At 46.4% G+C, this 144179-nt stretch overlaps 1 long non-coding RNA gene across 1 annotated transcript; it reads right to left on the bottom strand.

The window, feature by feature from the left end:
* Window positions 1-43307: 43307 nt before the first annotated feature.
* LOC147737511 (uncharacterized) lies at window positions 43308-90427 on the bottom strand. The gene is made up of 3 exons (XR_015299451.1): window positions 90376-90427; window positions 88436-88550; window positions 43308-43374 (listed from the first exon to the last, which is right to left on the bottom strand). It is a non-coding gene; the product is annotated as an uncharacterized LOC147737511 (long non-coding RNA).
* Between the last annotated feature and the right edge of the window lie 53752 nt (window positions 90428-144179).

Genomic DNA, 144179 nt, shown 5'->3' with positions numbered 1-144179 from the left:
ATGCATGCGGGTGCTACAACATGCTGCAAAGGGTTACTTGAACCCTCGATTCCAATTCACACAGTTTAACTACACACATCACAGTTATCTCTCCCCCCCACCGTGTCCAGCGCATGTTTCCTGATTGGACACCAGAGTGCCCGCGCTGTAAACTGGCAGACATATGGTGTGGGAGTGCCCATCACTACAGGTGTCATGGCTCGAGGTTACAGCCACCATAGCGGAACTCGCAGACCATACACGGTCACCTACTCCTGAATCCTGCCTGCTAGGCCTTCACCCTAAAGCAAAGGGGGCAAACACCTACACCAGTTCATAGACCTTGCATAAGTACTTTTGAAGCGCCAAATAGAAATGTCTTGGAAAGCAGCCTCTGAGCTGGACACTGTGCATGAGCAGAGGCCAATAAACTACACAAGCTACTCACTGGAGGAGTGGGGAGAGTGGATGAGGGGGACTGTGATAGGTATATCTTTGGAATTGAAGCCAAGAACGATATTCGACCACCGTGAAGGAACTATGTCTGGGACCACAAGAATGCATAATTTCTGTACAATTGTACCGAAGTATGATGCATATACTCCTGTTCATGTGATCGCTGTTCCCCTCTGGACAATGGGGCTGGGAGCCGCGCCAGCAGAAGTCATGGATCAGACATCATGTTGATCTACCCATATGTGATCCCTGCAGCCTCCCTTTACACCTACTTCCTTATAATTTATTGATTTATTGATGCACTGTCTGCAATTAGGATTGGCATGTTTTATGGTCCTCACCGTCCTCCTCGCCTTGTGATCACCCTTTACCTTAGTAGAGCTTGCTCCGACACTGATGTAAATGGCAATGCTGCCGAACCATGATGTGTTTACATATGTCACATATATTATGTCATTGATGCTGCCTGCAACCTGTATCCCTCAATGAGTTTCCTCTTGTTGATGTTTTAAAAGAATAAACAATGAAAAAAACTTTCACCAGCTGCAATCAAATCTTTATGAGATAATGAGATGCAAACATACCTCCATCCTGCACATCCTGGGACTAGACTGCTGGAAAGAGATCGATGGGAAATGAGACAGGTTTGGAGGTGAGCAAAACACTGAAACATTATCTCACAGAGCAAAGTCAAAAAAGAGACTCAGGAGAAGATAGATGGATATTAGAAATGGCAATAGGGATAAGCAAGAGAAGGATATAAACTCAACATTCTTTGGATAAACACTAGCCCTGTGAATTTTTACAGAGCAAAAATATTTTAAAAGTTTGTAAAACACTGAAAAGAACACCACAATTTAGAACCCATAGAAAGAGGAAACAGAAAAGCCTATGCATCTTGTTTTCAATGTTCATTATCAGAGAAAAGGACTTGCTGCATGCACGGGAGGATTAACAACGAGGACTAGTGTGCCATGACGGTGCACCAGGTGCAGTTATCTGTAGTCATGCATCCCAATGGGTTCTGGGAAGTGCAGCCATTTTGTAACTGCATTTAACGTAGATGCTGATAAAGCTACAGATGAAATGCATAATAGTCTAGACTTTCTGAATATTTACACTTAGGAAAATCTATATTCTGAGCATGCATACAACACATAATGTGAATTGCGCACTTGGATGAGAACAAACAGATGACATACAAGAAAAGAAGTGGAGAAGAGCAGAAGGGAAAGAAAGAGAAAGAACTCCATTGGACCTAGCATGAGGCAGGGATGTCCCCTTTCACCCATACTCTTCCTGATAGCCCCAGAGCCCCTCACATTCACCCTATACTGCTCAGAAGACATTTGGGGAACTGAAACCAAAGCCGGAAACCTGGAAATTATGCTGTAAGCAGACAACATACTCCTCACTTTAGCCTCTCCAGAACGTTCGCTGCCAGCACTCATGTCCACCATATCAGACTTTACAGCATTTTCCAGGTACAAAATGAACTGGACCAAAAGTTGGGAAACAGAGACAAGTTACATTAATTCTGCACCAGGGCATAACATACAATTCTCCAGCGGCTTCCCTGGAAGCCTCCTAGGCATATATCCTAAACCTAAAGCCGATATGATTTCCTCGGTATGTGCAGATATAGCCCTGGTTCATGCACGAAGCTAGACAACCCTCTTTTGGAACCCCTCAGCGGACCAACACTCCAAGAGTGGGGAAATGAACTAATCAAATGGGCCACATGCAAAGGAAACAAGACTAAAAGCCGAAGCTCAGAAGGGGATGAGGAATATAGGACACACACAGGCATGGGTAATGATTCTTCAAGATTGTACCCATATAGATGATACAGCTGATTACTCCCACTGTTGGACGATGGCTCCACTGGAGAAGAACAGATCGTCTCACCCCTGGTCTCCAAATGTAGCAGCTAGATCCTTCCTGAGGGGGCCTCAAAACATTTGAAACTCTTCGGGAGGAATTCAACCTCTCCAAATTACCAGCAGTTGAACTGAGTCCTCAAGACCTCCAGAGTGAATCAAATATCATCTCAGACTCAACTACTAACTCCTACTAAGACAAAATGGGCAAATATAGGAAACTTATCAGTGGTCTCTACACTACACTAATTGAAGATCTTTTTCCTGGTGGCTGCAATCTAAACGGGCTCTGTGCCAGCCCCGAATATCCTCCAGTATCCTGCCCCTCTGGAGAGGGATCGGCCCTTGCTGGTGGCTGACTACCTGCCCCCAATCACTGCTTCCTGCTGCTGGACCCACCATGAGTGGAGTAGGGGCTGAAAACATGGTCAGCGGACATTGATGAGGAGTGGTCGCACCACGGGGACTTCTGCTGCGGCAGCTGGGGACTGGGGATCGAACTCGGCTATCTCCCTCACTGCTGCTGGCTACCCTGAGAGAGGAGACAGGGCTGAGAATACCTGTCAAGAACTCAGAGTCGACCGTGAGAGTGGCAGTCACCCAATGACACTTCCGTTGGGGCTTCGAGAGGTGGATAGGCACCTCTCTCATCTTTTGCCTCCTCTATACGCGAGGCGGCCTTCCCCTCACACCAATTCTGACCCACTGTGGGAGCCTCTAAGGAAAGAGGACCAACCAGGCGATGACGCTGGATATAGACGGCCTACTCTTTACTGACAGACACAGAGGTGAGAAGTTGGGGGAGTGGCATTGATCTGACTGTGTGCTGTAACACTGGCACCAATTGCCCTGGGGAAGATACTGAGGATGTGTGAGTACCCAAGGCAGCAAATACTCATGCAGGATATTGGATTGCCACCATAGTGAAGGAGAAGGCTGCAGGGGCCTAGGGACAGATAGATAAATACACCAAACCGGTGGCACCTGGCTGGTCAGTAGCGGGAGGAGCACAGGGCCTCCCCTACTACTACAGGAAGAGACCGTTTCCACAGCAGGAGGTCACCAAGTGATCAAAGACAACCACTAAGACTTGACAGACAAGGCTCCTCCTTCAAGGCTTACATGACTTATACTTGTGACCTATGGAGGCAGAGGGGCGCATTTCCTCCCTGGAAGATGTGGCAGGCACCACTAGATGAGCATAGAAGACTGAATAAGCCAACAGCACTCCTCGAACACTCCATGGAAGATCCAGAAGGCCGATCATGCAGAAATAATCTGTCGCTGGTGGGACTGCCAAAGGGCACAGAAGGACAACACACCGGGGAGACTGGTTTAAAACATGTATTCCAGACAGAGAACTATCCCCGTGCTTTATTATAGAGAGAGCTCATAGGACGCAGGCCACAAGACTGTCTCCATCATCATCTGGAGAAAAGTACCCTTTTTGGATGATCACCCCCACACTTTTTGCTCCAGATACTGTTGGCTAGGACTCTGAAAGTACACTGGAGCAGGCTGAAATTACTATATGTGAATTGGCATCCCCAATTGGCAAGGACTTTAACCCCCTATAAGTCACTAGTACATGGTACCAATGGTACCCAGGGCATGGGTGTTAAAGGGGTCACCAGGGCCTGAAGCACTATTTATGCCACCCTGAGTAGCCCAAGTAAATTACTAACAGGAGGTCTGCCAATGCAGACTGCAGAAGAGTGTAAACTGTTTGATCTCGACTCTGCCTTCACCATGTGTGGCAAAGTCAAACACGATTTTCAATATATGCCAGTCACCCCTAAAGAAGGCCTCCTGAGGCAGACAAATAGCTTGGCTTGCTTTGGCCCGAGGATCCGAGTAAACTCCGAGCTGAGCTAAAGCCAGGCATCCTTCACTGGCTCGCCCACCTCTATAAAATAATGGAAATTACGGGCACAAAGACATAGTAAGGATGGCATTTGAATATCTACAGAAAAGTTTGATGAAGAAGGAGTACCAACACCATGGAGGAGAACTCCTTGTTTCAAGATTCATAACTTTCTCACTACATCATATTTTAGTGAGTGTATTATGAGACTGGGTGTTCTCCCCCCAGGGTCAAATGAAATGATAATTTGATTTGATTTGATTTGATTGGGGGTTTTATATAGCGCTCTATCGCTCCGAGGAGCATCTTGGCGCTGGATGTGATTTGTGTGGATCAAAGGAGGGGAAAAGGTATAGTAACCCCAAAAGATGTTTCAGAATTAGACCAGGGCTTTGCAAATAGTGGCTGTTTGATTGTATATCCAGGTTTTGATGGCTTTCCTGAATTTACTTTCGCATGAGATTTCCCGGATTTGAGGAGGGAGTTTGTTCCATGCTCTTGATCCTTTGACCGTCAGAATGTAAATGTAAATGTAAATGTATTTGAGCTTATATAGCGCACAGCTACCCACAAAGGGTTTCCCGGCGCTTGCTTAGGGAACCCGTCCTGGTATTCCCCTGTGAGATAACCCCGGCAGGGTATCCACAAGGTGAAAGCCAGGCATCCCGCCGCGAGGGGCCGTTGTGGAGATTAAGCAAGCTATTGCCCAGAGTCACAGAGTGTGAACCCATGAGTCGAGAAGGCACCGGAGCGAGAATTATCGAGTCCGTGGAATTTTTGAGCCCAAGACCCGCCGAGGCGGGGAATTGAACCCTGGTCCAGGGCCGATCTCAGCTTCCGGGTCTGCCGCCTCTAACCCCTGAGCCACACTTCTCCACAATCAGAGACTTTCCCCCTCTAGTGGACAGTCGAAATTTTGGGATAATCATTAGGTTGGCCGTGGCAGATCTTAGGTGACGTCCGGGGTGGTAGCGGTTGAATTTGTTGTAAAGGTAAGTTGGACCTGTTTTGTGGAATGCCCTGAAGGAAATTATCAGTAGTTTGAATAATATTCTCTTTTGAATGGGAAGCCAGTGGAGAGTATCTAGTGCTGCCGATGCCGAGGACTTTCTCGATGTTTTTAGCACTAATCTAGCTGCAGCGTTTTGTACCATTTGCAGCTTATGTAGTAGGGCTTTGTTGGCTCCTACGTATAGACTATTACAATAGTCTAATCTAGATGTGATTAATGCCACCGCTCCTGTTTTCTTGGCTGATAAGGGAAGGAAATCAAAGAATTTCCGAAGGCTCTTGATGACATTAAAACATGAGCCAGCCACTTCAATGGTCTGCTGTTTAAATGATAATGCCTCATCAAATTTGATGCCTAGGTTGCGGGCACTTTTTATAGTGCTTGGCGGGGCTTCGGCATTGGGCGGCCGGCAAGTTTGGGGGGAGAACAAGTTATTTTTCCCGAAGGGTAGAATTTCGGTCTTTGCGGTGTTACATCTCAGGTGGTTTAGGTTCATCCACTTAAAGGTGGCTTCCAGACAGTCCTTAAGGGAGCGTTCGGCGATTGCCGCGTCCTCATCTAGAATTAACACTAGTTGAGTGTCATCGGCGTATGCTATCGAACTGATAGCAAAGGAGGAAATGATTTTCATTAGTGGGACCATATACAGGTTGAACAATATAGGGCTTAAACTAGAGCCCTGAGGTACCCCAGATTTAACTTCCCTGGCCTCAGAGTGATATGGCCCTAGGATGATGGTTTGTTTTCTTTGTCTAAGAAAGTTGGTGAACCATTTCAACACGGTGCCCCCTATGCCTGCGCTACTCAGGCGATGAAGTAGAATATCGTGGGACACCGCGTCGAACGCCGCGGACAGATCAAGTAGGATCAGGACAGCTCTTTTGCCCTGATCCAATGCGGTCCTAATTGTTTCTGTTGAGAAGATGAGGGCAGATTCAGTAGAATGGTGAGAACGGAAACCCGCTTGGTTGGGGTGAAGAAGGTTATTGTTTTCCAAATATGCGGTGAGCTGTTTGTTTACACATGTCTCTGTGAGTTTACATAGGGCTGGGAGGAGTGATATGGGACGAAGATTTGACAGTGTCGTGGGATCTTGGATAGATTTTTTTTGAAGAGGCTTAACTACTGCGACTTTCCAACAGGTGGGGATGTCTCCTGTTCGCAGGGAAGAGTTCAGGATAGAGTTGATCATTGGATTAACCTCATCTTTTATGGTCTTGAGTAGTAGAGGTGGACAGGGATCAAGAGGGGAGCCTGAGTTCAGTTTTGAAATGGCTTGAGATGACTCGGTTAAATCAATCATGGTAAAACTGTCCCATGTTGTAGTACCAGGTGTATCTTTTGGGAAGATAGGGTCCATTGTGTTTGATGCTAGCTGGCTAATCTGTGGAAATTCTTTGGTGAAGTTAGTAATTTTCTGTTCGAAATATTCCGCGATTTTATCGCAGAGAGCTTGAGACGGTGGAATTTCCTGTGATAGTATTTTGGGTTTTCTAAAGCTGTTGACTATTTGGAATATTTCTTTTTGGTTGTTGTTGGACGATTCTATCAGGTTGGTATAGTAATTTGTTTTCGCTAGCTTGATAGAGGTGTGGTAATTCCTCCTAGCGTTCTTATAGATTTCCCTATCTTCCTTCCTGTAATGGCGTCGCCATTGTCTTTCTAGAAGTTTAACTTCTCTCAGCGTGACTTTTAAGGATTTGGTATACCAAGGAGCGGATTTTTTCCTTTGTGTCTTATTAGATTTGGTTCCTCCTGTAGTTAATCTATCTCCAATGGATTTCATCCAGCTCTTATAATGTTCATAATCAGTGCTCACATTTCCTACTGGTAGTAGTTTTTCTGTCTGTACCCAGTTCATTAGATCAGGGTGCTCGATGATTTTTTTCCAGCAGGGGGTTGAACTTTTATTGCAGGGGATAGGGTTAATGTTTTTGATGTCTTTATTATTGTCTGTTTTTATATTAAAACTTTACAGTGCAGTTTTATCATCACATACTTACTACCAGTGTTTAGTTTGAATAAGTTTCCATCTGGGTCACTACCCAACGGGGTAGTGAGTTGTTCTGATGGTTGGACTCAGGAACTCCTCTCACCAAGAGATATGCCACTGTACTGTGGAAACTGTCCAGGCTAAGTATAGATTTCACAACCAGCATATTTTGGTAAAACGAAGATTAAATGCCAAGCCTCATCATGAGATGGCTAAAACTTTTGCACGGCCCATGTCTTGTGGTGCAGGTTGGGTGTGAGAGTCTGCCCACCTCAGACTAGAACAGGATTAGAGTGTGAAATCAAAGGAGCATAAAGCTTCAAAACCAAATTCGAGCAACAGAACTGCCCATAAAGAGTAGTTCATAAGACTGAGCCGACCCCTGACCTTTTGTCCTTGAACTGGCTGCCGTATGAAGCTCGGATACAATGAAAAATTGCATGCATGGCACACAAAGCCTTCACTTCAACACCCCTCTGTACCTCACTCAGCAACTGGAGCTCACATGCGGTGCGAGAGCCTCCAGAAGCTCCAGCACACTATTGCTCAAACAAACAAAATTCAAGAAGAAAAAACCTACAATCGAGCCTTCTCGGGTATAGCACTGAAAATGTGGAACTCCCTTCCCCTGAAGTCAGGGTGAATCCTTCCATTGTCCTCTTCAAAAAGGAAATCAAAGGGCTCTTGATGAAGACATCTCTGCTTTTGACTGGCTATTCCAGACGACACTGAGGTCACAGTTGCTGATCTGTGGCACAGCTTCTATGTGGTGAGAATCCCTTGGCTCTTCATTATTGTGTATTTTTTGCTTTGTTGGTTGTGTTTCTGATTGCTTGTTCCCCTCTTGTTATATAAACTGTAAAGCGCTCTGATACCCGAATTGGTCATGTTTGCACTACAGAATACTTTCAAAATAAATAAATGTAACAGGCTTCTTCCTTCACAGGCCAATAGTGTTATGCTTAGACATGCTTGTTTGGATTCCATACAGAATCCCATATGTTGTCATGGAGCTTCTCTGTGTCTAAGATCCATGAAGAGTCAGTTGGTGCCTCTCTTCTGTCGTGAGAGCAGTGGTGGCTTGTTGTTCCCACGATTAAACTATTCAGACTAATTAACTGTGTCCTGTTGTGTTACTGCGCCTTGGAGGACACAACATAATTTTTGGCGACAAGGATGAGAAACGTCTCAGACTACACTATTGGTGCCCTCTATGGACAAAGACATAGAAAGGAGGGTCAAGGAGTGTGTTGTCTGTAGAGTAGCAGAAAAGGGTTTGAAATGTGTTACACCTCCTATTCAACCCATCTCTTTTCCTACGAAGCCATGGCTTAAGGTGGGCACTGATTTGGTTGGGCCATTCAATATTCTTCCCCACAACTACGTTTTGCGTTTGTACTAATGGACTTTCACAGCAAATGGCCTGAAGTCAAGTTGTGTGAATCTCCCACTGCTAGCAATGCCATACTCATCCTTAAAGAGATTTTTATGAGGGAAGGGTTTCGGAGGCAATAGTTTCAGATAATGGTGTGCAATTTGTTAATCAGGAAATGAGTGAGTTTTTAAGTGAATCCGGTGTGAAGCATTTAAGAAGTTCTGTTGGACACCCACAAAACAACAGTTTAGTTTAGAGAATGAACAGAGTAGTAGTGGAATGTATCAAGTGAGCTAAACACAACAGTTTTGATGTGGAGGGTGCAGTCAGATCCATGTTGTGGTTTTATCGCACAACGCCACATTTGCTTACAAAAATTACACCTTTTGTTTCACTTAAAGGTAAAGTACCTACTTCTACTCTTTATCCTGCTTGGTTGTTAAGAACCGTTCCTAACAAAGTTTCATGTTGTGTGGATAATGTTGCTTTGGAGTCTCGTGTTAAAGTAGCGCAGAAGAAGATGTCTGCCAGGTATAATCTGAAGAAATCTGCGAAGACAGTTGGATTGTCTCCTGAGGACATGGTTCGTATTAAAAACACGAATTTTGTAAGAAAAGATGGCATGTCCTTTGGTGAACCCATTTGTGTAGAGAAAGTCTGTGGTGGTGCCGTTATGGTAAGGGGTGGACATTGGTGGAATCTGGAAAAAAGTTGTCAAAGTTTAGTCTGCAGTGAATAAACCTTCTGGTTTGACTAATGTGTCTGCAGGCAATACCAATTCTCCAACGGGACCAGCAAATGTATCTTCTTCTCCGACAGGACCTGCAATTGCTTCTGTATCTTCTTCTCCGACAGGACCTGCAACTGTTTCTGTATTTTCTTCTCCGACAGGACCTGCAAATGTTTCGGTATCTTCTTATCTGACAGGACCTGCAAATGTTTCTCCAAGTAATGTCTCTGAAACCAATGCGACAAGTCAGGTGCCAAGGAAGTCTATGCGTGTTAGACGGCTTCCCTGGAAGCTGCGTTGAACTTTTCAGCAATCACTTGCAATTTTCTTTATGTTTATGATCAACTTTGTTGCATTTTTCATGCTTCTCATGTTTATGTTTTGCGCATAATCTGCATTAACTATATTCTACCATACATTTTTCTTGTACTCTTGTATTTTTCAAATGTTTTTTTTTATGCTTACCGCTTTCTCTCATTATTTGCTATGCATTTTATTGTTTGTTTTCTTTACAAAAAGAGGTAATATGTTTTGCTTAGATATGCTTGTTTTGGATTCCATACAGAATCCCATGTGTTGTCATGGAGCTTTTCTGTGTCTAAGTTTCATGAAGAGTTGGTGCCTCTCTTCTGTCGTGAGAGGAGCGGTGGCTCTTTGTTCCCACGATTAAACTTTTCAGACTAATTAACTGTGTCCAGTTGTGTTACTGAACTTTGGAGGAGACACAAATAGGATGGCAGAATTCTTCAGTAGCAGACTCAGTTCCCCCGTTCCAAAGTAAATACAGGCAGCTGATACTTTTTAAGTCTCGGCCTGATCCAGCACATGTGCTAGTCTGGCCGAGACATTTAGTAGCTGCTTTGAAAAGTGCTACTTTCCCGGCGACCAGCTTACTCTCTCGCGCACAAGCACGCGCGTGACGTGCACAGCTACCATCTGGCTTGCTGTGCACGTCGCGCGCGCTTGTGCGCCTAATAGCAAGTTGGTGACCGGCAACTCACATATGTAATCCTATATACGTGCATGCCTTTTTAAAATTATGCACGGCACCCGTGTGCCACACAGCAGCGTGCTACTTGCATTTTTATTTTCAAATCGGCACTGTGTGGGAGGCCACCGACACTGCCACAGCTAACCCCTCTGTATTTCATGATCCGAGCCCCGTCTCCAGGACCACGAGCTCTGTGTGTACGGCTCACAAATGGCTGGATGAGCGGCTCCCATCTCAGGTACTGGGTGTTACCCACTGTGCTGAAATTCTCTAGTACCACAGAAGCACGTATTTGCTAGTTGCCCGCCCCACCACCCCTCCCAGGTTGTCCCCCTGCATTGCTGCTCACCTCCTGCTCCCCCTCTCTCTCATGCGTGTACCCCTTGCGGGCTTTGTTGTATTTTCAGCCAGCGCCACTCTGTTTTCCTTAACCCTCCCTGCCTTCTCTCTCTTCTCCCCCGTCTCTGAGTCCCTCCTTCCTCCGCACAGCCTCTCTTCGCACCCCCCTCCTTTTCACCCACTCTCTTTTGCCTCTTTTACTTTCCTTCGACAATTTGTGCTCCCCCCCTGTTTTTCCGCTCTTGTTTTCTACCCATTGCCTCTCCCCCTCTCTAGCTACTGCCTCCTTATGTCTGGTAGTTTCACATGTTCTCTTCTTACTCCCTATTTTTCTGATTCACTTAAAGGGAATAACACTGCGTTTGACGCACTGGATGGATACATTTAATATTTGTATTCTCGCATTTTGCTCCCACCCCCAATCCCTTGTCCCCTTCTATATTCTCTCCATAGCACTGCCCCATCTCTCCCCCCAAACCCTGCCCCTATCCCATCCACACATTCTTTTGTTTCTCCTCTTTTCTCTATCCCCAGTCATACTCCGTCACTTCATTCATTCGCTCATTCTCCCTCCTACGCCTCACCACCCTTACTTCGTCCCCTGTCTCTCTCCTCATCTTTCCAATATGTCCCTCCATCTCTCCTCGTCCGTGGCTCCTCGCCCTTTTTCTGCCCTTGCTCCTTTCTCCTATCATGTTTCCCTTCTGTTCTCTTGCCTTTCACTGGTATTCGTATGAGAACACACCCCACAAAAAGGTATTTGTGTGTAGTAGATCCCACTGAGGTAGGAGGGGGAAAAGCCGCTCTCCAAAGGTTACAGTAAATATCGCCCCTCTGAGGTGAACGCATTATGTATTGGAAAAAGCTTGGCGCCCCTCTGAGGCACGTGAACCCTGACTGCAGTCTCCTGGCTGCTTTCGCCTGGCTGGAGATATTGTGCTTGTCACTGCTGCCCGCTCTTAGTTCTTTATTTTCGTTTTATTGGCTCTGTCAGTCCCACATGCTGTATTGCCTCTTTCTTCCTTCGACAGTCACAAACACCTCTCCTGCCCTTCCCTACCCCTCCTGCCCCCACCTGTCTCTGGCTGGTAATCCCGGGGTTAAATTCTCCTGACTCAGTAATCACATTTGATATAATCTTCCTTCAAAGAGGTGCTGTACTTCACCATGTTGCATCAGTTGGCCCCTCCCGGGCCCAACCCTAAGCAGTTTGGAAAAGCAAACTGTCTTATCAATCTGGTGGTTCGTGGGCAGGGTGCGTGTGTGAGTGGTGGGGGTCACCTACTACACAACAGGTTACAAAGAGCAATGTAAGACGGCTTGCATGTGTGTGTGTGTCAGGCACGTACACACATTGGACTCAAAGGGCTTCAGCCCCCCTCGTCGTGTGTGGCAGCCCGGGGTGAGACAGCTTCCCGGACACACACACAGACACACCCGAAACTTCACTGGTCTTTAAAAGACTATTTGCATGTTAATGAGGCTTTGTTGTTGTTTCACCCCTTCTAATAGCCCCTGCAGCTCCTCTCTGCCTATTGCTTAAAGTTTAGTTTCAGCCCCCACCACAAAAAAATTTCTTACCCGCCCCCCGGAATTTGGCACTAGTTGCGCCTCTGGTGTGTGTTGTGTAACTGTGTATTTACATCTCTGTACAGCTGTTGGCAACGTGATTAGCCTATCTAAATCTGTAGCCTGTCTAAATGTGTGGTGGCACATGTGCGTGCGTTTTTAAGGTCGGAATTAAAGCACTTATAATAGGATGGCTGTGTGCCCAACTGTCTCTTTTGTGGCACCCATGTGGGTGCCTCTCCCTGTGCATACATATGTCTGTGTCCAACTATGTGCCCATACGTATGTCTTCCTATCTAACTTTTTGTGTGTGCGTTTATGTATAATTGTCTATCTTTGGGAGCATTTGTGTTTTGGTTGGTTTACCTCCATAGATGTGTGTGTGTTGTTTGTGTTTTTGTTTAGGCTGTGATATGTGACTGTATGTTTGTTTGAGGTCTTGTGCTTATCAACCTTTCTTCATACCTAGCCTATTTGAGTTGTGGTGGGTGATGACATTTAGCCTTCTTTTGCCACATAATTTACTTAGCTCTGCCGTATAATTCCAGTGGCTCTGGTCTTAGCCTTTGTACGCAGCACAATATCCTTGGTGCAACAACATCAAGTGTTGCATGCCTAAACAATTATAAGGTCCCAAAGGCGAGACCTAATGGCTATGCCAATGCTTGTTAACATTTGGTTAGCTACAGACAGTCTTACGTAGTTATATAAATCCAGTATTTGTAAAGCGCACAGCTACACGAAGGCATCCTGGAGCTGGGGTCCACCGGGAAGATTAAGTAAACTATTGCCCCGAGTCGCATGGTGCTGGGCTGGGCTGACCTGTCTCCAGAGCCAGAGCCCCAGCGTCCAGCATCAGTCACCCCGGCCGCGGCACCACTCCTCAGAAACATCAGGCACGGTTCCCATTGGTCTCAAACACCTATCGACCTCGACCTTTTACGAAAGCAAAACCACAGAGCCAAAGTAACGTAAATAGCACAAACCAACAAAAACGTCAGAAAAAAAGTAAATGACGTGCAGTTCCGTATTCATGCTGCGGTCTGGTGCTGTGTGTTTTTTTTACCTGCCTGTAGACATTCCAGTTGGGCTTTTCTTGGTGCGTGACCACCAACATGTTGTTCAGTTGAGAGAGAGTTTTCTTCCCAAACTCAGTCCACGGACTGAAGGCGAGCAACTCCTTCCTCGATTCAGAAGGGTTCGACTCCTGCTCCAGGGGGAGTGGGGGTCTCACTTGTGATGTGGGTGCAAGTCAGGGCGCGCGTGTCAGGGAGGGTGGGTTGAGTGAAACCACTCCTCCTGAGAGGGGGGTCTGTGCAGGCTGGTGGTACCAGATAGAGGCTGACGGCAGTGTGTGGACGCAGGTGAGGGGTCGCCGGCCGGCAGACCGCGTTCCCAGGGTCACGAGGTGGTACTAGCCTCTGGTAGCCTGTCCTGGAGGAAGATGATGAGTCAGCCGCAGGGCTCCGTCCGTGCCTGTCACTCCGTGGCCTTGGCGGCAGCTGATTAGGTGCTGATCTGAGGGGGCGGGGACGGGCAGCGAGATGAGTGGTGAGGATGGTGTGTTGCTAAAGGAAGGGACAGCCTGGGGTGGAGGGAGAATGAAGGCAATGGTAATGGGATAGACAGAACGAGAAAAATGTTGCAAATATGGAGAGGGAAAATCAACGAAAGAAAGGATGGCAACGAGATAGGAAAACAGGAAATGAGACAAGCAAAATGGTGGCAGGAGCTGCGGATAAGCGCTGTCCTTTTCAGACAGAGGGGGCCAGCTCCGCCATGACATCACCACGTTTCTCCAAGGCGAAGCAGGAATGCCTCGGAGAAACGCACGGTCATTTTGGGATTCGAGGGCATGTTTTTCGTTCTCTCCTCTTCCCATTGGCTGGAAGGTAAAATTCCAGCCAATGGGAAGAGGAGAGAACGATATGAGAAAGAATGTAAAAACACACCCCCGAATCCCAAAAAGACAGGGCTTAAACGGAGTGACGCCCCTCTCCTCCAATGGCTGGCCTCCATTTAGGAAGCCAGCCAATGGAGAAGAGGGGTGGGTTCAATCCCCCATATTAAAAAACATAAAATCTCGACAGCGAGACTGCGCAAGCGCAGCCTTCGCTAGGCCAAGACGTAAAAAGCGGGTTTTAGGCGGTGGAGATGTGGTAAATAAAATTACCGTATCATTTTTCCATACAATTAAAAGTAAAAGGATAGCTCAAGTAATGAGAGGCAGAGTCCGTGGAATCTGAGTCATACGGGCTTTAATGAAAATAATACCTCGAGGTATGGACATCGAGTTCCATCACCACGAAGGTTCAGGAAGGGATATTCAACTTTTTATTAACATCACACATTATATATAGTAAAACAGTATACTTGATTCAAATGCAGTAGGCGTAACAGGTGAAAAGAGAGAGATAAGAACACATGTGCGTAACAGGAGGCGTGTAAGAAGGCGTATACATGGGCGTATACTTGACGTGTCAGAGAAACGTCACATGAAACGTCACAAGTGGGTGGATGCTTAGTGAAGTCGCAGAGTCGGCAGAAACTTCTGACCTAGATGCGCGCGCAACTGAGCATGACGTGTAACTGGGGAGAACTGGGGGCTTTGACCTTTGCACGAGTAGAGGAGACTGATGTCTGGGGTGTCAGAACGACCTGCACCTATAGCATATCTGGTATCTCATGTTTGGAGGATGTAGTGTCTGAAGTAAAAGGTCTCTCGGGCAGAGGCCGTTCATCACTGAATGTTAGTGCGTGCATACGAATCTTCATGTAGAGTGCGGGGGCCATGGGCCTACCATGGTAACGGGAGCAGTAAATTACTTGCACGGAGACAGGAAGGCAGGGCCCTTTGCTCTGCAGCCGGGAATATGTTTACCTATTTCACTAGACTGGAATGTGTTTTCGCGGAGGCTGAACAGATAACTGTAGGCAAAATAACGTTTTGGCAGGCAAGCAGGCCGAGCCGGGCACCACTCGTCTGTGCAGGATGTAAGGTAGAGGTCAGGGATGCATACCTAAACTGCAGCTTTCAGAGGCAGAAAATGAACTTGGAGACTCGTTAAGGGCCTGGCTTGACTGGGCCAGGAAACATGGAGAAAACGAAAAAGTGTACCATATAAAGACGTTGGCACCATAGGCAAGGAAGCCTAATGAACAGGATTTTTATGCATGACTGGATAGCTGACATATTAAGGATGGACGCAAATCCATATGCGTCTTTCTAGCATGAACAGAACAGAAGTTACACGACATACATGGAACATGGGTGCATGGATAGGGTGCGAGTGGGGGACACATTGACTACCTGAAAATTTCTATTACCTCATTCCCTCCTTGGCCCCTACCACACCCTTTAGGATATATCTATATTCATGAGACCATCTATCTGTTCATATAACATCATTTGCTCGTCTCTCTTCATTCGGGAACGGGGACGTGAACTTGGACGGGGAATACAAGCTGTGGCGCACAAGCCGCAAATCGCTGGCCCACATTGTAGACAGAGACAACAACTGAATAGAATAAGCAGTATTATTCCTAGGAATGATAGCAACTTCCATCCCCAGGCGGATATTATACTCCAGAGCCAACCTGACCAAGTCCAGGTGCCTGGATTTTGGTGAATCAGGTGAGCAATTTCGTGAAGCCTTGTTATGGCCTTATACACGGATGGCGCGTTATTAGGAATGAAAACACAACAACTGGATCCGATGACTCTACAAGCCCCGCCCCTATCGGCCAGTATGACGTCAAGGACAAGACGATTTTGAAGAACTACAAGTCTCATAGCAGATTGTTCTTCAGTCAGGTTACCTAAAGCAGAAGTAGTTTCGTTCGCTACCGCTTCGAGAGTTCTGGTTAATCGGCGGATCAATTTACTGTTTTGAATGGGGCCTATGAAGAAAAAGAATCCTTTATTAAAATCGGTATATTGTTCCAAAGTTGTCTCGGTCTGATCGACAATCGGGGTCTTGATCTCCCTTCTGTGTCTTACATGTACAAGATGGGAATTTCGATGATAATCAGAAGGAGCTAGAAAAACAGGTGGTAATAGGAACGCAATATAACACGTCCCATCCCAATCAGGGGGCAGATGTACATAAGCTTTATGTCCACAGATAAAATAAGAATGGCGTGAGGCTTTGAAAGTAGACTTTCCTTTATCACTGAATTCGACCACAGTATTACAATCACTGTGTCCTAGATGTACTGAACCATTCTTTCTAACACATAATTCACCTTTTACTGGTAAAACTGTTATAAACGGCAAGTCCGAATTAGTCTCGGACTGAACGTTCAGGATCATGAGATTGAGGGAAAAGTTACCTAATGCATACACTTCATTTTCTAGATCGGTCCCTATCCTTTGAGGAAGACCGTCTGCATCTGGGAAACATGCTTTATTCATAACTGTATTCAGGTTCCCCCATATCCAATTGCCTTGGGAAACATGGGACTTACTATCTAAGGAAGACATTAAAGCAAACCATGCACCACATGAACCATTTTGTGTGAACGGGTAAGGAAAGAGGGGCAGAGCTCCCTTGTATTTCTGATAAGGTGGGAGTCGGCCGCATACCCAACAATTGGTAGCATTGCTGGTCTGGTGAGTATGGTGTAACATACAAATGAATGTATTGTTGCGCATTGCTAATCGATAGGATAATTCATGTGGGGGCAGGTCGCTGAAAGTGTGCTCTGCAGAATCATTAGGAAAAGTATGTACATGTGAATTGAAAGGAGGAAAGAAATCATGTAACAAGAAGCTTACACATATTATTGAAATACTCAGAATAAACATGAAAATTAATGTTATAACACAACGACTATGCAAGTTCTTACAGTATTGTTCTCTCTTTTTGATACGCCTATCTCTCTGACTACTGGGGTCTATCTTATTCATGTCAGAAACCTGTCTAACCGCTTCACCCGAGGGGGACTTAAACAATTAAACGCTGTCTGACTTACTAGACCTTAACTTTGAACGATACTCCTGTTGGGGAGTTTTTTTCTATCAGGGGAAGTTTAGAATCAGTGTCCGAAAGGGGGCAGTCTTTGAACGGAGTCTCTGGACGCAGTCCGTGAAATTTTTTGATATGGCTGGAGTGTAACCACCCCTTGCGACCTTCTAGCTTGACTGCGGTCCTCGTAGTCATTAACACCAACTTGGGCTGCTTCCATCTGGGTTCCAGTGGACTTCTTCTGTCGAAATTACGGACAAAAACCAGCTCGCCAGGGACGACTTCATGCGGTTTCACTTGGGTGTTGTCCGGGAAGGCAGCCGCAACCTGTGAACGACAAGATTGTAGTGCAGACATCAAGGAAGCTAGGTAATCTGTCAACATAGTACTATCGACATCAGTAATCTTTTTCGGCATAGGCGTACCCCACATATTGGGAGGCCGCCCGAAAACAACTTCATAGGGAGATAGTCCGGTTCTAGAGTGGGCTACCATGCACATATAGAAGAGTGCAACTGGCAGTGCTACGATCCAATCTACACCTTTTTCTGCACATACTTTCGCTAAGCGTGTTTTCAGGGTCTGGTTGTGTCTTTCGACCAAACCAGCTGCTTCGGGATGTCGTACACAGTGAAATTTTCACTGGTAACCTAACAGGAGTGATACCTGTTTCATAAGCTTGGACGAGAATGGCTGTCCATTATCTGAATACACGACACGGGGCAAGCCGTATCGCGGGAAAAATTCACAAACCAGCTGCTTGGCAGTGGTCGCAGCAGTGTAGTCTGGGACTGGATATGCTTCTGTCCATCTGGAAAGGGCACATACAACTACAAGGACATATTTGAATCCTCTACATCGGTCCATCTGGATATAATCCATCTGAAGGACTTCAAAAGGATGATCAGGAGGGTGGAAACCACCTTATTCCACGGGAACACCTTTGCCTGGATTGAACTGACAACAGATCATGCAGGTACGCACTTTCTGTTTTGCTGCTGCTCATAAATGCTTATTGAACCATAAGTTCTGAATGCTGTCTAACATGGCTTTTTCTCCTAAGTGTGCTGGACTATGTGCTGTGTTAATGATAACTTGAACCATAGAGTCGGGGAGGAACCATGTGGCTCTTCCCTTCGTCATCCATCCCTGATCTGTTTGGATCCCTCCTTGTTCAGTCCATTTCTTGATTTCGTCTGAAGTGGCATGTGTCTGTATGTCGAGTACTTCTAGTGTGGTATCCTTCACTGCAATAGATGCAGGTAAGTGTATGGCTTCTAACAGAGCTTGAATGAGGGAACCGTGTTGGATCTTGGCACCGTGAGAAGTTAGAAAACCTCTTTCTTCCCAAAGAACACCGGAGTCATGAACGACTCCGAATGCATACTGTGAATCTGTGTATATGTTTACTTTCTTGTTCTTGGCTAGTATACAGGTTTGGGTCAGAGCGATGAGCTCTGCTGCTTGGGCAGACAGTGTGTCAATACGATGTGTTTCTAAGACTTCAGTTTCAGTGGTCACTGCATAGGCGGCCACTAACTCTCCTGTGCTTGTTCTCATACATGAACCATCCACGTAAAGTGTCAGGTCTGGATCGGGCAATGCGATGTCTGTCAAGTCTTGTCTGGGCTTCGTTACAGTATTGATGACTTCTACGCAGTCATGTGGTGTCGGGTCAATTATGCTCGAGGGTAACAATGTAGCAGGATTTAATATATTGCAACGTCTGATTTCTATGTGTGGCTGAAACAATGTCAATTCGTATCCTGTCAGTCTTGCTATGGTCAAGTGTTGAGTCTGGGTTCGGTTCAAAAGAACTTCCACTGAGTGTGAAACCTGTACTGTCAAGGGATGTCCTAACACTATTGAATCGCTTTGTCTGATTGCTAGAGCTGTTGCTGCAACTGATTTGAGGCACGCAGGCAAAGCCTGGGCCACGGGATCTAATGTACTAGAAAAGTAAGCACAAGGCTTATGTTTTCCTGCTTGATCTTGTGTGAGCACAGATAATGCTGTGCCGTCGCGTTCAGTAACAACAAGTGTAAAAGGCTTGTTATAACATGGTGTCGCTAAAACAGGTGCTTGACATAAGGCTTTCTTTAACTCGTCAAAAGCTTGTGTGTGTTCCTGAGTCCAAGGGAGGACAGTCGAGATCGCTGCCTCCTGTGTTGTCAACTGTATGAGTGGTTTGGCTAGATATGCATACTGAGGGATCCATTGTCTGCAGTACGAGGTGAGGCCAATAAAGGCCCGTACCTCCTTTTGTGTCTTGGGTTGTGGCAGATGTGCAATTAACTGAATGCGTTCTGGTGTCAGTTGTCTACCCCATTTGGACAGCAAGTGCCCAAGGTATACCACTTGCTGGGCACAGAATTGTAGCTTCGAAGGGGACACTTTATGCCCCTTTTCGGCCAAGAAACATAGGACAGTCAGTGATGTGTGCTCGCAGTCACGTTCGGTCCGTGCAGTAATTAACAAGTCATCAACATATTGGAGCAGAGCAGTGTCAGCAGGCATGTGAATACTGTCTAGTTGTCTTTTCAGGGCTTGACTGTAAATACTGGGACTTTCCGTGAACCCTTGAGGTGCACGTGCAAATTTGAAACTTCGGCCATTTAAAGAGAATCCGAATAAATACTGGCTTTCCGGATGAATGGGGACACTAAAGAAAGCGTTCTTAAGATCGATTACAGTAAAGAACGCAGCTTCGGAATCAATGGCCGTCAATAAAGAAGATATGTCTGGCACTACTGGGTACTGGGGAACAATGCATTTATTCAGTTCTCGAAGGTCAATCACCAATCTGTAGACTGGTGGTGCATTTGGGTCAGTTCGTTTAAGAATCGGAATGATTGGAGAATTACATACATTGGAGTCAGTTTCTATACCTACTCCTTGGGCAATCAATTCGTCAATAATTTTCAATAAGGGTACTACAGCCTCGGGGGGCAATTTGTACTGTCGGATTCGGGGTAGTACAACTCCTTGCTTGAGAGTGACACGATAAGGTGTAATGTGCATACATCCTACATCAGTTGGACCTTGTGCCCATAAATGCGCTGGTACATTTTGCAATCTTGGATCAAAGTCACGTAAGAATAATCTCACTCCTTCCGGAGAACAACATATCACAGCTCCTAAAGCTTTCAACATTTTAATACCAAGCAGATTTTCAGGACATGCTTTCGTAAGTAACAGGTCTGTAGTGCGGGACAATGGACCAACTTCAAGAGTAACTGGCTTTGACACTTCATTAACAATAGGCTTTCCTGAAAAACCCAGGGAAACATTCTGTGAGCCTGAGAGGGGTGCCCCTGGAACCTCGTCATGACTAATGGTAGTTCTACTTGCCCCTGTGTCAATCAAAAATTTTCTGTCTTTCCCTAATACCTGACTATGTACATAGGGACCCTCTTGATCTACAGGAACCTCAATAAGAGGCAAGCCAACCTCCCTCTCTAGGCTGTTTCATGAGTACGGCTGGTAATCGGGGTAATCTGACTGTGCATACTGGTACATTTGTTGGGTAACATGTTGCGTGGCAGCAATAGGCTGGGGTTGAGGTTGGGGTACAGCTACTGTCTGTTGTGTTTGCTGTGGTGGTTGCGTATTCTGTGCGATATGCTGTGGAACATGTTCTTGTCTAGGAGGACGTGTCTTTCTTTCGTCCTACCGGTAGCAATATTGTGTTTCAAAACCAAACACTCATTTATATAGTGACCTGGCTGTTTGCAGTAATTGCAATTCCCTTTAACGGGAGCTGCAGACTGACCTGGAGGTGCTGTACCCTTTCTTTGACCGTCTGCTGGAACAGACTGAGCTACTAGTACTTTCATTTTCGTATCTTTCATACGTCTCTGTTCATGATCATGTTCCTCTCTAATTCGGTTCTGGTGGTACTGTAACATTTGTAACATTTGGGAAGGTGTATTTGCTTGCCATGTGCTCTCGACTTTCAGGACTCTATTCTTAACTTGGGGTAAGGAATTCTCAACTAATTTGGTCACAAAAAGATGTGGATATGATTCACTACTTGTTTTCAGGCCGCTATTAATAATAAAACATTTCTCAAATCTGGAATAAAAATCACTAGTATCCTCGTCTTGTTTCTGTTTGCAGGCTGAGATTGCATCCCAGTCTTCCTTTTTAGTTGTCAATAACCTCGGCAAAACCTGTACTAATAATCCTGGTAATGCTTTAGTTTTGTCCCCAAGACCTAAACCTGGGGTACGTGTTGTTTCTTCGTCCTCTAATTCAGTCCAGATAATCTTTTTATCTCCCACCTCCCATTCTTTTTCTTTGAGTTTCTTGTAAATACCGGCCGTTAACAGCACTTTTAACATTTTCATGATATCGGGATATGTGTAGTCTCCCATGAGTAACATGTCTTTTAATTCACGGTGAAACCCTGCTGGATCTTTATCATGACATGGCACTATTTTCTTCATTTCCAATAATTCCATTTTACTTAAGGGTGTGTATACGAATACGCGTTGAAGCGCACCCCCTGGAGTCGTCTGGACGGGATGTACTTCTCGTAAGGGATTCTGTCTGTCTATGTAAAAGGCTTTCCCTACTGGAGGTGGAACGGGAACAAAATGTGGAGTCAAAAATGTTCTGTATTTATGACGTTGTTCAAGAATCACATTAATTAAATCGGTACCTAGGCCTCTCCATCTTTTCAGGAGTAAGTCATCTAATATATTGTATAGAGGACCTGGATCAGAATGCTGACTCTCATATAGCATAATGAGATGCTGGATCATGTACATACCAGCTAAACGCTGTTCAGTTGGAGTAAGACTCAAAAATGTTTGCGCTACTGAATCATCTTTATATACACTGTTATTATCAGCCCATTGTACTGCGGACCGTGCTAGTTCCTGTTCACGCATTGTACTAAGTTCGTTGTAACCTATTCTTTCTTTTAGGATTTTATCAGTGGCTTGGAATAAATGTTCAAGAGAACATTGTTCTGGTATGGGGGAAAGGAAACGTCTTTTATTTTCTGGGCGTATAGGTCTGTCAAAAGGTCTTGCTCTACCTACGTACGCTATCATCTCTTGGCGTTCATCTGACTCTTCTAACCCATCCTCTTCCTCCTCCGTTTCACTCTCTTTCTCGGCTCCCCTAGCTTCTTTCTCTTCTTCGTGTATTTTCACTATTTCTTTGCGGATCTTTCTGTACATAGAATCTATGCAATTTTGTTTGTCATGTTTACCATCAGCTATATTATTACTCCAATGTATCAACATGTCCTTCTCTTCTTGGCTTGTACCTGGTCGATCTCGTTCCCTTATCAAACAATTAATCAGAAATCGTAAGATCATACTTTGTGTCTCAACCTTCTGATGTGCCATGGCCTCGCGAATGCATTCAGGTCTCTCTCCTGTTCTAATAAAATGATATATATTGTCTAGATGGTTAGTCATTTCTGGCAAAAGCATCAAATAATCCGTAACGCGTCGCAGACGTAGCGAAGATAACATCATGTCCCCCATACCAGGTACTGGGTCATATCTACAATCTGTAATGTATTGTCTAAGGGTTTCGAATGTAGCTGCTCTAGGTGTACGCTGTAATGCTAATTCTCTGAGCGTCGTTCGTTTTACTTGTGGCGGGGTGCGAAGATGACCTCCTGCTGCGCCTCCTGAAGCAGAAGCATGGGCGTGAACTGACTGGACTGAAGCTGCGGGAAGAGGTGGCATATGTACTGGAGACGGACTCTGGGTCACATCTGTCGCGAAAGGATTAAGAGGACCAATAGTAGGTGGGACAGTAACAGTAGCAGTAGCAGTAGGGGAAGTGACAACAGGCGCGGGAAGCGTGACTTGGTGACGTGGAGGGGTCGTGGCTTGGACAGTGGCTTGAACAGATGGAGCAGGCTGCTGTTATTATTATTTATTATTATTATTATTATAGGAGCTTATAGAGCGCCTGGTGACGTCTCTCGACGTGTCCCCGCGCTATGGAGAAGAGTGTTGCTTGTGTGGAGCAGAGCATCAGACAGTTTAAGTGGTGAAAAGATATGTTTTTAGATGTTTCCTGAAGAATGTTTCACTTTTTTCCTGTCTGATGTTCATAGGAAGGGTATTCCATTACTTGGCTGCGAGAATGCGAAAGGATCTACCTCCAAGTCTGGCTTTTTTTGGGCGCATGAACTTAAGCAAACCTGTTCCCTTCGAGCGAAGGGATCTGGAAGGTTCATAGGGTGAGGCTAAGTCAAGCAGATAGGAGGGGGCTCTGTGGTGAACAATTCTGTGGCACCAGAGAAGGGCTTTGAATATTATTCTCTTTTTTATGGGCAACCAATGTAGAGCATCCAAGGAAGGTTTGGAAGGAGCTCTTCGCGGAAGTCGTAGCACAAGGCGTGCTGCTGAATTTTGTAGGACCTGTAACTTCCTGATGTTTTTTTCTGAGGTTCCCAAAAGAAGCACATTCCCATAGTCAATTCGGGATGTGATGAGGGCCTGCGTCATGGTACGCCTGGAACTCAGGGGAAGAAGATCCAGGGTGCGACGGAGTGTCTTCATCACTCCGAAGCATTTTCCAACTGTTTTTTTGACATGACTGTCAAATGAAAGTTTGGTGTCAATCCAGACGCCCAAGTTCTTGGCCTCCTGACTGGGGGTGGGTAATGATCCCAGACATGAGGGCCACCAATCCTTGGTCCAGTTGGTGTTGTTCCCACCTATGACAAGTACCTCTGTTTTTGTTCCGTTTAATTTGAGGCAATGCTCGTTCATCCATGTAGCCACCTTGCACATACATGAGTTGAAGTTATCTGCCTCAGAGGAGGGGGATTGAGACAGGGAGATCAAGAGTTGAGTGTCGTCGGCGTAAGAGACAAGCTCTACGCCGAACGATTGGATCACCTCTGCCAAAGGGGACATATATAAATTGAACAGGGTGGGACTCAGGGCCGAGCCCTGAGGTACCCCCTGTTCTAAGATCAAACTTTCAGAGAGATAAATCCCTCTTTGGACCTGAAAGCTTCTGTTTGTTAAAAAAGCCTTCAGCCAGCATAGAGCCTTTGTAGTGACTCCCGCTCTGTTTAGACACTGTAGCAGTATGGAGTGAGCTACAGTGTCAAACGCGGCACTGAGGTCCAGCATGATCAAGGCCATAGTTTTGCCTTTATCAGCTCCCTCCCGCAGAGTTTCAATAGCTCTTAAGAGAGCCGTCTCTGTGGAGTAACCTGTTCTGAAACCCGATTGTGATGGGTGGAAGATATTTTGGGTTTCGAGATGGGTCATTAGTTGGGCGTTGACCACTTTCTCGGCCAACTTGGCAAGGTAGGGGAGTAGGGAAATTGGGCGAAGATTCTCCAGTATGTCCTGACTTAAATTTGGTTTTTTCTTAATGGGAAACACTATGGCTTGTTTCCAGTCAGCAGGGAGGGTGGCTGTGGAGAAAGATGTTTCCAACATAAGTCTAAAGTGTGGCTCCAGGACCGGGAGGCTAGCATTTAATATTTTCGGGGGTGCGGGGTCACGGGGAGATCCAGATTTAATCCCCTTACAAATTTTTTCCAAGATTTCAGTTGGAGGTACAGAGAAGGCACATAGGTGGATAGACGTGTTGATGTGATCTACATTCTCTGAAAAATCAATGCCAGATTTTATATTGCCAGAAAAATTAGCGTATATGTTGGTGATTTTGTCAGAAAAGTATTTCGCAATTTTATTACAGGTATCCACTGAGTCTTTCTGAGAGGTAGGGTTGGACTCGACTGTGGAGATCTCTTTATAGATTTGAAATAGCTCTTTAGAGGAGTTCTCCGCTTCCACAATGCGTGTGTTATAATAGGAGGCTTTGGACGCTCGCACCAGTTTATAGTAGTTTTTTTGAGCTGTTTTATATCTGATTTTTGTTTCTGGACAGAAATTTACACGCCAATCTCTTTCGAGTTTTTTGCATGCTGTTTTAGCAGTCTGGAGCTCTTGATTATACCAAGGGGCAGTTTTTTTTGTTCTAGTAGCATTGGTAATAGTGCGGTTGGGGGCGGTCGTGTCCAGTGCTTTAGCGATATTGTTTTGCAGCTGAGCATATACAGTCTCACTGTCATTTCCTTTTGGGAGGCCGGTGGCCTGGATTATGTGAGAGAAAGCATCTATGGAGAAATTTTTCCAACTTCTACGCTTGAAGCGCTGAGAACTTTGGTTATATAGCTCCGCCTTTTCTAGTTGAATAACTATCGGCACTATGTGATGATCAGACCAGGGGATTGGCTGAGGATCTAAGGTCTCAATACCCTTCCAATTTCCAAAAACAGGATCTAATAAATGTCCGTGTTGGTGTGTGGGGGCAGTGTTTTTTAACTCTAGTTCTAAGGTGTGTAACTCAGATCTGATTTCTGCCGCCTCTTTATTAAGTGAATCGTCAAAATGGACGTTTAGGTCACCAAGTACTAGGAGACGTGATTTTTTTATCGCCAGATGAGTAATGGCTTCAACCAAAGTAGGGGTGAAGTCATACAGTTGTCCAGGGGGCCGATACACCAGGATGCCTGAAAAGGAATGATTCGGACCAGTGGTGATTGTAAAAGTGGCCGCCTCACTGTGATCAATCAAGATATGGGAGAGGGTGCATTCTAATGGAGTCTTAGTGGCTATCGCTATGCCTCCCCCTCTACCATCTTTCCTATCCAACCTGGTAAGGGTAAAACCAGGCGGAAGAGCCTGAACGATATCGGGCTCTGAATGTTCATCCAGCCATGTTTCAGTCAGAAACAGGATTTGAATATAGTCTTCCTCGAGCAGATGAAATATTTCTAAGCTGTGTTTGCGAAGAGATCTGCAATTAAGCAGCGCAGCCTTAAGTATATTGATGTTACTGGGCAGTATCTGATTGGTGACAGGGGCAAAAGTGCAGGTGGGGCAGTTTACTAGTGACAGGGCGTGCATCGAGTGTTTGTTGCATGTCAGAGAGGTTGGACAGATATTCAGCAGGTCTTGTCTGCCATACCTTATAATTGTCGATAAGGATAAGCCAGGGGTTGTGGCCCCGCGCCCCGTCCGGCCGCGGACGGGCGCAGACGGGCTGGACTTTGGCTGGACTTCGGCGCGCTTCCGGCGCGCCCGCTGCACGCGTCCGCTGCGCGGACGCTGTCCTAAGCACATTTATCCTAAAAGGGGGAGGGGTCGCTAGAGCGCTGAGTTCAGCTCCCAGAGCCCGGATGTTAAAGGCTCCTCCTCGCCCTCCGCATCAATCGTCCATGATTGGACGCGGCGGACCGGGGCAGGAGAGGGAGAGTTAGTGTGCAGGAAGTACAAACAAAGAATTCACCACACTGAGCGTTTTAAAATTATAGCCTGGTTGCTATTTAAAAACATTCGCCGTAATAACAGCGCGCACAGTGTCCCTCAAATGCTGCAATTAATAGCGCCGAGTGAAGGGGGCTGCCTCTGCCACCGGCAACACACTGCTCCACAGCGAGCGCGAAATCCCTGCAATTTAAATACCCTCGTCAGTTTCAGCGTCGCTAGAGCGCTGAGTTCAGCTCCCAGAGCCGGATGTTAAAGGCTCCTCCTCGCCCTCCGCATCAATCGTCCATGATTGGACGCGGCGGACCGGGGCGGGAGAGGGAGAGTTAGTGTGCAGGAAGTACAAACAAAGAATTCACCACACTGAGCGTTTTAAAATTATAGCCTGGTTGCTATTTAAAAACATTCGCCGTAATAACAGCGCGCACAGTGTCCCTCAAATGCTGCAATTAATAGCGCCGAGTGAAGGGGGCTGCCTCTGCCACCGGCAACACACTGCTCCACAGCGAGCGCGAAATCCCTGCAATTTAAATACCCTCGTCAGTTTCAGCGTCGCTAGAGCGCTGAGTTCAGCTCCCAGAGCCCGGATGTTAAAGGCTCCTCCTCGCCCTCCGCATCAATCGTCCATGATTGGACGCGGCGGACCGGGGCGGGAGAGGGAGAGTTAGTGTGCAGGAAGTACAAACAAAGAATTCACCACACTGAGCGTTTTAAAATTATAGCCTGGTTGCTATTTAAAAACATTCGCCGTAATAACAGCGCGCACAGTGTCCCTCAAATGCTGCAATTAATAGCGCCGAGTGAAGGGGGCTGCCTCTGCCACCGGCAACACACTGCTCCACAGCGAGCGCGAAATCCCTGCAACTGTGCATTATTAACGGGTGGTACGGGTACGTTAGTATATGCTGGAGCAACATCATCTAAATAGGAAGAAAGGAAAATATCTGCTGCGGTTTGGTTATGACGGAGTTTAGTCGGGACCAATGGTGGTGGCAAGTTACGTGTTACTTCCGGGGTCGCCTTGGGCAAGCCCTCGGCAAGAACTGGATACAGTCCTGTAATAAGGGCGTTTCTTTGTCTGTCTTGTTGTTCTATTCTGACTCGTTCCCCTTCTTCTAGTAACTCTTTTTCTCTAGCTTTTTCGGATTCTTCTCTACTTCTCTCTGCTTTCCTGATTTCTTTCTCATTTCTTCTATGAGCTTCTTTGCGCCATAATTCTATGGCATTTTTCTGGGATTGTCTGGCTTTCTTCTTCCATAATGCTTCTTCTACTCTCATGATGCATTCAGCATCCCATGTCCCTGAGACAGGCCATCTAAACTTCTCTTCCAGACCCTTGGTGTAGTCCACCCACAAATCTAGATACAGTATGGCATCTAAGCCATGCTTATTATACATAAAATGTCCAGGAGTGTCCCTAGGCGGGACGGGAACTGCTTCTTCGAGTATCCCTTTCCTAGTTCCTATCTGACGTAATTTCGAGAACAGTGGCATATCGAGACTGAATTGAACGTGAACACAATAAACACAGTAATGAATAGAAAACAATCATTCATACCACAACATGAAACACATTAAAACATTTTCGAACAGTTACTACCTAGTACATGAAAACACAATACTGAAAAATTCTCGAGATTCTAGAATACTGGATGGATTACTAGATGCACTGAATTACTAGATGCACTGCTAGAACAGTACAGACCGGTCCCGTAAAGAGACACGTGTTGTCGTATCTACCTAAGTAAACACGTCCGGACCAGGTCTGTGTACCCAGACCTGTCTTGACCGGGCACAAATTAATGAACCCGTCTAGATGCGTTCCCAATAACGGTACTCACCGGGAAGCAGAAACTGAAGGCCTCGGAAACTGGACTGGACTGGACTGCGTCAGGTGACGATTCTCCTACACATGCGCTTCGGAACAGGTGGGCCTCTGGATACCTCGGACTTTGCTCTCTCGACTAGGGGCTCTGGTCGGGATCCTCCGCATTCCTCACCGCCTCTTCTGGATGCTGGGTCGCAGTCACCGTCTCCTCCGTAGGCCCGAGGGAGAATAGCAGGAAAACCCGCAGAAGTGCACTGGTTCCGTCGCTGCTGCAGAAGGGGTCAAGGCCTACGGGACATCGCCGGCGAGTGGGGAAGGGGGGGGTCCCTATTCGGGCTCCAATTTATGTGGTAAATAAAATTACCGTATCATTTTTCCATACAATTAAAAGTAAAAGGATAGCTCAAGTAATGAGAGGCAGAGTCCATGGAATCTGAGTCATACGGGCTTTAATGAAAATAATACCTCGAGGTATGGACATCGAGTTCCATCACCACGAAGGTTCAGGAAGGGATATTCAACTTTTTATTAACATCACACATTATATATAGTAAAACAGTATACTTGATTCAAATGCAGTAGCCGTAACAGGTGAAAAGAGAGAGATAAGAACACATGTGCGTAACAGGAGGCGTGTAAGAAGGCGTACACATGGGCGCATACTTGACGTGTCAGAGAAACGTCACATGAAACGTCACAAGTGGGTGGATGCTTAGTGAAGTCGCAGAGTCGGCAGAAACTTCTGACCTAGATGCGCGTGCAACTGAGCATGACGTGTACCTGGGGAGAACTGGGGGCTTTGACCTTTGCACGAGTAGAGGAGACTGATGTCTGGGGTGTCAGAACGACCTGCACCTATAGCATATCTGGTATCTCATGTTTGGAGGATGTAGTGTCTGAAGTAAAAGGTCTCTCGGGCAGAGGCCGTTCATCACTGAATGTTAGTGCGTGCATATGAATCTTCATGTAGAGTGCGGGGGCCATGGGCCTACCATGGTAACGGGAGCAGTAAATTACTTGCATGGAGACAGGAAGGCAGGGCCCTTTGCTCTGCAGCCGGGAATATGTTTACCTATTTCACTAGACTGGAATGTGTTTTCGCGGAGGCTGAACAGATAACTGTAGGCAAAATAACGTTTTGGCAGGCAAGCAGGCCGAGCCGGGCACCACTCGTCTGTGCAGGATGTAAGGTAGAGGTCAGGGATGCATACCTAAACTGCAGCTTTCAGAGGCAGAAAATGAACTTGGAGACTCGTTAAGGGCCTGGCTTGACTGGGCCAGGAAACATGGAGAAAACGAAAAAGTGTACCATATAAAGACGATGGCACCATAGGCAAAGAAGCCTAATGAACAGGATTTTTATGCATGACTGGATAGCTGACATATTAAGGATGGACGCAAATCCATATGCGTCTTTCTAGCATGAACAGAACAGAAGTTACACGACATACATGGAACATGGGTGCATGGATAGGGTGCGAGTGGGGGACATATTGACTACCTGAAAATTTCTATTACCTCCGAGACCAGATCTTATCTTTTTATAACTACTCTCTAATGACACTGTTTTGCATACGTTTAACTGTTTACTGGTCGCTGTTAGCCTCAGGTCAAGCTGGGATGAACTTCTGTACTGTAATTCACGAATTTTTATCTTGCGTTTTGATTAACCTAGACATATTATATTTGTCAATCTGTAACTTGGAAGATGGTTTATCATTTTGTAAATGACTTTTATTGTTTTCTTTTATAAAACCGAATAAGGTTTGTTGATAATAATCACTAGGGGATTAATTTACAGGGTAGCATGGTATCCATCACAATAACTCCAGGAGTCAGAGTCCACACAATGTACATGCTTTGTTTCCCCTACTTCCAACCTTACATATACCTCCAATCACCTGCCTAAACCTCTTCCTGCTGATGCCAATGTCGTCCTCCGTCATCCCGCAGACTATATTTTTGGCCCCTTTCTAAGCGCTCATACAATAAAAATGCTGCAGTTGTAAATACATATCAACTACCATTTGTTGTGTTTGAAACATTTTATTGAATAATAAAACCTAATAAGCATAAGCCGATTATTAAAGCAAAACAAAATATCAGTTGCTATACACATAAGAGACAAAAGTTATACATAAAAATTAAAATACTGTAACACAGCAAAGTTATGTAGAGCTCAATTATTAATTTCGGGCAATCTTTAAAGTTCAACAATAGAAACGTTCATGAAGAACAAGAAATACTAATTATTTTTTAAGCAATAAAGTCTGCACACTAAAATACTACGAGAAATGTATTGAACAATGAACATTTCATGTGTAATTTGAATTCAATTTGAATATTTTTACCTCCTCAGCATTATTTGACTCATGATTACAACCTGAATGCTTTCTGGAAAGGAACCGCCTAATGGGGTTCAAAATCACATCTTTTCTAACAATAGGATTCAAATGATAAACTGGAATTTCAATTCAATTTATTGATTTAGGCCTTTTTGGAAATCAACAATTTTAAATATATACAAAATCCATACATTTTTGTGAAATTGTCACCTAAACTTTAATTCAATCCACCTTCTAATCAAACACTTCCCATTCCAGCAAGCATCACAGGACCACTTGTTGTTATCTTCTTAATTAGTGATAATTTTTCGGATGGCAACAACAATAAATATGTTTAGAATTTTACCTCCGAAAGAAAAAACATACCGTTTCTGAATCATGGTGCACAATAAAATGTAGGAACAGAAGGGCATCTTTTGGTGTAGCATTCATTAAGGTTTGGCCAGGCTTGAAACTAGAATTCCTGATTTTTTTGACATTTAAATGTAATATTTTAAAAGAGTTCAAACAGACCCAGCACGTGGTCCGCGAAAATAGAAGATGAGTGAAAATGTGCTGATAACTAATCTATTAATGTAAAATACAGTGGTCAGGCAATGCTTGTGGATATAATCTATTCAGATTTTAACTCCATAGTTTGTTCAATAAATTGACTGAGCATAATACTTGAAGGTCCATCTCTCATATCAGTTATATTACAGTTTTAGTTGCGATAACACTAATAGAGATCATTGATAAATAGAGTTTAAAAGCCATGGTTAGATTTGATCCTTCGTCTAAATCTAGATTATTGTCTGCAACAGACACCAGTACAAACAGATCAAATCTAAAAGGATTGGATATGTTTATTATAGCGCTTAAGAGTAAACCTAGAAAACGCGTAGACCGACGCGTAGGCCAACGGACAGAGAGAAGGCGAAGAGCGATGATGCATCTTTGCCTTCTTTTTGTGCATCAACTTACTTGAGGAGTGCAAAGGCTTCGAAGAGGAATGGTGATGACTCAGTGACCTTCCTCTCGATGGGGACTTAGAGCTGCGCGGAGTGGACTGCCGGGCCTCCAAATGTTTTCGGGACCATTCCTGCAAAGACTTCAGGTTCATGGCTGGGCAGTCGGAGCACAACTTCGCATCGTGATTGCGCTCCAGGAACCAAAGGCACACGAGATGCGGAGCGGTGGCAGACATCAACTTGTGTCCAGAGTCACAGGGCTTGAAGCCGGTCCGACGATGGGACATCCCTCGTGCTACCAGAAGTCAAGACTGAAAAAAAGAGGTCGACTAAAGTCGAAAAAGGGTTTGGTCAAAAACTGACTAAAAGGCATGCCCTCTCCAGATCTGGGTTGGCTGGGGCGGAAAAAGACGGACATCAGAGCGCAAGTGTGGCGTCTAAGTAGACACTGCGACGTCATCCCAGCGACTACGACGCCGGAAACGGAGTCGACGGACCCCACCTACTGAAGCGCAGGTGTACTGCTAAGAAAACATTTCTCTGGATCCAGTCTGAAGCTTGGGGGTAATTCTAAGGTAAGGAATCTATAACTAATAGTCTCTTTCAGATAGAAGCATCCTGGGACCAGTTTCAGGGTAAAACCCCTCATCGGCTAGGCTAGCTTGAATCCAGTGGCAAAGTAAGCAAGGGACCCATGTCTGGGCGTACCCTGCCAACTTAGGGCAAACAAAGCAAACACAAGGAGATGATGAAGGAACAGATGAAACTTTTCAGACACTCATCCCCAGTCACAGATCTGGGTTGAATCTATCATCGTTCTTAAGCTCACTTCTCCACCCTAGTTCAAGCCCAGCCATATAAAAATCAGTCTTAACCCTGTGTCTCATGGGAACAGTCCAGACCGAACTGCCAAGTCAGGTCTCAACTGGACTGGAAATAAGCATCCTGCGATTCAAGCTAGCCTGGCTGATAACGGGTGTTAATCTGAAAACGGTCCCAGGATGCTGGTTTCCGGTCAATGGAAGACCTGGCTTGGCAGTACAGTCTGGACTGTTCCCATGAGGCACAGGGTCAAGCCTGATTTGCATATGGCCTGGTCTGAACTGGGGGTGGAGAAGTGAGATAAAGAACGACAACAGATTCAACCCAGATCTGTGACTGGGGGTGAGTGTCTGAAAAGTTTCAGCACTCCGTCCATCATCTCCTTGTGTTTGCTGGTAAAACTTATTTCAAAAAGCAAACAAGTCTGCTCTAAAGTACGTGCAACTAAAAAAAAGAATAAAATCACAATGGAAACCTTTACATACTTTCAAATGAGGTTGCATAAACACAGAGAAATAAAAAAGGGCAAGATCAACCACCTGCAAAGAAAGGGAAACCAAAAATATTTGAAGCAAATTTGTACAAACCGAGTATAACTATAGGTGCAGAGAAGTTCATTGCAGTCAAAGAGAATAAGATCAGGTGACAAGGGGAAGATGAATTTCAAATACAACTTCTGCCTTATGGTAACCCAACTGGATTAGGAAAACGTCAGAGTAAAAGGGCGTAAGGAAAGTCCGAATTCATACCAAAATCACCCTCAGCAAAATAGGGAAATAAACACTGAAACCTATGCACTATGCAACACTGGTGGTGCCAAAGAATGGAAAAAATTGAACAATTTGCAAAAAATTCACAAAGGAGGGTGCAAATAAATCAACTGGGAGAAAAAAATGAAACCTTGTCAATTCACGTTCTTAGAAAAGGTTTTTAAAAACACCAAAAAAAAGAACAGTGCAAACAGGAATACAGTGGACACATAAGAACTCATGATGTAAAAAGGATGAAACATGAATGTATGGGCTCAAAATCACAACAGACTCCTCACCCCAAAAATAACAAACACCTACATTTTTTAAATGGCTTTTGGTTTAATTTTATAAAATGTGCAGCAGGTGTCTTCAACCAGTCAATCGCGAGCTACCAGTAGCTCCCAGACACCACTGCATTAACTCACAGGTTTGAGTTAATTTTTAAATAAGAACAAGGTCATATTTTCCTTTTAAAGTTAAGGGAAGGCTGTGTTTATTATATATTATTATCATCAGGCTGCAGCTAGCAGAGTCTGATAATGTAAATGTAATTTTTTTCTTTACCAAGCACACGATTACCAAAAAGGCATCTTGGCACTCATGTCATTTTAAACCTGACAGTACAGGATGTAAAATACCTAAACATTTGCCTAGCTGTTAGATGAGAACATTAAACTATGGGCTGAAAAGAAAAGTCTTAAGTTCCTTCCTGAACTTCAATAGTTTAGGCTGACCTCAAATGATTGGATAGAGCTCCACCATCTGGAGGTGGAGTAGGAGAAACGTTTTCCTCCCCAATGGACACTTTTTATTCTGGGTACACATACATAGTATTGCTGGGCCATAGAGTACGAGAAGGAGAATATCATTTGAGCATCTTGTAGGAAGCGAGGGCCAACCTGATGCAGTGTCTTATGGGCACAGCATGAGGCTTTGAATTTAATTCTTGTCCTAATAGGCAGCCGATGGAGGTCTTAAATGGCTTCAAAGGCTGAGCAGAACTTAAGGAGGTTCTTCGGCACTCTTGCTGCCACATTTTGGACTGTTTGCAACTTATTGAGAAGACAACTGGGAGCCCTTATAAAGAACTATATAATAATCCATTTTAGATACGACAAGAGCCAGGATAACACTTTTCCTAAGCTTCATGGGAAGGAAGGTCAAGATTTTCTTAGAATGTTTTAACATAAGGAAACAGGAAGAGGTTACCTGATTGGAGTGGTCAATAAAAGTGAGTTTTGAGTCAAAGACGACTACCCACATTTCTAGCCTTCTGGACTGGGGCTGGAAGGGGCTCGAGACTGTGTGTCCACCAAAAGGTGTTCCAGAAGGAGGAATCCTTACCAAATAGCACTAACTCTGTTTTTTCTGCATCCAATTTTAAGAAATTCTACTGCATCCAATTAGCGATGCTAGTCATAGTCGTTCTAAAATCGTTTGCCTCGTTTTCGGGTTCTGCAGTAACCGATACCACTATTTGGGTATCACTGGCATAAAAGAATGAGGAGAACCACTAGGATCGAATTAGTTCAATTAATGGAGTGCTGTAGGCATTAGGCAAAGTCAGACTTATTGAAGAGCCCCGAAACCCCACAAGGAAGTGAAAATGGGGCAGAGGTAAAATCTTCCAAAGGTACCAATTGCCCTCTGTTTGACAAAAAGAATCTGGTAAGTTTGAGAGCAGTACTGTTGATGCTTACACTTTCTAAACGGCTTACCAAAGAGAAATGGTTAACCGTATCAAATATGGCCGAAAGATCCAATGAGATCAAGGCTGCATTAATCTTCTCTATCCACAATGGATCTGATCTCTTCAGTTGCTGCCAATAAGGTTGACTCTGTACAGTAGTAAGGTTTAAACCAATGTTGAACAGGATCCAGACAGTCGGTATTTTCAAAGAAGTTGGTGATCTCCTGATTCATGGCCTTTTCTAAAATTTAATCAGGAAGAAGAAAGACCAATTTGGATCAGTAGTTCTTTACATCTGAGGGATCATGGGAAGGAGTCTTTAGAAGTGGCAAAATCGATGCCTTTTTCCAAGAATCTGGAAAAAAGACGTACTTGAGCACCACTGTAATAACAAAATGAGATGAGCAGAAATGGTAGCTGAAACCGAATGAAGGGCGAGAATCTGCAGGTCTCTTCAGAAAGTGGGGTGAATGTACTCATTACCAGGAAACCGTAAGTTAGTTTATTCACCGTACGTTCCTCCACTGTATCTGTCCCTAAAGATGATCTGGTGTTATCTTAAAATCCAGGAATATTTTATTTACTTTGGAAAAACATTTTTTGTCTAGTTCATCACAGCTTTTTGGCTGGGAGTTGCTAAATTTTTATAACCAAAGGATGAAAGTGATTTAACTGTGTCGAACAATAGGCTGTAACTCTTCCTCCAAAATTGTTATTGGTGCCTACATTTTCTTTTACATTTCTTGAGATCATAGGAGTACCATGGCGCGGAAGGCGCAGACAGATCATTAGACTTCAATCTAAGAGGCCCTACTTGACAAACTGTCTGGTAACAATGCGCGAGATGATTAGCCTTGAGTAGCTCAAGACTTTCACTGATCAGAAGTGGCTCTCACTTCAGAAAAGGTTGAATACTACTGTTGTAAACACTTAATATCCCCCAAATCAAATAATTTGAAAAATGCAACCAAAAAAAGAAATGTGCTACAAAACAAAGCGTTTCCGTTGGGCCAGTCCTGTGAAAGGGGGCCCGGTTTCACACTTGCAACGATTGTCTAGGATAAATAAGATAGGCATGATGCAAATTGTGAAAGGGAGATGGGCAAGCATGTTAATTCCACCCTTTGCAAGTGGGAGTTCAAAAATATGTATCCAGCCCACAAGGTTCTGAGTTTCCCAGAAGTGTACTGAACCCCAGACTGACTGGAGTCTTGAAGCTGCAAGAGTATATTGTAGTGACCAGACAGCCCAAGAGCTCTAGAACCAGCAGAATCTACTCTCCAAGACTCTACACAAAAAGGAGTTAGAATAGCCTTGCCCTTTTCCATGCCACCCTACCCCATAGCACTGCCACCAACTCAACCCACCACCATAGCCCATTTCCCCAAAACACTGCCATCATCCGTTCCTGCAAAACACTGGCCCTTTCTGCTTGCCCTAAAGCTACTCCCCCACACTGCAATCTACCCTCAAAACACTACATGGCTACACTGTCTGCTTCTACCATAACACTGCCCTCTATCCTGCCACCCCCACCCAAACTGACCCCTACCCAACCATTGCCCCTATTGCCAAACACTAGCCTCTACACTCACAATTGTATCCTGAAAACACTGGACCTCCAGCACCAAAACACTATTGAGATAAAGCTGGATGAGAAGGGGTGAGTGGGAGCCACCAAAGAAAGGCCAGAGGGCTCAACCAGTTTTTTTTTTCAAGCAGCGGACGGGGCACTGGCGTGTTTGGTGGGCCCCTTTAGAAAAATATTGGCCCACTGGGCCCGGTGTTCCACTACATTTAAATCTTGCCTTGTCCCCGGTCCCACCACATCCCCCATGGGAGCTGGACCCCTGCATTAATATACTGCCCCGTCTCAGGGGCCATCATGCTGGTTTGCCCATGCCCCCTTCGATATCCTTGCCTAGGACACCCACAGCCCTTGGCGAAGATAAGGAAGCTGTAGGAGTGGAGGAGACAGGTGCACACTGCTTCAGCATGCCAGTATAACACACCTGATCTTTTTTTCGGTGCCCCGTTCTCCAACGTACAGTCTGTTCTCTCCTCTGGCGGAGAAGAGTCCAAGCTGCCGCCAGGAAGGTCCTCTGGTCCTACTGTCTGGTGGTGGAGTCCGAAGCCCTCCAGATGAATGCAAAACAGCAGGCAGGACGGTGAGGAGTAAATAAACAAAGAACACATCACTTGCCTGCTGCTGAGACTCCTCCTTTTATTGGCCCATTGGCGAGCGCTGGATCAATTCAAGGACGAGGTAGCATTCACTGGCATTTTTTTGAAAAATGCAGACTTGTTACAAAACTGGCGATTTTTTTTGCACATCGCTAAATCCTGGAGGGTCTCAATGACAATGCTCCCAAACATAATCATGCCCTGTGGGAAACAGTGGCCCAAACTCTGCCGGCGAACACAGGCTATTCAGGATAGATGTGTGGCAGCAAAGTTTGCACTATGTTGTGACTTGGACATAGCCTATTGCCTGAGTCAAGCGATTGGCATGAGTGTGGAACTTCGGTGCATTGCCTGGATTAGGTCTATACGCTTCTATAAAGATACCCAAGCATCGTTAATGGACAAGCTATTCGATGGCTCTCACCTTTTAAGCAAGAAAGCGGACTAGGCCCCAGACAGATTCCTTGGGTCTGTCTGCCTCCGCCACGCAATTTCATCACAAATCTCGTCCCCTTTTGGTTCCTGTAGGGTTTTTCAATACTGCCAGCGCCAGACCCTGCTGCAAAAGCAGCAGGTCTCCCAGTTCTTTCATGGCCATGGCACATAAAGGCAATGTCCAGGACATCATGCCACTGAGTGACCTGCCTCTACAACTGGTGCTGCTGCAAAACCTCTTTATGTCATTCCAGACACTGACTCACCCTATTGTAGGCAGCATCCAACATTTTCTCCAATTAATTAGATTATGCTAGTGGCAGACCCCTCTCCCTATTCCACCTAGACTTAACAGTGGCGACGGAAGTATCACATCTGGGATGGGAAGGCCATATGGAAAACAGAGATTAGGGAACCCTCATCACCAGCAGAGACCCAACTCCACATCAAGCTATTGGAGTTGCGAGCATTTCACTTGGCGGTGGAGGTCTTCCTGCCCACCATCACAGGAGGGCGGGTGCAGTTTCTCACAGACAAGACAGTCAATGACGATGGTTTCATCAGGAAGAGTCACACTTGAACTTGTTTGACAGCGAGCCGAGGATTCACTGGCTGCAGTTGTTTGGTCCGGCGAACGGGCGCTGGAACTGCTTAGTTGAACGTGAGTTCCTCCCAGGTACGCTGCCCCGAGATACAGAAGAATCCTTACTAGGTTGTATTGAATATAGTTGAGAAGCATATTGGAGAGGCGGCGATGTACCGTCCTGATGAGACCACGGTAATTAACTGGAACGGTCGAAACATCAACTATACAGGGACTATTTCATAAAATTATGTCTTCTAAGAATATCTTTGCTTAACTTGTATTGTACAAAAATATTTACACCCCTGTTTCTGTGTACAAAATGTGGATCAGACTGTTTTATCATCATATCACTTTCATCTTGAGCACTGCGCAGTCATCACTCATCGATTTATATATACACTATATATACACTTGCTGCTGAGAATGCAATTAGAATTTTTGGAAATGAAAAGGCCTCATCTGAATTCTAATCATGATAAAAATGGTGTATTAATATCTGCCCAGGGCCTGCATATGTGATACAGACCTGTGAGATAATGAACTCATAAACCCCTGTAGTTGTTCACAGTGCGCACGGGAAGTGCTTCTATGTGTCTACGCTTGTCACATCTGGAACAGAATGATGTCGACACTGAGCTGCATGATGTCTCCTACTGCACGCAGCAGGACTGCTTTAAAGTTTGAGGATCCAGCCTGGCATGTTGGGAATATTCACAAGGTGAGGAATCTGCAGGTAAAGGAGTATCCACCAAGAAAAAGCGTTACCAAAGGCAAGTAACTGGTTTGTTATGTTTTCCTGCTGTTGTATATTATCTAATTCTGGGTGGTGAACTCCGCTGGCGGAGTTTTCCGAACTCTGCTCCGTGAAGCGTAGCAAGGTTTTTTCAATGCTCATGCTCTTTAACGTCATGTGCTGGAGCGAGGAAAATCCACCTTCTGATGAGGTCAAGTTGGCGAGCAAAATAGACCTCCTGGCAAGATTTCTCAAAGAGGGTCGTCGGATTTCTCAATGCGAGTGGTTGTGGCAGGTCACAACCACTCGCGTTGAGAAACCTTCCTTCGCATTGACAAAGCTGCCGCTCGAGTAGAAGCAGCTGCACCCTCTTGTGCTGCACATGGTGCCATTCGTGTTTATTTTTACAGGGCGGGACAAACACCAGGAGATCAAAATCACCACCAACGGCATGACCCTTACGAACTCCGCTGCTCGCGGAGCTCCGCGTAGACCACCAGAGTTTTTTTGTCACTTCGCGGAGTTCTTCATTGAGGAACTCCGCCTAGGCTTAATCTTATCATGAAAATATAGATTTCAGTCAGTTACGAAACAAGGGTGAGTAGAAACCTTCTTGGGTAGAGTAAAATATTTATAAGACATTAATATTGCGATTTTTTGGGAAATTATTTGATTTTTGCGAGTACTAACACTTCTCTGTGCCACGTAAAGACCTTGAGAGTTTTGTAACTTATAGATACTCAAATTGTGGATTCTGTTGCAATTAAAAATATTTCAAGGCCTGAAATTTCTTTGGAAGTTGCATGCGGGCAGCCTAAGTTATCCTGCAAGAGTTTCTTGATGAATCCTATTGCAACTACAATATGTACTCTCTCATGTAAAGTCAGCTTAGAAGCTTTTCTGCAACTCAAGATATGCCTTACTTTCCACCTGGTGTGGATGCATTTCTCATGTTTGGCGAGATCTCCTTTCTGAGTATAACGTTTCTGGCTTTCCCCTCCTGTATAAGGCTTTAGTTCAGTGTGAAGTCTCTCCTGTGAAGTGAGATTGTATTCGTGATTAAACCTTATCTGACATTCAGAACACACATAAGGCTTTTTTCCCCGGTGTGAGTTCGCTCATGACAAGTGAGAAGTAATTTGTAACCAAATCTTTGCTTGCATTTCAAGCACTCATAAGGTTTTTCCCCAGAGTGAGATCTCTCATGAAGCATAACACTGTCTTTCAGATTCAAGCTTTTATGGCATAAGGATTTTCTCCAGTGTGGAGTTTCTCAAGGTGAGATAGTTTTTTTCTCTGCAGCTTTTCTGGCATTCAGAGCACTCATAGGGTTTTCATCAGTATGGAGTCGCTTATGGTTAGTGAGGCTGTGCTTATCAAATAGGAATTTCTGGCATTCACAGCGTTGGTAATGTTTTTCCCCTGTGTGCGTCTGCTCATGTAGAGTGAGATTGAGTTTAAAATTGATGCTTTTCTGGCATTCGGAATTATTTTGATGGTGTGTTTTCTTATGGCGCTTGTAACCATCTCTACCTCTGAATTTTAGTTCACTGATCAATTTATTTCTCCAGTGTGGATTTTCACATGTTCAGTGAGATGAGATTTTTGTCTGAAACATTTTTGGCATTCAGAGCACTGATAAGGTTTTTCACCAGTGTGGATTCTTATATGGTAAGTGAGACTCCTTTTTTTACTGAAACATTTATGGCATTCAGAGCACTGATAAGGTTTTTCCCCTGTGTGGGTTCTTATATGATGAGTGAGACTGTTTTTTCCAATGAAACATTTGTGGCATTCAGAGCACTGATAAGGTTTTTCCCCAGTGTGGGTTCTTATATGCTGAGTGAGACTTCTTTTTTGAATGAAACATATCTGGCATTCAGAGCACTGATAAGGTTTTTCCCCAGTGTGGGTTCTTACATGATGAATGAGACTGTTTTTTGTACTGAAACATTTTTGGCATTCAGAGCACTGATAAGGTTTTTCCCCAGTATGGGTTCTTATATGCTGAGTGAGACTGCTTTTTTCACTGAAACATTTGTCGCATTCAGTGCACTGATAACGTTTTACCCAAGTGTGGGTCCTTGTATGTTTAGTGAGTCTCATTTTGTCAATGAAACATCTCTGGCATTCAGAGCACTGATAAGGTTTTTCGCCAGTGTGGACTCTCACATGTGCAGTTAGAAGTGATTTAAGTTTGAAATCTTTTGGGCATTCAGAGCACTGATAAGGTTTTTCCACAGTGTGGGTTATTGTATGTCGAGAAAGACTTCCTTTGTCACTGAAACATTTCTGGCATTCAGAGCACTGATAAGGTTTTTCCCCAGTGTGGGTTTTTATATGCTGCGTGAGATGGATTCTTTCACTGAAACATTTCTGGCATTCAGAGCACTGATAAGGTTTTTCCCCAGTGTGGGTTTTTATATGCAGCGTGAGATAGCCTTTTTCACTGAAACATTTCTGGCATTCAGAGCACTGATAAGGTTTTTCCCCAGTGTGGGTTCTTGTATGCCGAGTGAGACAGATTTTTTCACTGAAACATTTGTGGCATTCAGTGCACTGATAAGGTTTTTCCCCAGTGTGGGTTATTGCATGTCGAGAAAGACTTTGTTTGTATCTGAAACATTTCTGGCATTCAGAGCACTGATAAGGTTGTTCCACAGAATGGGTTATTGCATGTTTAGAAAGACTTTGTTTGTTACAAAACCTTTTCTGGCATTCAGAGCACTGATAAGGTTTTTCCCCAGTGTGGATTCTTGTATGTTCAGTGAGTCTGCTTTTGCAACTGAAACATTTCTGGCATTCAGAGCACTGAAAAGGTTTATCCCCAGTGTGGGCTCTTCTATGCTGAATGAGACTGTTTTTGTAAATGAAACATTTCTGGCATTCAGAGCACTGGTAAGGTTTATCCCCAGTGTGGGTTCTTCTATGCCGAGTGAGATTGGTTTTGTAAATGAAACATTTCTGGCATTCAGAGCACTGGTAAGGTTTTTCGCCAGAGTGGGTTATTACATGTCGAGAAATACTTTGTTTGTTACAAAACCTTTCCTGGCATTCAGAGCACTGATAAGGGTTTTCCCCAGAGTGGATTCTCATATGTTCAGTGAAATAAGATTTACGGTTGAAACTTTTTTGGCATACTTTGCACGGAGAGTGGTTTCCCCCAGTGTGGATTCTCATATGCTCAGTGAGATAAGATTTACGCCTGAATCTTTTTTGGCATACATTGCACTGAGAGTGGATTCCTCCAGTGTGCATTCTGTCAAATTCTTAGAGATAAGATTTATGGCTGTATTTTTTTTGGCACAAGTAACTTTTTCCCCCAACTTTGGTTATTTTGCCTCGATTAAGGCGTGTTTGAACACTGAATTTGTTCTCAAAGTCCGTGTTTTATAAGGTGTATTCCTAGAGTTAATATCTCTGCATTTAGTTTTCTCTTGCTTATATGCCACAATAAGAGTGAACCTGATTTTAGAGTCAGGATTGTTTAGATAATGTTCAGCATTTATCTCTAAAAGAAATTGAGTGTAATCTTTTTAACACTTGAATTGAGCAAAATATGTCTGGAAGCAGCCCTGTAACACCTGTTGAAATTGTTCTAGCAGATAATAGTCTTTAGGTAATAGCCCCTCCGGTAGCAAATTATTTTGTGACTGAAGTTTTTCTCCAATCTATTTCTATAGGTTCTTGGCAATGCAGTAATAAGGTGTTGGTCTGATATTTAATGATTAAACTGAGAAGTACCTTTTTACACTGACGTAAAGGCAGTAACTGAGGGCGTTAGAACGTGCAGAGTACTATTGTGGATCATTAGTCGCAGAACATCAGTTCCTTTTACCCTTTCTATGTTTGGTGTAAGGTTAAGGTTTGTAGTTCTGAAGACGAGGATTTATTTACATTACCTATAGTGCAACGTTGCTCATCTAATCGAGTTTTATATTTAACAGTTTTACATATCACTCATGCACAGCAGATAATGTTGAGGCGATTTACATAGAATTACAGAACAGTACACAATAAAAAGGAAACAATCTGAGATGGTCATGAACACTATAAAATGGTGAATTTTTAAAGTTTTCCCAAGAGTGAGCAGAGGGGGTTGCGGTGTTCTATCCAGAGGCAGATTGTCTCAAACCTGCGTAACTGGTTTAAAATGGTTGTTGAACAAAGGTGATTTTCCAATCTTTTGCTTCTTAACGTGTCAGCTTCGGAGTCTTTTTTCAGAGTATTTTCTTTGATGGTATGCAGAAGATACCTTTTGTTACAACTTTCTTTTATGCAGTGTGTGCTTCCTCTCTGGAATTACATGATGCTTTAGATGAACTTTCTTCTGTCATGCTGAGGCAATTTGTCTTTCTGATAATATTTCAGATGAGGATGCTGAAGTGGTCTTTCTACATTATTTCAGATTCTGTTTCCACAGATAATGCTTTGCTTTGGGTTAATGAAATGCAAAATTAGAGACGTCACTTACAGGTATAGTACTTTCCTCGCCACACCTAGATTTTTGGAAATTGTTTAAACGGAGAATGCTGGATGTCCTTAAGTTTTTCAAAATAATCCTTATGGCACTGACATTCAGTTGCTTAGTGCTAAATCTTGCTTTCTTCGTCCGTAATTTCAATCACCTATAGTATTAAAATTAAATAGTTAATACATGTACATTTCCAAAAATATAATTTACAAGCCAAATCAATGCAGAATTTTGAAAATGTTGAGCTGTTTTTCAGACAGAGCAGAGTGTAGAATGGTAGCCTGAGAGTACTTGGATGTAGGAGTGAGGATTTGTAGAATTTTCAAAATTTTATTAAGCTCACAAAGGATACATGTACCCTATGGAGTTGCAACATAGAATCCCAAAGGCAGATATTAAAGTCATATGGACCGGCACCAAACAGATATTTAAAAAATATATACTATTTATTAATTTGTAATGCAGATTTCTGGGATGGGCAGGACTCCTCCACGTACACCAGGTGTTTCCCCCTGCCCTGAGTTACCACCTACTTGTATCCGGTATCCTGACTTGAGTTTTGGCCTCTGCCTCAAGCAAATCTATTGTGTGCTGCGAGGACTATGCCTAGACCAATCCCTCAACTATGGTCTAGAGTATGAATCAAGGGCAATGAAATTAAGGCGTACTTTGATGTGTTCATACTGGAAACAAACATGACCAAATATCATATTGTGAAGGTGAGGGTAAACAAATGTCTCCAACAAAACCCTTTTACCCTCTATTTTAGGAGGTACAAGCAGTTATGAAAAATATATGCCTAAACAAGCAAGCTGATGGTATAAAAATGATAGAGAATGGGAAAATTCAGTCCTTAGAAATGCTGTAAGTGGATGAATGTAATAAACAGGTGGAGAATAAGCCATCACAATTGGAAACAAATAGAGCAAAGAATGAGAGTATCACAGGGGATGAAACGAATAGAGATTTGTTAAAAACCTGGAAGGATATTAAATTACCACAAGATCTGGGAACCAAAACGAAGCAGTTACATAAACATCGACAATCATGGTCTCAAACTGTTAATAATCATAATGGAAGGTTAATTGAGCATGCTCAAGGTGAAAATAGCCTGCAACAAATTAAATTAAATAACCCAGATCAAAAAAGAAGGAGTGGTGCAGGTAATTTCTACGCCGGAATAAAAATCTAGGGGTAATAATGTTATCTTGACTCGTGGGAACATATTACAACTGTGTAATGCAGTACCCTCATTAAAGAAAATTAAATGTACCGACATAGAATCAATTGAATTCCACACATCAAGAAGAATAATCGCGAATCGACATTAGTAATTTGGACATATTCTACTGCCGCCAGCCTTATTATGCAAGAACATAATCTCTTTCAGGACTGGGGAATAAAAATAACAACTCCCCTGCAATAGTTGTGGGCAAAAGCTCTATATGCTTGCAAAAGGAGTAATTCAAGAGGCTTCTGGATTCTAGAAAACAAACTGAGTAGATCTAGTAGGAAATCTACTTCATCAACAGTAACTGATTCTGAATGGGTATCGTTTATAGATATGCATTTGAATCCTACTCCTAAAATGGCTGTGAATTCTACTGATTGGGCTATAAATGGAATAGGAGGAGAAAAGAACAATAACTCAATAGAGATAACAGAAAACCAAGCATGTACATTAATAAAGAATCAGAGATCCAATGGTGCCCCCGGCCCACATGGGATTCCCGCTGTGTTGTATAAGGAGAAAGCATCATATTGGTTGAGCTATCGAACACCAGTATTTAATCATGCTCTCCAATCAAGAACAGTCCCCGAGGCATGGAAGCGATCTATAATTTCTCCTATATATAAAACTGGGGACTGGTCCCTCCCATCCAATTACAGATTAATTATGCTCCAAGATATCGAAGCTAAATTAGTAGTATCGGTTCTACTTAAGGAGTTAATTGATCGGGCTAATGAAAACCATTTAATTCCACCAAACCAATCGGGTTTTGTACACGGTCAAGGTACAACAACAAATGTGTTAACACTGGGAATTTTAATGGAAAAATATAAAACAAAAAAAACAGCCATTATATTTATGTTTCATTGATTTTAAAGCTGCCTTTGACTGCGTAAATAGGCAGATTTTATGGAGGAAACTGGATTGTTATGGCATTAGCTACAGCCTTTTAAATGCAATACAATTGTTATATACTGATACCTGGACAAGAGTCCGGCTAGGGAATGGCTCAAACTTTCGAGGAAAATTAAAAAAACTCCAGGCCTAAAGCAAGGGTGTGTTTTAGCTCCATATTATCAGACTTTACCCTTGCAATGAACAATGAGTTAGCAGACTCACCAAAGCTGGCTGAGAAACAAATATCGAACTTATTATACACTGATGACGTCGTCCTGCTAAGCCAAACAAGGATAGGACTGCAGCGATTAATAAACAAAACATCAATGTATTCAATTGAGAACAAAATGACAATAAACGAAACAAAAACAAAAGTAATGGAAGTCAGTACCAAGAAATGGAAGGGCAGTCAATACAAAGGGTACCACCAAAAGCGAGAGTCAGAAAAAGTTCAATGTTATAAATATTTTGGGATACTGTTTGACGAGAAAGGATCTTTTTCGTACCATAAAATGGAGATGAAGAACAGAGCCAAAAGTCTACAAGGGGCTTTTCGCCTACTTTATAGCTCCTTGGGAGGCCCAACGTATACTCCATTAATAAAAGTAATAAAAGCAAAATTTCTCCCGAGCCGTATATGGAAGTGAAATAATCGTGGCTTGATGCCGCCCAGGCGGCGTGCCCCAGCCTTGAGACGCTGGCGCTGCTTTGCCAAAAGCATATTGAATTCTCGGATGAATCTAGCCGTGAACTTTCCTTCCTTGGTAGAGAGGATCAAGCACGCCGCTTTGGGGAGGGAGGCCGCCCGGGGTGTACCCTTGCTAACCTCCTACATCCACCACTCGCTGCCTCCTATATAACTGCTCTCAGTGATGGAGCCTGGACTGGACCACCTCACCGGAAGATATTAAATCTCGTTTTCTCGACTTTTATTCTCACTTCTATTGTGCCGGCACTCCCTTGCCACAGGAGGAGTTCGACCAATATTTTGAGTCCTTCGTCCTCGTCTGGCTCGAAGACTACCACCGAACATTTCTTGATGAGCCATTCTCCAGGGTAGAAATATTGGCAGCCATCAACAGCTTACCTAGTGACAAGTCCCCTGGCGTGGATGGCCTGCCTGCCTCGTTCTACAAATCGTTCGCTGACATCCTGGAACAGCATCTGGAGGCCATGCATAATGAGTCTTTCGACACCGGGCGATTCCCGTAGTCCCTGCACGAAGCATTGATAAATTTGCTCCTTAAACCTGACAAGCCTGCCGACCGTCATGACTCCTACCGCTCTCTTTCCCTAATAAACATTTTGTTTTGATCGGGGTAATGTATCTGTTCCTAGCTGCTACAACAATCTCGCTTGGACATACAAACAGAACATGTTCTAGATCTTGCACCCCACCTTTACATAAGTCACAGAGATTTGTCTCTCCTTGATTTGATGACAACTTAAAAGTGTATGATTTCAGCGGTAATATTCTTAGCCGTACTTGAAGAATAGCTCGCCTTACTCCATGATTTAGATTAAAAAAGATATATGGTTGCGTTTTTTAAAAAACTTTTGTGTCCGCGTACTGTTTGTACATTGAGAGCCTGGAGCAGTGTTGAATATCCAGTTCCATGCTTAGCCTTGGTGTTAAAGCAGACTTTCAGCTGGGCTGGTGTCCAAGATGTTAACATTTCTAGAGAAACTGATGTTTAAAAGCATTACTTAGGTTTTTTCCATATATATACTTTGGATAGTCTTGCTCCAGTGACTCTATTTTTAACAGTGCTCTAAGTGTTCCTGGATCTGCGTGAGCCAGGTTATATGCCCATCTAATTATGTTTATGATCCCTCTGGCATAGGAACTAACTAACGATAGTTCTAGCCTGAGAGCTTGAACCGGAACTGCTTGCGGCATCCTGATTAACTTCCGCAGGATTTTCCCATCTTTGATATCTATTTGAGACCATTCTTTTGTTGGGATATGTTCTATTGCAAATGATAAAACTGCTGGAATTTCCGCATTATAAACCTGGAGCAAGGAGGAGAATTTTCTTTGACCAGTGGATGAGTAAAGTCTTTGGAGAGCCCCTGTATGGGCATCTGCTTTATGTCCCATTTTTTGCAAATGAGGCTGGTTGCGCAAAGTCTGAGTAAATGTTCTCCCAAGATATATATATTCTTTAACAATTTCCAATGGATTACCTCCTAGTAGCCAGTTATATTTGCAATAAGTCTTCTTTCCTGTAAATGGTAACATTTTTGTTTTAGTGGTATTTGGGATTAAATAGTTTTCATCTGTATATGTGGTGAGTGCCATGAGGTTTCGTTGGAGACAGAAGGGAGTCAGATCCAAGATTACTACATCATCGGCGTACATCAGGCAGTGAATTAATTTTGGTGGAAGCAATCTTCGGCGGAAAGTTATTGACCTGAATAAGAGTTTCTGGTAGATCGCTCAAATATAAGGAGAATAATAGGGGGGCTAAGAGACACCCCTGTCGCAGGCCATTTGGAGTTGGAAATGGGGAGGTTAGACCCTTCTCCCTCCCCATTTGAACTTGGCACCAAGTCCCAGAGTACAATGATGTTATTAAATGGAGAAGATGTTGTGGTATTCCCATTTTCTGTAGTTTGATCCAAAATTTGACTCGATCGACCTTGTCGAAGGCAGTGATAAAGTCTACAAATACTGCATATACTACCTGCGATTTTTTTACCACGTATTTTTCTAATACTGTTTGAAGTACTGCAATATTATCTATGACTGAGTGTTTGGGTCTGAATCCTGCTTGGTAGAGTGGAATGGAGCCGGTTGAGTGTGCCCATTCTTTTAGATGATCTAGAAGTACGGCAGCAAAAATCTTACCGGTTGCATCTAGGAGAGCTATTTGTCGGTAGTTCCCGGGGAGCAGTCTCGAACCTTTCTTATGAATTGAGATCACTATGCTTCCCTTCCAGGACTTTGGAGTTTCCCCTGTACTAATTATGTGGTTATACGTGCATGTTAAAAAGTTACTCCACTCTTTTGAGTTGTTCTTTAAGACAATAATCGGGATTTGGTCTGGGCCCATTGCAGCCGAGCTTCTTGCCTTTTTTATGTAATGTTCTACTAAGGAAGGTGCTAGTGGCTCAATGTTTATGACTTTATCCTGTCCTATATCGATTTGCATTACTGCTCGCAGTTGGAGACTTGGTTTACTTTGTATAAATTAGTTAAATATGTTTCCCAGTCTGAAGGTGGGACAGGATTTGATTTTAACATTTTTTTTGTTCCTGTTTCTTGTGCTATTATTGTCCAATATGTACGTTTGTCTTGTCTTTTTGCTGCTATCTGTAGGTCTATCCATTTTTTATCCTGTAAGATTTGATTTTCTTTTAATTTTTGTCTTCTGCGATAGTTTTTTAGTTTATTGATTTCCTGTTTTCTGGTGTCAGAGAAATACAGGAATTGCGCCCTAATTATTTGTTTAATTCCCTTGCCTTGGGATCTGACGTCAATCTTTTGTTGCCTTGTGTTTTTATCATTCTTCGTTTTCCACTTTTCTGTAGTAGTTGAACAAGATTCTTGGCAACTGCCTCAAAATTTAATATTGGGTTTATGTTGTGATTAATTGAAAGTAAATTTGAATTCTCAATTGTTTGGGTGATTTTTTCGAAGGTTTTAGGGTCCCACGCTAGCCGACCTTGGACTGAATTTATGAGAGCTGTTCTGTGCAGTTCCGTTATATGTACTGGAGTTGTTTGTTTCAATGTTATACCTGTTGTTAATTGAAGAATAGCGTGGTCACTTCCTTTCTCGAACTTTATATTAAGTTGATGGGCTAGAGCAAAAAGGCCTGGACTGCAGATCATATAGTCAAGGATTGATGCACCGAATCCTCCCTTTCTTGTAAAGGAAGCTGGGATGTCACCTTCTATATTGCCATTTAGAAGTACTCCGTTGAGAGTAGCGAGTGACGCTAAAATGATTTTCCCTCTCTTATTTGGTTTACATCCTGAGGGAAATTGAGGAATGGGTATTGCCTGGGCCTCATTTTTTTCTCCTTAACCCCATGTTTCTAATAAATCATTAGAGATTTGCCCATTTAGGTCTCCTATAAGGAGTATCAGTGGGAAATTCTGATCTTCTACCACCTTTTCACTATCCTCGAAAATATTTATCGATAATGCATCCATTTTTGCTCCCGGGAGAATATAAACGTTACAGATAAGCATTTTGGTCGAGCTTCTGGTGTTATCAGTCCCTATTTTGATTTTTAAACATTGAAAGTTTTTAGAATGTGTTGGAATAATTTCCTGATCCCAATGATAGTCTTCAGATAGGAGGATAGTGATCCCTCCTTTTGCGTGCCCATGGTTAACCGGTTCTGCTGATATATCATACACAAAGTAGTCGGAGAAATCGAAGTTTGAGGTTGCCCAAGTTTCTTGTAGTGCCACGATCCCTGGACGGTCTTGAGAAATTATTGCTAGTTTTTCTTGAGATTTTCCTGCGATGTTCCAGGTACAGATGGTTAGACCGTGGCTAAAAAGGACGCTTGATTTCGGGACCCGTTTTTTTATTATTAAGGATTTCTGCGATCCAAGCTCATGAGTTGTCCATTGGGACTATTTGCTGAGATTGGTTATTCTTGACCCAGCTTCGTCTTTGTCCGTTGTTAATTGAAACAAAAATGTCATCTTTGTAAGGATTTAACCAGCTATTATTTGTATGCCGGGATGCTACTGAATAATGATGTTTGACTAGATGGCGTTCTGGTGTCGAGCCGGTTTCCACCTTTACAGGGGCCACGTCGAATCCTAGTTTATGAAGGGTCTCTTTTTCTTTAAATATTATTGCTGGGATGACTGGTGACCTGAATTCTGCAACAGCTAATGTAATGTTGTTATCATCTGGGAAGGAGACTAATTTTATGTCATTTCTTGCGAGCGCCTGTAGGGGTTGTATCTGTTGAAGCAAATTTATTATTCTTTCCCTATTTAGAGGGTCCTTGCCCGAGGGAAAGAGGTCTGTAATTTCCACTCTACAGTTATAATTTACCTGTGATTTGGAAGGCACATCCCTCATCAATGGGGTTTGTTGTTGGCTTTCCTTTTGCGTCTTTAATTCTTTATCTGTATTCCTAGGGATAAATATTGGGGTAATAGGATTTAGAGGTTGGGAAAGCACTGCTTGCGCCTTTGAGGTCGTATACTGTTGCCTTTGTTCGGTCGAGTTATTACATATCTGATGTTCGCTTGTTTTTGCATTGATAATTGGTGTTGTTTCTGGAAATCTTGTTTTTCGCTCCTTTTGCCTTTCAATCCTATTTTTTCTTTTCTTTATCCGCTTACGCTAGTTGACATTTGTTCTCCTAATTTTTGTAGTTGCTGGATGCGGAGATGCGCCTATTGATGTCTTTTTTGGAGTTTCTACTCTTTCTTGATTTGTCGCATTTAGCTCTTTTTGTTTTTGTTTTATTAAATAATGGATAGTATATTATAGTCTGTACCATCGATTTGGACTCTTTTTGCTCCCTAAAGAGTTTTCTCAATGAATATGTTTGATTATACTTGTTCTTTTCTTTTTTCTCTTTTTGTTTACTTTGACCAGTTTGTGAAGCCATGTCGACCTTTGTTGAGAAGGGTGCTGTTGTCAGTTTTGGCACTTGTTTGGTAGGCCCTTTGTCCCCTGTTACTCGTTTGTCGTCTTCACCATCTATTGGCAGTTTTGATTGTTGTTTATTCCTTTTTATTTTCCTATTTGGGTATCTAACGTCTGGTCTGTATTTTCCAGGATGTTCCCTAAATGAGAAAGGACTGATTATAGGTTTCTTTCTAGAATAAGCAGTGCTTTGGATACTGTAGTTTGCTCAGTGGAGTGATCTATAGATTTTTGCATGAGAAAATTCGGAGTTCGCGAGAGAGAAATTTCAGAATCTGGCTGTTTTCGTGGAGTTTTGTTCTGGATTTCCTTTTGATGTGCCCTACAGAAGACTAGATCTTTTAGGCTTATGTCGTGGCAAGTTATGTCGAATTCCAGATGTTCTTGGTATTCTTGGTCATTGGATTTTTCTGATTTTATAATTATGCTGTTAGTATTTGAATGGGGCCAAGTTTGATTGTTTGATGATTCCTCTTGCCCTGTTTTGTTAATTGTTTCCAAGATTTCTTTTTTTTCTTCCTCTTTTATTTGGATGGTTTGAGTTTGTTCAATTACTTCTTGTCCTATGATACTAATGGTCTCCAGGTGTTCCTTTTTTCCTTCTTTTGTTTTTATTTGGATGTTTTGATTTTGCTCCAGATCCTTAGTGGTCTGGTTTGAAAAGTATTTGAGAATTCCCGAGGCAGTTCGGTAGAGAGAGGACAGACAATTTTTCCGGCACTCCTTCTTATTGCTTGGTCTGTTCCAACTCTTTTCATAAATATTGTTCGTGATCTCAACTTTTTTTTTAAAAGACAAAGATCAGTTTATTAAGAGATCCCACGCATGGATGTTGGTCCAGGAATATACAAGTCTTAAGGTCCAACCATATTTAGAAATACCATGGTCTCTACAAACCAAAAACACCTTTATGAAAGCACGATTCGGCAACTTACCTGGCTTAAAACATGTAGTGCCCTGGTTGAGACCATCTAAGCCAACTATGTGCAGACTATGCAACCTATGGGACGAAAGTATTTTGCATTTTGTTTGTATATGTGTAGTAATGATGGCGGAAAGAAAACGATATTTGAACTGCTTCATTGGCAGAGGTGTTCTTACCTGCAGACATGCCATGGTAGTTTTTTTTAGACCGTCGGGTATTAAAATGATCGCCAATTTTACAAATTTTTTAATACATGTTAAAAAGAAGTTGGATACTTGTGAGTTGCCCACAGGAAATCTGGAAGTCTAAGATAATTAAGGACAACATTTAGGACTATTTTTATGACATCACATCATATCAATTTATATTAAGTCCTGGAAAGATGACAGTCTGATGAAATGTCTATAAATTGTGTTTATGATATGTAATAAAACTAATTTGGATTTTTTGAAATTTTAAAATTGTTGGTCTGTATTTAAATTGGTGTGTTTCCTTTAAGAATGCAGTAATCGTAAGATTTTTGTTATTCATGAAAATAAAATTTACCTTACTCCGTCTGTTAGAAAATGCTTTCCCCTTCCCTCCCCTGCTTCACCTATCTCCCCCCCCAATCTACCACCTGCTTAAAACAAGTGGTAAATAAAAGCAGAAAAACACTATGAAATAGTGAATGGCATGTGCTTTGACAGGCAGAAGAATCTGTTCCTCGTGGCAACTGCCCAGTCCATGGCGTCAAACTTGTAACTGGACGTTACTGGGGTAAAACCACCACAAAGTAAACAAGCATTTGCTATGCAATAGGTCTCGCATTAGAAAGGTTTGAGCTATTGGTATTGTAATTGACAAATTTTTTATTTATGTTTTTTTTTTTAAATAGCGAAATTAATAGTTTTGTCATTTACAATACCAATAGTTATAACTTTTGCAAATAAGACACCTATAGCATTTGTAATGCAATATGTGTTGTATTTACGTGACTTAGATGTATTAGTATTACAAATAACAATGTCTTACTTTTTTGTAAATAATTCATACTTAAATAAAAGTTATTGCAATTTATAATGGCAATAGCTTAAACTTTTGTAAATAACTTTTGTGAAGATTATGTTCAGTGTATTTTATTGTGACGAAAATCCAAGAACAGAAGTGAAATATTAACATCTGTTTGTTACATTTGTAATAAAGCTTCAAACATTGAGAGAACATATTTGAACCAGTTTTTGTTGAAGGGTTGCACAGATTGATGTTTTGGTGGCGCTGAGTGATGTTGTGATGGCGAACGAGTGATGCTGTGGCGTTCAGTGATGCTGTAGTAGCGCATAGTGATGTTAGAGTGCCCCTGAGTGATGCTGTGGTGTGTTGATTGATGCTGTATGCTATGCTATGTTTTGTTTTGCAATCCTATGTTTTGTTTTGCTATGCTATGTTTTACTATCCTGTTTTGATTTTTGATAGCTATGCTATGCTTTTTTTTGTTATGCTATGCTATGTTTTGTTTTGCTATCCTATGCTTTGTTTTGTTATGCTATGCTATGTTTTGCTATCCTATGCTTTTTTTGTTATGCTATGCTATGTTTTGCTATCCTATGCTTTTTTTGTTATGCTATGCTATATTTTGTTTTGCTATCCTATGCTTTCTTTTGTTATGCTATGTTTTGTTTTGCTATCCTATGCTTTGTTTTGTTATGCTATGTTTTGTTTTTCTATCCTATGCTTTGTTTTGTTATGCTATGCTATGTTTTGCTATCCTATGCTTTTTTTGTTATGCTATGCTGTGTTTTGTTATGCTATGCTATTCTGTTGAGGGTGAGTGAGGGTGTGGGGGGTGAGGGTGGGTGAGAGTGTGTGAGGGTGAGGATGTTTGAGGGTGAGGGTGTTTGAGGGTGAGGGGGTTTGAGGGTGAATGGGTGCGAGGGTGAGGGGTTGCGAGGGTGAGGGGGTTGTGAGGGTGAGGGGGTTGAGAGGGTGAGGGGGTTGTGAGGGTGAGGGGGTGTGAGGGTGAGGGGGGTGAGGGGGTGTGAGGGTGAGGGGGTGTGAGGGGATGTGATGGTGAGTGTGTGTGATGGTGAGGGGGTGTGATGGTGTGATGGTGAGGAGGTGTGAGGGGGTGTGAGGGGGTGTGAGGGTGTGAGGGGGTGTGAGGGTGAGGGAGGGTGTGTGGGTGAGGGGGTGTGCGGGTGAGGGTGTGTGAGGGTGAGAGGTGTGGGGGTGAGGGGGGTGTGTGAGGGAGGGTGAGGGTGACAGGGTTGAGGGCAACAGGGGTGAGGGTGAGGGGATGTGAGGGTGAGGGTGGGTGAGGGGGTGTGAGGGTGAGGGGGATTGAGGGTGAGTAGGTGTGAGGGTGCAGGGGTGTGAGGGTGAGGGGGTGTGAGGGTGAGGGGGTGTGAGGGTGAGTAGATGTGAGGGTGAGGGGGTGTGAGGGTGAGGGGGTGTGCGAGGGTGAGGGGGTGTGTGAGGGGGTGTGTGAGGGTGAGGGGCTGTGTGAGGGTGAGAGGGTGTGTGAGGGTGAGGGTGTGTGTGAGGGTGAGTGTGGGTGAGGGTGTGTGTGTGGGTAAGGGTGTGTGTGAGGGTGAGGGGGTGTGTGAGGGGGTGGATGAGGGGAGGGTGAGGGTGTGTGAGGGTGTGGGGTTGTGAGGGTGAGGGGGGTGAGGTTGAGGGCGTGTGAGGTTGAGGGTGTGTGAGGGTGATGGTGTGAGGGGGTGAGAGGGTGTCTTTCATAAGACATAGAAACAAAGAGGTGTGCGTTGAAGCAAGAGAGCCTTCAGTATACACAGCTTTGTATTTGTAAGTCGAAAAGTATATACCATGGCGCAGAGGCACTAATGAGAAGCTTGTGGGAGAGAAGGGAGGTAGAATAAGGAGGAAACAAGGGGAAATAAGGAGTGATGGAGGAAAGGAATAAGGGCTGTGACTGGCTGGAGAAAGAGCAAGGTACATGGGAAAAAGCGCCAGGGAAGGAGGAATGAGGGGCTTTTGCATGTTGGGTAGCGAAAAGCACGGATGGGAAGAGACGACGGCAATAGGGAGGGAATAGAGGGGGCATAAGAAAAACAAGGCACAAAACGGATAATGAAATACTCCAGTCAATCAACACAAGAGGAGTTTGACAATATCGCACATCAATGGATGAAGGCTACAGAGCAAAAGAAACCAACAGGTTAAGGCTGATCACCTAAAGCAAGTATAGAACACGTTTAATGTGAATAGCACAAACATCGCACGTCCCACCAAAAAGCAGTTCATTCCCTAACCAGTGACAACATAAATATGGCTCAAATGGATTAAACTGCGTTTCCAAAACCAAGACAAAAAAATATGTGAATGACACAACAACAGACCGTTGAATGGAGAGAGCTGGCCGAAAACTCCTGTAAGTATATTACGTATATAATTTTAGTAACATCGGAAGATATTGGCTAACGCCAGAAGTAAAAAAAAAACACTTTTAGTGAATGTAAAGATATGGCTAGCCCCTCTAAAAATGCAACGTTGTAAAATCGCCAAAGTGTATGGAACTCCCAGACAGAAGATGTTTTAAGTTTTCGTTTCATATAAAAAATACATATATTGTTAGCCATCAGCCACTCACTCCGTTTTCCAGTCAGAAGTGCTCCAGCCTCTTGTGTGGCACCCAGGGCCACTCTGACGTCGCTCAGCACCACAGCCACATGGCGCAGGCTGCAGCTCACCTGACGAATACCACTGAACTCCTGGGGACACCGGCTCAGCTGGCATTCACCAGCCGAATAGAACCCCAGAGATGAGGAGGGCAGATTGGAAAGCGCGCCCGCAGCCAGCGCACCGCTCCCGAAGGTCTTTTCTTACCCATGCCGAGGACCGCAATACCAAGTGCGCAGAACGACTGCCAATATTATGTACAAAGTTGCGGGACAGTTCAGTTTCGTTTCCGGAGACGGCGGTGACATCAGCCCTCGAGGCAAACCCTGTCTCTGCATATCTAGGAGCAGAAAGCAAACCAAAAGCAGGGCCCCGAGATTAGAAATGAAAACCTGAGTAGGAAGGGAAAACGTGAATAAAAGGATTTCACAATCTAATTTCCGAGCCTCAAACCCGACGCAGTCAGTATAGTACCATTACGAACTTGAGAGTGCACAAGAAAAGAAAGAAAAGGCGCAAGTACGTCATATTAAAGACAAAGCGCAGTTTTAAACAAGTCAGCAACAAAACAAAAAAAATGTGTGATGAAAACGAGGCCTGACACGCAAATAGGATTTCCGGCCGGGAGAAAGGAGAGGCGTGACACGCACGAACTGTCCTGAAGGGGCGGAGAAACAACAGAGCGGGCTGCGGAGTCGGGACACGGAGGAAGAGGACGAGAGGAGCCGGTGAGGGGGGCGTCGGGGCACATTGACGGTGCCCGCCCCCCCAGTGATGGAAGCCCTGCGTGTGCCCGGTGAGTGGGGTTGGGAGTGTGTGTGTGCGTGTTTGTGTGTGTATGTAAGCCCGGGGGGGGGGTGCGCTTGTATGTGCCTGCGTGTGTTGTACCTGTGTGTGTGCCTGCCTGCGTGTATGTGTGTGTGTGGTGGGGGGGCGGCAGCGTGTGTACGTGTGCCTGTGTGGTGTGTGTGCAGGGGTGTGGGGGCTGGCTGTGTACGCACGGGAATATGAGGCATGAGAGGGGCACGGCGTCGTGCGCGCCCACGAGGTCAAATCTGCGCTCATGCCCCTCCCGTGTCTACATTCCGAAATACGGGCAACAATAGGTCTCTCGATGCTTGACCTAAAAAACAACAATTACATGAGATTTTTCTGCCACTCCAGCACTGTGCAACTTCTAACAAGTGACTATGAGAGGTCTTGGACCGGTCCTGGGACCTGGGGGGTCACACCAATTGTGCCCTTATTTAAGGCAGAGGACTGTCATGGGTTTAACATCTAGAGCAGTGGTGGCAAGGTAACCTGTAAGGATCAATAGCCTGATGTGATCTTTGCATCATGGTCAGTGGAGTGGCGTCCTACTGACACACCTATATAATGCTCCATTTCTATACCTGTGCCCAGACTTTGCACTAACATCAAGTGCATGTTTAGGGCGTTGGTGTGCGTAGGATAAATGTAATGTGAGAGTGCAACAGAGTAAACCGCTAGTCTAAGGGACACCCCCCACCTCCACCCTCAAGACTCTCCCAACAGTTCAGGGCAGAAGATAATACTCTACGACAACGTGATTGTTTAGGCCCAGTTGGACGATCGTGTGCTGCCAACCGGCCCGTTCAAGGTTGCATTTGCCAAATTCCTAACACAACAGGGTCTGAATCTACTGGCTTCCTAAAAGCCTGAGTTGGGCTTTTAGTGGCTGAATTCCGGACTACTCTGTGTCAGAGGCCCATGAGGGACTACACTTACTCCAGTGTCGAACACCCTGTATGAGCTTATGCTTGTCCAGCCGGCCACAGTGTGGGCTCAATTGCTGACGGTGGGGCCTCCAGAGGAGCTGCACTTACCGACAGGCCAGGTGTGACTGCCACCTTGGGACTGCTGCTCTTCAGGCAACTGCAAAGAAAAGACAGAGTGGGTGCCCTACTGAATGCAGCACTACCTCCAGGACAAAAGCACTCCACAAAAGCCTGCTGGTGGGTCACTGCTCTCTCGAGTGTTTGGGTGTGCCGTTAAAGTGGCGGGAAACAGGACAGAGACCCAGACAAGACTGACTCATCCTGTGAAAGGGTAAGACGCTTACGACAGAGCATACACGCATTGGGGTGACTGGAGTGACAGAACTGCACCTATACTATATTCATGATACTCCTAAATGCCCCTAGAGGGGAAGGGGGTATCAGAACCGGATGCACCTGTCTGCAGCACATGGTAGTCTGGCATGCCTGCACTATCTTTTAACCAAGACTGTCCATAAAGTTGATTTTAGTGCCACTACACACATAGCAGTGGGAATCACAGACCATTCGCTGGTGGAGGTGCAACTCGATGGTCCGGTTGTGGACTTCATGCTACCCCCAAGGGTTGATCCATGATATTTATAAAACAAGACGTTCAAAGCTCGTATGAGATATGGAGCAGACTTCTATTTTAAGGAGAACGGGCGGCCTGCTGAATCAGCTTGCGTGCTATAGGATGAATTCAAGGCAGTGATTCGAGGCCAGACACAAGCCTTGATTGGGAGAATGCCGAAGGAACGTAAATTGAAGTGCGAGGCTCAGGACAGGGAATGTGCTTTCCTGGAGGTTCGGTTGGCAAGTGGGGAATCAGTTTCTCTCCCATTGCACCATCAACTGAAGCAGCACACATTAAGAGCACTAATGGAAAATAGCATGCACTCAAGCGCTGGCTACCCAGCATTGTCTCTATGATGTCGGTGATAAAGCCAATGAGTTGCTACATGGTTAGAGAGACAAGACAAAAGGACGGAACTGGATCCTTGAGGACACTGACAACAAGGGGACGGAAATACTGGGAGAGACTTCCTGAAAGACCTGACCCTGCCAATGCTAACGAATGAGGACCGAGACGCACTAGACCAAGACCTGACAGTAGACTAAATAAATAAGACAATAGGAACCTTGCAAACAGGGCAAGCGACAGGGCCTGATGAGCTCCCCTTAGAATTATATAAAAGCATGAAGGATAAAATCAGGGAGTACCTCCAGAGTAGGTTTCAGACTGCCTGAAAATAAGGGTGTCTCCCGGAGGACCAAAGAACGTCTGTGGTGGTGGTCATCCCAAAAAGGACGCACCAGCAACTGAGTGTGGGTCTTATAGACCTATCTCCCTGCTTAATATTGAGACTAAGTTCCTTGCGTAGGCCCTGGCGATCTGCCTGCAGACAGTAATTGCAACAGTGGTTCATCCTGATCAATGGGGCTTTATGCCACACCAGGGAATGCGATTAAATCTCTGACACCTTAATGGAGTACCACACGCAACAGGGGATTCCTTTGCTGACCCAGTGGCGCTGCTGTCAAGCTCTTGTTTGTGGCCCCTCTAGCGTGCATGCGCATCAATAATACAGTCTCCCGAGTCTTTTCCCTCCAACAGGGATGTTCCTTGTCTCCTATGCTCTTCACACATGCGTAGGTACGCCAGTTGATCAGTAGTGGGAGAATCTCCGTCTACGCTGACGTTTTGCTATATGACACATAACAAGTCTTCTCGAGTGAACGAATCCTACAAATTTTTCACATATTTGGAGATCAATTGGAAGAAGTCCTTAATATTCCTGCTGGTGGCAGGGACCCTGCGGCGGCACTCTAGGTGCACAGCTCGGGTGGCACTACATGGCTTTAAATCTTTGGGCGTAATCTGTCTTTCCTACTACCTCTTCTCTTTCTGACACTTTTCTGTCCACTCATCACTGCTCACTTCTTATGGGCCTCTTGCCAGTGTTCTTAGTGTGGTTGTTTTTAAAGGGTCCAGCGACTTCCCACACTAGACCAATATTGCTATGCATAATGTGTCACACGGCCGGCCCAACGAGGGTTGTAGGCGACATGCTGTGTTCAAGCTACTTTGCTACTACTTCTCCTTACTCTTGGAGACTCTCTTACAGTACTCTGCCGGCCCTAAATAGGGTTGTGGGCTTAACGTTGTGTATATCTGGACCTGTGTTCTATTCTTTACCTACAATATAAAAATAGATTTCAAACAAAATATTTGGGCGTGTTCATTACAAGAGAGCCACAGGCAGGAATATGCTCCCGAAATTAGACCGGTGTCGCTGGGATACCCCAAACTGGCAGGCACTCTGGCTCTCCTTACTGGGCCGGGTGGCCCTATTTAAAGTGATAAGCTCTCTTTTGAATCGGGAGAGGTGCCTAAAACTTGGAAGGAGGCAGTGGTCCTCCCTTTGAGGAAAAAAACCTAACATTAGCAGGGAACAGCTTGAGAACTTGCGCCCCATTTCACTACTACCATATTTCGCAAAGATCACGGAAAAGGCAGTTAATAATCAGCTTTCAGCTCATATTGAGGCTAATAACCTGCTTCATCCCACCCAGTCGGGTTTCCGTGCCCTCCATTCGACTGAGTCAGCACTACTATTATCAACTGAGACCCTACGGAAATATGCGGACGAAGGCCAAACAGCGGCTCTGATCTTACTCGATCTTAGTGCCGCATTTGACACTGTGGCCCATCACACACTGCTACAGTGTCTGAAAAGGGGAGGAGTAGGGGGTAAAGCTTGGGACTGGCTGGAGTCCTTTCTGTCAGAACGCAGTTTCCAAGTGGCACAGGGACCCTTTCAGTCCAAAGAGATCAGCCTGAAACAGGGAGTACCACAGGGATCCAGTTTGAGTCCAACCCTCTTCAATCTGTATGTTGCACCTGTAGCGGATATTACAGACAGATTTGGGGTGGAAGTAGTGTCCTATGCAGACGACACGCAACTGGTCGTGACTCTGACACAGACAAAGGAGCAGTGTGCCATTAACTTCACCGCTTATATGCAGGAACTTTCCGCCTTGATGGCAGACAACTGCCTCAAGCTGAATGGAAACAAGACGAAGGTGCTGATTGTGGGTAGTGCTCCTTCAGTGTGGACTTCGGCATGGTGGCCTTCCACGCTGGGCCCCTACCCACACCCAGCAATCCAGTGAAGAACATGGGGGTCTGGCTCGATAATAAGATCTCGTTCGAGCACCAGACCAAACAAGTGGCAGACACCTGTTTTGGAATATTGAGGGTCCTCAGAAAAACACTGGACCTTCTGCCACTCCCTGCCAGGAAAACCATGGTCCATTCCCTAATTACTGCCAGATTAGACTATGGGAATGTCCTGTATTTGGGAGCCAGTGCGAAGTGTATACAGAGGCTGCAACGCATACAAAATGCGGCTGCCCGTCTGATCTTGATGTTACCTAAGAGAGCTTCCGCTAAGAAAGCACTCAAAACACTGCACTGGCTGCCAATCAGGGAACGTGTGATATTTAAAGCCCTCTGTGTAGGCCATCGAATCCTACAGAGGAAGGGCCCCATATATCTTCATAACCTGTTCAACCTATACCACCCTACCCGACAGCTGAGATAAAGCGGGACGGGGCAGGTCCAGGTCCCTAAATTTAACAGAGTAAGAATGGGGGAGCACTTCTTCCGTGTCATGACAGCTACACAGTGGAACAGACTGCCACAGAAGCTCCGCTTGGAGACGTCAGAGGCGGCATTCCGTAAAGAGCTGAAAACCATCCTGTTCCCCAAAGATTAGAACTAGAACTTCGGGCTGCTCGGCACAAAAAGAACATCAGTAATTGAGTCATCTTGGTTCTACTCAGTGCGGGAAACACTAGCTAGTGTAACCAGGCGCTTTACAAACTTTATAAATAAATAAACCTCCAGGGTCTCACGTACATCATACAAAAAATGTCCTTAAAGATCCCACCGGACATTTTCTTTCAAAAGGTAGACTGAGAACTTCGGCTCCTGTTGTGGGATGGTGGCACGCCACGCTGAGTAAGTTGCAGAGGGGAGTTTATTAAGGTGGACTGGCGGTCCGGAGCATTCTCAAGTATTACTGGGCCACGCAGCTGGTGGCAGTCAACAACTGGGTTTTTGCGGACCGTGAGGAACCTGGTTACCGGGTAGATAGATTGGCCATGGGCAAGAGAGGTTACCCCACCCCGGTGCTGTATCAAAGAAAGTATGAGTGCACCCTACCTACCCATACCCAAACATTGGTAAGGGTGTGAAGAGAGGCTACAAAGTATTTAGGCTGAGAAGGTAAGCTGACTGAAATTACTCCACTGAATGATGGTAAGCTCTTAAGTGCAGCAGGAGTATTGCAGGGCTTCACAAAATGGGGCTTGATTAGCTTAAAGCGGCCGGGCGATGTGTGGAGGGGACAGGCACTTGTGTCCTTCACGATCCTACAACAAAAGTATAAATTAGGCGACTAGAAACGGTTCAGACATTTGCAGGTGGGTCACGCTCTGCAAGGTCACATCTGGGAAGGGGGGAAGTTGCCTGATGCATCCCCACTGGAGGACCAGCTGCTAACTAATCCCCGACTGAAAAAGCAATCTCAACCATCTATAGGAAGTTGATCTACAGTTCTCGGGATCCCTTGGGGACGCGGAGGGATGTGTGGCAGAGGGATCTGAGGTTGAGGCCATTCAGGGTGCCAGGGGGGTGGCAATTAGAACTCGTTTTGGTCTAATTTAACTACAGATCCAACATAGGACCTACTACTCCAGAACTTTGTTGCACCGAATAGGGCGGGCGGCCACCTCTCTGCGTAAGGGAATGTGGGGGGGGGACTTGTTGTAATGTGGGGTGGAGTTGTCCGGTAATTCAATGCTACTGGGTAGAGCTCATGCGAATAATGTCCCAGGTCATGGGACTAACGATCCCGTGGGGGCTAAATGGCGCCTCCTGAATATCATGAGTGAGGTGACATGGCATAGTTTTTGCAGAATATGACTGGCCCTGGCTTCAGCGGTTGGCAAGCGTAATATTGCAGCGGTTGGGGAGCCAGCTCACCCCCCAGGGTGGAGGATTGGGAAGCAGATCTTGATCAACGGGTGGACACAGGGTGTATCTCAGCAGGGGCTGCCCTTGTAAATGGGAAAAGATATGGGAGGGATGGTAGAGCTACCGGGCCATGTGACGCGCCATGAAGTAGTGAAAGTTAAATATGTACCATCTTTGCGATCTAGTTTTATGTAGTGGGATTTGGGCAGGGAGTGTCAGGACAAGCCAAGCTACGTTACTCACTCCATATTTGCAGACTTTGCCCTTTCGTTCTAATCACTCTCACTAATGTGCACCGTATTTTCGTTGTCAACACCATGGCTTGAGCACAAGTTCAATAAAAAGAGTTTTTAAAAGTACCTGTGTCTTGGCAAGATAAGCAGTGTGCTGGACATTTATTAACTCGAGTCTGTTAGTCTATTGTTGAGCTCTGAGTTCAAGCTGGTCGACATGACAAAGCTGAGAATATTGTGACTGCTCGCCCTCGCTACCTTGCGAGTCACATGACATCAAAGGAAAGTGACCTCAACCCAGTAGCCGCTGCCTATCCCGTGGCCCCGGTACTACACTGAACAGAGAGGCGGCACTGAAACTCCCTTGCTTTGTCAAGCGGAAGCATTTGGCCCTTGTATGTTTTCTAGACCGCAATCCAGTATGACATAATTTAACATAACCAGTAACTTGTTCAGCTGAACTTGCAGAGATAAACCAATGCGCCATATATAGCAGGTTTTTAAAAAAAGTCTGCGTTAAGGTAAGGAACACAGCAGCATCTTGTCATTTACTTATTCATATACAAGAAATCACATATAGGCAGCATTCTAATTAACTCTCTCTTTTCTCCACTCCCCTGTTTGTCAATTATCAAGACTATGGGTTTGATTTAAAGTCCAAAGGGTCACCTGACTTGTTAGAGATCTCCGCTGGCCCTGTGGCGCTCTCTGTCCCTTCAGAGGAGCAGCAGCCATGGTGGCTCCTCTGAAGGCACTGCAGAGGGGGTGAGCGGCTGCCATGTTTCAGGCGGCCATTCACCAACTTGTGTGTTTTTCAAAAACAAGCTTCCAAAGCCGCAGTTTGTTTTTAAAAACCAATAACTAATCACCCTCACACCCTTGGTCCGTTCTCCCCGATTAATTTTCTCCCAGGAAGTGGGGTTCATTTTAAAAAAAGATTCTCATCACGACTGCCAGGTATTGCCTGGTGGTCCAGAATAAGAGAAAAATACATCAGACTGCTTGATCTAAAAAGGAATGGACGTCTGATGTATTTACACCAACGGCACCCAAGTAAGGCTGGACACATGACAATCCACCTGATTGCACTAGGTCAGGCAGACCATCTATTTGTTGGACAGTATACTCCAACACGCTTGTGAAGGAGTACCCTACTCATCAAACTCTAAATCAAGACCTCTATATTTTCTGGGTTATGCATATATCTCTAGGTCCGCTTCATTATGTCCACAAGTTTGTCTATGATGTATCTGTTGAGTTACTTACCTTTGGTTAACGATGTATTTGGTAGAGACGATTCTAGCCGCAGATTCCTTAACGTGGAATTATCCTCAGGCGTGAAACTGGATCCGGAGGGGCAGCATCACGCGACTCCGACCAGGCGTCGTCCGCGTACGTGATGCCAGCGAGATCACATAAATCCCACCCCGGTGTGCCTAGAACTTTTCCGTGCCACAATGTGGAGCCAGCAGAGAAACTGTGGGAGCATGGGAACAGTGTGTGAAACAGCAGAAAAATGGAATGGTGACGAAGAACACAATAAGGAGCAGTGCCAACACTGCAGTACCCAAAACAGGGAAAAAGAAAGAACAGAGCACAGCCCTGCGCAGCCACCCTGCCAGTATGAAAACAGTACCCCCTTAAGACAAGGAACATGTGCAAAATGTCAATGACAACATGCAGCAGGACTACAACCCCGACCAAGACCCATCAAGGGGAACCAGTTCCAAGTCAAACAGGGAACGACAGACCTCCAAGACAACCGTAGCACAGAGTGCGACATCCCCCCCAAGGGAGCCAGGGCAGGGCACGGCCAAATGACCCAAACCCAGAGGATAGAAGAGGGGCCAGGACCCTCAGGAACAAGAGGGATGAAAGAACACCAGCCTCAATCCTGGAGCAACCAGAGTAGAGGGGCACAGGAGTACCTATAGACCCAGCCTCTACATTGCCAAGGAAGAGGAAGGAACAAAGCAAGACAATGTCTTGGCGAGAGAGCGAAAGAATGCACTCAATCATCATAGCCATCCACCGGGAGGCGAGTGCAGAAGGGCAAGACAAAGGGTCCTAGCAGAACGGAGAGGAAGGGCGTGCCATGAAGAAATCTGCGGCTTCAACCAGATACATTGTTACTGAAGGTAAGTAACTCGTACATCTGATAGAGACTACTAGCCGCAGATTCCTTAACATAGAATAGATATCCTAGCCATATCCACGGGGAAGGAGGGTATGCGGAAGGACCCCACCAGCCTGGACATAACAGAGGGTCCCACAGGGGACTAGTCCAATGGACAGGGTGAAGAGCCCCGTCCTCCCAGGCAAGGGGGGAACCCCCACAAGCAGAAAACCACTGACCCCAAGAGGAGTGTGGGAAAAAGCCCGTTCACTCTCAACAGAGGAACCAAGGGCAAGGCCAGGGAGGCCGAAGCACCCTACGCCCCTACAAGGCAACAGAGCTTCGATCCAATGGAAGGGCAAGGAAGAGGCAGAAGAAAAACTTAGAGGGCCCAAGGAAACGAGTAAAAAGAAGGCGAGCCCACCATAGACGGAAGTGGTACAAAAGTGGGTGGTGATGGCCATATGCAAATCAGTCTGACCCTGTTCCTCACACTCACACCCAGTCAACAGATTTGGGTTTAATCCATCACCGTTCTTGAGCCCACTCTGCCACCCCAGTTCAGACATGGCCATATGCAAATCAGTCTGACCCTGTGCCTCATGGGAACAGTCCAGCCCGAACTGCCAAGCCATGCCTTCCCTGGACCGGAAACAAGCTTCCGAGGAAAGGTTTCTGGCATTTCAGCCGTCTTCAGCCCGGCTTGCTTGAATCCAGTGGCAAAGTGAGCAAGGGACTCACGTCTGAGCATACCCTGCCAACTTACGGCGAACAAAGTGGTACAAAACGGGGTGGTGATGGACGGAGCACCTGAACCAATCAAACACTTACACCCAGTCAACATATCTGGGTTTAATCCATCACCGTTCTTGAGCCCACTCTGCCACCCTAGTTCAGACATGGCCATATGCAAATCAGTCTGACCCTGTGCCTCATGGGAACAGTCCAGCCCGAACTAGCAAGCCATGCCTTCCCTGGACCGGAAACAAGCTTCCGAGGACCGGTTTCTGGCATTTCAGCCGTCTTCAGCCCGGCTTGCTTGAATCCAGTGGCAAAGTGAGCAAGGGACTCACGTCTGAGCATACCCCGCCAACTTATGGCGAACAAAGTGGTACAAAAGGGGGTGGTGATGGGCGGAGCATCTGAACCAATCAAACACTCACAACCAGTCAACAGATCTGGGTTTAATCCATCACCGTTCTTGAGCCCACTCTGTCACCCCAGTTCAGACATGGCCATATGCAAATCAGTCTGACCCTGTGCCTCATGGGAACAGTCCAGCCCGAACTGCCAAGCCATGCCTTCCCTAGACCGGAAACAAGCTTCCGAGGACCGGTTTCTGGCATTTTAGCCGTCTTCAGCCCGGCTTGCTTGAATCCAGTGGCAAAGTGAGCAAGGGACTCACGTCTGAGCATACCCTGCTAACTTATGGCGAACAAAGCGGTACAAAAGGGGGTGGTGATGGACGGAGCATCTGAACCAATCAAACACTCACACTCAGTCAACATATCTGGGTTTAATCCATCACCGTTCTTGAGCCCTCTATACCACCCCAATTCAGACATGGCCATATGCAAATCAGTCTGACCCTGTGCCTCATGGGAACAGTCCAGCCCGAACTGCCAAGCCATGCCTTCCCTGGACCGGAAACGAGCTTCTGAGGACCGGTTTCTGGCATTTCAGCCGTCTTCAGTCCGGCTTGCTTGAATCCAGTGGCAAAGTGAGCAAGGGACTCACGTCTGAGCATACCCTGCCAACTTATGGCGAACAAAGTGGTACAAAAGGGGTTGGTGATGGACGGAGCATCTGAACCAATCAAACACTCAGACCCAGTCAACAGATCTGGGTTTTATCCATCACCGTTCTTGAGCCCACTCTGCCACCCCAGTTCAGACATGGCCATATGCAAATCAGTCTGACCCTGTGCCTCATGGGAACAGTCCAGCCCGAACTGCCAAGCCATGCCTTCCCTGGACCGGAAACAAGCTTCCAAGGACCGGTTTCTTGCATTTCAGCCGTCTTCAGCCCGGCTTGCTTGAATCCAGTGGCAAAGTGAGCAAGGGACTCACGTCTGAGCATACCCTGCCAACTTATGGCGAACAAAGTGGTACAAAAGGGGTTGGTGATGGACGGAGCATCTGAACCAATCAAACACTCAGACCCAGTCAACAGATCTGGGTTTAATCCATCACCGTTCTTGAGCCCACTTTGCCCCCCCAGTTCAGACATAGCCATATGCAAATCAGTCTAACCCTGTGCCTTATGGGAACAGTCCAGCCCAAACTGCCAAGCCATGCCTTCCCTGGACCGGAAACAAGCTTCCGAGGACCGGTTTCTGGCATTTCAGCCGTCTTCAGCCCGGCTTGCTTGAATCCAGTGGCAAAGTGAGCAAGGGACTCACTTCTGAGCATACCCTGCTAACTTATGGCGAACAAAGTGGTACAAAAGGGGGTGGTGATGGACGGAGCATCTGAACCAATCAAACACTCACACTCAGTCAACATATCTGGGTTTAATCCATCACCGTTCTTGAGCCCACTGTACCAACCCAATTCAGACATGGCCATATGCAAATCAGTCTGACCCTGTGCCTCATGGGAACAGTCCAGCCCGACCTGCCAAGCCATGCCTTCCCTAGACCGGAAACAAGCTTCCGAGGACCGGTTTCTGGCATTTCAGCCGTCTTCAGCCCGGCTTGCTTGAATCCAGTGGCAAAATGAGCAAGGGACTCACGTCTGAGCACACCCTGCCAACTTATGGCGAACAAAGTGGTACAAAAGGGGGTGGTGATTAACGGAGCATCTGAACGAATCAAACACTCACACCCAGTGAACAGATCTGGGTTTAATCCATCACCGTTCTTTAGCCCACTCTGCCACCCCAGTTCAGACATGGCCATATGCAAATCAGTCTGACCCTGTGCCTCATGGGAACAGTCCAGCCCGAACTGCCAAGCCATGCCTTCCCTGGACCGGAAAAAAGCTTCCAAGGACCGGTTTCTCGCATTTTAGCCGTCTTCAGCCCGGCTTGCTTGAATCCAGTGGCAAAGTGAGCAGGGGACTCACGTCTGAGCATACCCTGCCAACTTATGGCGAACAAAGTGGTACAAAAGGGGGTGGTGATGGACGGAGCATCTGAACCAATCAAACACTCACACCCAGTCAACAGATCTGGGTTTAATCCATCACCGGTCTTGAGCCCACTCTGCCACCCCAGTTCAGACATGGCCATATGCAAATCAGTCTGACCCTGTGCCTCATGGGAACAGTCCAGCCCGAACTGCCAAACCATGCCTTCCCTGGACCGGAAACAAGCTACAGAGGAAAGGTTTCTGGCATTTCAGCCGTCTTCAGCCCGGCTTGCTTGAATCAAGTGGCAAAGTGAGCAAGGGACTCACGTCTGAGCATACCCTGCCAACTTACGGCGAACAAAGTGGTACAAAACGGGGTGGTGATGGACGGAGCACCTGAACCAATCAAACACTTACACCCAGTCAACATATCTGGGTTTAATCCATCACCGTTCTTAAGACCACTCTGTCACCCTAGTTCAGACATGGCCATATGCAAATCAGTCTGACCCTGTGCCTCATGGGAACAGTCCAGCCCGAACTAGCAAGCCATGCCTTCCCTGGACCGGAAACAAGCTTCTGAGGACCGGTTTCTGGCATTTCAGCCGTCTTCAGCCCGGCTTGCTTGAATCCAGTGGCAAAGTGAGCAAGGGACTCACGTCTGAGCATACCCCGCCAACTTATGGCGAACAAAGTGGTACAAAGGGGGTGGTGATGGACGGAGCATCTGAACCAATCAAACACTCACAACTCAGTCAACATATCTGGGTTTAATCCATCACCTTTCTTAAGCCCACTCTGTCACCCTAGTTCAGACATGGCCATATGCAAATCAGTCTGACCCTGTGCCTCATGGGAACAGTCCAGCCCGAACTAGCAAGCCATGCCTTCCCTGGACCGGAAACAAGCTTCCGAGGACCGGTTTCTGGCATTTCAGCCGTCTTCAGCCCGGCTTGCTTGAATCCAGTGGCAAAGTGAGCAAGGGACTCACGTCTGAGCATACCCCGCCAACTTATGGCGAACAAAGTGGTACAAAGGGGGTGGTGATGGACGGAGCATCTGAACCAATCAAACACTCACCTTCAGTCAACATATCTGGGTTTAATCCATCACCGTTCTTGAGCCCTCTATACCACCCCAATTCAGACATGGCCATTAGCAAATCAGTCTGACCCTGTGCCTCATGGGAACAGTCCAGCCCGAACTGCCAAGCCATGCCTTCCCTGGACTGGAAACAAGCTTCCGAGGACTGGTTTCTGGCATTTCAACCGTCTTCAGTCCGGCTTGCTTGAATCCAGTGGCAAACTGAGCAAGGGACTCACGTCTGAGCATACCCTGCCAACTTATGGCAAACAAAGTGGTACAAAAGGGGGTGGTGATGGACAGAGCATCTGAACCAATCAAACACTCAGACCCAGTCAACAGATCTGGGTTTAATCCATCACCGTTCTTGAGCCCACTTTGCCCCCCCAGTTCAGACATGGCCATATGCAAATCAGTCTAACCCTGTGCCTCATGGGAACAGTCCAGCCCAAACTGCCAAGCCATGCCTTCCCTGGACCGGAAACAACCTTCCGAGGACCGGTTTCTGGCGTTTCAGCCGTCTTCAGCCTGGCTTGCTTGAATCATGTGGCAAAGTGAGCAAGGGACTCACATCTGAGCATACCCTGCCAACTTAGGGCTAACAAAGTGGTACAAAAGGGGGTGGTGATGAACGGAGCATCTGAACCAATCAAACACTCACAAAAGATACATAGACGGAAGGCAACAGACCAGACAGAGTGAAGGCGGCAGTAATGAGCCGCCGGAATCAGGAAGAACAGCCCCTGGACCCAGGAAGACCGGGCAGGCTATGCCTGATAGAGGGAGAAACACAGAACCAACCCAGGCTCCAGGACAGGAGCATGAAGGCGAGGAAATGCCTGGACACACTACTAGGAGGGGTCCGCGCACACGACCCAAAGAAGCATCAGCAACATACATAAATGCCGTGGAGAGCAGAGACCCGAATGCCACCAGAACTCCCTAGCAGAGCGCAAGCTATATAACAGCTACTACACCCCCACATTGGGTACATTAAGTCCCAAGACATGGGAACCCTCTTTGGAAGAAACCTCCGCAGCAGAGGAAAAAACGAACGAGCCACTGGGAAAAAACCTGCAGAAGGCTTGTCAAGCAGCCCAAGAGAAAAACAGAAGGCCTAATCTCAGGGCCAATTCTGTGCGGATAACTCAAGCAAAAACAAACACAATCAACAAAGGGCAGTCCAGCAGCCAACAAAGCCACAGTCTTAGCAAGGAGGACTCGAGTGGCCATAAAACACAGCTCACAGCCAGGGCAACCTACTTAAAAGAAGGTCCAAGAACCAGATCAACTCAGCAGTCACTGAGGGGGAGAAGGAGGAGGAGAAGGAGAAGGAGGAGGACGGAGCCCTGCCAAGAACCTCTGGATGGCGGAGTCTGCCGTGGCATGGAATAACAGAGTGCTATTGAATGGAAGATCAACCAGCCGCTCCCGAACACATCAGGGAACACACCATCCCGAAGCCAAGCATGCCGACAGAAGGCGACTGAGAAAGCCATAGCACGGCCGAGCACCTCTGAGATGTCAAGAGCGGAGCTGAGAATAAACGCTGCTAGCTCCCGGCCATCCAACGCATGATTCCGTAAGTTGACCTGAACAGTCTCCTGTGAAGCGGCGGATCCCAAGGACTCAGCCGAGTCCTACAAAGAAGAGGTGGCTCTAGCCACACACATAAGGTGATAAGGGCCCGCAAAGCATTGCTGGTCGAGGCAAATATGTTGCGCCCCCAAGAATCCTGGGGCGCCTCCCGGGACGGCGGAGACAACAGTGGCGTCAGGGAGGAAAAAGCAGTCCGCAAAAGTGGACTGGAGGCAGAGAGGTGGAGGGAAAGACATGCCGGGTCACGTGGCGCTGGAAGGTGCCAGTGCAGGAGGTGTTGGAGCACCGGATCGCCTGTGGCGGGACGCCCCCAGGTCCCCATCAGGGAAAAGAGGAGCGAACCCTCAAAGGGTAGCAATAGCTCCCTCCCACCAGAGCCCTGGTGGAGAACCTCTAAAAGATGGTCTGCCGGGAAATGAGCAACTGAGTCACCCATGCGCAGAAAACCCACAGCCGTGGACCCTGCGTGAGCAAAGGCTGCACCCGCCTCCATAGGGCCCCTCAGTGGAGAAAGCTGCTCCTCTGTGGGCGACCGCTGTAAACTAAGGTGGCCGTCCCCGAAGCCAAGCGGGGCGGGCAAAGGCCAGACCTGGAAGTTAGAAGGAGGAATTTAAAGAGTGGGGGACCTGTTGCACCTCCGGCAAACATTGCGTTCTCTAGAATGGCGGGGAGCCGCCTTTTGATGACATTGGTGAAAAAGGCACCAAGCGGCGGCCTGTCTCCGGTGAGGATGACACTAGCAGAAACCCAACCTCCGGAGAAGAGGGAGCGTCCGAAGACAAATCCGCGACTAGATGGCTGTTCGGCGCCGTAAAGTCTGTAGCCTGAGGCAGGACGTCATCACCATCCGGCGCCAAAAGAGACGCCGGACAGGGCTCCTCCAAATCACGCAGCACCGGGGACCAGAGCCGAAGTGGCCAAGGGGCAGCACCGGAACGGCACGACTCGACCTCCGACGAGGCAGCCGACTGCGTGGAGGGACGAGAGGGACCAGGGGAGTGACAAGAAGCCCTCCCGCCAGCCTCGGTGGCCTGCCAACCCATGCGGCGCCACCGGGGCCGATTCAACCTCCGACTCGACATCCGGCGAGGCAGCCGCCTGCATGGAGGGACGAGAGGGGCCCGGAGGGGACGGAGGGTCCCCGTCCAGCCTCGACCCAGAGCGGGACGAGGGGTGTCTACCGACCCCTGTGGCGCCGCCAGGGCCAGCAGGCGCCGGCACTGTAGCGGCATCAGCTCAGCTGTGGACAAGGCCGTCACCTGTCTAGAAGGCCGAGCAGGGGTCGGGGATGCGACCCGAGCCCTGGTGACCTCTCGCGACACCATATGGACTCCTGCAGGAGTTTGCGGCGAGGCAGAGGTGCCGTGTTCCGAAGGAGGGACCCCCGAAGGGCCGAACCCCAACAGCACCACATCCTCCAAACCTGAGCAGAGCCAGTCGACGCCGGCGATGCTGCTGAGGGCCCCGGCAATGCAAGGGATCTGCTGACGTCCCAGGAGGAGACGCCAGCGAGGCCTGCAAAGCCGCCGCATATGTCTCCATCTGGATTCTCGATGCCCCCTCACCAGGAAACGGTGGATGGGAGGACGACATGCGGGGACGCATCACCTGCGGAGAGCCCACGCCCCTGGCAGGCCGAACTCCAGCCCCCAGGGACAAGCTGCGACACTTACCTAAGCGACCCTCGTGCGACATTGGGGAGGAATGAGGACGCCGACGAGGATCTCCGCTTCTAAAACTGTCTGCCGAGGCCGATCGAGGGGATGTAGCCGATCTTGAGAGACGTGCCGAGAGTCGTTTCTTCCGGCGCGACTTCGGCTTCAACTGTTGGCACATCTCACAATCCTCACAATCAGTGGTGCTGTGATCTTCCCCTAACACCACATGCAAATGAGGTGAGGGTCCGTCGCTGACATAAGGCCCCCCTATGACGTGCAAGTCTTAAAGCCCGAAGGCATTCACACACTGTTCCACCAAAAGATATCACAATGATGAAAGAAAAAGGCTCGAACAGACACCGAATCTGCGTTGCACGCGGAAAAGGAAAAAACTGACGTAGGCGCGCCAGGGTGGGATTAATGTGACCTTCCTTACGTCACGTACACGGAGACGCCTGGGCGGAGTCGCGTGATGTCATCTCCCCGGTGTGCAGGGATGCTGTGGCAATAAGTTTTCCGGATCCAGTCTCACGCCTGGGAATAATTCTACGTTAAGGAATCTGCGGCTATTAGTCTCTATCAGATACTGAGGCTTGTGTGTTTAGTACAGGTTTAATCTTACGGTGTGTGTGGCTTTATTTGGACCCTGTGGTTTAATCTGCACTTGTTGTTTATGCGGTGTTGTCACACCCTTGTAATTATAAAAGGTATGTTACAGGCGACCAGGTGTCCCTTGCCCGTGACTTCTGAGGAAGTAATGGTGCACAGTTAACAGCAGCAACATTGCAAAGTGTCAAGAGCCCGATTTAGAGTTCGCTGGCCGGGTGACTGGCCGGGTTACTCAGACACAAACGTGGCGGATATCCTGGCTGCGGTATTGCAAGCACTACTGAATATAATATAGGGGAGCCTTGTTTCTTTCTTTCGTACTTTCTATTTCTCTTGTTTTTATTATCTTTATTTTACTCTTTTTTTCTCTTTCTTATTGCTTTTTCTGTTTCTCTCTATTCCTGGTTTATCTTTCTTTCATTTCTTAGTTTAAGAGTGCTCAAAACCATTTTATTCATTCATTTGTATTTCTTTTTTCCTGTCATGCGGATGACTGCACAGATATCCTTACAAGTAGGATGTTTGAATTCTGCATGAACCTTTTTACTAATGGTCCTAGTTGAAGGTGTCATTTAAAAATTAAATACATTTTTCTGATGTGAGGCAGGGTGGGTATGTGTGAGAATGTGTGTGAGAGACAGAGAGAGTGTGTGTGTCTGTCTGTCTATGTCTGAGTGTGTGTGAGTACTTGAGCGTGGGGAGCCGGCTCTCACTATACTATACCAAAAAGAGGTATAGTGTGCAGAGAGTCCAGTGGATCCCCAGAGATTTTGCAGAGGCTAAAGTAGATAATACTAATGCTCTTTTGTGGTAGTGTGGGGGAGCAGTTACACATATACAAGGAAAGTTTTAAGCATTTGTTGTACACACAATGGCAATAAATGACACACACTCAATTAATAAATCTGAGACCAATTTATAAAATGACACTTGGTCAGATTTATTTTGCGGAACCACAGAATTTCATCTAGAGTAAATACCTTTTGCAATAGAAATTCTGTTCAATATAAAAAGAGGCCAATTAGTGCTATTTCCAGACATTCCAATGTTAACCTATGGGGTGAAGAAAACATTCAACATACGTAAAGGCAACATCTCCTTACAAGACTATTCTTCTGAAGTTAAGGTTAGTATTGGACAAGGTCAGTTCAGAACCTACACCGCACCACCAGCGGCACAGGGAAGCCTAGGTGCAGGTGCAAGGTTATAAACCGAATACAAACTAAGGGGGACTGGGGCAATCGGACAGAGGCTGCTTACAGGTAAGTACCAGCGGCTTGGGGGAACTTGTCTCTGGGGGTTGAGGCCAACACTGGACATGGCCCAAGGCAGCACCATGACAACACCACACCACCAGCGGCACAGGGACGCCCGGGTGCAGGATGCCAACACAGCATCAAAGACAGGCCAAGTTGGAAAAGGTCTGCAGGCTCGGGCCAGGAGGCCGGTCGAAGGAAACCAAAAGCTGTCATGGTAAGTTTCAATTCTCGGGGACGTAGCAACACCCTTTGTCCTCTTCACCAAAGCCCAGGACGTGTGGTTGCAGGGGTGCATTTTGGTGTCAGAAAAGGCATACCAAAGCACGTTAAGGTTGAGGGGGTCTGCTTGCAGAGGCTGCAGGTAACGTTGAGGAGTCCAGATGAGGTCCGCTCATGGTGGACTCTCGCTCTACACTGACTGGGAGCGATCCTCTAGAAAGGAGCTAATCTAACTAAGGACTGAGCCCTGAATGACAGCCTATTTGACACGATCCACCAAGTTCCCATGGTCGACTCTGTCAAAGGCGGCCGAGCGATCCAACAGCACCAGGGCCTGAGGAGTACCTCTGTCAGCCCTCTCTCGCAGGGAGTCCAATACCGCCAGTATTCCGGTCTCCGTTGAGAGGGCAGGCCAAAAACCAGCTTGGTGTCAGTCGAGATAGTTGGATTGCTCAATAAAATTGGACAGGCACTTCACCAGATGAGCCTCCAGTACCTTTGCCAGGTATGGGAGCAAAGAAATTGGGCGGTAATTCAACAGGATCTGGGGTCTGCCCCTTATTTATTCAGAAGAGGAACCACAATTGCCTCTTTAACGGCCTTAGGGACACAACCCTGGAATAGGGTCTCATTCAGAAGAGAGAGGGCTGGACCCGGGAGGCCGGTGAAGGCTTCTTTTAGGACGTGTGATGAGAGACATAGACATCTGCACAGTTGGATTCTCAGGTAGTGGTTGAGTATTAGGCTCAGGATAATAATCATATCCTTGGTCATCATCAATATCTTGTCATTTGATGAGAAGCTCGGAAGGAGTACGAGCAGCACGGAACCGGTCATCCTCTTCCGAAACCTCCTCATTAGCCCCATAGTCAAAAGGCTCCACAGAAAGATTTGCAGATGGTTGAAATGGCAATTGTTCCAAAGAAGAGTTCCTACGTTGACATTGAAGTAGGGAAACATCCGTTGTTCCTGAAGGCGGCAAAAGTGTTGTTGAAGATTTCAAGGAGACTAGAGACATCAAAGCTGAAGGTGGAACCAAAGATGCCACCGCCGACTCAGCGGTCGACGACGAAGAGCGTGGTTGAAGTTCCGTAAGGAAAGGCGTCTGTGCTGTTAACGAGGCAACCGTCGACGAGGCAACCGTCGACGAAGCAGGTGGAGCCTTGAGAGCCATCGACCGTCTCGTCAGCGAGGAGGCACCAGTCGATGACTGACCGGAGACAGACCTCTTTTTTGTCAACGACGAAGTGAGGGAGGTGGCAGACGAGCGAGGCTTAACAGACACCATGACAAACGTCGACGGAGAGGACGCTGACGACATAATCATTGTAGGTTGAGGAGAAGAGAAGGTGGAAGTCGTCGTTGTAGAAGTGGCTACGGAAGTCATTGTCGACGAGGAACTCATTTTTTAGGCAAATTTGTTGCAGGAATAGACTAAGACGTCTGAGACTTAGAGGCAGATCTTGGAGGCGTAGAGGGCATAAGTAGTCCCTTAGAAGGAGCAGGAGCCCTTTTTGAGGAGGAAGTCTGGCCTTCATGAGTAGAGGTGTGGTGTTTCTTGAGCACCTTAGCCTTAGCAGATACCATCTCCGCCTCACTAGCCCTCTTCTTAGGGATGACAGTCCCGAGAGAGGAATCACTCTCAACATCTGATAAGTGATCATCCTTGGTCTTGAGTTTCTGTAACCACAGAAGTAGACGTCCCTCTCTGTCTCTTTAAGTCTTTTGAGGAAAAGTCCTGCAGATTTTACAATCTCTCACCTGATGTTCAGGGTGGAGGCAATAGATACACTTTTTGTGGGGGTCTTGGGAATGAAGCCGGAGTTTCCCACAAGACTCACAGTGTCTGATGAGTGACCTCTTTGTAGTAGACAAAGCAGTGACGTGCTGTAGAAAATCTGAGAACACAACAGGTGATGGACCGAATGTGGATCAATGTCACACACTCACCCCAGTCCGAAGATCTGGGCCCAAATCCATCGTTATTTTGCACTCCACACCACCCCGGGTTAGACAATGGCGATATGCAAATCAGCTCTGACCCTGTGCCCCATGGGAACAGTCCAGTCCGAACTACAAAAGCCATGTCCTTCCCAGAACGGAATCAAGCATCCGAGGACCGGACCGGTTTCGAGGTAACACCTCTCATCAGCCCGGCTAGCTTGACTCCAGTGGTGTGGAGTGCCTGGGACCCACGTCTGGGCATCCCCAGCGCACTTAGGGCGGAATATGCAAACACAACAGGTGATGGACCGAATGTGGATCAATGTCACACACTCACCCCAGTCCGAAGATCTGGGCCCAAATCCATCGTTATTTTGCACTCCACACCACCCCGGGTTAGACAATGGCGATATGCAAATCAGCTCTGACCCTGTGCCCCATGGGAACAGTCCAGTCCGAACTACAAAAGCCATGTCCTTCCCAGAACGGAATCAAGCATCCGAGGACCGGACCGGTTTCGAGGTAACACCTCTCATCAGCCCGGCTAGCTTGACTCCAGTGGTGTGGAGTGCCTGGGACCCACGTCTGGGCATCCCCAGCGCACTTAGGGCGGAATATGCAAACACAACAGGTGATGGACCGAATGTGGATCAATGTCACACACTCACCCCAGTCCGAAGATCTGGGCCCAAATCCATCGTTATTTTGCACTCCACACCACCCCGGGTTAGATAATGGCGATATGCAAATCAGCTCTGACCCTGTGCCCCATGGGAACAGTCCAGTCCGAACTACAAAAGCCATGTCCTTCCCAGAACGGAATCAAGCATCCGAGGACCGGACCGGTTTCGAGGTAACACCTCTCATCAGCCCGGCTAGCTTGACTCCAGTGGTGTGGAGTGCCTGGGACCCACGTCTGGGCATCCCCAGCGCACTTAGGGCGGAATATGCAAACACAACAGGTGATGGACCGAATGTGGATCAATGTCACACACTCACCCCAGTCCGAAGATCTGGGCCCAAATCCATCGTTATTTTGCACTCCACACCACCCCGGGTTAGACAATGGCGATATGCAAATCAGCTCTGACCCTGTGCCCCATGGGAACAGTCCAGTCCGAACTACAAAAGCCATGTCCTTCCCAGAACGGAATCAAGCATCCGAGGACCGGACCGGTTTCGAGGTAACACCTCTCATCAGCCCGGCTAGCTTGACTCCAGTGGTGTGGAGTGCCTGGGACCCACGTCTGGGCATCCCCAGCGCACTTAGGGCGGAATATGCAAACACAACAGGTGATGGACCGAATGTGGATCAATGTCACACACTCACCCCAGTCCGAAGATCTGGGCCCAAATCCATCGATGGATTAGGACCCAGATCTTTTGACTGGGTTGAATGTGTGACATTGATCCTCATTCGGTCCATCACCTGTTGTTTTTGCAAACTCGCTATAAGTGTACTGGGAATGCCCAGACGTGGGTCCCAGGCACTCCACACCACTGGAGTCAAGCTAGCCGGGCTGATGAGAGGTGTTACCTCGAAACCGGTCCGGTCCTCGGATGCTTGATTCCGTTCTGGGAAGGACATGGCTTTTGTAGTTCGGACTGGACTGTTCCCATGGGGCACAGGGTCAGAGCTGATTTGCATATCGCCATTGTCTAACCCAGGGTGGTGTGGAGTGCAAAAAAACGATGGATTAGGACCCAGATCTTTTGACTGGGTTGAATGTGTGACATTGATCCTCATTCGGTCCATCACCTGTTGTTTTTGCAAACTCGCTATAAGTGTACTGGGAATGCCCAGACGTGGGTCCCAGGCACTCCACACCACTGGAGTCAAGCTAGCCGGGCTGATGAGAGGTGTTACCTCGAAACCGGTCCGGTCCTCGGATGCTTGATTCCGTTCTGGGAAGGACATGGCTTTTGTAGTTCGGACTGGACTGTTCCCATGGGGCACAGGGTCAGAGCTGATTTGCATATCGCCTTTGTCTAACCCAGGGTGGTGTGGAGTGCAAAAAAACGATGGATTAGGACCCAGATCTTTTGACTGGGTTGAATGTGTGACATTGATCCTCATTCGGTCCATCACCTGTTGTTTTTGCAAACTCGCTATAAGTGTACTGGGAATGCCCAGACGTGGGTCCCAGGCACTCCACACCACTGGAGTCAAGCTAGCCGGGCTGATGAGAGGTGTTACCTCGAAACCGGTCCGGTCCTCGGATGCTTGATTCCGTTCTGGGAAGGACATGGCTTTTGTAGTTCGGACTGGACTGTTCCCATGGGGCACAGGGTCAGAGCTGATTTGCATATCGCCATTGTCTAACCCAGGGTGGTGTGGAGTGCAAAAAAACGATGGATTAGGACCCAGATCTTTTGACTGGGTTGAATGTGTGACATTGATCCTCATTCGGTCCATCACCTGTTGTTTTTGCAAACTCGCTATAAGTGTACTGGGAATGCCCAGACGTGGGTCCCAGGCACTCCACACCACTGGAGTCAAGCTAGCCGGGCTGATGAGAGGTGTTACCTCGAAACCGGTCCGGTCCTCGGATGCTTGATTCCGTTCTGGGAAGGACATGGCTTTTGTAGTTCGGACTGGACTGTTCCCATGGGGCACAGGGTCAGAGCTGATTTGCATATCGCCATTGTCTAACCCAGGGTGGTGTGGAGTGCAAAAAAACGATGGATTAGGACCCAGATCTTTTGACTGGGTTGAATGTGTGACATTGATCCTCATTCGGTCCATCACCTGTTGTTTTTGCAAACTCGCTATAAGTGTACTGGGAATGCCCAGACGTGGGTCCCAGGCACTCCACACCACTGGAGTCAAGCTAGCCGGGCTGATGAGAGGTGTTACCTCGAAACCGGTCCGGTCCTCGGATGCTTGATTCCGTTCTGGGAAGGACATGGCTTTTGTAGTTCGGACTGGACTGTTCCCATGGGGCACAGGGTCAGAGCTGATTTGCATATCGCCATTGTCTAACCCAGGGTGGTGTGGAGTGCAAAAAAACGATGGATTAGGACCCAGATCTTTTGACTGGGTTGAATGTGTGACATTGATCCTCATTCGGTCCATCACCTGTTGTTTTTGTAGAAAATCTGAGAGCCTGAGCCTCTGAGGAGAAGGTTCCAGAGGGTGCTGTCGCCTGATTGGCTGGAGTTTGGACCATATCTAATGACTTGGACAAGTTATTAAAGAGGCAACTACTCATTGTCTGTATCTACTCGGGTCCAGAGATATATCCACACTCGGGATCTTAGGTCTTCCCATTTGAATCCCCTAGCTACTTCATCCTTTAAAAGCTGAAATTGGGGGGACTAAGAATTGCGGTCCTGGCCCCTCAATTTTGGAATTCTCTCCCTCAGGACATTAGATCGATGATATCATATCCTCAATTTTGGAAACTCTTAAAAACCTGGCTCTTTCGCCAGACTTATGAATGAATCACTTAGCGGCAGGACTCCCTTGTCCGCAGCGCCATGAAACCTTGTGGTGTGCACGCGCTTTATAAGTATTTTTAACATAACGTAACATTTAACATCGTCTAAATGGGACAACCTGGAAAGTCCATCTGCATTGGCAGTCCCAGGTCTCTGTTTCACCTCAAAGTCTATTCCCTGTAGGGAGATGGACTAATTTAGCCAATTGGGATTTCCACCTTTCATTAGCCTTAACCATCCGAGAAGCCTGTGGTCGGTTTGAACTAGGAAGTGAGAGCCAAAGAGGTTTGACCTAAACTTCTCAAGGGACGAAACCACAGGAAAGGGGTCCATCTAAATGGCAGTTCAATGCTGCTCCCTGGGGATTAGCCTTCTACTGATGAAAGCCACTGGCTGATCTTGCCCTTGGTCATGTTTTTGGGATAGCACTGCTCCTATACCATGTTCAGAGGCATCAGTCTGTACAATGAATTGCTTGACATAATCTGCAGATTTCAGAACAGCTGCAGAGCACATCGCTTCCTTCAGCGTGTCAAGAGCCTTTAGACAGCTCACAGTCCAGTTCACTATTAGTGGAAGTCAGTTCTTTGAGGGGTGCCACAATGGTGCCATAATCCCTCACAAACCTCCTATAGTACCAGGGAAGCCAAGGAAGGCCCTCACTTGAGTCTGGGTAGTTGGAGCCACCCAGTCCAGAATGGTCTAGATCTTGGGTTGTTAGGGTTGAACCTGGTCTCCACTCACAAGGTGACCCAAGTATGCGACCTTTCCCTGCCCTATCTGGCACTTGCTTGCCTTGATAACGAGGCCTGCACTTCTCAGAGCCTCCGGTACTTTCCTAAGGTGGATCAAGTGATCCTGCCAGGTGGAGCTAAAGACAGCAATGTTGTGTAGATATGCTGCACTCAAGGATTCCAATCCAGCAAGGGCTTAGTACACCAACCTTTGAAATGTGGCAGGTGCATTTTTCAAACCAAAGTGCATTACAGTGAACTGATAATACCCATCTGGGGTTGGAAATGCAGATATTTCCTTTGCTCCTAGAGTCGTCAGACCTATCTGCCAGTACTCTGATGTGAGATCAAACGAACTCAGATACTTGGCTGCTCGCAACCTGCTCCCAACCTGTCAGTAAGTTCATCTGCATCGCTTTTGGTCACAGCATTCACGCCTTAAGGGTCCTAAACATCATTTCTTTCTTACCATCCTGGCTATGAGGCTTGGGGATTAAGACAACTGGGCAGGTCCAGGGGCTCTCAGAAGGCTTTAGAACTCCCAATTCCAGCATCATGCTTACTTCAGCTTTGATGCTCTCTTTCACATGTTCAGTCGGCCTGTATGTTTTATTCTCGACCGGTAGGCTTTCATCAGCATCTACATCATGGATACACCAGCGAGTCTGGCGGGAGGTCAAAAAGAAGAGCTCAGCAAACTGATTTAGGACTTGCCTGCAATCAGCCTCCTGATGTGCAGGTAGAGTGTCTGACAAGACCACACCTTCCACTGACCCATCTTTTGGATTGTTGGACAGGTCAGGGACAGGTTCGCTCTTTGCTTCCTGATCCTCATCTGTAACCATGAGCATGGTCACATCTGTCATGTCATAGTAGGGTGTAAGGCGGTTGACATGGATGACCCTCTTATGATTCCTATTAGAGCCAGGGTCTACCAGGTAGGTGACCGCCCCTTTCTTTCTAGGATAGGGTAGGGTCCACTCCACTTACCTAGCAGAGGCCTAGGAGCCACAGGACCCAAAACACACACCATCTGCCCTGGCTGGAACTCAACCATAGCAGCCTTTTAGCATTACCAGAGCTTCTGGAGCTCTAGGCTGGCCTCAATGTTTTTGCTTGCTTTTTCCACGTACTCATACATCCTGGAGCAAACGCCAAGCCCATAGTCCACTTTATCTGCTAAGGTTCAACAAAAGGTTTCTCCAATCCCTCCTTCACAAGGCACAGTGGTCCCGACAGGAAAGCCAAACAGAAGCTAAAATAAGGAGGACCCCACTCCCTTCTGTGGCCCTTCCCAATAGGCAAAAAGCAGGCATGGAAGTAAGACATCCCATCTTCTTTTGAGTTTTTCAGGAAGTCCACCGATCATGCCCTTCATGGTCTTGTTAAATCTTTCAACACAGCCATTACACATAGCAGAGTGGCTTTGGCCACACTGACCAGGACTTATGCAGCGGGCGATTGGAGATCTCACATTTGGACCCCTAATATTATGCTGTTAAATTGCAACACGCAGCTCGATGGCTCAACACAGTCCCTGGTTGGGAAATGTGGCTCTTGGCAGGAATGGTGGACGCTGGTTGTCTTCCAGAGCTGTTAATGGATGGAATCAGGTACACCGAGAGATACTCCATATATTGTGCGACAGACGGCCAGAGTATGGCAATGGTTTGTAGTGAGAGTACTTAAGCGCGCACCATTCCATAGGGAGCTCCCAATCTGGATAATAAAACCAATCAGGCAGATAGCACTCAGTATGTCCTTCCAGGCATGGAGGGAGGGGGCTGCGAGCAATAGGGTGAATTGTACCCAGATGAGACTTATCCCCTTTAAACATGCCCGCAAAGAGTTTGGTCTAAGCCAGGGGTAATTTTTACAACATGCGAACTTGGCAGACACAACTAAGCACCCCTGCCCATGCTATGCGACAGCTCCACCGCATACTCAAACCCTTGAGATACTGCTAGCGTATGGAGCGTGTAGACACCTAATTATGCATCTTTACAGAACAATGTGATCAAGTACAGTAGACACTACACACGGGCCTGAGAGGCCTAGAATTTAGACTTTGACATTCCAATGGAAGATCAAGACTGACCGCGAGCCTATGAACTAATAAACATGGTTTCTAGTAATGCCCATTTTTGACTGATACATTATAATTTTCTGCAAAGAACCTACTTAACGCCACAACACCTTCATCGAATGGTCGGGTCTTGCCCAGATATATGCTTGCGCTGCAACACTGTGGGGTCTGATTTCTTACATTAACCATGGTCCTGCGATGAAATACACTCCTTCTGGCAACTAGCTGTCGAAGAAATGGTTCATGCTACATAACTAAGTATTGAGCTGACACCCAAATACTGTTTATTAGGCCTCTTTAGATGCCAGAAGGGCGCAAGATAACCTATACATTTCGTCAGTCGCCTATGGTACTGGCATGATGTAGAATTGCAATCACATGGCTACACCAGATTGCCCCAACGATTGCGCTCTGGCATAGTGATGGGCCTCTTCTTCAATGGCAGACGCTTCTATCTCGTCTTATTCAGATTCTTCCCCGAAGATATCCAGAGTGTGTTGAATGCTTTGACGCTGCCTCTCTCGTCATCGAGCCTGATGATCGGGTAGAGTCGTCTTGGACCAAAATAACTTAGAAGCGACGCAGGCTTCCTCCTTGTGCTCCGGAGAGAGGCACAGGTTACAAACTTGATGTACGTCAGTGCGAGGGTACTTGGCGTGGCACCCAGGACAGAAATAGAATGGAGTCCATTCCATTTGCAGATGGCTGGCCAGACGGTTGCTCACGAGGTTTTCTATCAAAAATGGAGAGTTTGCCGATCTATTTGAAACGCGGAGAAGAGGGAAACGGGTACTGAAACAATACCGTAGAGGGTAGAGTGGACTGCGGGGAACCCAAAGAGCGGTTTCGGAGCCCAGCAATACACATCCGAACCCATTTGAGGTAAAAAACAATCTAACAATGGAGTCGATGCCCATGCGCACTATCACCGAAAGGTGGAGTCACCTTACCTCGTGACTGGAAAGACTTTTTCAAAGAAAAACAACTTGCAAACATCCAGACCCAACACAAGATGGCAGGAGTATGTAAAGCATGTGCAACTACAGCACACAAGCCTCGAACAGAGGATTAATGGCCCCAAATCCCTGCCGTGGTATCTTGTCATGTTGTGGCTGAGTGTGCCATGTGATGTGGCAGGCTATAGTGCTTGGTGTGATTTGGTCATTTTTGACAAGGTGGAATGCTGAAGGGTTAGGCAAATTTAGATTTTCTTTGTTTTTGGGATCGTGTGAAATAAGTGCGGTACCTACCGTATGATGTAAATAAATTACATTTCTAATATACCATATGGATGTGGAGGTGAGTGTTATTAGGGCAGAAGCCTTGCTGATTATATGCAGAATAACAGGTCTGGGAGGTCACTATTCTATTTCTATTTCTATTTTTAATGTTTATAAAGCGCTTGATTGCCGTGTCGTCTTGGCGCTAATGTGTGTGAATCCATAATCCTGAAAGCTACAACCTGAGCCAGCCTAAGTTACAAAGAGCAGCGTCTTCAGACTCTTCCTAAACAGCCTTGTGTTTGGTTGAAATCTCATGTCCAGAGGTAGTCTATTCCACAGGTGTGCCGCACTGTTGGATAGTGTCCTACCTCCCCATCTGGCTCGTTTGACTCTGAAGGTTTTAAGAAGTCCTACATTAGTGGATCTCAGAAGACGAGGGGGAGCATAAGGCGTAAATAGCTTTGAAACTTCATCGGCACCCCCTCCATAAAGAGCTTTATGAACCAGGCACAAGGGCTTGAAATCAACCTGCTGCTGTACTGGTAACCAATGCAGTGATTTAATACCTGAAGAGGTGGGGCAGCCCCTCGGAATTTTCAGAAGCAACCTGGCTGCCGCATTCTGAAGTGACTGAAGCTTTCCCATCTGCATTCTGTCTGTGCCCATGAACAAGGCGTTGCAGTAGTCTACTTTGGAGAGCAGAAGGCTCACCATCACCGTTTTCTGTAGATCCTGCGAGATGAATGGGAAAATCTTTCTTAAAGTTTTTAATAGAAAGAAACAGGACGATATCAGGCTATTAACCTGAGCTGAGAAGTTTAGCTTATCATCAAAAATGACCCCCAATTTCCTAACCTTAGAGACCGGGACCGGGCATTTCCCAGCCTCAACTGGCCACCATGAGTTGTTCCATACGGGGGGTCCCCCTCCAAATTCTATCACCTCCGTTTTGTCTGTGTTGATCTTCAGAAAATTGTGATTCATCCAGACCATGATCTCAGATATGCAAGCGTGGAATTTAGCAGCTGTGACCTCAGGCTGTTTACCAATAGAAATAACAAGCATTGAGTCATCGGCGTAAGATACCAACAGAAAACCATGTCTTTTGATGGGCCTTGCTAACGGGGTGACATATATGTTATAAAGTGTGGGGGATAGGGATGATCCCTGTGGGACACCGCAAGGAAGATGGAAACTCTTGGACTCCAGTCCATCCCAAACCAGCCTTTGCTCTCTACCCTCCAAGAAGGAGGTGAGCAGGGAAAGGGCAGTGTCCACAACCCCCAGATCCTTCAGCCGTTGCACTAACACCGTGTGATTCACGGTGTCAAATGCAGCTGATAGGTCTAGGAGTATGAGGGCTGTTCTACCCCCTTCGTCGACCACCCGTCAAATTTTCTCAGTTGCAACAATCAGAGCTGATTCAGTGGAATGGCAGGCGCGAAAACCATGTTGAGTTGGGTCTAATAGCTTGTTAGCATTTAAATAATCACCCAGCACTTTGTTCATTGATTTCTCAATGACCTTCGCCACCATCGGTAATCCTGCAATCGGGCGGTAGTTCTTTAAAACCTCTGGGTTTAGGTTTTTTTTTTTAGTAAGGGTCTAATGGCCGCTTGTTTCCACCGAGCCGGATATAATCCCGTTGTCAGGGCTTGGTTGATAAGGGGCGTCAACTTTTCGCAAATCTTCTTAGGGGCTAGATGCATGATGGCAGGGGGGCAAGGGTCACTTGAGAACCTGATTTTATAGAGAGGAGCAGCTCTTGCACCTCCTTGTTTACCAGTTCAGGGAAACAGGAGAGTTTACATTGCGTCGCCGGCCAGGCATCCTCTGCATTGCGTATGATAGTATACTGGAGTCCCTGAGCTTTTAGAAGATCATCATATATCATCTGTACTGTATTTTGAAAGAAAAGGGCCAGATTGTTACATATCTCCTGATCAGCCTTAAAAGCATTGTTCTGCTGAGGTTTTGCCAAAGAGTTAACTACTTTAAAAAGTTCTTTACTACAATCGGCCGCATTTCTAATTTTGGTGGAAAAATAATGCTCTTTTGCAGAGATTATCTCATTTTTATATTTCTGCAATGCAAGATTGTACATTATTTTGCTACTCTCACTATAATCTTGTCTCCACCGAGAGCCTTAAGGTGAGGACTATACCAAGGAGAAGATATCCTTGGCTTCCTTAAGGCTATCTCTTTCACAGGGGCTACCTGTTTAGCTGCCCTATCAATCCATTCGTTGAATGCAGAGGCAGCGGCGTCAATATCAGATAAGGGTAGGTCAGGGCCCATATTCAGAGCGGTCTCAAAAACACTGCCCTGCACCTTTTTCCAACCTCGAACCTTGATTTTACCATGCTTCATCACAGGCTCTCGGCCCGGATTTGTGGTTCTGAGAGTAAAATAGATATCCTTGTAATCCGTCCAAGTCAAAGGCCTTATGTCTCGGAACTTAAGGTCGGGATTGTTGGTGAAAATGCCATCTAAAGTATGGCCTGCCTTGTGAGTCGATCCTGTGACTATTTGACTAAACCCGTACGCCTCCAGGGTGTCTAGTAGTTTGGAGGAGTCTAGGTTGTCTAACAGTTCTAGGTGATAGTTAAAATCTCCCTATTGACTAGGGCAGGCCAGCAGCTGCACTGGCCTTGGGCATTGATCCTATTGAGGATAATATGTGACGGGCCACTGGTGACTGGAGCTGGCTAGCAACAACGCTGGCCTCTGGTATTCATTACAGGCAGGGTAACAATACATGTCAATTTTGACTGGAACTAGTTGGCAGTAGAGTTGACCTCTGGTTTTGAATATTTGCAGGATTTAAGGTACAGGGGTCACTACTGACTGGAGTTACTTAGCAGGATAATAGGTCTCAGGGAGCCAATACTGACTGAAGCTGGTTAGTATGATCACTAGTCCCAAGGTGCTACTAATGACTCAAGTTGGCTAGAATGATAACAGGTCCCAGGGGCCAGTACTAACAGGAGCTGGCTAGTAGGCTTACATACAGGTCCAAGGGGCCACTACTGACTGGAGGTGGCTAAAAGAATAACAGGCCCAAGGGTGGTGGGGGTGCGAGTGGCACCAGTGACCGGAGTTGGCTAGAAGCATTGACAACCTTTGGTATTGATTAAATACAGGATTCCAGATCACAGGAGGCTCTGCCGAATACGGCTGGCTAGCAGTAGTGGTGGCCTCTAGGAAGAAGGAATTGAGAAAGCATAACTGGATATACTGGTTTCTTTAATACCAATAACTTGTTACACATGAATGCCACAACGTGCATTGATATATTACATTACCAAATTACAATATTCTTATATTATTTGATGTGACTGTTCGCCTTAATATGCCTGCAAAGTTACATGATTCTATTAGGGCCCAGAACCATTTTATTTAGTGATGTCCATCTGCACACTTTCCTGCATCTTGTAGTAAATTGAATATTGACAAACAGAAGTGTTATTTCCAGAAACAGTGAATTCTGCAGCTTGTCTGTGTATCTTTTATCTGCACCTCACGGACTTCTCACATTCCTCTCGAGAGAAGATCCTGCCTCCTACTTATTAGTGTCGTTTCAGTAACTGTTTCTATCACGTGTTCATGTTTCATTGACTTGTATTAGGAGAAAAGTATGTAAAAATACATTGTGTAGCATTAGCATTATATACTCCAACTTGCTTTAGGGTGGATGCTCTCGTCCATTGCAAAGACAATTGTCACTTGTTAGTTTGCTTGGCCTTTTGCTATTTTTGCATTAAATGTATGATAGATTTGTTGCCCTCCCGGTGTGTTGTGTTTTATTTTACATATCATACGAGATGACGAGGAAAATGACAGTCCAGTATACACATTCTTCATATAAATCAATTTACAGTATACTGTTCTGGAGGTTCAGTCCCACAGACATTATCTCTAACGGAACACCCTAGGAAGCATGTGCTTTTCACACCAGTTGCCCTCTGATGCGGCGTCCTCACTATTGGATAAGACAAAATGTCCTGAATTTTATGAGGGTTACCGTATCTAGTGCACTCTGTTAGACAGCGCTCATCTGTGGTAGTAAGATGGTAATAGGCACCTTATCACCTATGCACGGTGCAGGGCTTTGAGTTACAGAGCTCCTCACGCTGTGGAGAAGATTAGGTCACATTTACCCATTTTCCCATATTTGGTCCTGATGAAATGCCAACAGATTGCTCCTTACACAAGGCATGAAAAAAGTTGACCTGAATTATAGACCCCAGCTTACCAGCATGTCCATAGGTGATCGGCACTTTCACACAGTGATAGGGGCCATTAGTTCCTCAATTTCTCTGCCACTGTTTTTAATCTCAACATGGACCAGGAAGATCACATTAACTATATTGTGGCAACTGGTCGATAGTTGATCTTATATTCAGACTTTCACCAATCTCACATCTTATGACACAACATCCTCTGTCCTACTATGCTCATCCGGCGTACTTAATAAAACATCTGCAACAAAGTGCCCTCTGGTGGTGCCCGCCAGGCATTGTAGCGCCGGCCTGATGAGGAGTATAGCCCAATGATGAAGCATGTCACCTTCAGGTGAGTGAACGAAACTTGTCTTAAAAGCACATGATTCCTAGGATGTCTGCATTCAGTTACAGATAATGACTCTGGGACTGAACCTCTGGAACAGTATTCTGTGATTTGACTGTTTTATTTTAACAAATGTACATAGCAGATATTGGCGCTTACTCGTTTCACAAAAATGATCGGATACCTGCCTCCGAGCGCACTTCTTACAGACGAGTATGGCGTTATCATGTTGCCTCTACAAGCTCCTTACCTGTGCGAGTTATCAGGAAAGATGCAGGGGGCAGACCCAAACCAGCCACACGTGGAGATCAATGACAAATACTGAAGAATTAAAAGAGCTTCCAAGTGACCATTACTTATTTGACCTTGAAAATAAAAGACACGTTTTTAGTATTCTGGTGACTCATGACCATAAAAAACAAAGGTTATAAATTCAATATTGTGTCAAATACTTAAAAAATGGAACTGGATGTGCTGAATCGGATGTTGTCCCAGGTCATGCATGACAGACACCTTCCACCACTATTGCTTATGGGACTTGCAGTTTTGTTTTTCTCATTAAAAGGATGGGCTCTAAAGTCCCAGTGGCCAAAATCAGAGGCCTGACGGAGGATGAAGCATGACTGCTCTGCTTAGCAGTGAGATGACTGACAGTTCCCCAGCCCGCCATTCTTTGACAGACAGAGGCTCGTCGGCCATTCATATTTTTTTGCAACAACAAAGAAACGTTTATTGCAGCTTGTGTCACTGAAGAGATGAAAACCCTGGACGTGTTTCATTAACTACTGACAAACATGAACAATCAAGAACATGAGTTTCTGGAAAACTATCAAGCACCCGATCAGAATCAGCAGTTCCTTCACACCCAGGAATTCTTGAGGCTTTGGAGAGGGTGAATTGCACGTGGTATAAGAGGAACACTACATGACTCAAAGCTCACTTCTCAGGGATGAACTGAAATGCCAGCCTCATGGCACACTTAGCCAGCTCTTCACCTCCTCCTCCTCAAACTGTTGACCAGCTATCAGGGCAAATGAGCCTGCAGCAAAGCATCGCTGGCTTGGTTCCACACTGGACCAGGCATGGTGGTCAACTCCATACTCATCCAAGTCAGCAAGGACTCTGGTCGAGCCAGTCCTAACCCCACATGAATGTTCCCCATCGCAACTATTTTAACGGTACTAAGTTATGTTTCTGCCAAATGACTGAGTCAAAAATTGAAAGGTTTTACTATGAATGCTGAAAGAGAAATCATTAAGTTTTTCAATATTTCGGAGTCTGCCACAGTAAACAGGAGCATTATTTCTCTACAGCAGCAAATCATGTATGTGCCCTGTAGAAAGCATGTTTGAAAGAAACACGGAATGCATTGCAGCCAAAGATCTGTGGTGCAACATCATAGCAAGATAACTTGTGCTATTATTCCAGCAGAACGAAATGCCATTCCTAATGTGTACGTCATTTTAAAGACGGTGCCAGGAAATGTATGGTCAGTGTTGTTCTTCTGCCTGTTAAAAGACAATCTACATTAATGTGTCAGGAAATAAAATACTATGAGAAATCCTACTCTATGGCAGGGTGCTGCCTGCCACTATATTGCAGGTTACTTCCATCATACTCTGATTTATACATACATACTCCAGGGTGCTGCCAGCTATAGGTTCTGCAGACAGCAGTGTGGAGCCACTCAGGAAGGAGGTAAGCTCTACATTTCATCTTAAGCCCTTAGGTTACATTCACAGCCTGATAGACCCGGAGAACTTTATCCTCGCTCTAACTGCGCCGAGCAGATAGACGTAGCCCATCATAGGCTGTGGTTTGTGCTGGGTGATGCCTGCCATCATATTATCGTTGGCGGGAGGATGAAGCTCTGATAGGAGCTACTACAAGAAGAGCAGAGAAAGAGGACCACAGATCGCCGCAGAGCGACAACTGCCCAGAAGCTGAAGAAAGAACTCTGGAACAGGAAACCTCCTGCACCCTGGAGATTCCCAGGGTAAGCAAATGATGGTAATGAAATGCAAACTGCAGCATTAAGGTCAAACGCTACAACATCTTTCCCTTGAAACCAAAGGTAACAGCCTACAAGAAAAAACTAAACAAAAAGCATCACAACTTGAAAATGCATTTTCAAAAGCTGCAAAAGAGGAACAGTTAATGCAAATGAACAATATTAAACTTTGTTGGTACCTTAGTAATGTGCTTACTTCTTGGTTTCACTCCATCTGCAGCAATAACGCTCTGAAAGGAGAAATTACGGCTGTGAGTCTCAGAGTCTTCAGTGTTACTGGTCTCAGTCACGAAGACTGCGGTGTCGGAAGATAACTTTCTCTTATTTGGCTTTATAGATCCACCAGTCACGCCACCGCTTTTAGCAGACATGCTACTGTCGGCAGCATCACAACTTCAGGCAGACCAGCAATTAGGATATCAGCACTCATATTGGTTGAATATTCAACAAGCACGATCTCGGCTTACCAAGCAGCACAAAAGAATTGGGTCTCATAACCATACCCAGAGCCACAGTTAGCGCTGCCGCCACTTGAGCACACCCAAACACCTCAGCACTTAAGCACCAGTCTCAGGGGAGACCATCTGTGAAGTCCTTGTTAACTTGCACCACTCCTGGGTCAGCACAAGCAGCATCATGGACAGCGTCTAACACCGCTGCCACAAACATTCATCAACATCCAAATCCTCGTCACCCAAACTACCCAAAAGTGGCTTTCTGGATAAGCAGCCAGCCCTGTAGTTTCGGCCTCTGTGCACTAATTTGATGCCAAAGTTGTAATTTTAAAAACAGCCTTCGTTACATTACAGGAGCCTGCCTGACACCATTATTGGGCATTCTGAAGATTAAAACATCACCCTCTTAGCTTGCAATATTTTCCATGTTTTGCCAAACACTGGCAGCATGGGAGAATGGCAACAACTGTTGTCGCACTTGAGTTTGATTTTTAAAGTCACGCCCCAATGGGCGTATGCGCGCTAAGCATTGTGGTTCGTGCAGTTCAGCCTTATCACAGCCATAGTGAATGCCGCTTATACTTCCCAAAATTAAAATTGTTAGAAAAGTTCATTAAGCAGATTTTGTAGGCAGTGAAGCTCTGCATTATTTTTCGCCTCACCCCAAACGGACACGTCGTTCCACACGCACCTTTCAAGTTTCTAGGCACGGACCACATGTTTGCAGTGGGACGCCTTCCTGGCCGGAGCAGGCCATATATATTCCACAAGAAGGTGCTCAAAAGGGAAGGGGCCACACACGACGTCGGTTTATCCTTTTATTGGGCAGACTGCAGATTAAAACACCATCCTCTTAGCTTGCAATATTGTCCATGTTTCGCCAAACGCGTTTCGGGTAAGAACCCTTGACCTCTGTGTGTGCTGCTGTTTGCCATTAAAAGGTTAAATTGGAAGATTGGGCTCTTATCGCCCATTAGCACTCCTCAACACTGACTACAAAGATTTTGCATCACTATTGGCAAGGCGTCTATCTCCCGTAGTGAAAACATTGGTACACTCTGAACAAAACGGGTTTGTTCCAGCCCGGTGCATTTCTCTTAATATTCGTAATTCTTTTAGAATACAGCAATATGCAACGCATAGTTGGCCTAGGTCGGGTTGCTTAGTTCTTGACCTGGAGAAAGCCTGTGACTCTCTGGAATGGCCTTATCTGGCGGCAGTCTTAGGCACATTTGAACTGGGAGATCACTTTTTAAATATGGTTCACCTATTGTATCAGCGCCCCAATGTCCGAGTCCGCACCGGTAGGTTGATCTCGGACCCGATCAGGGTGGGACGTGGGACACGCCAGGGCTGTCCCTTGTTCCCGTTGCTATTCTCCCTAGCAATGGAACCACTGGTGATGATGCTCCGAGGAGATGGGGAGGCATTAGGCATTCCGTTAGGGGATGGGCTACATACTATTTCCCTGTGCGCGGATGACCTATTATTATATCTTCGGAATATCACTGCGATCCCGACATCCATTGCAGATATACTGAGAGCTTTTGAGGAAATGTCTGGACTCCGGGTTAACTGGACCAAGTCAGAGATGTATCCCTTCAGCGCTGCCACAGCAGAGGAAGCTGTGATCTTACATGGCTCACCTCTCACATGGTACCCCACCACGTTTAGATACCTTGGGATCTTTGTATATCGGATGCCTGACGACCTGTTTGAGGGTAACCTGATGAGAGCAATCTCGGCACTACGGGATCAGATGCGCTTCTTGAAGACACTTCCCCTAAACGTTATGAGTCGTATTGCGCTGTTGAAAATGATTGTGTTGCCTAAGCTGCTGTATTATTTTTCAAATCTCCCGCTCTATGTTCCGCCCAAGCTATCGAGAGTTAGAATAGCTCTTCCGGGATTTCATATGGAATAACGGGAGGCCACGAGTGGCTCTGTGTAAATTGCATGCTCACACTGGTTGGGGAGGACTGGCTGTCCCTAATATGGAACTGTATTATTTGGCTGCCCAACTCCAATGGGCAACAAAATGGCTTGCTGGTCAGAATCTGGAGGACACGGCGGCCATGGCAGGGCCCTGGACCCACTCTCAGATCTGCCATCTGTTTCACCCCGTTGCAAAACTTCCAAGGCCAAAACAACTACATCTCGGATTGGCAATACAATGTTATAGGAGAAGCTTATATATCACCCATGCGACCCTCCCATGTGCCCCTATATTTCCGCTGCTCGGTACGCGACGTGGCAGGCTGGGTAAATCAGAAACAGCTCTGATGATCTGGCACGCTGCAGGTTTGACCACGCTGGGTGATCTTTACAGCGACGGTGGGCTATTGCCGTTTGCGACACTAGCTGAAGACGCTGAGTTGCCGGCAGGTCAATTCCTTTTACACGCCTCCATTCTGAAAGCACTATCAGCTGTCTGGGGGGACTTAACGGTGGAACCATCAACACACTTGCTACTTCAATACCTGCATGTAAAGGCTCCCATGTGGTGCACTGGTTAGTGGAAGCGCTCCTCATGCACACACTCAAGCCCATGTTGCGACTTCGTGTTAGTTGGGAAACAGATAGATGTCGGCCATGGACTGATAAGGAATGGGATGCTGTGTTAGCAAGCTCCAGGCACATACCAAGAAACTCAAGATTCAAACTTATACAGATGTTTATCTTCCAGAGGGCGTATCTCTTGCCTGATAAGATAAATAGATATTGACACATTGCCACCTCTGCATGCCCACGCTGCTAACAACCAGACGCGGATTTACTACACATGCTTTGGGCCTGCCCATCCCTGCAGCAATATTGGCGGGGGTAGTTACTACACTAGCCTTATGCACAGGCACGCCCTTACCGCTGTCTTGGGAGATTTGCCTTTTAGGACCCTATGCCAGATCAAAAGACAATAAAATCACCTCAAGTTTCCGGGATCTGGGTTTAATCGCGGCAAAACGACTAATAACCAAAAAATGGAAACATGCGGAGAGATTGTTGGCTGGAAAAGTTCACTTGTAACATGGGCACAGGTGGAGAGCACGGCGCTACACAGGGAGGAAACGGCAGGGCTTCGTAAATACCCTATAGCGCAGGACTGGAACTCTATGCTAGCTGCCCTTCGAAGCGGTGCCGCGGTGAACGATGAAGGTGTGCAACCTGTTGATCTGCAATAGACATGATAGTACCCAGTGTCATGATTACAGGACGATGTTGCGCCCAGACATGCAGACAATCACGTATTCATAAGATCCCTGGTACATCAGAAGTAACCATCAAGGTCCGGCACACTTTTGGGAGGGGAGGTGCAAGCCGTTGTCTTTATGGCTGTACGTAGGCACATGCCTTTGATTAGCCCCTGCATAGGCGAATCATAAGATAATAAGGTGCAGATAATAAATCATTATGCTCAGATATGAAACGGAGACCCGACTTACATAGTTTAGATGGCAGTTAGTAGTACTGTACGTTTCAGTTTTGATTATATGCTTATTGGAGGTACAGGTCTTATTGGTATACACGAGTGACTACCTACTGCGAAATGCCAATCTATATTATTTCCCTTATATTGTTGTTCAAGTCCGAACAACATGTTATTGTTCTGTGTTAGGATAGAATGTACATCAGATATTGTAGTACTGGCCCCGATAAGATATGTATGGATCATGCTATGTATGGCCTTGTTTCTGATTCATAGACCATGAAGTAGCAGCACCTGCGAGTAATAGCACACTGAGATTTTTCCATGTGTGTCCAACATAATGCATGTATCTGGCAGCAGGACTGCAGTGTTGGTTTTATGTTCTCATTGTTGACACTTGCACTATTGAATGTCACAGGGGTTATATCATTTTGCGGTGGGCAACAGAAAGTACTGTATAAAACTATGATGCCAGTTATGATAATATCAGAAAATACCAATAAAGATATTTAAACAAAAATAAGCATATAATAAGGCCACCTTCACCAGGACCAGCAGATTATCACACAAAAAAGTTCTCAAACACCCTGGGAAGACCTGGAAAAAACATGTATGGAAACGTCCATTGGTTACTAGCCCAAGGCGACACAAACTCTTTATATATAGATATTGATTGGACCGAACACATGCAAAGTTTGATACAGTACACATGCGCGACCTTATACCCAGAAAAGATAGTGTCATCAAACATCAAGGTCATCCTAATGTGTTCATCCTATAAGGCTCACAAAGGCACAAAATAAAACACACATTGTTAATCTGTGGCACCATAATCCCTAGAGTTATAAAAAAAGCAAAGGGGGGAAAACCAAGAGCTTACTCCATTTGTCCTCAGATACTTACTGTAATGTATCATGTATCAAAGATCACACTGCTCATCACTTAAAGGTTAGTGTGCCCCAATACTCTGTAAACGTTCAAAGGTCTGCCTGGTTCCTAGCAGGGAGAAGAGCGCACTGCTCATCACTTAAAGGTTAGTGTGCCCCAATACTCTGTAAATGTACAAAAGGTCTGCCTGGTTCCTAGCAGGGAGGAGAGCACACTGCTCATCACTTAAAGGTTAGTGTGCCCCAATACTCTGTAAACGTTCAAAGGTCTGCCTGGTTCCTAGCAGGGAGAAGAGCGCACTGCTCATCACTTAAAGGTTAGTGTGCCCCGGGGGGGCGTGGCTAGCCGGGCAGCGAAATGGCCGCTCTGTGAGTGAGCTCCGCCGGCTGCATCATCTAATCCTGAATTAATCCTGCTCCGAGACCCTGAGGGCCCCTGATCTACCCGGGAGTCGATGATACACACTCTCGAGATCCTGCCACCGAAGTTTGAGACGCACAGCTTGCTGAGTTGCGGAGATATCGCTGTGAGACGATAGCCCGGAGCGCGCGCCTTTTGGGCCCCGCGGCTGCGGAGCCGGGAGCGGGGCGCTGCTACCTACTACAGACCGCGGCTTGCAGGGACGCTGTACACTAGACGAGCAGAGGCGCGGCCGCCTGCCTTCGAGATGGCTGACGCTCCGGGGCTCATCGGTGAGTCCCCGATGCCTTGAGGACTCGGCCTGTGCCGTGGTGAAGCCGGCGAGCAGAGGAGACCTGGGAATCCCCTTTTAAGCGGTGACTCTGCTAAAACTCCGGACGAGGTCGGCCATCTTGGTGACATTGGCGCTCTGCTGCCGGGCCGATAATCCATTGCTCTATAGCCACGCGGCTGCTCTGGCTTCAACACCCGACCCAAACGGACATTTATACTCCTTTCGCCTGAGATGCACGGCTGCCCAGACAGATCTGGTTAGGTGGGGCCCACTCGATGCTGTGACGACGGAGTGCAGAATTGGTGGCCCCGCCATCTTGTGTACTGCGAGCTCTCCGGTGGTGGGCCCGTCGGAACTTGGTGGCTAAGTGGACTTCTCCCCACTGGACACTACGCACAGAATGCTCTGAGAGGTGCTGCCGCAATGGGGAAGAACGAAGCTAAACAACCCAAGATAAGCTTCGAGAACAAGCGCCCGCCCAAGCAATTGGCGACTGAAACGGATGGAGGGGAACCGTCGTCGCAGTCTGCCCCAGCGGACATCGACTTTGGGGAGCTCATAATGGAGGTACGCTCTAGCCTAAAAAGCATCGACTCCAAACTGGATGCAATGTCCTCCCAACTAGAGTCGGTGAAGAACAAGGTGGACGCCCATGAAACCAGACTGGACTGCTTGGAGAATAGGCAGACCGAATGCTGCGAATTTCAACAGCAGGCCAAGCAACATATAACAAATCTGGAGAGGGAGCTGGACAGCCTACGAGCTAAAACGGATGATTTGGAGGCGCGTTCCCGTAGGTCCAACATCCGAATTACTGGAATTCCGGAGACGACGAACATTGGCAAGATGGAGGTATTTGTGACGGACCTGCTGCACGAACTTTTCGACCCGGACCTCTCGTCGGTCTTCACGGTCGAGAGAGCACATAGGTCGCTTGGCAAGAAACCTCCGTTGGGTGCACCGCCTCGTCCGATCCTTGCAAAACTGCTAAATTTCCAAGATAGAGATCTCATCCTGCGTCTGGCTAGAGAAAAGGGTAAAATTACGCACAAAGGGAACACCATCTCCTTTTTTCCGGACTTTACCCCCCTGGTTCAGGCGGCCCGTAAAGAATTCATCCCAGCAAAGAGACTATTGGTGCAAGCTGGGGTGCAATACTCCCTGTTATACCCGGCGAAATTGAAAGTGCTTCATGACAACACTACGCACTTCTTTACGGATGCGAAATCCGCCCTCAAATTTGCTAAACATATAAATGGTCCGGGGGCGAGAAATCGCAGAGATTGGAAGAAGACTCTACTCAACTCAGTGACAATGATTAATTATGCCATGACTGTAAGTACTGTATGATGATTGCGTTTTGCTCACGCCCTACTTCGGGGCTTAGATATCCCCAGCACCCACTACTGTATGGCGCACGCTGTCTATGGCGGGAGAGTGGACTTGGAAGGATCTCTCCCCACGCCCTTGCTGCTCCTGCAGCATGTATTGACATTGCTGGGGGACTGCTGATAGACCCTGGGAGGTGGGTGCCCTCCGGGTGCAGGAGCTGCAAACCTACATGCAGCCACCCTGTTCACACAGGGGTGTAAGCCGGGAGCGCCATGCCCTCATGGGGTGTCTCCCACCTTTTTTGCAGTTAGTTTTTCACCTTATTTCACAGGTCTTCATTTGGGATATGTCACAACCTGATTGGGGGGTTGGTGAGGGTGGGGGGTGGTGAGGGGTGTTTGGGAAGTTGCTGTTTCTAGTTGCAACATGGTGCGCTGTGAACTGTTCAATACTTTCCGTTCGGTACGATGGGTCAATGTGTGTACTGTGTGTGGGACTCAAAAGGAAGAGAGAGCGCAGCCTAGGGTTAACCATGCAGCTTTCACGAGACAATTGTCATGGGGGGGGGGGTTAAATTGTGGACCTGGAACATTCGAGGCCTTGGGGATTACAAAAAAGCCCAATTGCTGCATAGCACGCTGGCTAGACATAATGTAGACATCTGTTTTTTGCAGGAAACTCATATTAACACAACCCCTTCGCCCAGGTTGAAACATTCGAGATGGTCAAATGTCTATTCTGCTATATATTCGAACTATGCGATTGGGGTGGCTATAATTGTACGTAGGGGGTAGGATTGGCGGGAACATACTTGTGTGCTAGACAAGGAGGGACGTTATCGTGCATGGTTCTCTGCAGGGGAGACCGATTGTTCTGTCTGCTATCTATGGTCCGAATGTGGATGACCCGGACTTCTTCCGGAGCGTCTGGGCACAAATAGAACTACTAGACTGTCGCTCAATTGTTCTGGGGGGGGATTTTAATGTTGTGTTGAACGATGACATGGACCGGAGAGGGGCGAGCAGGCCCACGCATGCTAAAGCGCATCAGGCTGTTCTAGATGTCATGGAAGAGGGATTGCTATCGGATGTGTGGAGGGTTAGACATCCCGGGGACAGGGTGGGGACTTGCTATACATGCCATCAATCTTCCTGGTCCCGCTTGGATTTCTGGCTGGTATCGCCTGAAGTGGCGACATGGGTGGTGGAAATCCAGGCTAGATCGCTTTCGGATCACGCCCCCTGCATGTTGGAGTTGCGCATTCCTGACACTATACCCAGAGCATTCACATGGCGCCTGCCCCCTCATGCACTAACTGATCTGGTGTTCGTTGAGGAGATCCGCACTGATATTGTTAAATACTTTGTTGAAAACGAAGGCTCTGCTTCTTCGGAGGCCATTGTGTGGGACGCCTTCAAGGCGGTAATCAGGGGCCAATGCATAGCGAGGCAGGCGGGGGTGTTGCGCACTATCCGTCAGACGCTGGCCCAGTTACAGCGGGAGTTGGTGGACTTAGATCTGGCCTTTTGCAGGGAGCCGACCTTGGAACTGGCGGGCAGCTTAAAATCCAAGATACTGACATTTAATGAGGAGGCGCAACGCGAGGTTAAGTTCCTGGGGAGACAAGCTGAAGCCCGCAGATATGGGGAAGGGGATAGGCCCAGTAGGACCCTGGCTAGATTGATAGCTCCTCGCACGCAATCACACTACATTCACACCATACACAATAGCGAGGGTTCCCTGGTCGTGGGGCAAGAAGCCGTTTTGCACGCCTTCACCGAATTCTACACGTCCCTATACACCTCCAGACAGCCCGCAGTCCCTGCATCCCTGTAAAGCTTCCTGGACTCCATTGCCCTAGTCTGGTTTAATGATCACCATAGGCAGTACATGGACCTCCCGGTGACTGTGCAGGACATAGTTCAAGTAATCAAAAGCATGCCAGCCAACAAAGCCCCGGGCCCTGATGGTTTGACAACGACCTTTTACAAAACATATGCGGAGGAATTGGCGCCGAGGCTGCACTCGGTGTTTGTGGAAGCCCTTGAGCTGAATTCCCTCCCAGATTCCATGCGCGAGGCCTTAATAATTACGCTGCTGAAGCCTGATAAGGATGAGTTGTTCCTAGACTCCTATCGTCCCCTCTCCCTAATTAATGTAGATGCAAAAATTTATGCAAAAGTTATCGCAGACAAACTGCAGCCAATGTTACCTATTATAGCGCTCCCTGACCAGTCTGGGTTTATCCCTGGCCGAGCCACTTCACACAACCTCAGGACCATTTTCTCTATCCTACATTATCTACACCCCTCGGTTCAAGCAGCTGTGGTGTTCTTAGACGCCACTAAGGCGTTCGACTCCCTGGAATGGCCCTACTTGTTCAGAATCCTGAGTAGGATGGGGTTCAGTCGTAACTTCATCACCCTCATAAGACTACTCACCCAGAGCCAGGGTAAGTGTAAATGGCCTTGTATCGACACCCTTTACCATTACTAGAGGAACCAGACAGGGGTGTCCACTGTCTCCTCTTCTTTTTGCCATAGCAATGGAGCCGCTAGCGGCCAGGATTCGACAACACCACACGGCGAGGGGAATTGGATTTAGTTCCCGTAGCCTGTTGATCTCCCTATACACAGATGATGTCACCCTTTATATCACTAACCCCGTGGACAATATGAACCCACTCCTTCGTGAATTTGTACGCTTTGAGGGCCTAGCGGGAGTCTCCATAAACTGGTCAAAATCTGTGGCGTTCCCTCTGACTGACGGGACTGGTCGGCCACCACCCGACTATCCCCTGCGTTGGGAAACTGATGCTGTTAAGTATCTGGGAATCTGGGTCAGTAGAGATGTACAGGAATTATGGTCTCTTAACTTTGGCAGGGCGGTGGACTGGCTGGAGCGAAAGGTAGAAGTTTGGAAGAAGCTCCTCCTCTCCCTGGTGGCGCGGATAGCTCTGGCCAAAATGGTGGTTCTCCCAAAATTTTTGTACCTGTTTGTCAACATCCCGCTGCCAATGACGGCACACTTTCACGCGCGTGTCAGGTCCCTGCTCCTGAATTTGGTATGGGCAGGGGGTCAGGCGAGAACTTCCTGGAACCTGCTCACGCTTCCACTGTGGCAGGGTGGCCTTGGCACACCAGATTTGAAGTTATACTCCCTATGCGCTCAGGCACAATTCTTGCACTTTTGGGTCTTCCCAACCCCCTACCAACCGCATGTGGCAGTGGAGCTGGCAGCTGTAGCCCCTTCGCCGCTACGTGTGGCGCTTTATGGAAAGGTCTTGCGCCCCTCGAGAGACGTGGACACCGTAGAAATGATCCGTTGGTCCTGGCGTGAACTGCGTGACAGAGCGGGACTTCCCTTACTCTACTCGCCAGCTATCCCCCTACAGGGCAACCCGATGTTACCCTGCTTATGTGCCAGGGGTGACTCCCTCACACTTCGTGGGAAGCGTTTGCACACCTTCGCGGATATATACCCTGACGGTACATTCGGTGGACTGGGCGCTTGTGAGGATGGCCAGCCTGACTCCTTTACTGAAGCGCTCCTATACCACTCTCTTAGGGAATCCTGCAAGAAAATGTGGACACACTTCCCGGAGGCTCCACCGACACTTGATGCCCTCCAGAATCTACTCTCGAGACCATCACCCAAAAAACTGGTGTCGAGGCTCTATAATTGTATGCAGGAGCAGGCCCCGGCAACGGTCCCGACGGCCAGGCAGGCTTGGACTGCCGAGCTGATGGACCCTCTGACAGATGAGTTGTGGGAGTACTGCTGTAAGCAATTGACGGCGTTGTCTCCAAATTACTGTCTCCGGCTAATTCATTTTAAGTTTCTCCATCGCTTTTATCGTACGCCAATACTGCTGCACCGTATGGGCATTCGCGCTGATACCTCCTGTTGGAAATGCGGCGGAGAGGATGCATCCTTCCTTCATGTGGCATGCAGCTGCCCCAGATTAGGAGAGTACTGGTCAGACATATTCACTGCCATTAACCAAATATTGCACAGGACTGATGCACCTTCTCCGCTGCTGGGCTTGCTAGGCTACGTCAAAGACACGGAACCCTGTGACAGGAAATTACACCCGCTGCTGCTCCTTTATGCTAAGCGACAGGTGTCCTTGCACTGGGGTCAGAAGGCTCTGCCAACATTTACAGCGTGGATTAAAGATGTGACGTATGGTCATGCGCAGCTCTCGCATTATTGGGAAACGATGCCTACTGCCTCTAGACCTAATGACATCTGGGAGCCCTTCCTACAATGGACTAGAGAGCACGCTGGCTCGGATGCTTCTGGAATGTCACCTGCTGTGATAGTCTCGGATGACACGGGGTAGGACCTTGTGAATGTGTGAATGTTGATGTTGGTCTGCTGGGTTCGGGCTGAGTATGCTTGCTTTGGAGCGTTACTGCACCCCCTGACTCCCGCCTCCAGAGCGTTCTGATACTGCCCTGTATGAACCTTTCCGTCCCATCTACGACAGCGGGCGTTGATGTTTCGCCTAGTTCCTTCATCCCCCCCTCTCTCCCCCCCATCCCCCCCCCCCTCCGGGCGGTTGACTCCTGGCTCTACCACTGATTGATGCTGCCATATGGTTGCCTGGCACGGGCGCACACGACCCTCTGTATGCGTGCAATGATGTGTGCTTGACGTGACAGACATGCACCAATGTTCGTTGCTCTTTCTGTTTTGTTTCTGGTTGGGGTGGGATGGGCAAAAACAGTGGCCGTAGACGTGTTTTTCCATACTGCCGGTGCAGCAGGCTGAGGCCTGTTGCTCTCTACAGGGTTGCGAGGCAGCAATACCACCTACAGATCCGCCTGGTTGTCTACGGCGCTGACCAAAATGTAAGGCCAATTACCGTGCTAATGTCTCACTGCTGCTATGTGATTTATTCGATTACAATGTGCCTTTTTTTATTATCATGCCACCTGACTGTTTGTGTCATTCCTGAAAGTTCAATATTCTCTGTGAGATGTTCGATTTTGATAGCGGCCTGCCTCCGGGTTGTTGGCGTGACGCAGTGTAACTTTTATCTCTTTTGTGCTAATAAATGCCTTACACCAAAAAAAAAAAAAAAAAAGGTTAGTGTGCCCCAATACTCTGTAAACGTTCAAAGGTCTGCCTGGTTCCTAGCAGGGAGAAGAGCACACTGCTCATCACTTAAAGGTTAGTGTGCCCCAATACTCTGTAAACGTTCAAAGGTCTGCCTGGTTCCTAGCAGGGAGAAGAGCGCACTGCTCATCACTTAAAGGTTAGTGTGCCCCAATACTCTGTAAACGTTCAAAGGTCTGCCTGGTTCCTAGCAGGGAGAAGAGCACACTGCTCATCACTTAAAGGTTAGTGTGCCCCAATACTCTGTAAACGTTCAAAGGTCTGCCTGGTTCCTAGCAGGGAGGAGGAGGTGATCTATCATGGTCAGATAATTTTAAAACAAGAGACCTTATAACCCATCTCACCCATCAATAGACAGCTTTCTTACCAACAATATTATATTTCTTTTCCCATAAGTCCTTTGATATGAGTTTGGCACCTACGGAACACCCTGTCGTACCATCGGGTTTCCGCCTAGAAAACAACAATTTTTCCGAGGATTTTATTAGACTAAGGCATCCTTTTATAGAGTGGTTAAAAGGATTCCCATTTAAGGACTTAGGGCATGACAAAATACCTTGAATAAATGGAGGTACTCCCAACAGGAAGATCTTCTAAGAATAGCGTCTCTGTGTACACACACAGCAGGAGGTCCAGAATCTTGGCTGCTTTTGTAACTTAGTTTTGATACTGTCAAAGAAAATAAAAATAAAAGAGGAGGAAAGTAATATCTAACCAAGAGTGGGACCCAGTCACATACCAAAATACACTAAGATTCAGGACTCAGGCATTGAAATGTAAACCAGCCCTTCAGATATTCCTATATGTCTACTACTCCTATAGCAAGACTGAATCAATCATAATGTTTGTCATCCCACTGTCTCAAACTGCATAGTGGTTAACACATCCAGCAGGTATGTCGTAGACTGGTTACCCATATTAAACCACCAAATAGGTGGTAGTGTTTGATAACATCCTCAAGACTCTCGTATAATTCTTATACGGAACATGTCCCACTGGTTTTAAAAGGCAAGCTAGTAATATCTGCCCTCCATGCCGGTAGTAATTTGTGACAGTTTACTATCCTCCGATAGACTGTACATACGGGCTGGACTCCCATAGATTTTGCCCCGGTCGTACCACTTCCCATTTTTTATTCATACAACACATTTGCCTGTTTTACCTCTGACTGCCTCCAAGTTACACGGAGCATTCATGAAACCCCCCAAAAAATGTGATACCGAAACTGACTGAATAACCCACGTCCCAAACTCACCTTCAACAACGACTTGTGTCTCATCCAAAATAGCGTGGGAGATCTGGGGTCTGAAGGGGGGCAGATCTAGGGTCGGGGGGGGGGGCAGATCTGGGGTCTGAGGGGGGCAGATCTGGGGTCTGGGGGGTTGATCTGGGGTCTGGGGGGGCAGATCTGGTGTCTGAGGGGGTGGGGGGCAGATCTAGGGTCTGGGGGGACAGATCTGGGGTCTGAAGGGGGGGCAGATCTGGGGTCTGAAGGGGGCAGATCTGGGGTCTGAAGGGGCATATCTGGGTTCTGAAGGGGGCAGATCTAGGGTCTGGGGGGGCAGATCTGGGGTCTGAAGAGGGGCGGATCTGGGGTCTGTGGGGGGGCAGGTCGGGGGTCTGAGGGGCAGATCTGGGTTCTGAGGGGGGCAGATCTGGAGTCTGAAGGGGGCAGATCTGGGGCTTGGGGGGGCAGACCTGGGGTCTGGGGGGCAGTCTGGGGTTTGAGGGGGCAGATCTGGGTTCTGAAGGGGGGCAGATCTGGGGTCTGGGGGGGCAGAACTGGGTTCTGAGGGGGGGCAGATCTGGAGTCTGAGGGGGCAGATCTGGGGTCTGAGGGGCAAATCTGGAGTCTGGGTGGTAGGGGGAGATCTGGGGGGCAGTTCTGGGGTGTCTGTGGAGTCTGAAGATGGAGGTAACTGCCCACCAGACAGGGCTCCTTCCTCCTCTGCAGCAGGCTGAACACACCAGGAGAGGCCGGAAGGGATGTCAGCACCGCTGCTGGTGCTGTCTCTGCCGCCGCTGACCTCCTGAATGTCATGTATGCTCCTTTGCAGAAGTTTTAAAAAAAATGAACACATTGCTGGTGTTTCACTGAGGGGGGGGGCAGAGCTGGCATGAGGGGCTGAATCTGAGACTCCTCAAGAGCACACAAGGGAAGGGTGAGGCCTGTCAAGGACTGTGAGTGTCTTAAAAACACCCGTCTTTGTCTTTACAGGCGCCAGTGCTTATTTCCCTGCCGGTGCCTGGAGGCGGCGGTTCCGTCAGTGGCCATCAGAGGGCACTCCTCTCCTGCAGATGAACCCACCTGAACTGCACATGGGATGGGAGAAGAAGGGTTTCCTCTTCCGGGTCAGCGGTGGCAGAGACAGCACCAGCAGCGGGGGTGACATCACTTCCGGCCTCTCCTTGTGTGTTCAGCCTGCTGCAGAGGAGGAAGGAGCCCTGTCTGGTGGGCAGATACCTCCATCTTCATACCCCAACAGACCCCCAGAACTGCCCCCCTAGATCTCCACCTGCCCCTAGACCCCAGATTTGCCCCTCAGTCCCCAGATCTGCCCCCCCCTCAGACCCCAGATCTCCCCCTGCGCTTCAGACCCTAGATCTGCCCCTTCAGACCCCAGATCTGCCCCCCAGACACCAGATCTTCCCCCCTCAGACCCCCGATCTTCCCCCCCACAGACCCCAGATCTGCCCCCCAGACCCCAGATCTGCCCCCCTTCAGACCCCTGATCTGCCCCCCTCAGACCCCTGATCTGCCCCCCCCACAGACCCCAGGTCTGCCCTCCAGATCCCAGATCTGCCCCCCTTCAGACCTCAGATCTGCCCCCCTCAGACCCCAGATCTGCCCCCCAGACCCTAGATCTGCCCCCTTCAGAACACAGATCTGCCCCCTCAGACCCTAGATCTGCCCCCTTCAGACCCCAGATCTGCCCCCCTTCAGACTCCAGATCTGCCCCCTTCAGACCCCAGATCTGCCCCCTTCAGACCCCAGATCTGCCCCCCTCAGACCCCAGATCTGCCCCCCAGACTCCAGATCTGCCCCCCTTCAGACCCCAGATCTGCCCCCTTCAGACCCCAGATCTGCCCCCTTCAGACCCCAGATCTGCCCTCCTCAGACCCCAGATCTGCCCCCCCCTTCAGACCCCAGATCTGCCCCCTTCAGACCCCAGATCTGCCCCCTTCAGACCCCAGATCTGCCCTCCTCAGACCCCAGATCTGCCCCCCCCCTTCAGACCCCAGATCTGCCCCCCCTTCAGACCCAGATTTGCCACGCTATTTTGGATGAGACACATGTCGTTGTTAAAGGTGAGTTTGGGACGTGGGTTATCCAGTCAGTTTCGGTATCGCATTTTTGGGGGGGTTTCATGATTGCTCCGTGTAAGGTGGGGGCAGTCAGAGGTAAAACAGGCAAATGTGTTGTATGAATAAAAAATGGGAAGCGGTACGGCAGGGGCAAAATCTATGGGAGTCCAGCCCGTATGTACAGTCTAGCGGAGGATCGTAAACTGTCACAAATCACTACCGGCAAGGAGGGCAGATATTACTAGCTTGCCTTTTAAAACCTGTGGGACATATACTGGAGTCTTGAGGATGTTATCAAACACTGCCACCTATTTGGTGGTTTAATATGGGTAACCGGTATACGACATACCTGCTGGATGTGTTAATCACTATGCAGTTTGAGACAGTGGGATGACAAACATTATTATTGAATCAGTCTTGCTATAGGAGTAGTAGACATATAGGATTATCTGAAGGGCTGGTTTACATTTCAATGCCTGAGTCCTGAATCTTAGTGTATTTTGGTATGTGACTGGGTCCCAAGCTTGGTTAGATATTACTTTCCTCCTCTTTTATTTTTATTTTCTTTGACAGTATCAAAACTAAGTTACAAAAGGAGCCAAGATTCTGGACCTCCGGCTGTGTGTGTACACAGAGACGCTATTCTTAGAAGATCTTCCTGTTGGGAGTACCTCCATTTATACAAGGTACTTTGTCCTGCCCTAAGTCCTTAAATGGGAATCCTTTTAACCACTCTATAAAAGGATGCCTTAGTCTAATAAAATCCTCGGAAAAATTGTCGATTTCTAGGCGGAAACCCGATGGTATGACAGGGTGTTCCGTAGGTGCCAAATTCATGTCAAAGGAACTATGGGAAAAGAAACATAATATTGTTGGTAAGAAAGCTGTCTATTGATGGGTGAGATGGGTTATAAGTAGGTTTCAAATTATCTGACCGTGATAGATCACCTCCTTCTCCCTGCTAGGAACCAGGCAGACCTTTTGAACGTTTACAGAGTATTGGGGCACACTAACCTTTAAGTGATGAGCAGTGTGCTCTTCTCCCTGCTAGGAACCAGGCAGACCTGTGAACGTTTACAGAGTATTGGGGCACACTAACCTTTAAGTGATGAGCAGTGTGCTCTTCTCCCTGCTAGGAACCAGGCAGCCCTTTGAACGTTTACTGAGTATTGGGGCACACTAACCTTTAAGTGATGAGCAGTGCGCTCTTCTCCCTGCTAGGAACCAGGCAGACCTTTTGAACGTTTACAGAGTATTGGGGCACACTAACCTTTAAGTGATGAGCAGTGTGCTCTTCTCCCTGCTAGGAACCAGGCAGACCTTTGAACGTTTACAGAGTATTGGGGCACACTAACCTTTAAGTGATGAGCAGTGTGCTCTTCTCCCTGCTAGGAACCAGGCAGACCTTTGAACGTTTACAGAGTATTGGGGCACACTAACCTTTAAGTGATGAGCAGTGTGCTCTTCTCCCTGCTAGGAACCAGGCAGACCTGTGAACGTTTACAGAGTATTGGGGCACACTAACCTTTAAGTGATGAGCAGTGTGCTCTGCTCCCTGCTAGGAACCAGGCAGACCTGTGAACGTTTACAGAGTATTGGGGCACACTAACCTTTAAGTGATGAGCAGTGTGCTCTTCTCCCTGCTAGGAACCAGGCAGACCTGTGAACGTTTACAGAGTATTGGGGCACACTAACCTTTAAGTGATGAGCAGTGTGCTCTTCTCCCTGCTAGGAACCAGGCAGACCTGTGAACGTTTACAGAGTATTGGGGCACACTAACCTTTGGGTGATGAGCAGTGTGCTCTTCTCCCTGCTAGGAACCAGGCAGACCTTTTGAACGTTTACAGAGTATTGGGGCACACTAACCTTTAAGTGATGAGCAGTGTGCTCTTCTCCCTGCTAGGAACCAGGCAGACCTTTGAACGTTTACAGAGTATTGGGGCACACTAACCTTTAAGTGATGAGCAGTGTGCTCTTCTCCCTGCTAGGAACCAGGCAGACCTTTGAACGTTTACAGAGTATTGGGGCACACTAACCTTTAAGTGATGAGCAGTGTGCTCTTCTCCCTGCTAGGAACCAGGCAGACCTGTGAACGTTTACAGAGTATTGGGGCACACTAACCTTTAAGTGATGAGCAGTGTGCTCTTCTCCCTGCTAGGAACCAGGCAGACCTTTGAACGTTTACAGAGTATTGGGGCACACTAACCTTTAATTGATGAGCAGTGTGCTCTTCTCCCTGCTAGGAACCAGGCAGACCTTTTGAACGTTTACAGAGTATTGGGGCACACTAACCTTTAAGTGATGAGCAGTGTGCTCTTCTCCCTGCTAGGAACCAGGCAGACCTTTGAACGTTTACAGAGGATTGGGGCACACTAACCTTTAAGTGATGAGCAGTGTGCTCTTCTCCCTGCTAGGAACCAGGCAGACCTTTGAACGTTTACAGAGTATTGGGGCACACTAACCTTTAAGTGATGAGCAGTGTGCTCTTTGATACATGATACATTACAGTAAGTATCTGAGGACAAATGCAGTAAGCTCTTGGTTTCCCCCCTTTGCTTTTTTTATAACTCTAGGGATTATGGTGCCACAGATTAACAATGTGTGTTTTATTTTGTGCCTTTGTGAGCCTTATAGGATGAACACATTAGGATGACCTTGATGTTTGATGACACTATCTTTTCTGGGTATAAGGTGGCACGTGTGTACTGTATCACACTTGACTGATGTATAGTATAATGTTTGCATGTGTTCGGTCCAATCAATGTCTATATATAAAGAGTTTGTGTCGTCTTGGGCTAGTAACCAATGGACGTTTCCATACATGTTTTTTCCAGGTCTTCCCAGGGTTTTTGAGAACATTTTTTTGTGATAATCTGCGGGTCCTTATGAAGGTGGCCTTATTATATGCTTATATTTGTTTAAATATCTTTATTGGTATTTTCTGATTTTATCATACCTGGCATCATAGTTTTATACAGTACTTTCTGTTGCCCACCGCAAAATTATTTAACCCCTGTGACATTCAATAGTGCAAGTGTCAACAATAAGAACATAAAACCAACACTGCAGTCCTGCTGCCAGATACATACATTATGTTGGACACATATGGAAAAATCTCAGTGTGCTATTACTCGCCGGTGCTGCTACTTCATGGTTTATGAATCAGAAACAAGGCCATACATAGCATGATCCTTACATATCTTATCGGGGCCAGTACTACAATATCTGATGTACATTCTATCCTAACACAGAACAATAACATGTTGTTCGGACTTGAACAACAATATAAGGGAAATAATATAGATTGGCATTTCGCAGTAGGTAGTCACTCGTGGATACCAATAAGACCTGTACCTCCAATAAGCATATAATCAAAACTGAAACGTAAAGTACTACTAACTGCCATCTAAACTATGTAAGTCGGGTTGCCGTTGCATATCTGAGCATAATGATTCATTATCTGCACCTTATTATCTTTTGGCTCGCCTATGCAGGGGCTAAACAAAGGCATGTGCCTACGTATAGCCATAAAGACAACGGCTAGCACCTCCCCTCCCAAAAGTGTGCATGACCTTGATGGTTACTACTGATGTACCAGGGATCTTATGAATACGTGATTGTCAATCAATCAATCAATACATTTATAGAGCGCGCTACTCACCCGTGAGGGTCTCAAGGCGCTGAAGGGGGCAGGGGGGTCACAAACTGCTCGAATAGCCAGGTCCTGAGGTGTCTCCTGAAGGTGAGATGGTCCTGGGTCAGTCGTAGGTGTGCCGGGAGGGAGTTCCATGTTTTGGCTGCCAGGTAGGAAAACGATCTTCCTCTGGTGGTGGTTCTGCGGATTCGTGGGACGGTGGCGAAGGTCGAGGTTGGCGTAGCAGAGCTGGCGGGTGGGGTGTAAAACGAGAGGCGGCTGTTGAGGTATTCGGGGCCTTTGTCGTGGAGCGCTTTGTGTGTGTGGGTGAGGAGCCTGAACGTGATCCTCTTGTTGATGGGGAGCCAGTGCAGGTTTCTCAGGTGGGAGGATATGTGGCTGTGGTGGGGGATGTCGAGGATGAGTCGTGCGGAGGCGTTCTGTATGCGCTATAGTCGTTTCTGAAGTTTGTCTGTGGTTCCTTCGTATAGGTCGTTTCCGTAGTCCAGTCGGCTGGTAATGAGGGCTTGGGTGACGGTCTTTCTGGTTTTGGTGGGTTCCACCAGAAGATTTTTCGGAGCATGCGCAGGGTGTTGAAGCAAGATGATGAGATGGCGTTGACTTGCTTGGTCATCGTGAGGGAGGAGTCCAGGATGAATCCCAGGTTGCGAGCGTGGTCCGTGGGTGTTGGTGCGGAGCCCAGTGCTGTGGGCCACCAGGTGTCGTCCCAGGCCGATGGGGATTGTCCGAGGAAAAGGACCTCCGTCTTGTCTGAGTTCAGTTTCAGGCGACTGAGCTTCATCCATTCTGCAACGTCTTTCATTCCGTCCTGGAGGTTGGTTTTGGCTGTGGCTGGGTCTTTGGTGAGGGAGAGTATCAGTTGGGTGTCGTCGGCGTAAGAGATGATGTTGATGTTGTGTTTGCGTGCGATGACAGTGAGGGAGCTCATGTAGATATTGAAGAGGGTTGGGCTGAGCGAGAAGCCTTGGGGTGCGCCGCAGATGATCTCGTTGGCTTCTGAGCGGAAGGGAAGGAGGCGGACTCTCTGGGTTCTGTCGGAGAGGAATGAGGTAATCCAGTCTAGGGCCTTTCCTTGGATCCCGGTGTGGAAGAGGCGGGTTATTAGGGTGCGATGGCAGACGGTGTTGAAGGCTGCCGAGAGGTCTAGGAGGATGAGAGCGGTTGTTTCTCCTTTGTCCATCACGGTCCTGATGTCGTCTGTGGCTGCGTTGAGGGCGGTCTCGGTGCTGTGGTTGGCTCGAAATCCGGACTGGGATGGGTAGAGCGAGTTGTTTGCCTTGAGGAACGCAGTCAGCTGTTTGTTGACGGTCTTCTCGATGACTTTAGCCGGGAAATGAAGAAGAGAGATGGGGCGGAAGTTCTTGAGGTCTATGGGGTCTGCTGTAGGTTTCTTTAGGAGGGCGTTGATTTCTGCATACTTCCAGCTCTCAGGGAAGGTGGCTGACGTGAAGGATTTGTTTATGACGTTCCAGAGATGGGGTGCGATGATGGTGTCGGCTTTGTTGAAGATATGGTGGGGCATTGTTCAGAGGGGGAGCCGGAGTGGATGGAGTTCATGACGTTGGTGGTGTCTTCGGTGCTGGTGGGGATCCAGGCGCGGAAGGTGTTGGTGGGGGTTGTTGGTTCGGTGACTGGAGGTGGAGTGTGGAGTCCGAAGCTGTTGTGTATATCTACGATCTTCCGGTGGAAGAACGTTGCGAGGGAGTTGCAGAGGTCTTGCGACGGTGTGATGTCGTTGTTGCTGGCGCTGGGGTTGGAAAGCTCTTTGACGATGTTGAAGAGTTCCTTGCTGTTGTGGGTGTTGTTGTCCAGCCGCTCTTTGAACGGTGTCTTTTTGGTGGTGCGGATCAGCTGGTGGTGTTCGCGAGTGGCGTTCTTGAGGGCTGTCATGTTTTCTGTTGTCCGTTCTTGGCACCAGGTTTTTTCGAGGGTGCGGCAGGATTTCTTTGAGTCTTTGAGGGCATCTGTGAACCACAGGGTTTTCCTGTTTCCGGTTCTGCCTGGGTGGTTCTTCAGTGGAGCCAGGTCGTTGGCGCATTTGGTAATCCACTGTCAGAGGTAGTGGGCATCGAAGTTGATGTCGGCGGTGTCAGTTGGCGGGTTCTGTTTCAGTGATGCGAGTAGCTGGTCTGTGGTGATTTTGCTCCAGCATCTGCTGGGGATTTGTTGCGTGCGTTGGTGGGATGTAGTCTTTTTTAAGGTGAAGTGGATGCATCTGTGGTCGGTCCAGTGTAGTCCGGTGGAGTATCTGAAGGAGACGTGGTTGCTGGCGGAGAAGATTGGGTCAAGCATGTGGCTAGCGAGGTGGGTGGGGATGTTCACCAGTTGTTTGAGTCCGAGGTTGGCAAGGTTGTCGAGCAGGGTGGTGGTGTTGTTGTTGTCTTTTTTCTCCAGGTGGAAGTTCAGGTCCCCTAAGAGGATGTATTCTGGTGAGGCTAGGGCGTGCGGGGCGACGAAGTCGGCGATGGTTTCGCTGAATTGTGTGCGTGGGCCCGGGGGTCTGTAGATGAGCTTTTCTCTGAGGGTGGTCTTAAGGTCGGTGTGAATCTGGAAGTGTAGGTGTTCGGCGGCAGGGAGTGTGTCTTCGGCGTTGGTCGTGATATTGATGGTGTTTTTGCAGATGATGGCGATTCCTCCTCCGGTTTGCTTGATGCGGTACTTCCGGATGACCTTGTAGCCATCCGGGATGGCTATGGCGATGTCCAGGTTTCCGTGAGGAAGGCGACGTCTGGTACTGTTGTGTCGAGGAGGTCCCAGATTTCGAATGCGTGCTTGTGGAGGGAGCGGGTGTTGAGGAGGATGCACTTGAGGTGGTTGTTGTTGATGTTAGGTCCGGGCGGTGGGCCGCAGGTTCGGAGGCAGGTGAATTTGCAGGCTTGACATGTGAAGGTTCCGTGTGTTCGCTTCGGGGTGGCTTGGTAGCAGGCGGGTGGTCGTCCGATGTTGAGTGCATTGAGGGTGGCGGTGTCGTATCTCAGTCAAGGTCCTCTGCTCCGTCTGGGGCCAGGGGTTCTGGCGTTGGACGTGGTCCAGGCGCGGACAGGGGCAGACGGGCTTGCTTTAGGCGCGCCTTTGGTGCGCCGGCGGCGCGCCCGTTGCACGGCCTTCATATGAGGGGCTGTGGGAGGGAGGAGCAGCTGAGAGGCGGGAGCGGGGTGGCGAATGGGAACAGCGGGGGTGGGGCCGCAGGGGCACAGCGGCGGGAAAACAGCACAGAGGGAGGTGGGGGGAGAAAGGGCACAGAAGCAAAAAATGGGGAAGGGGGCTCAAGGGCACAGAAAGCAAAAACGAAGGGAAGGGGGCACAGGACACAGAAGCAAAAAACAAGGGAAGTGGGGGCTCAAGGGCACAGAAAGCAAAAACGAAGGGAGGCGGGCACAGGGCACAGAAGCAAAATGAGGGAACGGGGCTCAAGGACACAACACAGCAGTACAGGGGAAAAAGCGAGATGCAGTTGGCAAGGGCTCACGCAGCAACAGGCAACGGGAGCAGGCTACAGCAGGCTACAGCGTCACTGGAGGTCCGTGTGGCGGCTGGGGGGCAGCCTACCTGTGGACAGGACAAGGGTCTGCATGGCTGGGCACAGCATCGTCCTGTAATCATGACACTGGTACTATCATGTCTATTGCAGATCAACAGGTTGCACACCTTCATCGTTCACCGTGGCACCGCTTCGAAGGGCAGCTAGCATAGAGTCCCAGTCCTGCGCTATAGGGTATTTACGAAGCCCTGCCGTTTCCTCCCTATGTAGCGCTGTGTTCTCCGCCTGTACCCATGTTACAAGTGAACTTTTCCAGTCAACCATCTCTGGTGGCTCTGCATGTTTCCATTGTTTGGTTATTAGTCGTTTTGCCGTGATTAAAACCAGATCCCGGAATCTTGAGGTGATTTTATTGTGTTTTTATCTGGCATAGAGTCCTAAAAGGCAAATCTCCCAAGACAGCGGTAAGGGCGTGCCTGTGAATAAGGCTAGCGTAGTAACTACCCCTGCCAATATTGCTGCAGGGATGGGCAGGCCCAAAGCATGTGTAGTAAATCCGCGTCTGGTTATTAGCAGCGTGGGCATGCAGAGGTGGCAATGTGGCAATGCCTATTTATCTTATCATGCGAGAGATACGCCCTCTGGAAGATAAACGTCTGTATAAGTCTGAATCGGGAGTTTCTGGGTATGTGCCTGGAGCTTGCTAACACAGCATCCCATTCCTTATCAGTCCATGGACGATCTCTATCTGTTTCCCAACTAACACGAAGTCGCAACATGGGCTTGAGTGTGTGCATGAGGAGCGCTTCCACTAACCGGTGCACCACATGGGAGCCTTCCCCCATTACATGCAGGTATTGAAGTAGCAAATGTGTCTGTGGTACCACCGTTAAGTCCCCCCAGACAGCTGATAGTGCTTTCAGAAGGGAGGCGTGTAAAAGGAATTGACCTGCCGGCAACTCAGCGTCTTCAGCTAGTGCCGCAAATGGCAATAGCCCACCGTCGCTGTAAAGATCACCCAGCGTGGTCAAACCTGCAGCGTGCTAGATCATCAGAGCTGTTTCTGATCCCAGCCTGCCACGTCATGTACTGAGCAGTGGAAATATAGGGGCATATGGGAGGGTCGCATGGGTAATATATAAGCTTCTCCTATAACATTGTAGTGTGTCCAGGGCCGTGCCATGGCCGCCGTGTCCTCCAGATTCTGACTAGCAAGCCATTTTGTTGCCCATTGGAGTTGGGCAGCCAAATAATACAGTTCCATATTAGGGACAGCCAGTCGTCCCCAACCAGTGTGAGCGTGCAATTCACACAGTGCCACTCGAGGCCTCCCGTTATTCCATATGAAATCCCGGAGGAGCTATTCTAACTCTCGATAGCTTGGGCGGAACATAGAGTGGGAGATTTGAAAAAATAATACAGCAGCTTAGGCAACACAATTATTTTCAACAGCGCAATACGACTGATAACGTTTAGGGGAAGTGTCTTCCAGAAGCGCATCTGAGCCCTGAGTGCAGAGATTGCTCTCATCAGGTTACCCTCAAACAGGTCGTCAGGTATCCGATATACAAAGATCCCAAGGTATCTAAACGTGGTGGGGTACCATGTGAGAGGTGAGCCATTTAAGATCACAGATTCCTCTGCTGTGGCAGCGCTGAAGGGACACATCTCTGACTTGGTCCAGTTAACCCGGAGTCCAGACATTTCCTCAAAAGCTCTCAGTATATCTGCAATGGACGTCGGGATCGCAGTGATATCCCGAAGATATAATAATAGGTCATCCGCGTACAGGGAAATAGTATGTAGCCCATCCCCTAACGGAATGCCTCATGCCTCCCCATCTCCTCGGAGCATCATCACCAGTGGTTCCATTGCTAGGGAGAATAGCAACGGAAACAAGGGACAGCCCTGGCGTGTCCCACGTCCCACCCTGATTGGGTCCGAGATCAACCTACAGGTGCGGACTCGGTCAGTGGGGCACTGATACAATAGGCAAATCATATTTAAAAAGTGATCTCCCAGTTCAAATGTGCCTAAGACTGCCGCCAGATAAGGCCATTCCAGAGAGTCAAAGGCTTTCTCCAGGTCAAGAACTAAGCAACCCGACCTAGGCCAACTATGCGTTGCATATTGCTGTATTCTAAAAAATCTACGAATATTAAGAGAAGTGCACCGGGCTGGAACAAACCCATTTTGGTCAGGATGTACCAATGTTTTCACTACGGGAGATATACGCCTTGCCAATAGTGATGCAAAAACTTTGTAGTCAGTGTTGAGGAGTGCTAATGGGCGATAAGAGCCCAATCTTCCAATTTAACCTTTTAATGGCAGACAGCAGCACACATAGAGGTCAAGGGTACTTACCCGAAACGCGTTTGGCGAAACATGGACAATATTGCAAGCTAAGAGGATGGTGTTTTAATCTTTACAATGACGTACACATTAGGAATGGCACTTTGTTCTGCTGGAATAATAACACAAGTTATCTTGCACTCTATGTTGTTGCATGGATTTTAGGCTGCAATGCATTCCATGTTTCATTCAAACATTCTTTCTACAGGGCACATACATGATTTGCTGCTGTAGAGAAATAATGCTCCTGTGTACTGTGGCAGACTCAGAAATATTGAAAAACTTCATGATTTCTCTTTCAGCTCTTCATAGTAAAACCTTTCAATTTTTGACTCAATCATTTGGCAGAAACATAACTTAGTACCATTAAAATAGTTGTGATGGGGAACATTCATGTGGGGTTAGGACTGGCTCGACCAGAGTGCTTGCTGACTTGGAGGAGTATGGAGGTGGCCACCTTGCCTGGTCCGGTGTGGAACCAAGCCAGCGAGGCTTTGCTGCAGCCTCTTTTGCCCTGATAGCTGGTCAACAGTTTGAGGAGGAGGATGTGAAGAGCTGGCTAAGTGTGCCCTGAGGCTGGCATTTCAGTGCATCCCTGAGAAGTGAGCTTTGAGTCGATGTAGTGTTCCTCTTATACCACGTGCAATTCACCCTCTCCAAAGCCTCAAGAATTCCTGGGTGTGAAGGGCGGCTGATTCTGATTGGGTGCTTGATAGTTTTCCAGAAACTCATGTTTTTGATCGTTCATGTTTGTCAGTAGTTAATTAAACACGCCCAGGAGTTTTATCTCTTCAGTTGACACAAGCTGCAATAAAGGTTTCTTTGTCGTTGCAAAAAAATATGAATGGCCGACGAGCCTCTGTAGGTCAAAGAATGGAAGGGCTGGGGAACTGTCATTCATCTCACTGCTAAGCAGAGCAGTGTCATGCTTCACCCTCACTCAGGCCTCTGATTTTAACTAACATCGCTTAGAACACTGGGACTTTAGAGCCCATCCTTTAAATGAGAAAAACAAAACTACAAGTCCCATAAGCAATAGTGGCAGAAGGGGTCATGCATGACCTGGGGCAACATCGGATTCAGCACATCCAGTTCAATTTTTTCAGTATTTGACACAATATTGAATTTATAACCTTTGTTTTTATGAGTCACCAGAATACTAAACACGTGTCTTTTGTTTTCAGGGTCAATGAAGTAATAGTCACCAGCTTGGAATCTCTGTTAATTCTTCAGTATTTGTCATTGATCTCCATGTGTGGCTGGTTTGGGTCTGCCTCCTGCATCGTTCCCGATAACTCGCACAGGTAAGGAGCTTGTAGCAGCAACATGATAACCCCATACTCGTCAGTAAGAAGTGCGCTCCGAGGCAGGTATCCGATCATTTTTGTGAAACAAGCAAGCGCCAATATCTGCTATGTACATTTGTTAAAATAAAACACAATCAAATCACAGTATACTGTTCCGGAGGTTCGTCCCAGAGACATTATCCGTAACTGAACGCAGACACCCTAGGAAGCATGTGCTTTTAAGACAAGTTGCGCTCACTCACCTGACGGTGACATGCTTCATCATTGGGCTATACTCCTCACCAGGCCGGCGCTACAATGCCTGGCGGGCACCACAAGAGGGCACTTTGTCGAAGATCTTTTATTAAGTACGCCGGATGAGCATAGTAGGACAGAGGATGTTGTGTCATTAGATGTGAGATTGGTGAAGTCTGAATATAAGATCAACTATCGGCCAGTTGCCACAATATAGTTAATGTGATCATCCTGGTCCATGTTGAGATTAAAAACAGTGGCAGAGAAACTGAGGAACTAATGGCCCCTATCACTGTGTGAAAGTGTCGATCACCTATGGACCTGCAGGTAAGCTGGGGTCTATACTTCAGGTCAACCTTTTTCATGCCTTGTGTAGTCATGGAGCAATCTGACCACAGGTGAGCGCTGTCTAACAGAGTGCACTACATATGGTAACCCTCCTAAAATTCAGGACATTTTGACTTATCCAATAGGGAGGACGCCGCATCAGAGGGCAACTGGTTTGAAAAGCACATGCTTCCTAGGGTGCTTGCGTTCAGTTAGAGATAATGTCTGTGGGACTGAACCTCCAGAACAGTATACTGTGAGTTGATTTATATGAAGAATGTGTATTCTGGACTGTCATTTTCCTCGTCATCCCTTATGATATGTAAAATAAAACACAACACATCGGGAGGCCAACACATCTATCATACATTTAATGCAAAAATAGCAAAAGACCAAGCAAACTAACAAGTGACACTTGTCTTTGCAATGGACGAGAGCATCCACCCTAAAGCAAGTTGGAGTATATAATGCTAATGCTTCACAATGTATTTTTATACAATTCAATTCAATTCAATTCAATGTATTGGATAAATGATTTGGAACTCCTTAGAGATCCACATATATTAACATAACACAAGAACAAATATAAAAAGGAAAACAGCTTATTAGAATAATCAGTATTAACATAGATTTACAGATTTTCCAACCAAAGTTATTAGTACAATTCTAAAAAACACTTAAAAAAGTTAAAAATTCTATAGCAAACGATTTCATTTGGTGGGGAAAAAATCGCATTAATTAGAGAACTTGCCGATAAAATGCCCAATGAATACATACTGGTCTCACCCACAAACGGCGATAGGCCATTAGGGCAGGACAAACGATCAGAACATGTAAGGTATCTTGAACTGAAATATTACAAAAACTGCATATATTAGATATGCCATACCATTTGGCCAATAGTTTATTCAGCGGAAGGAGATCCTGTCTTAAAAGCAGCCAAAATCGGCGCAAACCGTGGGACACATTCCACGATGCATATGGTTGTAATTGCCTAAACAAATAGGAGTTGACAACTTGGGTGATCCCTTTCTTAAGTGTAATAAAATTACGATCTCTTTCGAAACTGAACTTCCATGTTGCCTGTTTTAGTATAGATTTTAGCTGATATTTCGACAAATCATAAAGGGTTGCTTCCTCCAAATCCAAGAGTTCAATAGCCTTCCTAAAATTTTTTATGAGTAATGAAAACTCTTTTAGGGGGCCCATCAGCTCTTTTTTAATAAGATATCTTAATGAGGCCAGATTCCCTTTAAACAGGCATGCAACCCAGCGGATAACTCCTGCCAAACCCTGTTCCCAGCTACTTCTTAGTCCAAATTCCAATCGGAGTGAAGCTACAGTACAACTTGTATTAACTGAAGTAAGGTTTCTCAAAAGGGAACCTTCAATAGTGTCCATAAAGCCCCATTCACTTAGGTCAATAAGTTCTGTACCATAAAGCAAAGTTGCAGGAATTTTTACCCGGAATGCCTCCAAAAGATGCACAAAGTGTCTTTTACCGGTTGATTTGTATAAAGCTCCTAGCCCGTTTCCCTGCGCCTTTGCCCTGCGGGAACTATTCTCTATGTGGGGTTTATTACTCAAGTTGCCACTAACTATTTTTCCTAAGAAAACATATGTTTTTACCCTTTCTAATTCTTGGCCTCCCAGTTCCCAACTAAAGTGATCCAATTTCAGTTTTTTCTTCCCCTCTAAACACATTACCTTGCTCTTGGAAATGTTTATTTTCAAAAAGTGAGCTTCGGAGAATAGGTGTAGGGCATGCAGACGGTAATTAAGTCCTTTCGGAGTAAGGTCTAAAACTAGTATGTCGTCAGCATACATTAAACAAGAGATGAAAGTATCTCCTAAGCGCGGAGCAATACCTTCACTGAGGGATATATTGCGGGGAAGGTCACTTACATAAAGGGAAAATAAAAGTGGAGCTAATAAACAGCCCTGCTTAAGGCCGTTAGCCGAGGGGATGGGCTGAGATAAACCCCTCTCTCCCCCCAATAATACTCTACACCATGTGTTATCATGTAAATCCTGTATTAGGTATAAAAGTCTAGGAGGCATTCTAAGAGCAGATAGTTTTTTCCACAGCAATTGTCGATCGACTTTATCAAAAGCTGATGAAAAGTCAATGAATGCCACATAGACTCTCCCTTTTCTAGCTCTTATATACTTATCCGTTATTACCTGGAGAGCAGTTAAGTTGTCCATGGTACCATGGTTCTTCCTAAAACCAGTCTGCTCCAGAGGGAGTATATTTGCCTGAACCACCCAATCATTTATACGCTTCAATAAACATCTAGTGAAGACCTTGCCAATTGCATCCAATAATGCAATTTGGCGGTAGTTTTGGGGGGACAACGGTCACCCCTTTTAAACAAAGGAACTAGGATACTTACCTTCCAGGAAGGAAGAACCTTTCCTTCCCATAGGCAAATATTGAATATTGGGCAAAGTAATTTACTCCATTTGTTCTCACTTTGCTTTAGTATAGAAATGGGCAATTCATCGGGGCCCATTGCCCCGGAACGCCGCATTTCTCTAATGGCTAGGCCTATGTCTTTTTCTGAAAAAGGTACCATAGGCAGGCCGGACTCCCTCGGCCATACTTGAGGGGCCGCAGAGTTATTACTTGCATAAAGATTGGTAACAAAATCAATCCATATTTGTTCCTCAATTGGGATGGGTATTGGTTTTGTTCTCAATCCACATCCCTCGTCTATAAGGGACCAAAACTGTCTCATTTCCTTATTAAAAGATGCTTCTCTTATTTTTATCCAAAAGTCTTCCTCTTTTTCTTTACGTAGTGTATATAATAGCCTTTTCCTTCTCCTTTTTAACAATGTTATTTTTCGTGCTGTATCATCAGATCTGGCTAAATATTGGGCTCTTACTAATTTATTAATTTCTATGTTAAGCAGTCTCAGGGGGCTTAGAAATATTTTAACAGACTTTTTCTTGTTGATGTTTTTGGCCGCCGCTATTACTGCTTTCATAAATATGGAAAATTTCTCAATTTCCAAACCGTGCCAGGAAGGTAAATCATTTAGCACTGCATCGAGCATTTCCTCCAAATTTCGTTGAGCTCTTGCATTCCAATGACACCTTCCTGATTTAGTACCGAAATTTACCCATTCACTATTTAGAGACCACTTATCACAGTTAGAAGACACTTTACACTCACAGAAATAGACAGTATTTTATGATCGCTAAACAACGTGTCAATAATACTGAGGTCCTTTAAAAGCTCAAATATATGAGTCCCCACTATTACATAATCCAATATTGATTCGCCTTGATAAGATTTATGCGTAATGTTAGCAGGCGAATCCGAGGGAAGTCTCCCATTTGCAATAACCCCGTCCATATCTGCCAGCTCATTTAAAAGTAACTTTCCACGTTTGTTCGTTTTAATGTTTTCAGGGAATAGTGCCGGAGGAATATGGAGAGATTCTTCTTTGCATTTATCGCGGAATAAATTTATGCTTAGATTGGATATTTTGCAATTTAAGTCCCCAACTATAACTATGGCAGTCAACGGATCTTTCTCCCTGATGTTCTGGACGTAAGAAAAAACCTTTTTCAAAGTTCCATTAAAGCCTGCTTCTGGAGGAATGTAGGCATTGATCAAGACTAAGGGTTTAATAGCTTCATTACTGCTGGACTTAAATAGAGTTATAACTTGAAAGAGCTTACAGGGATCCATGTAATGAGCATAATTCCAGTTTATGCGATTCGATAGGAGACAAGTTATCCCCCCACTGGCATGTCCTCTCTTGTTGGTTGTAGCATTACCTTCCAACACAAAATATTCATTCCCTGCCTGAATTTTATCTGGGCACCACGTTTCTTGTAGGCATATTATATTTGCCTCAAGAGACAAGAGAAATTGCATTTTTTCCGGGCAGTTTTTTAAACCAGCTACGTTCCAAGATATTAAAGATATCTTCTCATTAAAAATGCTGATTAGCTGTTTGGTTTATTAGGGGTTTTCCTGCCAAAATTCCCGGTAACCAATTCCATTGGTCTCTTTCATCCCCAATACCAGATTGATGAGATAGTTGAGGCGGGTTCACATAGGACACTAAACGGAGGTCCTTAGACTTACATATTTTTAAATCCGCAAGATCAACTACCTGTTTTGTTCTACCAGTTGCTGCTTGCAACAAAGAAAAAGGGGATCTTGACGGGATTAGAGATTGAAAAATGTTATTTTGTCCAGTATATCCTATCAAGGGGATTACATCTATCCCTCTGCTCTACAGGTCTTCAGAGCGTTGTAAGATTAAGTTTGCAACTAACTTAGACTGGAACTTCACCCTAGTTATCATCCCTGTCTCGGATTTTAGTATTTGTACCCTATCCAGGTCGGCAGATTGTATCAAAATTAAATTAGCCGATTCTTGAAAATATTTAAGTAAGAGGGATCTATTCAAAATGCATTTAACATCGAAAAGAGGGGCGAATTCTAACCACATGGTATCAGTGCATTTTTCTTTAAAATCCCTTGCTAAAACATCTCGTGAGATTGCTCCAGCAAAGGGAATTGCCAAGGGATTAAGACTTGGCTTTGCAAGGCCGGTGGGGTTATGCTCCTGTCCCTGAAGTATCGAACTTCTAAGTCCAATTGTATCGCAACCAGGAACTGGATGGAAAAGAATTTCCGTATTAGTTTTTAAGGGAGGAAAAGCAGGGGGAGAAACTACTAAAGGAGCTGCTGAGGTCGTAGGCATAATATTTTCCATTATATTTATGTTTTCTAGATTATTAACATTTTCAACTACCTCGTCGGGTATATAACATACTACTTTGTTCATAGAGGAGTTAGGCTGTTTTCCAAAGAGTATTTTCCTCCGCCTACTTTTCCCTATCCGTCTTATTAATTTCCTCTTATTCTTCCCCTTCTTCTTAGGTTTCGCTAAATTCTCTTCATTACTATTCTCTGCAAGGGCAACTACTTCCCTAACGCCCTCTCCTTGTTGCCTTATGAAGATTGGAAAGAGATCATTCTCCGTTTTTGAAGGAGACTTCCCCAAGACTTTTATTTCAGATTCGACATCTATTAAGCTATTTAGGATGGGGATTGGGAGGATAAGACTTGAGTTGACCTCCTCTTGTACCATTTTTTGTTCATCTTTAGATATAATGAACTGTTCCGTTTCTATAACTTCATCACATGCATTGGAGGGCTGTTCCTTATGAACTATATCATGGACGATGTTCTTCTCATGACAATTGCCTAATAAAACTTTCAAAATTTGGGTCACAGTGTCTAATACGCAATCGGAACCACCCACGAATTTTTCTAATAATTGTGAAATAGATGATAATAAATGTTCCAATGCAGAGAGAGAGGCCGAAACAGGTTTATCAATCCCTTGAAATTGAAATGCATTTGTCCCCGTTAGATTTAAGTTAGAACTTAATGAAAGATTAGAGTGTAAAGACTTAGAGGGAGTACTACTGTACAAATGGAGGCCTGCTTGTGTTGATGTTACCGGTGTTTTTGGATCGTTTAGGACTTTATCAAACTCGGTATCCATGTATCTTTGACATAATTCTTTATCTAGAACCATAGGAGACAGGCCATTAATAAGGGAAACTCTTACTGGTGAGACAATCAAAGTGGGGACATTATCATCATGACAGATTTTCTCATTTTGTAAGATGTCTTGTGCTATCTCAGTCTTTGCTTTTATGATTACTTTTGGTACTAGATTAGTATTATTTTCCATTGTGGAGAATAAAGGGAGCGAAGAGCTCTTTTCAGATGACGTAGACTCTACTCTTACTGCACCAGAACAGTTATCTACGTTTAACTTTCTTTTTACCAATTCCGCTCCAAATGAGTTAGATAATATATCTGACTGATTTGCTTTAGTGGACTTAGTGTCCATTGATATAGTATCCGCCATTTGGGCTTTGTTCTTACCCCTTTCCCAAAGGTTAAAGAGCTGGCAAGTACCTTTCAAATGGATAGCTTGGCTAGTCTTGTTACGAAGGGGGTTCGATTTTGTTTTAGAACATGTTTTTCCTACTAATATTCTCCCCGACCTTAATTTTTTTGTCATCATCTTATTTAGTAGCAACAATAATAAGAGAATGTGACGAGAACGTATTATCTAACGAGTACTAAAAATAATACTACCCCTTTGATAGACCGTGGAAAAACAGGAGACAATCAATGTATGTTAACACAATACTTAGTAGGAACACGAAACCCCTTATACGTAACCCAAATCTCAACAACAATAGAAACCAAACATAAAAACATACGAAATTCCTCCCCACAATACTTAGTTAGATGATACAAAGGAAAATATATCCTCTCAAGGTTACTACTCCCTCTCTAGAAGCCTGGGCGATTCAGTGGCAGCACTTATATTATCACTCACTGACCCCCGTCTGGAAACTGAGAGGGTGGAGGGGTAGGTAATCTGAAAGCAGATGGTATGTAACTACAAAACGTAATGCAGGAGAATATAATTAGGCTTTCTGAAATGATTGGGGGACTGGCATAGCCTTGCCCTGGCCTGGCCTTTTCGTGCCTCTGAGGGCCTCAGAGGGCCCGCCCTTGTCCCGGGCTTCTCCCGGGCGCTTCCCGCGCGCTCCCACGCAGCGGAAATGCGAGCCGTATGATATAGTTAAGAGGTTGAGGGTGTGTGGCCAACAGGGAGAGCGTCACCAGGTGGTTGCGGTGAAGGTAGCAGCTTGGGACTAGTGATCATACTAACCAGCTTCAGTCAGTATTGGCTCCCTGAGACCTATTATCCTGCTAAATAACTCCAGTCAGTAGTGACCCCTGTACCTCAAATCCTGCAAATATTCAAAACCAGAGGTCAACTCTACTGCCAACCAGTTCTAGTCAATATTGACATGTATTGTTACCCTGCTTGTCATGAATACCAGAGGCTAGCGTTGTTGCTAGCCAGCTTCAGTCACCAGAGGCCCGTCACATATTATCCTCAATAGGATCAATGCCCAAGGCCTGTGCAGCGGCTAACCTGCCCTAGTCAGTAGTGACCTCCCAGACCTGTTATTCTGCATATAATCAGCAAGGCTTCGGCCCTTATAACACTCACCCCACATCCTTATGGCATATTAGCAATGTAATTTATTTACATCATACGGTAGGTACCGCACTATATCACACGATCCCAAAAACAAAGAAAATCAAAATTTGCCTAACCGTTCAGCACTCCACCTTGTCAAAAATGACCAAATCACACCAAGCACTATAGCCTGTCACATCACATGGCACACTCAGCCACAACATGACAAGATACCACTGCAGGGATTTGGGACCATTAATCCTCTGTTCGAGGCATGTGCACTGTAGATGCACATGCTTTTCATACTCCTGCCATCTTGTGTTGGGTCCGGATGTTTGCAAGTTGTTTTTCTTTGAAGAAGTCTTTCCAGTCACGAGGGAAGGTGACTCATCCTTTCGGTGATAGTGCGCATGGGCATCGACTCCACTGTTAATTGTTTTTTTACCCCAAACGGGTTCGGATGCATATTGCTGCGCTCCAAAACCGCTCTTCGGGTTCCCCTCAGTGCACAGTCCACTCTACCCTCAACGGTATGGTTTCAGTACGCGTTTCCGGGTCCTCCGCGTTTCAAATCGATCGTCAAACTCTCCATTTTTGATAGAAACCCTCATGGGCAACCGTTGGGCCTTGCTGCATAGGGCCAGCCATCTCCAAATGGAACAGACTCCATTCCATTTCTGTCCTGAGTGCCACGCCGAGTACCCTCGCACCGACCTACATCAAGTTTGTAACTTGTGCCTCTCTCAGCGCACAAGGAGGAAGACTGCAAACGCTTGTCCAAGAGGACTCTACCCGATCATCAGGCTCGATGATGAGAGAGGCAGCGTCAAACCATTCAACACTTTTGGATATCTTCGGGGAAGAATCTGACCAAGACGAGATAGAAGCGTCCGTCGCAGAAGAAGAGGCCCATCTCTATGCCAGAGCGCAATCGTTGGGGCATGCTGGGGCAGCCATGTGATTGCAATTCTAAGTCATGCCAGTATCAAAGGCGACTGACCAAATTTATAGGTTATCTTGCGCCCTTCTTGCATCTAAAAAGGCCTAATAAACCGCATTTGGGTGTCAGCTCAATACTTAGTTGTGTGGCATTCACCATTTCTTCGACAGCTAGTTGCCCGAAGGGGAGTGTATTGCATCGCAGGATCACGGTTCATGTAAGAAATCTGCCCCCACAGTGTTGCAGCGCAAGCATATATCTAGGCAAGACCCGACCATTCAATGAAGGTCTTGTGGCGTTAAGTAGGTTCTTCGCAGGAAATTATAATGTATCAGCCGAAAATGGGCATTACTAGAAACCATGCGTATTAGTTCACAGGCCCGCTGCCAGTCTTGATCTTCCATTGGAATGCCAAAGTCTAAATTCCAGGCCTCTCGGGGCCCGTGTGTAGTGTCTACTGTATCTTATCACATTGTTCTGTAAAGATGTATAATTAGGTGTCTACACGCTCCATAGGTTAGCAGTATCTCAAGGGTTTGAGTATGCGGCGGATAGCATGGCCAGGTGTGCTTAGTTGTGTCTGCCAAGCCTGCCTGTTGTTAAAATTGCCCCTGGCTTAGACCAAACTCATTGCGGGCATGTTTAAAGGCGATAACTCTCATCTGGGTACAATTCACCCTATTGCTCGCAGCCCCCTCCCTCCATGCCTGGAAGGACATACTGAGTGCCATCTGCCTGATTGGTTTTAATATCCAGATTGGGAGCTCCCTATGGAATGGTGCGCACTTAAGTTCTCTCACTACAAACCATTGCCATCTGTCTCACAATATATGGAGTATCTCTCGGTGTACCTGATTCCTCCATTAACAGCCCTGGAAGACAACCAGCATCCACCATTCCCGTCAAGAGCCGCATTTCCCAACTAGGGTCTGTGTTGAGCGATCGAGCTGCGTGTTGCAATTGAACGGCATAATATTCGGGGTCCAAATGTGGGACCTCCAATCCCCCGCTGCATACGTCCTGGTCAGTGTGGCCAAAGCCACTCTGCTATGTGTAATGGCCTTGTTGAAAGATTTAACAAGACCATGAAGGGCATGATCGGTGGACTTCCTGAAAAACTCAAAAGAAGATGGGATGTCTTACTTCCATGCCCGCTTTTTGCCTATTGGGAAGGACCATAGAAGGGAGTGGGGTCCTCCTTATTTTAGCTTCTGTTTGGGTTTCCTGTCGGGACCACTGTGCCTTGTGAAGGAGGGATTGGAGAAACCTCTTGTAGAACTTTGGCAAGATATAGTGCACTGTGTGCTTGTCTTTTGCTCCAGGATGTATGAGTACGTGGAAAAAGCAAGCAAAAACGTTGCGGCCAGCCTAGAGCTGCAGAAGCTCTGGTAATGCCAAAAGGCTGCTATGGTTGAGTTCCAGCCAGGGCAGATGGTGTGGGCTTTGGGTCCGTGGCTCCTAGGGCTCTGCACGGTAAGTGGAGTGGCCCCTACCCTATCCTAGAAAGAAAAGGGGCGGTCACCTACCTGGTAGACCCCGGCTCTGACAGGAGTCATTAGAGGGTCATCCATATCATCCGTCTTACATCCTACTATGACATGGCAGATGTGACCATGCTCATGGTTACTGATGAGGATCAGGAAGCAAAGAGTGAACCTCTCCCTGACCTGTCCAACAATCCAAAAGATGGGTCAGTGGAAGGTGTGGTCTTGTCAGACACCCTACCTGCCCATCAGGAGACTGATTGCAGGCGAGTCCTAAATCAGTTTGCTGAGCTCTTCTTTTTGTCCTCTCACCAGACTAGCTGGTGAATCCATGATGTAGACGCTGATGAAAGACTACTTGTTGAGAATAAAACATACAGGCCGACTGAACATGTGAAAGAGAGCATCAAAGCTAAAGTAAGCATGATGCTGGAATTGGGAGTTCTAGAGCCTTCTGGGAGCCCCTGGACCTGCCCAGTTGTCTTAATCCGCAAGCCTCATAACCAGAATGGTAAGAAAGAAATGGGGGTTTGTGTGGACTATTGGGGTGTGAATGCTGTGACCAAAAGTGATGCATACCAAATTCCATGGGCAGATGAACTTATTGACAGGTTGGGAGCAGCCAAGTATCTGAGTATGTTTGATCTCACATCAGAGTACTGGCAGATAGGTCTGACGACTCCAGGAGCAGATTAAATACCTGCCACTTTTCAAAGGTTGGTGAACTAAGCCCTTGCTGGATTGGAATCCTTGAGTGCAGCATATCTACACAATATTGCTGTCTTTAGCTCCACCTGGAAGGATCATCTTTATTTATTTATTTTATTTATTTTATATGCTTGTATAGCGCAAGAATCCAGCCCGTAAGGGTTATCTCCGCGCTTTGACATCAGCAGGTCGCAAGAAACTGAGGGGCAGCAATACTAAAGTTATATCTCCTCAAACAGATTCGTCTTCAGCATTTTTCTAAAGGTGAGATGTTTGGGGACCTGTCTTAAATTGAGGGGCAGGTTGTTCCACAGGGCCGGCCCCACTGTTGAGAGGGCTCTGCCGCCTTGTCTGGTTTTTTTAACGAAAGGTGTTTTGAGCAGGAGAAGATTACTTGACCGTAATTCTCGTTCTGGTTTGTAGGGTTGGAATAGTTTGGATTTTAAATTTAACCCGTTGGCGTATTGGGAGCCAATGTGGTTTTTTTAACAGGGGTCCAGAAGATGTTCTGGGGGGGGCATTCAGAATCAGCCTTGCCGCCGTGTTCTGGACCACCTGCAGACGATTGATGGCATCCTCATTGGCTTGTATCAAAAGCCCGTTGCAATAGTCAAGGCGACTTATTACAAGGGCTTGCACCAAGGTCTTTCTATAGGTGTCAGGCAGCAGGGGAAAGACTCGCCTGAGTAATCCAATAGTGCGAAAACAAGCACCAGCAATTACATTAGCATGTTCTTTGAGAGTTAGGCTTTGATCTAGTTTCACACCCAGATTTTTAATGGTAGGTTTAGGGGAGGGTACAGGTCCCAAGTCTTGGGGCCACCAGTCAGGAGACCAAAGCATGCTGGCTTTCCCAAAACACATTACTTCGGTCTTCCCGACGTTGCACTGGAGGTAGTTGGCAGCCATCCAGTTGGAGATGGCCCTCATACCTTCCGCAAAATTTCCCCTAACATTCGGGTCGGGGGCATTGAAAGGGTAGAGGAGTTGTGTGTCGTCGGCATACGACACAGGAGTGAATCCGTACTTCCTCACAATCTCAGCAAGGGGGGCCACATATATATTAAATAATGTGGGGCTTAGGCATGAGCCCTGTGGCACCCCCTTGGTGAGCGCCCTAGAGATGGAATGGTAGGGGCCCAGGCTGACAGATTGTGAGCGCCCGGAAAGGAAACTTTCCAGCCATGCAAGTGCCTGACCTCTGATGCCCACTCCTTGTACCCGGTTCAGCAAGATCTTATGAGAAACAGTATCGAAAGCTGCTGACAGGTCTAACAGCACCAGAATCATCGAGCCTCCTCTATCCTGTGACATCTTGATGTTATCGGTCACGGAGAGGAGTGCAGATTCGGTGCTGTAGTTGGGCCTGAACCCAGATTGGGATTGGTCCACCTTAGGAAAGTACTGGAGGCTCTGAGAAGTGCCGGCCTCGATATCAAGGCATTCAAGTGCCAGATAGGGCAGGGAAAGGTTGCATACTTGGGTCACCTTGTGAGTGGAGGCCAGGTTCAACCCTTACAACCCAAAATCTAGACCATTCTGGACTGGGTGGCTCCAACCACCCAGACTCAAGTGAGGGCCTTCCTTGGCTTCCCTGGTACCATAGGAGGTTTGTGAGGGATTATGGCACCATTGTGGCACCTCTCACATATCTGACTTCCAAAAGAATGCCACAAATAGTGAACTTGACTGTGAGCTGTCTAAAGGCTCTTGACACGCTGAAGGAAGCGATGTGCTCTGCAGCTGTTCTGAAATCTGCAGATTATGTCAAGCAATTCATTGTGCAGACTGATGCCTCTGAACATGGTATAGGAGCAGTGCTATCCCAAAAACATGACCAAGGGCAAGATCAGCCACTGGCTTTCATCAGCAGAAGGCTAATCCCCTGGGAGCAGCATTGAACTGCCATTTAGATGGACCCCTTTGCTGTGGTTTGGTCCCTTGAGAAGTGTAGTTCAAACCTGTTTGGCTCTCACTTCCTAGTTCAAACCGACCACAGGCCTCGCTGATGGTTAATTATAATGAAAGGTGGAAATCCCAATTGGCTAAAGTAGTCCATCTCCCTACAGGGAATAGACTTTGAAGTGAAACAGAGACCTGGGACTGCCAATGCAGATGGACTTTCCAGGTTGTCCCATTTAGACGATGTTAAATGTTACGTTATGTTAAAAATACTTATAAAACGCGCGCACACCACAAGGTTTCATGGCGCTGCGGACAAGGGAGTCCTGCCGTTAAGTGATTCATTCATAAGCCTAGCGAAAGAGCCAGGTTTTTAAGAGTTTCCAAAATTGAGGATATGATATCATCGAGCTAATGTCCTGAGGGAGAGAATTCCAAAATTGAGGCGCCAGGACTGCAAATCTTAGTCCACTCAATTTCAGCGTTTAAAGGACGAAGTAGCTAGGGGATTCAAATGGGAAGAACTAAGATCCCGAGTGTGGATATATCTCTGGACCCGAGTAGATACAGACAATGGGTAGTTGCCACTTTAATAACTTGTCTACGTCATTAGATATGGTCCAAACTCCAGCCAATCAGGCGACAGCACCCTCTGGAACCTTCTCCTCAGAGGCTCAGGCTCTCAGATTTTCTACTGCACGTCGTGTGAGGGGAGGCTCCCTGAGCTCTGCTCAGTACCTCTACCTTTTCCCTTCAGAAACTCTTCAGAATATCTTCACTGCTTTGTCTACTACAAAGAGGTCACTCATCAGACACTGTGAGTTTTGTGGGAAACTCCGGCTTCATTCCTAGACCCCCACAAAAAGTGTATCTACTGCCTCCACCCTGAACATCAGGTGAGAGATTGTAAAATCTGCAGGACTTTTCCTCGAAAGACTTTAAGAGACAGAGAGGGACGTCTACTTCTGTGGTTACAGAAACTCAAGACCAAGGATAATCCCTTATCAGATGTTGAGAGTGATTCCGCTCTCGGGACTGTCATCTCTAAGAAGAGGGCTAGTGGTAGGAAGGAGGCTCAGATGGTATCTGCTAAGGCTAAGGTGCTCAAGAAAGACCACACCTCTACTCATGAAGGCTAGACTTCTTCCTCAAAAAGAGCTTCTGCTGCTTCTAAGGGACTACTTATGCCCTCTACGCCTCCAAGATCTGCCTCTAAGTCTCAGACGTCTTAGTCTATTCCTGCAACAAATTTGCCTACAAAATGAGTTCCTAGTCGACGATGACTTCCGTCGCCACTGCTACAACGACGACTTCCACCTTCTCTTCTCCTCAACCTACAATGATTATGTCGTCAGCGTCCTCTCTGTCGACGTTTGTCATGATGTCAGTGAAGCCTTACTCGTCTGCCACCTCCCTCACTTCGTCGTCGACAAAAAAGAGGTCTGTCTCCGGTCAGTCATCGACGGATGCTTCCTCGCTGATGATTCGGTTGATGGCTCTCAAGGCTCCACCTGCTTCGTCGATGGTTGCCTCGTCGACGGTTGCCTCGTCGACAGCACAGATGCTTTTCCTTACGGAACTTCAACCACGCTCTTTGACGTCGACCACTGAGTCGGCGGCAGCATCCTTTTTTCCACCTTCATCTTTGATGTTTCTAGTTCCCTTGAAATCTTCAGCAACACTTTTGCCGCCGTTTCCTACTTCAATGTTAACGTAGGAACTCTTCTTTGGATCTATTGCCAATTCAACCATCTCCAAATCTTTCTTTGGAGCTTTTTGACTATGGGGCTAATGAGGAGGTTTCGGAAGAGGATGACCGGTTCCGTGCTGACCGTACTCCTTCCGAGCTTCTCATCAAATGACAAGATATTGATGATGACCAAGGATATGATTATTACCTTGAGCCTAATACTCAACCACCACTTGAGAATCCAACTGTGCAGATGTCCATGTCTCTCATCACTAATTTGCAACATGTGCTTGATGACTACTACCGCCGATTTCCTCCCTCGGAGTCGGCCTCATCTGTCCCACAGACGCCTCTTCCTCTGCCTTCATCGATCATCGGGCCGCCTCCTCCGTGGCATCGATGTCTCATCACCCGGAGGACGCACACACAACTGACGACAACAGAGAAGAAGGGGAGTGGGTGATAGATCCCTCCTTACTGAGTGGGACAATTATCAAATTCAGACTCCGTCACCTACTGACAAAACTGAAGAGCCGACCTGGCACACATCCCTGTGTGCCATTCCCATTAACACTGCTAGAGGGATGTCTTACACATATCTCAGGCAGTGAGTTAAAGTTCACAGATTTATACATTCCAGCTCATCACCTGTGAGGGTTTACAGACGTATTCTATGGGCACCGGGAGATACAGTGATTGCCCAGAATCACAGGATGTTGCTCTGAAGCAGAGACTTGAACCCGGATCTCCAGTTCCTGAGTCGGCAGCTCTGGCTGCTGTACCACATCTTCTCCCCCCTGTGAGGACTTATGCGCATGAAATGTCCCTGATGCCCCCCAATATCCTTGTCCATTCTTGGATATTGTAAGTGACCAGGGAAGTCATAGTAAGTACATAGGCTGGACACTCGTCATTATGAGTTCGCAGCTCCATGATGGCTTCACTGAAATATGTAATGTTTGGCACCAAGCATCTCAACATAATAAACTTGCACTGATTCCAGTGTAGATTTTATTAAAAATTGCACACAGAGGGCCCTTTAGAGGGGTCCCCTGAAACCTACCAATCCTTAGTGTGGTCATTGACTGGCCTGAACCAGCCTGTTACCACCAGAGTGTGTTCTGACCTCAGGGGAGAGTGCCTGCGCACTCTGAGGCTGAGAACAATGCCTTTCCTGGGTGGAGGTGTTCACGTCTCCCCTGGACAGGAAGAGCCATCCGTGGTGGTGAGCTTCAAAGGTCTTGCCTCCTTTGTAATGCAACCCCAGCCTCTCCTGTTCGAAGGAGATGGCCTCCATCCTGTCGTCACCCCCTTTTTGGCGGCAGGACAGGTGGGAAACCTGTGAAAGAAGAGCAGATGTGCCCCCCTCTGCCAACTCCACCCCTCGGGTGCTGGAGGCTAAGTCAAGTACACTTTTCAGTGCCCACCATCTTGAAGATGATGGGACTTATCCAATCAAGGCTAGAACTGTGTCTTCCTCTCACAGAAGGTGGAGATGTTAAAGGGCCTAGACACCCCAGGCAAAGGGCCCATTGGACACTACCTGTCACTCCCTTGTAACGCCCTTAAATCTAGTTTTTAGGTGGCATCCCCATTCCCTAAACTTCAGTTCCTGATGACCTAAGAAGAGCCGGGCACTACCGATGTGCACCAGCAGAGAAGATTACAGAGAACTACTGTATACAGGTGTTCCAGGACATTTTGTCTAAAGTAAAATCTGGATCCCCTACGGACTGCTGCCCACCACACGTCCTAAAAGAAGCCTTCACCGGCCTCCCGGGTCTAACCCTCTCTCTTGTGAATGAGTCCCTATTCTAGGGTTGTGTCCCTAAGGCCTTTAAAGAGGCAATTGTGGTTCCCTTTCTGAAGAAATCAGGGGCAGACCCCCAGATCCTGTTGAATTACCGCCCAATCTCTTTGCTCCCATACCTGGCAAAGGTACTGGAGGCTCATGTGGTGAAGTGCCTGCCCAATTTTATTGAACAATCCAACTATCTCGACTCACACCAAGCTGGTTTTTGGCCTGCCCACTCAACGGAGACCGTAATACTGGCGGTATTGGACTCCCTGTGAGAGAGCGCTGACAGGGGTACTCCTCAGGCCCTGGTGCTAATGGATCCCTCAGTCGCCTTTGACACTGTCCACCATGGTATCTTGGTGGGCCATGGTGTAGATATCTTCCCAGACAGTCAAGGTTGCTAAACGTCTATGATTCATTTGTCATTCCCCAGGCTTAATAAATTCCACGAATCAAATAATGTGAGAATAGTCAATGCTGGCGTTTCTGATGTAAGGATGTAAGTACGCCTAATCTTCGGACAAAAGTTCTGTTGCTGGCTGCAGCCAGAAACAGAACTTTTGTCCGGAGATTTGGCGTACTTAATTGATTCATGGAGTTTATTAAGCCATAAAAGGAATACCATGTAGTGAATCAACTTATTTATCTCATAAGAGTTATCAAGGCCTTCTTCTCCATGAAGTGTTCCTGCATTACTAAATTATAGCATCAGAGACCCTCATCGAAAGGATCTATATATCAAGAATATTGAAATCATATCGAAACGTACAATATAAAATCCTGTAAATCACAAGTATTGAAAGGTTTTCCATATAAAAAAGAAGTACCAGCTCTACAACACGTAGTCCGCCGGTCCTTATAAATACAGGAATCTGTGGCTCGATTCCCAGAAGAAGGCGCTGCTATAGCGCCGAAACGCGCGTCGGAATTAACCCCAATCAATCTCGCCACATTACTGTTTATTGGATTAGATAAAGACATCCCCTTATTTTTAACTGTGATTTTGATTGATTGTATATTTTGTGTCAAAAATTAATTGTTGCATTTACTGTGTTTTTACTCTCCTATTTTTTAATAAACATAGATCTTTTTATATATAAACCCTACTTGCTTGACATTGCATTTTCTCTGCTTCGAATGACAAATTATTCATAGACGTTTAGCAACCTTGACTGTCTAGGAAGATATCGACACCGTGCTTTACCCTGTCCTAGAAGTTCCTTACTTTGTCAGGGGGTCCTTGTTATCTCATTGGTGGACCATGTCAAGGAGGCTGGCATTCAGGGTTCTGCTCATCAGTTAGATTAGCTCCTTTCTAGAGGATCGATCCCAAGCAGTCTTGAGCGAGAGTCCACCATTAGCTGACCTCTTATAGACTCCTCGACGTTACCAGCAGCTTCTGCAAGGAGAACCCCTCAACCATGACGTGCTCAGGTATGCCTTTTCTGACACCAAAAGGCACCCTTGCAACCATCCGTCCTGGGCTTTGGTGAAGAGGACAAATGGGTGTTGCGACTTCCCAGAGAATCAAAACTTACCATGACAGCTTTTGGTTTCCTTCGACCGGCCTCCTGGCCCGAGCCTTCATACCTTTTCCAACTTGGTCTGTCTTTGATGCTGTGTTGGCATCTTGCACCCGGGAGTCCCTGTGCCGCTGGTGGTGTGGTGTTGTCATGGTGCTGCCTTGGGCCATGTCCAGTGTTGGCCTCAACCCCCAGAGACTAGTTCCCCCAAGCCGCTGTTACTTACCTGTAAGCAGCCTCTGTCCGATTGCCCCAGTCCCCCTTCGTTTGTATTGGGTTTCCAACCTTGAACTTGCACCTGCACCTAGGCTCCCCATTGCCGCTGGTGGTGCACTGTTGGTTCTGATCTGAACCTTGTCCAATACTAACCTTAACTTCCGATGAATGGTCTTGTAAGGAGACGTTCCCTGTATGTATGTTGAATGTTTTCTTCACCCCGTAGGTTAACATTGCAAAGTCTGGAAATTGCACTAATTGTCCACTTTTTATATTGAAGAGAATTTCTATTGCAAAACGTATTTATTCAAGATAAAATTCTGGTGTTTTTGCAAAATTCTGGTGTTTTTGCAAAATAAATCTTACCAAGTGGCATCTTATAAATTGGTCTCAGATTTATTCATTGAGTGTGTGTCATTTATTACCACTGTGGGTACAACAAATGCTTACGACTACCCTCGGATACGTCTAACTGCTCCCCCCACTACCACAAAAGAGCATTAGTATTATCTACTTTAGCCTCTGTAAAATCTCTGGGGATCCACTGGACTCTCTGCACACTATACCTCTTTTTGGTATAGTATAGTGAGAGCCGGCTCCCCACGCTCAAGTACTCAAACACACTCAGACTTAGACTGACAGACACACACTCTCTCTCTGTCTCTCTCTCTCACACATTCTCACACATACCCACCCTACCTCACATCAGAAACATGTATTTAACTTCTAAATGACACCTTCAACTAGGACCATTAGTAAAAAGGTTCATGCAGAATTCATAAGATCCTACTTGTAAGGACATCTGTGCAATAATCCCCATGACAGGAAAAAAGAAATTCAAATGAATGAATAAAATGCTTTAGGAGGCTAAGTACTCTTAAATTAAGAAATGAATGAAAGATAAACCAAGAATAGAGAGAAACAGAAAAAGCAGTAAGAAAAAGAACAAAATGAGTAAAATAAAGATAATAAAAACAAGAGAAATAGAAAGTACGAAAGAAAGAAACAAGGCTCCCCTATATTATATTCAGTAGTGCTTGTAATACGGCGGCCAGGATATCCGTCACGTTTGTGTCTGAATAACCCGGCCAGCGAACTGTAAATCAGGCTCTTGACACTTTGCAATGTTGCTGCTGTTAACTGTGAACCATTACTTTCTCAGAAGTCACGGGCAAGAGACACCTAGTTGCCTGTAACATACCTTTTATAATTACAAGGATGTGACAACACCGCATAAACAACAAGTGCAGATTAAACCACAAGGTTCAAATAAACCCACAGACACACCTTAAGATTAAACCTGTACTAGGCACACAAGCCTCAGTATCTGATAGAGACGACTAGCCGCAGATTCCTTAATGTAGAATTATCCCCAGGCATGAGACTGGATCTGGAAAACATTTTGCCAGGGCATCCCTGCGTGCCAGGTAGATGGCATCACGCGACTCCGCCCAGGCGTCGTCTGCGTATGTGACGTAAGCGAGGTCACATAAGGTCCCACCCCGGCACGCCTACGTCAGTTTTTTCTTTTCTGCGTGCAACGCAGATACGGTCTCTGTTCGGGCCTGTTTAGGCCCCTTTTCCTTTCATCATTGTGATATCTTTTGGTGGAACAGTGTGGGAATGCCTTCGGGCTTTAAGACATGCAGGTCGTGTGGGCGCCTGATGTCTCTGACGGACCCTGACCTCATTTGCATGTGGTTTTAGGTGAAGATCACGGCCCCACTGATTGTGAGGCATGCCAACAGTTGAAGCCAAAGTCGCAACAGGAGCGCCGGAAGAAACTACTCTCGGCGAGTCTCTCAAGATCGGCTTCATCCCCTCGATCAGCCTCCGCAGATGGATCAGAAGCAACCATCCTCATCCCGCTCCGATGTCGCACGAGCGTCGCTCCCCAGTGGGTAAGTGTCACAGCTTGTCCCCGGGGGGTGTTGTTCGGCCTGCCGGGGGCATGGGCTCTCTGTGGGTAATGAGGCCCGCGTGCCGTCCTCCTATCCACCGTTTCCCTGTGAGGGAGCGTCAAGACCCCAGATGGAGACATATGCAGCGGCTTTGCAGGCCTCGCTGGCGTCTCCTTCTCCTTCCACTCCTAGGACGTCAGTGGATCCCTTGCATTGCGCAGGGCCCTCCGCGGCGCCTCGGTGCCACCTGGCACGTCTCCAGGCTTGGAGGATGCGGTGCTGTTGGGATTTGGCCCTTCGGGACTCCCTCCTTCGGACTACAGCGCCTCTGCCTCACCGGAAACTCCTGCGGGAGTCCGTGTGGTGTCGCGGGAGGTCAGCGGGGCTCGGGTCGCATCCTTCAGCCCTGTTCGGCACTCTAGACAGGCGACAGCCTTGTCCACGGCTGAGCTGACGCCACTACGGCGCCGGTGCCTGCTGGCCCAGGCGGCGCCACAGGGGTCAGTAGACCTCCTCGTCCTGCTCTGGATCGAGGCTGGACGGGGACCCTTCGTCCCCCTCCGGGCCCCTCTCGGCCCTCCACCTGCGCTGTGGCTGTCGGAGGTCGAGTTGGAGGTTTAATCGGCCCTGGCGGCACCGTATGGTTCAGCGGACCACCTACGTCCCATTCTGGGCCGAGGCTGGCAGAGGGTTTCTTGTCACTCCCCTGGTCCCTCTCGTCCTGTCATATAGATATGCTTTGCCTATATGCTGTGTTAAGTTAGCATGAGCTTATTAGGAGTTTAAACGCCATTTTATCTTTCTGCTGCTTCTGCACACGACACCTAACTGTTATTTTAGCTTTGAGCCTAGTAGAGTGTTTTGATTCACACAGAAATAATATGTTTTTACTCTGATATCAGCTTTGCTTAGTGAGCTGTGTCTGTACAGTGAGTGCCGAAGTCTTCAAGGATATCTCGACACAGTGGTTGTTGTGATCTTCGCACCTTCCTAGACATAACATACATGCAGCTGCGGCCAAATTCTGGCTTTAGGCGCGTTTTATATTCCTTTGCATAGAGCATACACACACACTTGATGGTGCTTCGCATGCAGAGAGCTGGTGGAAGATGATATGATCCCTTACCACTAGGATCTGAGGTATGGGCCCGCCCTGCTAAAACCCAAAGCGACCTTCTTAGATATAATATAATATACTAGCTAGGGAGGGTTAGAATTAGGTGTTGTTTAACCCTATTCATTTTAGCATTTTAACATGCTTTCACCTTTTGTATTCTATGGACTAGTAACTATGCTGATTACTTTGCTTCTTATAATATGTTTGCTTGTACTAGCTAAGATACTGCGTTTGAGAACACTGCATTAGTAAATAAACATTTCAAATGTGCACGCGTCCTCTTTTACTCCTTGTTCTCGATTGAACTGATTGTATAACGAAAGAGTGTTCATGTGTTCCACGTTACCTGAGGTATTCTAAGTCCATGTTCTGGTTTGTCTAAGCATTTGGAGTTTGTAATGACCAATGAGACACTGTAGCTAGTCTGGTAGGGGATTTTGGGTACTAAGGTGAGTTTTGGCACACCCTAACTCACTGAGGTTCCAAGTCTCTATGCACAGTTCTGTAGGAGAACAGAATCCCTGCGACAGTCCCTCCACGCAGGCGGCTGCCTCATCAGAGGTCGAGTCGGTGCCGTTCCGGTGCCGCCCCTTGGCCACTTCGGCTCCGGTCCCCGGCGCTGCGTGACTTGGAGGAGCCATGTCTGACGTTACCTTCGGCGCCGGATGGTGATGACATCCTGCCTCAGGCTGCGGACTCTAAGGTGCCGGACAGGCGTCAAATCGTGGATTCGTCTTCAGACGCTCCCTCTTTTCCGAATGTTGGGTGCCTCTCTCCACACCCTTACCACTGTTTGGCTACGAGTAGGTAGGGTGCCCTCAAGCTTTCTTCGATACAACACCGGGGTGGGGTAACCTCTCTTGCCCATGGCCAATCTATCTACCCGGTAAGCAGGTTCCTCACGGTCCGCAAAAACCCAGTTGTTGACTGCCACCAGCTGCGTGGGCCAGTAATACTTGAGATTGCTCCGTACCGCCAGTCCACCTTAATAAACTCCCCTCTGCATCTTACTCAGCGTGAAGTGCCACCATCCCACAACAGGAGCCAAAGTTCTAAGTCTACCTTTTAAAAGAAAATGTCTGGTGGGATCTTAAAGGCCATTTTTTGTATGATGTACAGGAGGCCCTGGAGGGTCATCACTTTAAATAGGGCCACCCGGCCCAGTAAGGAGAGCGGGAGCGTCCGCAAGTGTGGGGCATCCCAGTGAAGCCGGTCTAATTTCGGGAGTATGTTCCTGCCTGTGGCTCTCTTGTAATGAACACAACCAAATATTTAAAGCCATGTAGTGCCACTGAACTGTGCACCTAGAGTGCAGCCGCAGGGTCCCTGCCATCAGTAGGAATATTAAGGACTTCTTCCAATTGATCTTATATCCTGAATATTCTCGAAATATGTGAAAAATGTGTAGAATTTGTTACTTGAGAAGGCTGATTACGTGTCCTACAGCAAAACGTCAGCATAAAGGGAGATTCTCTCATCCCACTCCTGATCAACTGGAGTACCCCTTATGAGAGGTCCTGGCGAACCCACGCACTTGAGAAGAGCATAGGAGACAAGGAACATCCCTGTCGGACGGTAAAGACTCGGGAGACTGTATTATTGACGCGCATGAAAGCTAGAGGGGCCACATACAAGAGCTTGAGAGCAACACCACTGGGTGAGCAAAGGAATCCCCTGTTGCATGTGGTACACCATTAAGGTGTTGGAGATTTAAGCGAGTTCCCTGGTGTGGCATAAAGCCCGATTGATCAGGATGAACCACTGTTGCAATTACTGTCCGCAGGCAGATCGCCAGGGCCTACGCAAGGACCTTAGTCTCAAAATTAAGCAAGGAGATAGGTCTATAAGACCAAACTTAGTTGCTGGTTTGTCCTTTTTTGGGATGACCACTACCTCAGACGTTCTTTGGTCCCCTGAGAGACACCCTTATTTTCAGGTAGTCTGAAACCTACTCTGGAGGTACTCCCTGATTTTATCCATAATGCTTTTATATAATTTTAAGAGAAGCTCATTAGGCCCCGTCGCTTGCCCTGTTTGCAAGGTTCCTACTGTCTTATTTATTTAGTCTACTGTCAGGTCTTGGTCTAGTGGGTCTCGGTCCTCATTCATTAGCATTGGCAGGGTCAGGTCTTTCAGGAAGTCTCTCCCAGTATTTCCGTCCCCTTGTTGTCAGAGTCCTCAAGGATCCAGTTCCGTCCTTTGTCTTGTCTCTCCAACCATGTAAGCAACTCATTGGCTTTATCACCATCATCATAGAGACAATGCTGGGTAGCCAGCGCATGAGTGCACGCTATTTTCCATTAGTGCTCTTAATGTGTGCTGCTTCAGTTGATGGTGTAATGGGAGAGAAATTGATTCCCCACTTGTCAAGCGAGCCTCCAGGAAAGCACATTCCCTGTCCTGAACCTCGCACTTCTATTTACATTCCTTTGACATTCCCCCAATCAAGGCTTGTGTCTGGCCTCGAATCACTGCCTTGAATTCATCCTATAGCACGCAAGCTGATTCAACAGGCCGCCCATTCTCCTTAAAATAGAATTCTGCTCCATCTCTCATACGAGCTTTGAACGTCTTGTCTTATAAATATCATGGAAAAACCCTTGAGGGTAGCATGAAGTCCACAACCGGAGCATCGAGTTGCACCTCCACCAGCGAATGGTCTGAGATTCCCCCTGCTATGTGTGTAGCGGCACTAAAATCATCTTTATGGACAGTCTGGGTGAAAAGATAGTGCACCATGCTAGACTACCCTGTGCTGCAGACAGGTGCGTCCGGTTCTGATACCCTCTTCCCCTCTAGGGGCATTTAGGAGTTACATGAATATAGTATAGGTGCAGTTCTGTCACTCCAGTCACCCCAATGCGTGTATGCTCTGTCGTAAGCGTCTTACCCTTTCACAAGATGAGTCAGTCTTGTCTGGGTCTCTTTCCTGTTTCTCGGCACTTGAATGGCACGCCCGAACACTCGAGAGAGCAGTGACCCGCCAGCAGGCTTTTGTGGAGTGCTTTTGTCCTGGATGTAGGGCTGCATACAGTAGGGCACCCACTCTGCCTTTTCTTTGCCTTTTATAGTGCTGCATTCAGTAGGGCACCCACTCTGTCTTTTCTTTGCCTTTGCCTGAAGATCAGCAGTCCCAAGGTAGCAGTCACACCTGGCCTGTCGGTAAGTGCAGCTCCTCTGGAGGCCCGACCGTCAGCAATTGAGCCCACACTGTGGCCAGCTGGACCACAGGCGTAAGCTCAGACAGGGTGTTCGACACTGGAGTAAGTGTAGTCCCTCATAGACCTCTCACACAGAGTAGTCAGGAATTCAGCCGCTAAAAGCCCAACACAGGCTCTCCAGGAAGCCAGTAGATTCAGACCCTGTTGTGTTAGGAATTTGGCAAATGCAACCTTGAATGGGCCGGTTGGCAGCACACAATCGTCCAACTGGGCCTCAACAATCACGTTGTCGTAGAGTATTATCTTCTGCCCTGAACTGTTGGGAGAGTCTTGGGGGTGGAGGTGGGGGGTGTCCCTTAGACTAGCACTCTCACATTGCATTTATCCTACGCACACCAATGCCCTAAACACGCCCTTGATGTTAGCGCAAAGTCTGGGCACAGGCATAGAAATGGAGCATTACATAAGTGTGTCAGCAGGACGCCACTCCACTGACCATGATGCAAAGATCACATCAGGCTATTGATCCTTACAACAGGGTGCATTGCCACCACCGCTCTAGCTGTTAAACCCATGACAGTCCTCTGCCTTAAATAAGGGTACATTTGGTGTGACCCTCCAGGTCACAGGACCGGTCCAAGACCTCTCATAGCCCCTTGTCAGAAGTTGCACAGTGCTGGAGTGGCAGAAAGATCTCATGTAATTGTTTTTTTTAACTTTGTGGTAGATTTACCCCAGTAACGTCCAGTTACAAGTTTGACGTAATGGACTGAAGAGATGCCACGAGGAACAGATTCTTCTGCCTGTCAAACCACATGCCATTCACTATATCATAGTGTTTTTCTGCTTTTATTTGCCACTTATTTTACGCAGGTGGTAGATATATGCATGTGGTTGGTTGGGGGGAGATAGGTAACGCTGGGGAGGGAAGGGGAAAGCATTTTCTAACAGGGAGTAAGGTAGATTGTATTTACATGATTAACAAAAATCTTACAATTACTACATTCTTAAAGAAAACACACCACTTTAAAATACAGACCAATAATTTTAACATTTCAAAAAATCCAAATTAGTTTGATTAACATAAACACAATTTATAGACATTACATCAGACCGTCATCTTTCCAGGACTTAATATAAATAGTGTCAATTAATATTTCTGTAATTTATGTGTGATATCATAAAAATTGTCCTAAATGTTGTCCTTAATTTTCTTAGACTTCCAGATTTCCTGTGGGCACCTCACAAGTATCCAACTTCTTTTTAACAAGTATTAAAAATGTTGTAAAATTGGCGTTCATCTTAATAACCGTTGGTCTAAAACAAACTACCATGGCATGTCTGCAGGTACGAACACCTCTGTCAATGAAGCAGTTTTTCAAATATCGTTTTCTTTCTGCCATCATTACTGCACATATACAAACAAAATGCAAAATACTTTCGTCCCATAGGTTGCATACTCTGCACATAGTCGGCTTAGATGGTCTCAGCCAGGGCACTACATGTTTTAAGCCAGGTAAGTTGCCGAATCGTGCTTTCATAAAGGTGTTTTTGGTTTGTAGAGACCATGGTATTTATAAATATAGTTGGACCTTAAGACTTGTACATTCCTGGACCAACATGCATGCGTGGGATCTCTTAATAAACAGTTCTTTGTCTTTTAAAAGTGACAAATATTTAACTGATTTGTTAGTTATTTTCTTAAACTATGTACTGTTAAAGACATTTCCCAGATCTTTGCAATTGACAATTATTCAAGAGCTTTTTTCAGATATTTACAGAAGGACAATTTTTTCATTTTGTTGCATTTCTTTCCACAAAAATGTGCACATTGGGGTATTGATATTAGTTTTGATTTGTCTCCAGGTCTTAACGTACTGACCCATTCTTGCATATTGTTGATTACAAAAGCCAAATGCTAGCCTTATCTGAGCAGGTGATACATTAAGTGGAAGCCGAAACAGATGTTTAAATGTATTTGTAATAGCATTATTTAATAACGCAGATTCCAAAACACGGAGTATTTCACTTCCATATAAGGCTCAGGAGCAATTTTGCTTTTATTACTTTTATTAATGGGGTATAAGTTGGGCCTCCCATGGAGCTATAAAGTAGGCGAAAAGCCCCTTGTAGACTTTTGGCTCTTTTCTTCATCTCCATTTTATGGTATGAAAAAGATCCTTTCTCGTCAAACAGTATCCCAAGATATTTAATACATTTAACTTTTTATCTAGCTACCTCTTTTGGTGGTACCACTTGAATTGACTGCCCTTCCGATTCTTGGTACTGACTTCCATTACTTTTGTTTTTGTTTCGTTTATTGTCATTTTGTTCTCAATTGAATACATTGATGTTTTGTTTATTAATTGCTGCAGTCCTATCCTTGTTTGGCTTAGCAGGACGACATCATCAGCGTATAATAAGTTTGATATTTGTTTCTCAGCCAGCTTTGGTGAGTCTGCTAACTTATTGTTTATTGCAAGGGTAAAGTCTGATAAAAATAGATTAAATAAATATGGAGCTAAAACACACGCTTGCTTTAGGCCTTGAGTTTTTTTTTAATTTTCCTCGAAAGTTTTGAGCCATTCCCTAGCCGGACTCTTGTCCAAGTATTGGTATATAACAATTGTATTGCATTTACAAGGCTGAAGCTAATGCCATAACAATCCTGTTTCCTCCATAAAATCTGCCTATTTACACAGTCAAAGGCACCTTTATAATCAACAAAACATAAATATAATGGCTATTTTTTTGTTTGATATTTTTCCATTAAAATTCCCAGTGTTAACACATTTGTTGTTGTACCTTGACCGTGTACAAACCCGATTGGTTCGGTGGAATTAAATGGTTTTCATTAGCCCAATCAATTAACTCCTTAAGTAGAACCGATGCAACTAATTTAGCTTCAGTATCTTGGAGCGTAATTAATCTGTAATTGGATGGGAGGGACCAATCCCCACTTTTATATATAGGAGAAATTATAGATCCCTTCCATGCCTCGGGGACTGTTCTTGATTGGAGAGCATGATTAAATACTGGTGTTAGATAGCTCGTCTAATATGATGCTTTCTCCTTATACAACACAGCGAGAATCCCACTTGGGCCTGGGGCACCATTGGATCTCTGATTCTTTGTTAATATACATACTTGGTTTTGAGTTATCTTTCTTTTCTCCTCCAATTCATAGCCCAATCAGTAGAATTCACAGCCATTTTAGGAGTAGGATTCAAATGCATATCTATGAATGATACCCATTCAGATTCAGTTACTGTTGATGAAGTAGATTTCCTACTAGATCTACTCAGTTTGTTTACTAGAATCCAGAAGGCTCTTGAATTACTCCTTTTGCAAGCATATAGAGTTTTTGCCCACAACAATTGCTTTTCTTGCATTTTGTCCTTCCAGACCATTTTCCTTACTACTGTATTTATCTTTTTAAGTTTTACTCTGTAAATTAAATTAACTGGGAACTTTTTTACGAATCTCAGGATTCTGTTACGTATTTTTTTTAATTGATGGCTTTCAAACTAAATTTTCACCAATGAACATGCTGTTTTTTTCCTCCACTAACCTTTATTAGCATATTATTGAGATTGACTGGTAATTAATTGCTGTGTGAAGAAAGACCATTTTTCGACAGCATTCGAATAATCTCCTTCGAAGTGAAAATCAACAATTGCCTGCGCAGTGTTTGTAATAGAATCTTTGGTGTTATCTGACCAATAAAGTTTCTTATAATGTACTGTCGTTATTTCTCCCGGAAGTGTCAAATAGTTTTCAAATCATAGGCCATTTAGGTTTAACTCCATTATTTGTTGATCGTGGTCGCTTATATCTATTCCCACTATCTGATAAGACAGAAATGTATGAAATAGATGCAACAATGCTATGGTATAATCTATTCTAGACCTATGA

This window comes from Lissotriton vulgaris, chromosome 1_1 (genome assembly GCF_964263255.1).
Source record: "Lissotriton vulgaris chromosome 1_1, aLisVul1.2, whole genome shotgun sequence".
NCBI classification, from domain to species: domain Eukaryota; kingdom Metazoa; phylum Chordata; class Amphibia; order Caudata; family Salamandridae; genus Lissotriton; species Lissotriton vulgaris.
This window is presented reverse-complemented; position numbering and strand designations above follow the sequence as displayed.